Source organism: Primulina eburnea, chromosome 3 (genome assembly GCF_022965805.1).
Source record: "Primulina eburnea isolate SZY01 chromosome 3, ASM2296580v1, whole genome shotgun sequence".
Classification (NCBI taxonomy): domain Eukaryota; kingdom Viridiplantae; phylum Streptophyta; class Magnoliopsida; order Lamiales; family Gesneriaceae; genus Primulina; species Primulina eburnea.
The window spans coordinates 444,825-586,706 of NC_133103.1; the positions used below are offsets into that span (position 1 = coordinate 444,825).

The window sequence follows — 141,882 nt, forward strand, 5'->3', positions numbered from 1 at the left end:
AAAACAATATTTTTGGCATAAAAATATATATTTTTTCATGTATGACTCAAATAAAATATATGTCTCACGAAATTGATCCGTGAGACCGCTTCACCGGAGTTTTTGTGTATAACTAATTAAAGAACTTAAATCATGCTATGCGTGCTTTAGTTATCTAATTAATTAACATGGCCTCTAAGCACATTACACATCACATATATTGTTATTGTCGCAAGTGAATTTAATTTTTCATTTAGGATCCTTTCATAGATTAATATACAAATATAAATGTGTATTTAATTTAACGTAACACCAAAATAAGTGCATATGGTTCCCTCATAGCACAACTAACCTTTTTTGTTGGTTTGTAAAACCTAAAAAATTAAAGTAACTGCCTAGTTCGTAGAAACAATATTTTCAAAGTATTACCTGCATGGTTCGTGGGCAGACGAAATTTTGCAGGGTAATAAATATTTCTCTATATTATATACAATTATTTTCTTGTAATTAATACACAATTCTTCCTCAACCTCTAAAGAAATAATGATCGGTCCTGTTTGGAGGTTGTTTTTGAAAAGTTTTTCAACCAATTTATGTTTATGTATATATATAATATATATTATATTATTAAATATGAAATCATGATTTTATTTTTTATTTATTTTATTTTAAATAATGAAAAAAAACTATATTATCGTAAATTTACAGGCACAAAAAACTATCTATCTTATCATATTCTTATTCTCATATTAGTGCAATGAATAATAGAAATAATTTTTAATCATGGATGTAACTTGTAAACCGAAAACGTTTTTATTCCCAACAATTAGGCCATCTCCAATCCATATCCTCTATTTTTCATCCTCTATCCTCCAAAATAGAGATCCATGATCTCTATTTTCAAGAACCTTCTCCAACTCACATCCTCTATATATTATCAAATACTGTATTTATTTCATTTTCAACCCATATCCTCTAAATATTATCAAATACTATCTTTTTTAATTTATTTCATTTTCGAATACACATACACACATTTAATTAATTTCATAATATGATATTTAACTGAACTTAACTAATTCGCTAAACATAACACAACTACATGTGTATTCGACTCTATTTCTTTAATTTATGTCTAAAAATATCACATTTTTATCAATTTAAATTAAGTCAATAATAAGTGTTTGTAATAAATTGTGATATATATTTCTTTGTGGTTAAATTGTTCATTAGTTCAATTTGATAATTATTATAAATAATAAATTATAATTAATTTATTAAAAAATTAAAACAAATTTTGATTAACAAAATCGACCCACTTTGATGCTTTATCTTGGTCGACCAAAACAAGATGTTTTGTATTGGCTGCATTGGTCGATCGATCAAAGCATGCTTTTGGTTGATGCTTTGGTCATGATATGCTTTGGTCTGGTTCTTTGGTCGACCAAGCATATCATGCTTTGGTAGACCAAAGCACAACTAAAGCATGGTGCTTTGGTTGGTCGACCAAAGCATCATCTAATCTGTATTGGTCGACCTAAGTGTGGGTCATGAGTCGATCAAATTTATGTGTGAGTGGATCTTTTCTTCTTCAATTCACCAGTCGATCAACAAAAGACTATATTGTAATTTTTAAATTATCTATTTTGTAATTATTTCTAAGTCCTTTTCAATCCTCTATATGAACAGTGATACTCTAAAAATAGAGGATCACTGTTGCATACTCTAAAATGGAAGAACAATGAAGAACAAATAGAGGATCTCCATTATAGAGGACGGTTGGAGATGCCCTTATGCAAAAAATATTATTTATTTAATACGCGGAAACAAATAAAGAAAGAAAGAAGAGACGAATCAAATGTCAGATTTATTGTCGAATAAAATCAATATTCAAGAAATAATCTATTTTGAACTGAAATTCTCGAATATCATCAAGCTATATTTAGCAAATTGCTTGACATTCAATTCACCTGTAGCTCGTGATTCAAGTTTGAGAGAATTTGATTATTTTGTAATGCAAATCAAGTATATATAATATATCAATGGGTTTATGCTAATTTATTCTAAATAAAGAAATATGGTCAATTAACGTGCTCATTTATGGCCTACATCCTTGTCGGCATTAGAGGTGTCAGCTACTCAGTCGAAATTCGACTCGAGATTGATTTGTCCTAGTTCGTGTTAATTGTCCCACATCGGTTGGATAAATAACATTGGAGTTGTATATATGAGCTTGGACAATTCTCCCATCTTGAGCTAACTTTTGGGATTGAATTAAGTCCAAATTTCAATCTTAACCGTTTCGAATATTTAGTCGAGTCAAAAAACTCGAATTTTACATGTTTATGATATATACTGTATTTTTATTTATGGAACCCAAGCTTAAAATTGAATACGAGGACTAAATTTCTGTTGAGTCGAGTTTAGTATGACAGTGCATCAGACCTTTACGTTGTATCACAAACAGTAATCATGAAAACTCCATCGTAACCACTGGATACTTTATGGTTGGCTATAGACATCAACGTCCCAATCAAAGGACGAGGTCAGAAAATTCGAAACCCTCTCCAAAATATTGAAAAAGAAACATATATATATATATATATATATATATATACATATCCGGGCTTTGATACCATGTTAAGATTGGAACTTGGACCTAACTCAATCCCAAAAGCTAGCTCAAGAGGGGAGGATTGTCCAATCTCATATATACCACTCAAAGGTTATTTATCCAACCGATGTAGGACAATTAACACATCTCTCTCACGCCCAGAAATGAATATCTGGAGCGTGGAGTTTACAAATGACTCAATTATGGGCAGAACGGGTGGCCTAATTATAGGCAATCCAACACATAACGGTGGAACCCGAGCTCTGATACCATGTTAAGATTGAAACTTGGACCTAACTCAACCCCAAAAGCTAGCTAAGAGGAGAGGATTGTCCAAGTCAATATATACCACTCAAAGGTTAATTATCTAACCGAAGTGGGACAAAGCTGATCCGCAGAAGCGAATTTACCACAAATTATGAAATAATATTTTTTTTCCTTTTTTATTTTTCTTAAAATCCTTGAATGCAACCGACGACGCATGCAATGACAAATTTGGATGCGTCTGTCGGTGGAACATTTTATAAAAATTTTATTTATTAACCAGCGCAGGGTGGTTGAAAAATGGAAAAAAAAAAAAGAAGACAAATGAATACATAAATAAATGATCATAATCCGTGGCGTCTGGTGCTTACAGAAAATTAATATCAATTCCATTCTAGACACATAAAAAAGAAAAGGAAATTAATAAAAAAATATTAAGACAAATCGTTATTTATAAGGGCTCGTCTCATTCAAATGTTAACCTGCGTATAATTTATTTATTTTGTGGTATAATATATTTTCTACATGTATCAAAACATACCTCGAAGCAAACTCTTTGTTGTGCAGTGGATGGAACTCTGCAATTACTGTCTTTTTTTCTTATCTTTTTTATTAGTGTTTGGCTGTTTATATATAATATATTATTAGCACTAATTTAATTGTAATTTATGACAAGTCCGAAAATACTTTTGATGGAAACACGTACTTTTCCATTCTATTTAAATATTTATTAATTTCCACACCGTCAAACAACACCACAAATAGTTACGTCGCAAAAACGAAATCCACATATAAAACAACCCAATGCATTCATAATTATATATAATCAATAGTTCAATACGCAGGAGGCTCTCACTCACACACACACATATAAACTAGAGTAGGTCTCATGTGATACCGTCTCACGGATCTTAATCTATGAGACGGGTCAACCCTATGGATATTCACAATAAAAATTAATACTTTTAGCAAAAAAAGTAATACTTTTTCATGGATAACCCAAATAAGAGGTCTGTCTCACAAATACTGACCCGTGAGACCTGTCTCATACAAGTTTTTGCCTATAAACTATATCAGTTATATCTCTTATTATAGCATAAATTCTGAATTAAATTAAATTTATAACAATGATGATAAACACGCACTTAGGATAATTCTTTCTATATTTTATGTATAATTACATAGTAAATTTCGATAGGATTCCATTCATGCAATTTTAAGAATTTAAGAAATTTTTAAAAGAAGAAAATTCAAAGGACGGACCGGAATCTGAAATATCGGACCATCATTTAACAGACCCAGGCCCTCATTTAACTTTTGAATGGGCCGAGATAAACCCAATAGATCGGATATAGATCCGGGCACAAAAAACTCTACCCGACCCTATTCAGATCCAACTCATTAGAGCTATAACCAAAACAGGACTTCAAAGAAAGAGGTCAGAAGCATGGATGTCACAGGGGGTCAAACCTCCGCTTCTCCAACGGAGCGCCGCCATCACATCACGGCGACGGTTACGCACTACATCCGGTAGTATTTTCAAGTGAGGACATACTGTTATGCATCGACGTGGGCCCAGAAACTATGGTGGAAATGAAGGTGAACGGGCCGAATAGGCGGCCGTATACGAGATTGGGCTCCATAAAGCAGGCGATACTTTTGTCCATTAATGCGAAGCTAACTATTAACTCCGATCATCGATTTGCTTTCTCCGCTCTTTTGCAAAATCTACTTATTGGGAATTCGTTTCCTTGTCAATTCTCGCACTTCTCGGTGTTGTAGCATTAAATCTATCTTATACTATACCTGTCCTAACACAAGCGTAATTCTTTGAATAGGAGAAAAAAAATCCATATTTAAAGTTTAAAATTTTGTATGTTACTCGGGAACTCCAAAAAATCGAGGTTGGTTCTTTGCTGATCATACAAATTTCTGAAATGTGAATCGATATTTCAAAAAAAATTCGCTTGTATGTGGAATGAGTGGTGGTGGGAGAGGGGAGTAGTTGATTCATGCTGTATTTTTTAGCATCAATATTATTCTTGCAGGAAAAATACAGCAAATTCTTTGATGTACTTATGTATTCAACTGTAACGATTTTCACTTTCTCGGTGATTTGTGAGCTCTATTCAGCTTTTGATTTTTTATAATGGCCATGTTCCTCATAATTTACGGACGCAATATGTTGCTATTGAGCTAATAAAAGTTGAATTTTTCTCTTGCTCTGCCAGATGTTTTATTTTTATATTTTCTGAATTACATTTGATGAAATTTAGATAATGCTACTAAAGTGCAATGATTAGGAAAGTTCCGGTGACTTGTTACTTATAATGGTGAATGTAGAGGAAATTATTTATCAATATTAGTTGGAATGACGTGGTTAGGATTTAGGAAGAATATTTTGGATCTTAACAATTCACTTCTATGATTGCCCCCACAGATTGTTACCGATACATGGAACAAGTTTTATATATGCCCTAATGCTTCAAAATTTGATGAAATGGGAATAAATGACCGGGTTAAGGCAAAATTGTTGATATAATGTCTCTGTTAATCTATCTTTCTCTCATCTATTTTCTGTTAGCTACTTCTTAGTTCTTTCCAGGTTCCAAGTTTTGTTTCATCTTATCCAAAGTTATGCTAGTGAAGTTTGTATTACTCTTGAATTTTCGATAAAGGTTGGATGAAAGTTCTTTTTCATTCCATGATGTTTATGCTACCTAAAAAAACTAGTTCACAAGGAGCCATTGGCAAAGAGATCTGAAAAGTATGAGGTGTTGTGCATTTGTGTAGAAGTTTTGGTTTCTCATAAATGGGCTCAATATTTTCAAACACCAGAAGTATTTTGATCCCACAAGATTGTAGAAGGCTTTTTGGGCATGATACTTCTATGAAGTGTGTTTTACTATTTACTATATTTATTCATTGTAATTAATGTTTCCTTTTTTTGGTGCTCTGAGTCCTGAGACATGTTTTTACCTAACGGACATATGCCAGCACCATCCATCAAGTATCATTTAACCATTTTCCATTTTGTTTCTCTATTTTTTTTTATGCTCCAAAAAGAGTTTAGCAGTGACTTTGGCTGAGCAGTTGTGGCACTAAGGGCAATCATGGTAGATTCATCTTCCAGCCATGCGGATCTTACTCAACTGTTTAGAGAATCGATACATGAAGCAAAGAAATCTCGTGCCGAGAATCGGATCTTCCAAGTGGTTAGGAAAAACAATTTAACTTTTCTCATGCTTTTGACATACAAGTGTGGAGTATTTTCCTGCAAGCCATATTATAAGAATGCACTTGCTTTGGTTTGTGATTTATTGGAAATTTTATTAGCGACTGTTCCTTGTATATTCTTCTTCCATGTCCATGCTGCACATTCTAAACTTATAATGAAGGATTAGCGGACCTCCTGAACGTTAGAGAAATTATAGTTCTATTATAAATTTATTGGCTGACCTCATTGAGAATGTTTCCAACCCATGGTTCGCCGGAACGGCCGTTCCGGAACGGGAACGGTCACTGACGTTCTAAAGTTCTATGGTAAATCGGTGATTGCTTTGTAGTGCTGTTCTTTGACGTTAATGCGAACCATGTTCCAACCCAGCTCCACCCCTTGCAATATATGCTTTGCTGAAATGATATCAGCAATATCGAAATACGTTAGTATGCATTCTTTTTAACTCTACCAAACCAATTGTAATAGAAACCGCAGATAACGCAGACAAGAGACACCTTCTCTGATAGTATTATATGATCCTATATTCTCTAATACTCTAACTAAAAATCCATGCCAACACCCTACATGTCTCTGTCATTTTAGAACTTACTCTACTGTAGGTCATCGACACCGCCACAGTTCCAACTGCCGACATTTCCAAAAATCTTCACCTTGGATGTGATGTACCTGCACGACAAACCGGGACCCGATAATTGCTCACAAACAGTGTACGATACCCTGGTGGAAGCCCTCGAACAAATCAGTGAGTAGTACGAAGGGTACATATTTGAGAGTGGTCAAGGACTGACGCGAGCTCTTTTCCATCACATGTGTGTGCTTCTGTCCCATCCACAGCAGCGTTGCATGCAAGATGATTTAGACTTACCCAAATCTTTAACGAAGAAGTCACCTGTTGCAGAATCAGCTCCAACAGATGATAATGTAGTTGTATCCAGCTAATACGAGATCTTGGATATTATGGCATGAGCTATCGACATTCTTTGTTCAATTCACCAGAAACTGTGTTTATGTTGTGTAAATTTTGGTCTGTAACCTTTTCTTCGCTGCCATCTTTTTGTTTTTTTTTTATTATGTCAACCACGTTACGTTGGTATTGAACGAAAGGAATCATTTTCAGTTTCTCAGAGATTTATCTTCTTTGGAGAAATAAAAATCTGTTGCATTATCGGATTGCTTTGTGGATGAGATGGTTTGAATTCATCGTGGAGACCTGGATCTTCTATGCTCAACTTTAGAATAGTCTGCATTTGGAAGAATACCTAAATCGCCTAGTCCCATATTTGAATTAAACAAGTCGTGGCTCTGTAAGTTGTGGTGTTGTATATGTTAATCGTGGGAATCAAAATATGTCATCTGATTTGGTGGGAAAGAAAATCCCACTGGATGTAGTGGGTCATACAATTTACCAGCACACCCAATAACTATTTTTAAGTGAACACGACTTGTTGTGTATGTGACTTCAGAAACGATCTTAAACGTGTCGGTGTGAGATGCAAATTCATTTTATCATGTAATAGTAATGTCAGAATTTTGATTCATTGCTGGCAAGAATATATTATAATTAATAAAAAATATAATACTGGTTAATCGAACTAAAGTTTGAACAAAAGCTACACAACCAAAAACACATGTAGTTGATGAGAAATGTCGGAAAAATGGAAAAAAAAAAAATATGTGTAGAGAACCTACAATCAAAACAAAATCTGATATAAAATATAAACTCTACAGTCAGAAAATATGAATGAATTTATTCCCGATCGGAAAAAAGTAATTTAAAAACAACTGAATGATCGAAGAGTATAAAAAAAACCGAACCTAAAATTTGGTGAAATTTATGGAATCTATATAGAATATTGAAGATGAAACACAACGTATAAAATCTGTGACTTATTAGGAGAAAACATTGTACATAATATCACAAACTATCTATTTCAACTTTGGTTCCTTAAATTATTAAGGCAAAAAATTGTTGTTTTTTGGATTTGATGTGGTTATGTGTGTGTGTGTCTATATATATATATATATTTAAATTAATATCCATTAATAACTTAAATAAACACGACATAAAATTGATAATTATAATAAAACTGTATCAGTTTACATTATGTCGTTATTTCGTAAATAATATAATAAATAAATGTCTTTTTTTTGCGTTTTAGGTATAATGATTTATATTTGATTTAATTTGGAATGAAATTATAGTTTTTTTAAAAAAATATTTTTAATGAAATTTAAAATTGAACAATGTTCCCGAAAACTCACTGAGTCACTCACCCAATGCCTCTTCTTACACGAACCTAACAGAATGATAGTGAAAGATTTATCTTTAGTTCGATATGCTTAATATTTCTGTCTAAAGTTATATTTTTACACGACCAATATTATTTATAATTGTGATTTATCGTGCAAAGCCCTATACTAAGCAAATGGTGAACAGAATGAGGATTGCATTGACGTGCCTGTCAATTTGCCAAATTGTAAAACTCTATGCATGACAAACACAAATAATTGTTAGGTACAATAAGAAAACACTTCAAAAGAATCAAAATAAGTTTAAATTAGTTTTATGTGTAATAATTACTCATATACATCAAATGAATAGAAAAAGAGAAATAAAAATGAATTCAAATCGTTTTTATGTAAAACAAATTACCAATACACAACCCAAGTTTTAGATCACAATAAAAAAAATGTGATCATTACTTTACTTCTTTATGTTACATGTATAGAATAACAATCACAATTGAAGATGAGAATGAGATCGCAATAATAACATTATTTGGAAAAGTTGCAGCGTCTTTTGTTGGATGTTCTATTGAAGGTTTCATTCAAATTCATGACCATATATAAGATAAAACAAACAAATGATTTTATATCTACATAAATATTGCATCTAACAATAAAAATTTTCAATGCAGAATTTACCAAATAACCCATATAAAGATTCGCTAAATCAACCAAGCTCCAAGTTCCACACATTCTTGTTCAAGTTGGATAATTCAGTGGAAAAACGTGATGAAATGTTAAAAATTGTGGCAGAAGCTATTGAGATACATGACAATTATCCAACAACAAATGTCAATATCAAGAAACGGAGATCTCGGAAGATTATCAAGACAACTAAACAAGACAGTGTAGCACCAAAGGTAGAAAAATCAAATGAAATAAACATCAACAAAAACATGAAGATCCATGAGAACGAAGATGAAATAGAGATTCGAGATGAAGAACCAATTGCCGAGTACAAAAAAATGAGATAAGAAGATAAAACCGACGGACACAAAAAGATTTCAAGAAGTCTTCAAATCAAAGACAAGAAAATGTGATGATTTCGATTGTAACCAAATAATTAATTATTTATCTATTAAAAGTTATTCTTATTTCAAAAATAATTTAAACATATTTATATAAAATTATCATATACAAATTATTCTATTTCTCAACGTGCAACGTACGTGCATTTATCTAGTATATATATATATATTTCTTTCCGATCAAATTATGACTTCTCACTCGCACCTTTCCAAAGATTTGAAAAGCTTTCAGTGGTGTTTAGTTATTATTATTCATATGAAAAAGTCAACATTCACTCGTTTTCTTCCAAACCCTCAGGTTTTGTGGTTCACAATGTACACGCATTCACCTATCTAAATTAAAATTAAATAACCAAAAGTCAACTTAATTAGCTGTGATCATCATCCAAATTTCACAACGTAACGAAAAGTCAAGAAATTTATTATTCAATTGGCTGGAGATGGATCAATTTCCGTTTGTGTGATGCAATATATCGAAATCATCAAAACCACTATTCATTTTTAATTAGAACCATTAACGAAATCTTTATCACAATACGTCTCTTTTTAAAATTAGTCGGGATCATGGTTCTTCAAATTATCGAATTCGAACACAATTACTTTCTAAAGCTTGGCCAGAACTTTTCTTCTAAGCTGTACAAAGTCAAACTAAATACTAGGGGGTTATTATATCACCAAACTGATAAATCCTACATAAGTACACCTAAGATGCCCTTTGAAATGAATCTTGGGTTACTCATAAATAATTTTAAAAAAAAACAATCAATTATTGGAATTTTTAAACTTGTTAAATGCCACTAGTATTCTTTGAAGAGTTTGAAAAGTATATACAAGATCTGTATATTCCATGGTCCCCAATTCCCTATATATGGGGCCTTTTCCTCCATTTGTTGGATTCCAAAGTATATGCACAACCAGAAAAATTTCAAGCGTTGACAAATAGAAAAAATGGGAATCTGTGCGTCTGTTGCATCTTCAGAAATACATGATGATACTTATGGCCATGAAGATTCTGCATATTACAAAGAAGTTAACACTTGTAAAAATGGATTTCAAGATTGGTTCCACATATTCTCATGCAGGAAGCAAAGGGTTGAATCAAGATTCTGCAATTCTTTACCAGGTACATCAACTTTTGCCTTTTTTTGTCTAGTTTCGGATTATTTCGTTTTCATGTCTGATCCACTGGTATAATGAAACTGATTTTTATAAAAATGTTATGCACAAAGAGGGAAGACTGTTGTTGTTCAATCACCTAGTCCACTCGTTTCTCAGTTAAGTTTATTCCGAAGATTATTTGAATACACATGTTCTCAAATAGATCTAGTTTGAAGTGTACAGTTTGTTGCAAGGCTGTTTATTCTCTAATTCCATTTGTCAATATTGAAATATCATCAAATGAGTGAATATATGGAGTACCGAGAAATTTAGTGTGTACTAAACTTCCTCGCACTTATTCAGGGCTATGGTATTGAAGATGGAGCATTTTGTGGAGTTTTTGATGGACATGGAAAAAATGGACACATAGTAAGCAAGTTAGTGAGAAACAGGTTGCCTTCTCTGTTGCTAAACCAGAGAAATGCCATAGCAAAGATTACCTCATCTCCGATAAATGATGCACAAAATGCTCCGAAAGCGGAAACTTGCAATAAATCAGAACCAACCAAAAATTTCTTTAAATGGAAAGAGGCCTGTTTGAGTGCATTCAAAGCAATGGATAAGGAAATCAAGATCCTTGACAGTGTGGACTGTTCTTGCAGTGGAACTACTGCCGTTGTTGCTGTCAAACAGGTACCCACATCGGTTGGATAATTAACCTTGATTGGTATATATGGGATTGGACAATCCTCCCCCCTTGAGCTAGCTTTTGGGGTTGAGTTAGGTCCAAGTTCCAATCTTAACATGGTATCAGAGCCAGGTTTCACCGTTATGTGTTGGACTGCCTATAATTAGGCCACCCGTTCTGCCCATAATTGGGTCATTTGTAAACTCCACGCTCCAGATGTTCATTCCTGGACGTGAGAAGGGTGTGTTGATTGTCCCACATCGGTTGGATAAATAACCTGGGAGTTGTATATATGGGCTTGGGCAATCCTCCCCCTTGAGCTAGCTTTTGGGGTTGAGTTAGGTCCAAGTTCCAACCTTAACAAACAGGTACTGTATTGTAAAAAATTTAATCATCAGAATGCTTAGGACAATTTAGAGATATAATTCATTAATGTTTTGGAGGAATCACGTGGTTTTCCCTTTTCTTTTTCCCTATAGGGTGAAGATATAGTTATTGCGAATCTAGGCGATTCGAGGGCAGTTTTAGGAACGAAGACCGAGAAAGGGATTGTGGCGATTCAGCTAACTACTGATTTGAAGCCCGGAGTACCCTGTAAGATTCTTTTCCATGATGGAAATGATAAAAATTTAATACATATGAACCAAGAAACCCGACAAAGAGTAGGCTTTTGCCATGCTGAACGTAGAACTTTTGGTCTCGATCCAGCAAACACCCTTGAATCGATCTAATGATGTGTGCTGGACGGGTCTAACATAGATTTTCTCCGAAAAACATCTATGCAACACGATTTTACTTGTGTATCAACGGTGCTAATATTTGCAAAAAATCAATTTTTTCTTTTGCAGCCGAAGCCGAGCGAATCAGAAAATGCAATGGCAGGGTACTTGCGCTGAAAGAAGAACCACATATTCAGAGAGTATGGCTTCCTCATGACGACTCTCCAGGCCTTGCCATGTCGCGAGCTTTCGGAGACTTTGTGCTCAAGTACCATGGCATAATTGCAATCCCCGATATCTCCTATCACCGCTTATCTCCAAACGATCAGTTTCTTGTTCTGGCTAGTGATGGGGTAAACACTAAAAACCTAGCCGAACAAAAATCTAATTTTTGCATTGAAAATATATTAAAAATTTGTTGGTTCTGACTTAGATATGTAACAACACAATAATATAAATCAAGATATTATTGATTTCCACATGCACCAATAACTATATGATATACCAATTTTGTGACTTTTATTTAATACACGTTTAATTTTCAGGTGTGGGACGTATTAAGCAATGAAGATGTTGTTGCAATAGTTTCTGCTGCACATAGTGAAGAGGCAGCAGCAAAGTCAGTGGTGGATGCAACAATTGGTGCATGGAAACATAGGTTTCCGAATTCGAAAAGAGATGACTGCACTGTTATTTGCCTCTTCCTGGATAAGATGAACGCATAACAGAATTTGGGAGAGTTCAGCTTCTTGAATGTGCATAGTTAGTTCTATAGCTCATTACAGGCATGGTGTAGCGGTTGTATCATCGATTAGTCACTTGGGTGTGACAAAACTTGCTCATTGGGAGTGAGGAGGATTGTAATGCCAGATACCTGAAATGTACTCCATTACAGTAAGTTAGAATTGGGAGTGAATGATGGTTGCTGGCATGTGTTATTGTTGATTGTTCGATGCGACAAGACGAATAAAGCATCTTTGTTTTTAAGAGATGAGAAATGATGATATTATTATGTAATATACATCATATATAACTGGCATTCGTATTTGATCATGAACAGATGTATGTTTCTCTCCTGCACAGGGTTGTTCAAGCTGGTTTAATCTGTATCGAGAACACTGCTTTGAGAAGAAGATTCTGTTTGTTGTGCATGTGGTTGCTTATTTTGATAATGCTGCTCGAATTGCTTCTGCAACAAGTATCAAACCAAATTGTTACCAGTTCGATTATAATATATATGATGATAAACCATGAATTGGTTACAGATATACAAGGGAACATAAATAGAGAAATCATGATTAGACCGTAATATCATAAAATACAAGTAGTGTCGGTGGCCCATCAGTAGGAATAGTGGTGGAGAAATAGATTTTTGAGCGAGTAAATTTAGTACTTGAATCCCATAAATGAGTGCATACGTAGAAAGGAAAAGAAATATATAGAATACACGTGACGTGTAGAAGGTGCACCTCGAATTCTTTTCCCTTTCTCATGATCTCTTTGTAAGCATTTGGTTCAGGAACTTTGATGATATTCCACGATATGCCTCCGCCTTTACGAAAACAGCCACCATAAAAGTCTTCTGACCTCCACAGGCCTGAATGGCATCAACCTGCACGTTTATGATCAGTGTAACAATTGTTTGAGTGATGCACGAGAAAACTTTAAAAAACAGAGAAGAGGAAACCAGTAATAATCCTATCAATATGGAGAATAAGATCTGAAAAAACCGGAAGGTCGATAGTCATGTTCGGCCATTCACAGGTTATAAGTTCAAAAATATCAACCTTGGTTAAAAAATTTATGAGTGATTCATCAAGAAGCTATTCTCAATTCTCAAATCAAAGTCTCAGGAGAGGGATATAGCAAGAAATTCTTCAACCAAAAGAATCTGCGATTGAAGGAAAACAACACTGAGAATCAGAATTGGGGAAGGGGAAACAAGTAGAAAATATCCTAAGATGGTCAACCAGAATCTCACCTTTAATCACGATACCAACTGGCAATTCCAGGTTTTACCCAAACAGTACAGTACTATTGGCAGATTCTAATACTTTAAATTAGTTGGTAGCACGATGGGAGTTGGAAAGGATTCAAAGAGTGAGAGCAGCGTTGTTAGTCTACGATAACTATCGATGTGATAAAACTAAAGCAAACCGAAACCAAGCAATCGCATGTCAAAAGAAGTTTTGGAACCATGTAGAAAAAAACACATTGCATTGCATATATCAATAACGAGAAAGCCAAATGTTGGCTGAGTCAATTTTTTATGCAACATGATTTATACCATTTTTGGATTATCAATCGTGCATCACACTGTAGTGTAAGTACAATAACTCCCACAAGCCAATTAACCGTCCATAAATTATAAACATTTCAAATCATTCATGCAAAATCTCTAACTACAGCGCATGCAGGTCAAAATCAAGTTTAGTAATCTGTAAGTTTAAAATGAAGATGATCAACCACAGCTGGCCAGAGATGAAAGTGGTACAACGCAACACAAGAAGGTCTTACCTCTTTGATGAAACCACTCAAAGCAGAAGGCGCCAAGACAACCAACAGCAGTACACATAAGATTTCCTCTCTCAAACGCTTACACGCATCTAAAACAAACCAACAAATATTGATACAAAAGAAACAGCCACCAAAAAAATGTAAATAATGATACAAACAGGGAAATGTCGAATTATAGACATACTTCACTTTTCTCACAAATAAAGATACATGAGACTACGTGATGAGCCGAATTAATTTACTAACATCGGCTCCTCGTGTTTTTCATTCTTTGAATTTAGGAGTTGAGACTAGTGCTAACTACAGTTCCTCGGAATATTTATTTTTATATAGAGAGCCATGATGCTATCTCCGATTTCTCATGATATATTATTAAACTGATAACCGCTCTTCAGCTCTTGGGAAAAGAATCAATTCATTAATGTCCAATCGTAATTGTAATGTTCTGTACATGCTTTATAATACGAGAGAGACGTAAAAATCAAATAGCGATTAATCAACTTGGGTTGGTTACTGACTTTAGTATATGGGCTGCCCAACATACACTAACACCTTTAGTATATGGGCTGCCCACTGCCCAACATATACTAACATATATATATATATATATATATATATATATATATATATATATATATATATATATATATATATATATATATATATATATATATATATTTCTTTAATTTGAGAAGACGAGATTTCTCACCCGAATAAAATATATTTCATTTCATTGGATGACTAACAAATATGACTAACAAATATATATATATATATATAATTATATAATTGTGTCTTTCTTTATATTAGTCACTAATTGATACGATATAATCTGTGCGTTAATTACATATATACCTCTAACCTTTCGGTTTGTTGTACGATGAAAAGTTCCAACTTATTTAACTATTACATATATATTTCTTGATATATATGTAATTAATTAATTAATTAATTATTATCCAATTTTGTTACGCACATAATATTTCAATATGTTTAGATTTTCTAAAAAAAACAAACAAACATGCGTGATGATAAATATAATTATCCTAAGATTTATGAATCAGTAAAATTTTAGGGAAAAAAAAAAGAAATTTAAAAAACTAATCAGACAAATAATTTATTACAACCACGCAATCTTCTCAGTTCTCACGCAACCGTACACATCAAGGGGGACTGTCAAGCATCGAATTCTATATATATAAATCCATTTCGTCGTAACTTGCTATTCAGGCCCGAAAAAAAATGAGCTTTTGAATTATGTTGGTTTACAAATTTATTTTCACGACTCATATCAATTTGATATATATGTTATAAAAAATTAATATTTTTAATATAAAAAATTAAATTTTTTAATATAAAAATTAATATTTTTAATATAAAAAATTAATATTTTTAATAAATCAGATTAGTTGAAAATTCGTTTTATAAAATTGAACGGAAAATTATCTTTTAATTTTTTTGATAAACTGATATGCCACCTAACATATTATATAATCATCGTACCTTAAATGTGATTATATGTTGATTAAATAATTCGATGACAACCAACAAAAATTTTAAAATATCATGTAATCAAACAATAATAATTGAATTACTCTAACCGTGAATAGTAAGGGAAATCAATGATTTTGACCGGCCATCAATTGTTTAGAATACATTTTTAAGCTACAAATGGTACACATTATCTTATACATACATAATAATTTATCATCGTTATTTTTTTTATATTATTTATCATCTCATCTACAAATCAAACGCGACATATTTAATTGAAATCTCCATCCCAAATTAATGTAGGTGGATGAATAATGTACACCGACGAATCTCGGGATTATATGGGAACATTGATTAAATTTTATTGTAAATTATATTTTTTTTATCAAATTTAATGCTTTTTATTTGGTAGTATATAATGTTGTGAAATGCGACAATATAGTGATTTTTTTATTCAAAATTAACGTTTTAAGTTTTATTTCGTTATTTAGGAAAAAAGGACTACCGTGTAAAAAGAACAACATTATCTCTTTTAAATAAGAATCAAACCAAGTGCCTTTCTACTGTCCGTTCAAGGGACAATCACCTGGCCCAACTGCACCGCGAAGTAGACAATCCAAATCGTTCTTTTATTTTATATATAAATATACATATACACCTAAATATAAATATATCTCAAATAAAGTCATATTTCTTGTATAAATAACGATCATTTTTATCTCACCACTCATGACGATTCCCTCCGCCTGTGCGCTATTCCTCCTTTTACTCTACGTGGTAGCTACCGCCGGTGCCCGGGATGACTTTCTCAAGCTTCCTTCCGAAGCACGCGTATTCTTCGACGGTGGATCGCAGAAGGTAAACGGCGGGGCTGATGACGATTCCGTGGGGATCAGGTGGGCCGTCTTGTTGGCCGGATCCTCTGGTTACTGGAATTACCGCCATCAGGTGATCACGCTCCTCTTAAATTGTTGAAATTTATTAATCTAAGATTTAGGTTTTTGAATTAAGATTCTAGTGTATAATTGTGTTTCGTGAAGGCCGATTGTTTTTGTGTTGAGCTCCGAATTTATTTCTAGGTAATTAATCAGACTGATACTGTTGTTGTTTTAAAATATTTTGAGATCTTTCGTTGACGGGTACGATTATGAATTAATGAACTGTGATGAAACTCGCGATAAGTTTTTCAAGAGTGTTAGATTTTCTGATATTTACTTCGTGTTGGTATTTATTCCACCGAACGACCTACTAAGAATCCGAAGTTATTTTTTTTTCTGTTAATACAATATATAATATGCATGTATGTATGTTTTCCATTCTTGAAAGTATTGTTTCGCTTAGCTTCGATTCTCCGGACAAGTTTTAAAAAAGATATTCTAATAATCTGTGAATGAAGTGTATGATAGACATCTAATTTTGGTTGAACTAAATGCCAGACGTTGACCGTAACGTAAGTCATCTAAATAATTGGTAAGTCATCTAAATAATTGGAGTCTTATAATATAAGCAGGCCCACATATTAGGCCCCGCCGAATTGTATTTTGGATCTTCACATCATTATTTTTTCACCCGTCTCTCGAGGACTTGTCCATGGGTGTTAAGAGACGGCTCGAGCTTGGCTACTATCGTGTATGCTCACAAGTTTAATAAGAACTTTTAAACATTTTCTATATTTTAGTAATATAAAGTAAATTGACTATCGATTTTATGTATGAAGTGCATTAGCTCAAGATTCAAATTCACCGGTCAAAGTCACTCATGATCTGAGCTTATTAATAAGTTTATGAACTACTTTTCTTGAACATAATCTGGACTAGAGAGCCAACTCATGGACCAAACTCTGACTTATGCTCCTTTATTTTAAACTCAACGAGCTTGACCTTAATTTCTTGTATTCGAGCTCAACTCTTTGACAACACTACTTGTAGCACACCATTGATACAATCTAAAAATTGTGGCCACGCTCTTCAAATGAGTGTCTGCACTAGGCTTCTTAAAATTAAAGAAAGAAGATAAGAAAGGTGGATAGCAGGGAAGTGACTATACACAAACCAGAACCCGAGAGAGAGAGATTAATAGAGCTGGGAAGAAGCCCATTTTCTATATCTTACAAAACCTTACTATGTTTATGATTTTATATATTTATATTCTAAAGGATATTGGTCCATTTTGCAGCTTAATGTAGAAGCCCAAATAATATAGAGCTCAATTGTGATGTAATGTGAACATGTTTTCTCAAAACATCTTGTTCCGTACTTGGTTTGATTTACGTAGGAGAATGTCCGTTGGTTTTATTGTTTTTAACTTCAACCATATGTGAAGAAACCTTCAGAAATGAGTGTAAATAGGAAACTTTCAAGTGAATTGATTTTCACGTCTCTGATGAAAGTCAGTATTAGAACAAACTAATTTTATTTGTTAAGAGAATGTAATGACAGGCTAATAACAGCCAAGTGAAGTTAAAATTTGATGGTGGAACTTTGCTTGAAGATTAGGATGCTCTAATACCAAAATAAATCTTTCTATGCTACACTGCAAAAGAAGAAGAAAATAAAGTGACTTTGAATACATGTCTAATTCTACTATGCAGTCTATCTTCAAAATGCCTGTCTTGAAAAAATGATGTCCTTCATGTTCTGGATATGCATTTTGACTTTGTCATGTTCCTCCAGTCCACTGACACTGATACTAGTCCTTACATTTGTGATAGGCCGATATATGCCATGCATATCAAATCCTAAAGAAAGGTGGTCTCAAGGATGAAAATATTGTGGTTTTCATGTATGATGACATTGCTTTCAATGAAGAGAACCCAAGGCCAGGGGTCATCATTAACAGTCCTCATGGTGAGGATGTTTATAAGGGAGTTCCAAAGGTTTGTATTATTCCCGTGTCTCTAATTTGCATATTGACAGTTGAAATTTCTCTCTCTTTTCTCACTCTCCTGAGGCAGGATTATGTTGGAGATGACGTTACTGGTGACAACTTTTTGTCCGTGCTTCTTGGGGACAAAACTGCTGTCAAAGGAGGTAGCGGGAAGGTTGTCGACAGTGGTCCAAATGATCACATATTCGTATTCTATTCTGATCATGGTGGTCCTGGGGTGCTTGGTTAGTGAACTACTGTTGACATATATTTAGCCCCTTCTTGGTTAAGTGCCCGGTTTTTACCGTGCTTTTGAAAAACTTAACAATATTTAGATCTGGTAGCATCACTTTTTTTTTTCTTTCCATGTATTCTATTAATTGACTATGCATTTAGTGCTAAGCATTTGATTGCTTATTGTGTACTATATTATATGCTCAGGGATGCCTACATTTCCTTACCTTTATGCGGATAATCTGATCAACGTTTTGAAGAAGAAACATGCCTCTGGAACATATAGGAGCTTGGTATCAATTATGGCTTTTGTTTTCATGGTGCAATTTTTTTACCTGTTAAGCAAGAGTAAAATCTTACACAGCTGATCCATCTACTTTTTTAGGTATTTTACCTTGAGGCTTGTGAATCTGGAAGTATATTTGAGGGTCTTCTACCTGAAGGCTTGAATATTTATGCAACCACTGCATCAAATGCGGAAGAGAATAGCTGGGGAACCTATTGCCCTGGAGAATATCCCTATCCTCCCCCAGAATACGATACTTGCTTGGGTGACCTGTATAGTGTTTCCTGGATGGAGGACTGGTATGCATTAGTTTTTGGGCTTCTATAGTTGATAGTGCATCACTTGAACTTGCAGTGCGTCAGCTTATATGCAAACTCAGCAAAGTTTACCTATATTGTTCAATGGGTAGTTTGCTGAAGCTAACTAACTACTCACTCAAAAGCAGTTCCGTGAATGAACCTATTACTACCTCTAATACCACTTGTCATATTTTATGTTTTTTTAATTATGTTCATATTGTGGCCATGAACAGCGATATCCACAACCTTCGGACTGAAACCTTGAGGCAACAATATCAACTGGTAAGATCTCATCAAACTATGTCTTTACATTGAGCAATCCTATCGAACTAGTATGTTTTTCTTTTACTTTTTTTTTAAAAAAAAATGGCACACAAGATGCGTTCTTACTGTAGACCATAAAAAACAAGGAAGGGGGACTAGGCCAAAACAATCGAACCAGTCTGTCGGTTGATAGAAGAATGTCGAACTCCACCATTTTCATACAAAAACTGCGTTCAAACTTTCCTTGTATTTTTATCATGGACTCACATGATCTCAAGAGTGTGACATCACAAATACGGGGCGAATTTGTTTTTTAATTTTTGGTGCAACACATCTTAAATGTTCCATGTTTTTCCTGATCTTGTTTCGGAATGATTATCTATGTTGACATTTGAAGGTTAAGCGTCGAACTGCTAACGACAATTCTTACGATGGCTCCCATGTGATGCAATATGGTGATCTGAAGCTAAGTGTGGATAATCTTTACACATACTTGGGTACAGATCCTGCGAATGATAACTTCACTTTTGTTGATGAAAATTCTCTTCGGCCATCTTCAAAAGCTGTCGATCAGCGAGATGCTGATCTTCTACATTTTTGGCATAAGGTACGTTCAACTCTTGTGAAAGCGAATGTGTTTATCACACCGAGTCTGTTTCTCGTGACTACGACTGGAGATTGATGTAGAGCAATTAAGCTGCACTTGTGATTGAATGGCTAATTAAATAATGTAAACCCATCATTTAATATATTGTGCCACTCGAAGTGCCTACCTTTATATCCGGATTTGATGGATGTATGGTTATAGCAATCTGCACATGTACACCTGGTAACAAATTGAAGGAGGTAGGCCAAAATAGGAAGGGACAATAGACATGGCAAGAATTGAACCTAAGAAAAATTGTCTCAAGTATATTTTTTTTCAATGACTGCTTTTCTCGATTCACCTATGACAGTATCGGAAAGCTCCTGTAGACTCTGCTCGGAAAGTCTCAGCTCAAAAACAGCTGGCTGAAGCTATGGGACACCGGACTCATATTGACCACAGTATCGAACTTGTTGGAAAACTTCTGTTTGGAATTGACAAGGGTCCTCAAGTGTTGAAGACACTTCGACCTGCTGGGCAGCCTCTTGTTGATGATTGGGATTGCCTCAGATCCATGGTAACTTGACATCATATTTCTGTCCCTGTAAGAAAATTTGTTAAATATTCTTCTCAAGTCCTCACTCCCCTAAACATGGTATGCATTTTCTGTAATTGATATCGGCGACCCAAGAATACTTCTATATAATTTTGCTGAATCAACGCATTTGATTCTATTGATGTGCATCTTAGTTTTCTTCCAGGTTTTACTCTAATAGTAAATTGCGAATGACCGGCATTTCCTTTAAAAACACTATACACAAATTTAGTATTATTTGCTGTGTGTAAATCGTCTAGCTGTCAATCTTATATCTACATAAAATGATCTTATTCTTTTCTTCTGCTCAGGTTAGAAGCTTTGAGACTCACTGTGGATCGCTGTCTCAGTATGGGATGAAACACATGCGCGCGATTGCCAACATCTGCAATACTGGTGTGAAAATAGAGCAGATGGCCGATGCCTCAGCTCAAGCCTGCGCCAGTTTTCCTTCCAATTCATGGAGTTCTCTCCATAGGGGCTTTAGTGCTTGATATCCGTCATAAAATTCTGGAAATACGAAGGCTTTCTTCTATAATTTAAAATATTGGCTTCAATTATAGATTACAATATTGATATAGTTTACTGCAGATACAATGCCTTCAATGTTGGTACAGATTAGAAGGTACATCAATCAATGTCTGCCTATCTGTAAAATCATATGTAAATAATGTTCTATGGGGAACTTGTTGATTTTGGCTTGTAATTTATCTTGTCGTAAGTTGAAAATTTGTATTATGATCGTGTCTTTCAAGCTTAGTGTTTTTGTAGCATGAAATCTAGTACTCGACAGTTGAGATCTCCCAAGACATCGTTTGGTTTGTTGATGAATTGGTGAAAGATGAATAATTATAAAGATAAAAAAATCAATATAATTGAACAAAATAATGATGTATAAAATTACTTTTTGTAGAACTTGAACTAAGTATTCGATTTATGATCAATTAGTGTTCTATCCTGCCTGTCAAAATGCTGACTAAATGAAATGTTATGTTGCTTTGGATTAAATTATTAAGTACAAGGTAATACCAGTTTGTTTTGTTTGTTAATAAAACAATTGGATTGGAGTATCTAAGGATGACATTCAATCGCAGTATCTATACTATATCTTATTATTGTTATAATATTACAAATATAATTAGCATCAACATAATAATCATACCATGGGGAAAGGCTACACCCTATAATAAACGCCATGTGGTGGCCGTGACATTACCAGGCAATGGAGTGCTAGACAACATGGTGGAATACGCATATCTATCTAATGTGTATATATATTTGGAGGGTTAGTATTAAACTTCTCATTACAAAATTTCAAACATAGTATTAACAAGAATTGAAGCTAGGAATCGTTAGGTAGTATTGAAGATAGGAATAGTTAGGTAGTTAAAATAAAATTTTATTATAAGAAAATATCTCTTTATCATATTTTGTACGTTTTACTCTGATCAAATTGTCCACTACCAGGAGCACAATAAGTGGAGGATATGATCGCTGGTTTACATTTGTTCTGAGGATCTTATTCTTTTGCAAAGAGAAATTATTCCTTCATTAAACTTAAATATCTTTATTCGATTCTCTAAGATATGCAATTACAAACTTCTAGTTAGCTCACTTCATTTTTAAGATACATAGAAAGTTTCTTCATGTATTTTTATTGGTTAAGTTCTACTAGTGGCTAGTGCTAGTCCAAGTGTAGGACCAACCACACCCGTTGTTTTAAAGAAAAGCAATATGGGAACTTTTTCTAAAAAAAAAAAACCACTGAATTTACCTTATTTTATTTTAGGCTTTCCCGTAGAAAAAGCAAATATTCTCCAACATAAAATAGTACTGTGAAATTCATTTGATAATGTAATACACAATCCAAATTAAAGCATGAAGAAACAAAATAATAAATTAATAATATAACGTAAAACACTCGGACTACAAAATGCACATGATGAAAATGTAGAAATACATGCAACGATACAACCCTTAAAAGTAAAATTCAATCCGCGCCAAATATGAAATACCAAATCAACAGATCTTCCCGAAAACAAATCCTCTCCGACTATACATCGCAATCCATCCCATATATATGCAGAAATTCACGTAGGCATTCAGATCCTCAGTGCAGATCCGAAGACGAATGCTACCACCGCAACGGCGCAACCAACAGAAAAGAAGGGCGATGCCATTCCGGCCGCGGACTCGGGTACCGGAGACGGCGCCGGAGCCGGAGCCTGAGCTGTCGTGCTGGCGACGAGGGCGAAAATGGTGACGATCGCCATTGTGACCATGGAAGCTCTGCACTGCGACACCGCCATGGCAGCTTCTGCGTGTGGAGTAGTGTGTGTGTGGGAGGAGGAGGTGGAGATATTATCGTGAGATGATTGATGAGTGGCGGAGCTGAGAGAGAGAGAGGGCGATCGAGTGCTCATATATAGAGGAGGCAAAGATTCGATGGGAATGTTTCGGGCAGGGGAAGGAGCGAACGGGCAGCTGCCCGAATTTACAGACTGGCTAGTGGAGAAGAGACAGCTGTTACGGGTCACCATCGGTCACTAACGGATTCACAATCACGAGAGTTGTTACGACGTCGTGTTGAGAGGTATTTTAAATTTTTGAAAAAAGTTGTCGATTGACATATTTGACCCTACGAGCTGTTCCAAGCTGGTAGCACATGGGGTGCACGTTAATTGTCATGATTTTTGTTGAAATAAATACGAAAAGGATTTCTTTATTAAACAAATGAAATCTATAATATTTTTTTAAATAGTTTTTATGTTCATACTTTTGTATCAAAATGTAGCATATAGATTAAATATGAGATGGGAAGAAACACTTATAATTTATTATACTATTTGATACATACATATCCCTTTTATTTTATTTATAAATTCAATACACCCGTTTTTATCGACTCAAAATTTATTTTTATGTGAGTTGAAGAGTTGATCTTTGAGTAAGTCTCATATGAGACCGTCTCACGGATCATAATTTTTGAGACGGGTCAACCCTACGCATATTCACAATAAAAAGTAATACTCTTAACATAAAAAGTAATACTTTTTCATGGGTGACCTAAATAAGATATTCGTCTCACAAATACGATCCGTGAGACCGTCTCTCGCAAGTTTTTGTCTTCATATTTATATCGATTATGATCATTGAATATGTTCACCAATATTTTGAGTATGTGTAGTTTGAAACATTTATCCCGAAAACTGTAAGTTAACATTGATTAATAAATTTCATTCTTTAATTTAGGCGACAAAATGAAAAAAATAATTTTTTTTTTAAAAGTTCTTATTACATTAACAATTGATTGTTACGTGTTGAGTTATTATTGGCGTGATTGTTTTTAAAACAGGTTGAATTAGAAAATCAGTTATAATTTGATACACATGACAATTAGGCATAGTTTAGTACATGTGATAAAGGAGAGATTGATAAATAATCTTCCTTATACTATGTTTAGTACATTTTTAAAAAGCTCATGACAATATCATGGGTCCTTGATAAATATTTTTTTGAAGGATAAATTATCCCTTCCATTAGGTGTGATAGTTTTAATTTAAGGATAAAATACACTACAAATGACTTAATTACCCTCAATTTAGAAATGATTTTTATAAATCTATGATATTAGGTAGAAATTAAAATCAAATAAATATTTTTATTTATTTTAATATATTATATAAAATGATAATTATATAAATGAATTCGAGATAATTATATAAATAATTTTTATAAATCTCAATAAAATTATTAGTATCACCCGATTAACCTTAAAAATTGATATTTGACTTGACTCACAAAATCAAAGGCTCAATTATCATATTATATAACATATAAAATTAGGTAAAAATAAATAAATCATGCAAGCACTGTAGACGCATGAACAAATAAAAAATATGAAATCAAACAACAATTTTGAAATTATAAAATTTATTATGATAAGGATAATTTTGTCATTACAATCCAATATATAAATTTAATCATTCTTATTAAAATAATACCAAACATTAAATATGATATCTTACCTCTTATTTATCCTTAACTTATCTTTATATTATATATCACATGGTTATCTTATCATGTGTATCAAACTATGCCTTAATGATTAGTGTAATATGCAAGAAATTATTCTAGAGTAAATATTTGTCTGGACAAAAACATAGACTAGCAAATAGTATTGCCCACTCTTCTAAAGAAGAGAGAGAGAGAGAAATTAAATTACATCCTTTCACATACAACTCTTTCGTTAATCAAATGAAGTCGAGAGTGGATTCTAAATGGTGGGTTTAATCTATTGTATCTTGAATAGTCCCTTATAAACCAAATTCTCGAGTCCCCTGTGATGCCATTTAAAGCCAATGAAAAGAACAAAAGCACTCGACAACAAATATTTTGTTCCAACCAACTATTCAAATTTCAGATTACTTTTGGATGATCATGGAAAGTACGTCATGCTAACAATGACTTATTCCCGCGAACACATAAGTTAATATGTTTTGAAGTTATTCAAGCAATTATTTGTGGAGTGAGTCTCATGTGAGACCGTCTCACGGATCATAATATGTGAGACGGGTCAACCATACCCATATTCATAATAAAAAGTAATACTCTTAGCATAAAATGTAATAATGTTTCATGAGTGACCCAAATAAGAAATCCGTCTCACAATTACGACCCGTGAGACCGTCTCACACAAGTTTTTGCCTTATTTGTGGGACGTTTTGTCTTTGAGTTGTATGTAAATTGCTTAGATGACATTTTTCAACTAAGTACAGGACAGTATTAAACAACCTGAACCGAAAACAAGAAAACTATAGTACTTTAGAATGGAATTTAGATGGATGGTTGTAATATATTTGTTTCAAATTTCTTTATCGATTGTGATGCAGCTAAAATAAATGAGTCTAATAGACTGCGCACACGGAATCCGACTGATTAGTATACTGGTCTACTGGGCCTGTAAATGGGCTCACCAGGCTGGTAAACGGATCCACGTAGACAATATATCGTTAATTTGCTGAGCGTCACCTGCGTCACGAACACTCGTCAAGTGGGCGTCGAGAGGGTTCCCGACGTAGACACTCCGACGCTCAAGTCAGTAAGCAGTCCAAAGAAAATTCAGAGAACTACAGAATTTTTATGAAAATGAGAGCATACCTCAAATTGTCAAGAGCTTCCTCTATTTATAGATTTTTAAGAGCGTCTGATGGGCTTAATGGGCTTGGACTTCTGCAAACATAATCAATGATTTGGACCTCAATAGCACTAAGCTCAATCGATTCTATTAATCTAACAAATAATTGGTCTTATACCCATCAGATTGTTAATTAGCAGTGATATGGTAGTTAATGTCTATCTATCAAAACAAGAATATGTGGAATTAAATAGAAAAACAAATATTCAGAAACTTCATGCAGTCAGAAGCATTCGGGTATGCCTGATCCAGTATTTCGTTCATTTTTTTTCATTCGTTATTATCTTCTTTTTTGGTTTATGGGACCTCAATTCAAGACACCAAATCTGATCCATCATATTTCCCAGCTTCTACTAATCCTGCAACTCGCGCCAATACAGGTTGGCGACCTCCCGCTAACATCAACAACTCTAATTGTCGCCCCATCATTCAAACCAGCTCCAACAGCAAAGACTGGTGTGCATCACCGAATTTTGGTTCTTTCGCTGCCAATAATGGGCCAATTCATCTCGGTCTCCCCGACCCTATCTTGTTATTGACAGATTTGCAGAATTCAAGGACATACAGCCAAGAAATGTCCTTTTAGTCTAGTCCCCGTTGGGCGTTACTAATCTGCCAACTCGAGATCCTCAGCACAGGCAGCAACATTACCTACACAACATCAAGCTCATTATGCTGCCAATACATCACACTCCGGCGTGGCTTTTGGACAGTGGTGATTCTCACCATGTTACCTCCGACTTGAGCAATTTATCTCTTCATGCACAATATCACGGCACCAATGATCGATATCATGATCGGCGATGGCACGAGTCTCCCAATAACCCACACTGGTTCTACCTCTCTTCAAACTCCCAATGCTAATTTCAACTTATATAATGTTCTTTTTGTGCCTACGATGAAAAAAAAAATCTGATATCGATTTCTGAATTTTGTTTTCGAATAATGTTACCTGACTCTTTTCTTGTGAAGGAACTTCGCACAGGAGCAACACTTTTAAAGGGTCAAACTAAATTTCCATTCTCCGCTGTCAAGACCACTTCGTCCAAGTGGCATCATAGATTAGGGCATCCTGCATAGCATCTCATTTCAAGTTATAATTTATCTTTATCTTCATCATTCGATTTTTCATGTAACGCCTGTCATTGCAATAAAAGCCACAAACTTTCTTTTTCCGATTCTACTCTAATTTCAAATCGTCCACTTCAAATAATTTTTTTTCCGATTTATGGACCTCACCAATTATCTCTCACGATGGTTTCAACACAAACAAAAGTCGGAGATAAAAGATGTCTTCATTAAGCCATAGTTAAAAAATATTTCAATACCAAAATAAATACCTTGTAATCAGACAATGGTGGAGAATATATTGCACTTTCTAATTTTCTTGCTGTCAATGGCATATCTCATCTTACCACTCCACCTCACACACCTGAGCACAATGGTTTCTCTTATCGATGACATCTCCATAGTAGAAGCAGATCTGACCTTACTCTGTCATGCCTCAATTCCATTAGTTTATTGGACCAATTCCTTTGCTACTGCAGCATATTTGATTAACCGCATGTCTACTCCAACCTTAAATCTCATCTCGCAATATGAATTCTTTTTTTTGAGGTTTACCACATTATTCCAAACTTAAAAAATTTGGACGTCTTTGTTACCCCTGACTTCGTTCCTACACCACTCACAAGCTTGAGTCACGTTACAAACCTTGTGTTCTCTTAAGTTTCTCTCTTACTCAAAGTGCGTATTTTTGTTACGATATGTCAACTTCAAGAATGTATGTTTCTCGGCATGTTAGGTTCTTTGAGTCGATTTTTCCTTTTGCATCCTTACCCACTAAATTCTCAAATCCAGAACCAGTTACTACATCTACCTGGATTCCACCTGTGATCAATCTCCATAACTCAGCATCGTCACTAAATACATCCTCAACAACAGCTACTTTGTGAAGATCCACCACAACCAAACAGGGACGGATCCAAGAATAAAAGTTGGGGGGCTTGAACTCAATATGATAAGTTATATATTATTAAAAAAAAATTTACATTATATCGTTCAACGAAGTTGTGCCCTACGAGATTTTAAAACATAAAATTCATCAATAATAGAATTTACATCAATATGTTTAGCTAAATCTCGTTCAATATAGAGTGTCAAACAATCGGCAAGAAAGTCATCCTCTATTTTATTGCGAAGTGCCGTCTTCACATGCTTCATTACTGAAAAAGACCGCTCAATAGTGGCAGTAGATACAGGTAATGTCAAAACAAGATGAATCAATCTAGTCAACATAACATAAACACTTGACCATTGTAATGACCCGATTTAATTACGTGTTATTTGGCGATAATTCTGATTAATTATTTTAAATTGAGGAATTTAAAATAATTAAGCCAAATAATTAAATTGTGTGTTTATGCATATTTAAATTTTATAGCACACAAGAGTTGAAATAAAATGGACCGGGTCAAGTTTCGAACCCCGAAAAGATAAAAGATAAACGTGTATAATATATATATATATATATATATATATATTATGATACACTCTCTCACACACACTAACACCTATAAACACACACCGAATTCCTCATCTCTTCCCGTAACTTTCTGTACAAATCTTCAAACCCATTTTCGCCACTTCGACCGTCGATTGTGGCCGCACCAGTTGCCGAAAAATTCAAGTAAATATATGGTTAGGCTACGTTTTGGTACCCATATTGAAGTATTGAAGTGTTTCTCGACACTTTCCGAAAACCCGTCGAAAACCCGTCGCCTCTTTCTCCGCTGAATCGTCACCGTACGTTGCCGGAGTTCGGAAATTGATTGAGGGCTTTTGTTATCTGGTTCATAAGCTTCGTTTTGGTATATATATTGAGGTATAAACTATGATTCCAGAAATTGTCTAAGGATTTCTCCATTTTTTAGTTAAATTTGATATCAATATTGATATTGGTTATATTTTTGGATGTAGGTACAAACTTTGAGTTGATTCGAGGTATTGAACAAATTTCAGAATATTTTACAAGAGATTTTTGAATTAGTGAGATGAATAAATCGAGTATCAGCTAGTTCGATGTTTTGCGACGAATTAAAATAGAAATAATTGATTTAGGCATTTTAGTCAAATATTGGAATTTTAAGAATTTAAAATGTCTAAATAGTTGAAATTGGATTTTTAGTGAATTTAAATGGTTATGGAATTTTTATATGATAATAAGACCATTTAAATTAATATTCAGGTGATTTGTCTGAGTTGGCAATTCCAGGACTTTCTTGAGGATTTAAGTTACTTGTAAATTAGTTAAGGTACGTAGAGATCAGTTATTTTCACGATGTCTGACAGAGGCATCTGATGATCCTGTGTATGATTTATTTGCTATTTGCTGATTTATGTGATATTATATGCTGACTCGCATATTATCAGTTGGTAATTGATGTGCAAAATAAAATAAAATATTTCTTTGGTTCACACATTTTAGTTTCGTTAGACACATCAATACCACTGAACATATCATATTGAGCCTATCTGTTATTGAGATCCAGTTATATTTCGGTTGAGATCCGTTATATATATGATATGATATGGTGTCCTGGAGATGTTTGGCTACCTTGATTCGGTCCGGCTTAGGTAGTTGCTGGCATCAAGTGTGAAGCCATATCCCCAGACACTGTCCGCTGAGTCGTGGACGGGTCCGCTGAGTCGTGGACCAGCTCGAGCATATATGTATGATTGTTGATATCGATCATTTGACTCCTGATATCCTGATATCTTGCACCTATTCATGCATTGCATTCATGCATGGCATCATTGCATTCCTATGTCATATATCGTGGTTTCTTGATGTCTCGTACTGGGGTTAGTGACCCCCGAGAGGGGGCTGTCGTGTCTTTTGTGTGTGGACATGACAGGTGGTACAGGTGGTTCGACCTCAGTTGTATTTAGGTACTGCGTAGTGTTGCTGTCTCCCAGATACTATATGTATATATTTGGAGGATTATATTATGATATTATCGAGCCTTGTCGGCTTTATGATATTTTGGTTTGTATATGTCATGATCGTGTCTGGCTGGCACATGTGTATGCTGTTGTGTTTATTGAGGGCACATGTTGCTTATTTTGAGTATTTGATTTTCTGGTATGTCCTATTTACAGGAAGGTCATGCCGAAATTTTTATAGGCCCAACCGCAAATTTTTAACTCACTTTTCCGCTGTTAACTGATTAATCATGATTGCATGTTAATAAATCGTTATTAGGATAACGGGCCCTCACAGTTGGTATCAGAGCGTAGACTGGGATACGCTCGCACTAGAGTTAGTACACTCGAGTTCAGGCACAAGAAATTTGTGCGCATGTGTTTGATTATTTGAAATTACTTGCTCTTGCCTGGAATGAATTACATGTTAGTATCTTAGGGATATGACATGTAGGATATACATTTGAGTTGTATTTCAGTGCTTTGGATTAGATTGAGGTTATAGAATATTTTGGGAATTTAACTTTAAATCCTGGCAGCTAGAGGAAATAAAGTGTTACGCCTTAAACGCATACAAATCTCGAGGATGAGATTAATGTTTTTAATGCTGTAACATATCCCAAAGTTTTTGTTTTGATGATACCAAAACTTGGATTAAAAATGTACTAATGTTTTATATTGAGGCATGCAGGAAATTAAGAACAGGTTACGTTCGGAAGATCCGACATTCGGTTCGGACGGTCCGAAATTGTGCAATTCAGAAGCAAAATAGAAGCTGTTCGGAAGCTGCGAGGAGAGCGTTCGGACGTTCCGAAGACGTGATCGGACGTTCCGAACACAAGCAATCAAATCACTTCAATGCGGAGACAAATTGATATGACTGATTGATCGAGTAAGATTTCGGACGCTACAAAGGACATTTCGGACGCTACGAAGTGTTGAAGATTTCAAATCTCCGGAAACGCGGGAATGTTCGGACGGTACGAACTGGAGTTCGGACCTTCCGAAGCTGTGCATAGACGGTCTGAAAGAACTGTTCGGAAGCAACGAAGTTTGATCGGTCCCTCCGAAGCACATGTTCGGACCCTACGAAGTCAAGAACGGACGATCCGAAGTCATCCCAAAATTACGGAAATTGATTTCAATCACATCGGACGTTCCGAAGCATAAACAGAAGATCCGAACCTTGGCGTCCAAGACTAGTATAAATAGGCCTTTGAGGATGCATTTTCAAATATCCCACTCCACTCTCTTGTCTCTTACAAAGCTTTCTACTATCTCTTGTGTGCGCTGATTAAAAGAGTTGTAATATCAAAAGAGTTGTAGAAAAAGAGTGAAAGTAATACTCTCGAGTGGGTTGTAAAGTTCGTGGCTATCCTTGGAGCCCTCAAGGCCAAGTAGACGCATCGAGGCGTGGTTGTAAAAGCTAGCTTGGAGCTCCTAAAGCCAAGTCGATATAGTGATACCTCGATCCTCATCGAGAAGGGGAGACGTAGACGATTCTTCGTCGAACTTCCATAAACATCTCTATCCCTCTTTACTTTACGCATTTACTTTACTACGCACTTATTTTACGCACTTACTTTACGCATTCATTTTATTTGTGATTGTCCCTCAAGTCTTCCGCTTGCAATTTTTGCAAACTCGTTTTAAAAACGCTAAAGGGCCTAAAAGAACCTATTCACCCCCCCTTTAGGTTCTTCAAGTGGTATCAGAGCAAGGTTTTTCAAAATCTTTTAAATGGCCAATCTAGCAAGCGAGTATGCCCAAGGACAATCCACAAATCGTCCCCCTCTTTTCAATGGTACTAATTACGGATATTGGAAAAATAGAATATCTCTATACATCCAATCCGTCGATTACGACCTTTGGAAAATAACGGTGAAAGGTCCCTATATCCCCATGAAAACGGTGGATAATAAGGAAATTCCTAAGGGAATGGATGACTTCACCAAGGACGATATGAAACTTATCTCTCAAAATGCTAAAGCTATGAATATTCTTCATTGTTCTCTAGATATGAATGAATACAACCGAATCTCGGCTTGTACCTCCGCCAAAGAGATTTGGGACAAATTGGAGATTTGCCACGAGGGAACCAATCAAGTCAAAGAAACGAAGATAGACCTTCTCCAACTCAAGTACGAGACCTTTGAGATGGAACCCAAGGAGGATATCGACACCATGTTCCGGCGGCTCACCCAAATCATCAATGAGCTTGCCCAACTTGGTGAGAACTACCCAACTAAACAAGTGTGGAGGAGAGCCCTTCGAGCATTACCGGCGGAATGGGATGCAAAGCGCACGGCTATCATTGAATCCAACAAGGGAGATGCTGCATCCTACGACCTTGATCAACTTCATGGGACCCTAAAAACCCATGAACTTGAAGTATCTACCCGGAAGGAGACAAAGAAAGATGACGACAAAGTAAAGGCGAAAGGGATCGCCTTGACCAGTCAACTTGAAGATAGCGACGATGAAGAAATGGCACTCCTCACTAGAAAGTTCAAAAGATTCATGCGGAGTTCCAACTTCAACAAGAAAGACAAAAAGTTTGAGAAGGAAGTGACCTGCTACAACTGTCAACAAAAGGGTCACTATGCAAACGAGTGTCCCTCCAAGAAGAAGGCCGGCAAAGACAAGAAAAAGGCCCTTCTAGCCACGTGGAGCGACAGCGACAACGAAGAGGAGTCTACCCTATGCTTCATGGCGAAGGAAGATCATCTGACCGACTCGGATGACGACGAGGTACCCTCTTACGATGAATTACTCTCCGCGTACACTAGTATGTACAATAAGGCTAAGTCACTTAGAAATGAGAATAAGCAACTTAAAACTGAACTAGAAGCTAGGATGCATGACAACACTAAGATCAAAACAAACCTAAGAGACTTAGAGAAAGCCTTCAACAAGTTCAATGTGAGTAGCGGTAAACTAGAAAACCTCTTGAGCATGCAAAGGTGTAACTTCGACAAAGGAGGTCTAGGATATGAAAAGAAATCAGTCAACTTCGCTAGTCTTATCGCAAAGGCAAAACCAAGAACACCACCAACATGCACTTACTGTTGTAAGATAGGCCACATAAGACCTAAATGCAAGAAACTTAGACACCAACACAACAAGAATAGTTATTGGAAATGGATCCCCAAATCCCCAACTACTACTAACCCCAAAGGACCCAAAGAAACGGGTACCAACTATCAAACTGTATCTCAACCTTGTAGGGACAAAGGGGAGACAAGTCATCGAGCACTTGGTATCTTGACAGTGGATGCTCTCGACACATGACGGGAGAAAAGAAGCTGCTACAATCCATTCGACCAAAAGAAAAGGGATCGGTGACCTTCGGAGACAACAGCAAAGGGATCATAGAAGGCATCGGCTCAATCGGTATATCTAACTCTACTATTATTGATGATGTACTTCTTGTGAAAGGGCTTAAACATAACCTCCTAAGCATTAGTCAATTGTGCGATAGGGGTTATGAAGTCAAATTCACACCACACGATTGCACTGTATCACTCACAACTGACAAAACCATTAGTTTCAAAGGTTATAGAAGTGAAAATGTTTACAAGGTCGATTTAAAGATTTCATTTTTTTCAAAAATAAAAAGCCTTGTAACATTAAATGTTGATGACAACATTCTTTGGCATAGACGACTTGGTCATGTTGGGATGAGCACCATAGAAAAACTTTTAAAACTTGACCTAGTTTCCGGAATGCCAAAGCTGAATTTAAAATTAGATTCTTTTTGTGATGCTTGTCAACTTGGTAAACACACAAAGGAATCTTTCAAAAATAAAAATTTTGTATCCACTTCTATGCCCCTTGAATTACTTCACCTAGATTTATGTGGTCCCTCGAGGACAACTAGTCTAGGAGGAAAATCTTATGCTTTTGTCATTGTAGATGATTTTTCACGTTTTACTTGGACATTGTTTTTAGCCCACAAAAATGATGCCTTTGATCATTTCAAAATTTTTGTCAAAAAGGTTGAAAATGAGAAAAATCTTTTGATCAAACAAATCCGTAGTGACCACGGAACGGAATTTCAAAATGAAAATTTTTCAATTTTTTGTCAAAGCAAAGGCATTGGTCACAACTTTTCTTGTCCTAGAACTCCTCAACAAAACGGTGTCGTTGAGAGGAAGAATAGGACCCTAGTAGAGATTGCAAGGACCATGCTATGTGAGCATTCTCTACCAAAATATTTTTGGGCTGAAGCAATGAGTTCTGCTTGTTACATCATCAATCGCGTATCAATAAGGCCAATTCTCAAGAAAACTCCATACGAACTATGGAGAGGGAGAAAGCCTAACATTTCTTACTTCCGCGCTTTTGGATCAAAATGCTTCATCCACAACAATGGTAAGGACAACCTGGGTAAGTTCGATGCTAAATCGGACAAAGATATCCTTGGCGAAAAGTTGGAGTCCACAAGCCTAGATGATGTTCCTAAAGATCAAGAGGACGCACCTCTTCCGAAGGAGTGGACTACACACAAGGATCATCCCATGGACCTCATCATTGGTAGCCCATCGAAGGGAGTATCTACTCGCTCTTCTAATATGTGCAATTATCTTGCTTTTCTTTCTCACATAGAGCCTAAGAACATAGAAGAAGCTTTACTTGATGATTCTTGGATTATTGCTATGCAAGATGAACTAAATGAATTTAGAAGGAATAAAGTTTGGAATCTTGTACCTAGACCCACTGATAGACCTGTCATAGGAACTAAATGGGTATTTAGGAACAAGTTAGATGAGCATGGTACAATCACTAGAAATAAAGCTAGGCTAGTAGCTAAAGGATATAGTCAAGAAGAGGGAATTGATTATGATGAGACTTATGCCCCTGTTGCTAGACTAGAATCCATTCGCATGCTACTTGCTTTTGCTTGCTCTAGAGACTTTAAATTGTTTCAAATGGATGTTAAAAGTGCTTTTCTTAATGGTGATTTGAAAGAAGAAGTGTATGTTGAGCAACCTGTTGGTTTTGAAGATGTGCACTTATCTGATTATGTGTATAAACTTGATAAGGCTTTGTATGGTTTGAAACAAGCTCCTAGAGCTTGGTATGAGAAATTATCTACCTTTTTGTTGTCTAATGGTTTTTGTAGGGGTAAAGTTGATATTACCTTATTTACCTTGACTAAAAATAATGATTTGCTGATAGTACAAATATATGTAGATGATATTATTTTTGGTGCTACTAATGAACACTTGTGTAGAGATTTTTCTAAGCTTATGCAGGATCACTTTGAGATGAGCATGATGGGCGAGCTCAACTACTTCCTTGGTCTCCAAATCAAGCAATGCAAGGATGGTTTCTTTGTCAACCAAGGAAAGTACATCAAGGAGATGCTAAAAAAGTTTGGGATGGAGTCTTCCAAAGCCTCATCCACACCTATGAGCACGACAGTCAGACTCGACAAAGATGAGGGAGGTAAACCTGTTGACCAAAAGTTATTTCGTAGCATGATTGGCTCCCTACTCTATGCGACTGCTAGTAGACCTGACATTATGTTTAGTGTTTGCTTGTGTGCACGATTTCAATCATGTCCAAAGGAATCACACTTATTCGCCTTAAAACGCATTTTCAAATATCTTTCAAATACTCCAAACCTCGGATTATGGTATTCTAAGAACTCATTTTTCGATTTAAAAGCTTACTGTGATGCCGACTTTGGAGGATATAAGGTGGATAGAAAGAGCACTAGTGGAACTTGTTTCTTTTTGGGAAATTGCTTGGTGTCATGGTTTTCTAAAAAGCAAAACTGTGTTGCACTTTCAACGACCGAGGCCGAGTATATGGCTGCCGGTAGTTGTTGTGCACAAATTCTTTGGATGAAGTATCAATTACTCGACTATGGTGTTACTTTTTCAAAAATTCCAATCTTTTGTGATAATACAAGCACCATATGTCTAACAAAGAATCCAGTTCAACATTCTCGTACTAAACATATTGACATTCGACATCATTTCATTCGTGATCACATTGAGCAAAATGATGTTGAACTTCACTATGTTGACACCAAGAATCAAATTGCTGATATTTTTACAAAACCACTAGATGAATCTACTTTTACTCGTTTGCGTGGTGAACTTGGCATGATTGAGTTGTAAACACTAGTCGAATACTCTCGTACATATTTGTTAAATTGAGGGGGAGTATTATTAATGTGAGCATTATAATGTCGGATAATACAAATTAATTGTATTTATCCATAATTATGGCTCAACATTCATTTATGTGCTAAATATTTTAAATTTTAGGTGTTCATCATCTTGGCTACTTCGGAATCACCGCTCCTATTCGGATGCTCCGTTTCACCTCGGATCCACCGAACGTGTTCGGATCGTCCGAACATGACCATAGGTTCCAGAACCTCCGATTCCCTCTTCGGACCATCCGAACAAATATCGGATCGTCCGAACCTCCTTCCGATGTCATTTAATGTTCGCGCCTTCCCATGCCTGATTGTCAGACTCCGGACCCTCCGTTTACGCTTCGTAGCCTCCGTTCTATGATCGGATTGTCCGATTGTGAATCGGATCGTCCGAACGGACTGCCAGATAACCGTTCCGTTCAAATTCCGGACCTTCCGAACTCATGTTCGGACCGTCCGAACATGGCCTATAAATAGGCGTTCGGATCCTCTGATTTATTTGCTCATTCACTCCTTCTTTCTTTCCCCACACAAAACACTCACTACTCACTATGCCTCCGCGCCGTAACGTAGCTGGCCGAAATGTTCGCCCTCGTCACGGTGCCTTTCATCATGATCTTACCCAACCACCCAATCCTCGTCCTACCCCACCTGAATTCGAAACCCGTAACATTCTGCCTGGTCGTACCTTTCACACCGATTATCTTCGTGCAAATTTCTTTACGTTGATTACTCTTATTGAGTCTCAACGTTGGGGAAACTTCTTTCTACCTTCCGTACCCGATCTCATCTACCCCTCTCTCATACATCAGTTCTATGCGAACTTTTCTTTAGTTCTTGGTGGTGATGACACTCGTGTTGTTACCATTGTTCAGGGTCGGTTCATTTCTTTTTCTACCGCCGACCTCTCCACTTGGTTCGATCTTCCTCGAGACGGACCGAGTGAGTTCTTTTCTCAGTCTTGGACTGAGAATGACCCCACTTTTGATCGAGTTACTGCCTTGACCACCATCTTCGGTCGTCCGCCTACTCCTGCCGATGACCGTCCTCATGCGAAGGACCTTCCTCCTCAGCTTCAGCTTGTTCTGAAGCTCATCACTTCTTCTATTGTTCCTCGCAGTGGAGACCTCTCCACTTGCAAATATCTCGATCTGTACATTCTCTATTATTTAGTCTCCCAGCGTCCTTTTAACCTTCCCCGTTTTCTTATGTACGCCATGGAGTACGCGGCTTCTTCTACTCGCGTCTCTTTTCCATTTGGCCGGTTCATTAACCGGATTCTAGCCCATCTGGGCATTGACTTTACAGATGAAGAATCCTTATCTATTTCTCCTCGCGAGACTATCGACCATGATACTGTTGTTAAGATGGGACTCTCTTGGAATCCCGTCTTATCCTCTTGGGTCATCGACAAAGATCGCATCTTTGCGTCCTATCGTCCGACCGAACACTTTCATGTTCCCTTCGGTCTCCTTCCTCCTCACGTTCAGACGAGAGGATTTCCCGCTGGTCCCCCTACTACGGGTACCACTCCTACCCCTTCGGTTGATATTCCCTCTACATCCCATCAGCGTGTTCCCGACCCTATTAGCACTCCTTTGATGACCATGGATGACCTTCCTCATGGCTTCACTCCGCCTGCTCCCTCTGGACCCTACGATCGGATTTTCGAGTATCTCGAGCGATTGGAGACTCGTTTCGACACTCGTTTTTCTCTTTTAGAGTCTACCTTAGAGCGCCATCATACCGAGACTTCTTCGCGTCTGGATTCCATCGAGGCTGAGATGAGGAGACATAGAGAGTCGCGGGATGCGGATTCTTAGATTATGTTTTTTGTTATTTTTGTTTATTTTATCTTTATGCATCATTGTATAAAAGACTTGCATTTATTAGTGGATATTTTACCTGTTTATTTGTCTCTCTTTATGCTTATGTCTTTTTGCTTATCACAAAAAGGGGGAGAATTTATTTGGTTAAAATTGCTATTAATTGGTTATTAAATTCGCCTTAATTCAACCTCTTAGACTTGTTATTTGATTAAGGGGGAGTTATTTAATAACCATTTCGATTATGTTGATTATTGTTATCTCCATTTTTAACCAAGTTTTGTGATCATCAAAAAGGGGGAGATTGTTACGCCTTAAACGCATACAAATCTCGAGGATGAGATTAATGTTTTTAATGCTGTAACATATCCCAAAGTTTTTGTTTTGATGATACCAAAACTTGGATTAAAAATGTACTAATGTTTTATATTGAGGCATGCAGGAAATTAAGAACAGGTTACGTTCGGAAGATCCGACATTCGGTTCGGACGGTCCGAAATTGTGCAATTCAGAAGCAAAATAGAAGCTGTTCGGAAGCTGCGAGGAGAGCGTTCGGACGTTCCGAAGACGTGATCGGACGTTCCGAACACAAGCAATCAAATCACTTCAATGCGGAGACAAATTGATATGACTGATTGATCGAGTAAGATTTCGGACGCTACGAAGGACATTTCGGACGCTACGAAGTGTTGAAGATTTCAAATCTCCGGAAACGCGGGAATGTTCGGACGGTACGAACTGGAGTTCGGACCTTCCGAAGCTGTGCATAGACGGTCTGAAAGAACTGTTCGGAAGCAACGAAGTTTGATCGGTCCCTCCGAAGCACATGTTCGGACCCTACGAAGTCAAGAACGGACGATCCGAAGTCATCCCAAAATTACGGAAATTGATTTCAATCACATCGGACGTTCCGAAGCATAAACAGAAGATCCGAACCTTGGCGTCCAAGACTAGTATAAATAGGCCTTTGAGGATGCATTTTCAAATATCCCACTCCACTCTCTTGTCTCTTACAAAGCTTTCTACTATCTCTTGTGTGCGCTGATTAAAAGAGTTGTAATATCAAAAGAGTTGTAGAAAAAGAGTGAAAGTAATACTCTCGAGTGGGTTGTAAAGTTCGTGGCTATCCTTGGAGCCCTCAAGGCCAAGTAGACGCATCGAGGCGTGGTTGTAAAAGCTAGCTTGGAGCTCCTAAAGCCAAGTCGATATAGTGATACCTCGATCCTCATCGAGAAGGGGAGACGTAGACGATTCTTCGTCGAACTTCCATAAACATCTCTATCCCTCTTTACTTTACGCATTTACTTTACTACGCACTTATTTTACGCACTTACTTTACGCATTCATTTTATTTGTGATTGTCCCTCAAGTCTTCCGCTTGCAATTTTTGCAAACTCGTTTTAAAAACGCTAAAGGGCCTAAAAGAACCTATTCACCCCCCCTTTAGGTTCTTCATAAAGGGAAAGGAAAAGAAGTGGCTCAGGAGTCTGGGGCACTGAATATTGGAGGAAATGATAGAGTTCCTCAAAGTAGGCGTGGGCGTCCTGCTGTAGAGGTAGCCGCTAGAACTGATGCAAAGATAGAACAATTGGTGCATAGGGTTGATGAAATGGAATTTTTATGGTCGAGGATCACATGCTAAGATACCGTTAGTCTCAGCGATGGAAATGTTTAGATTATTATCTTTAGGAAATGAGGGATATATGGTTTATGCTGTGGATGCTACCAAGAAAGAACTGAAATTATCTGATATCCCAGTAGCGAAAGAATTTCCTGATGTCTTTCCTGAAGAAATACCAGGCTTTCCACCGCAGAGAGAAATTGATTTTAGCATCGAATTGATGTCGGGTACTGCGCCAATCTCTAGAGCGCCGTACAGAATGGCTCCTGCAGAACTAAAAGAATTGAAAGAACAGTTACAGGATTTACTCGAAAAAGGTTATATACGCCCTAGTATGTCACCCTGGGGAGCACTTGTACTGTTCGTAAAGAAGAAAGATGGTTCCATGAGAATGTGCATTGATTATAGGCAGCTCAATCGAGTTACTGTTAAAAATAAATATTCTCTGCCTAGAATTGATGACTTGTTTGATCAGCTTCAAGGAAATTCTGTTTATTCGAAGATTGATCTTCGATCAGGATACCATCAACTTCGGGTTAGAGAAGAAGATGTTCCTAAAACAGCTTTTAGAACTAGATATGGGCATTATGAATTTCTAGTAATGCCATTTGGTTTAACAAATGCACCAGCAGTGTTTATGGATTTGATGAATAGAGTATTCAGAAATTTTCTGGATAAATTTGTGATTGTCTTTATTGATGTTATACTGGTGTATTCGAGATCAAAACGGGAACATAAAGAGCATTTACGATTGGTTCTTAAAACACTTCGAGATTCTCAGTTGTATGCTAAGTTGTCGAAGTGTGAATTTTGGATGGAGAGCGTGATATTTTTGGGTCACGTGATATCAGCCCAAGGTATATCTGTAGATCCGAGTAAAGTTGAAGCAGTCCTGAATTGGGCTAGACCAACCAATATACCAGAGATTCGAAGTTTTATGGGATTGGCTGGTTATTACAGACGATTCATTGAAGGATTTTCGCAGATTGTCCGACCTATTACTCAACTGACGAAGAAAGATGCAAGGTTTATTTGGTCAGATGAATGTGAGAATAGTTTTCTTACATTGAAAGAGAAGCTGACAACAGCACCAGTGTTGGCATTGCCATCTGGATCAGGTGGATTTGTGGTTTGTACTGATGCATCATCAAGAGGTTTGGGATGTGTTTTAATGCAACATAGAAAAGTTATTGCCTATGCTTCAAGGCAATTGAAAACACACGAATCCCGATATCCAGTTCATGATCTTGAACTGGCAGCCATTGTTTTTGCTTTAAAAGTTTGGCGACATTATCTATACGGTGAGCAGTTTATTATCTACTCAGATCATAAGAGTTTGAAATATCTGTTTACTCAATCAGAACTGAATATGAGGCAAAGACGATGGTTAGATTTGTTGAAAGATTTTGACTGTGAAATACAGTATCGGCCAGGAAAAATGAATCAAGTTGCAGATGCATTAAGCCGGAAGTATCAGGATGTTATGATAGCATCTATCCATGTCTGGCAGAATTATGATGATTTATGTACTTCTGGTTGGAATTTTCAGCCGAAAGGCAATCATTTTATTGTATCTGCTTTACAATTTGAGCCGAAGATTATTTCGAAGATCAAGAAAGCTCAAAAGAATGATTCACAGGTTCAGAAATCGAAAGATCTGGTTTTGTCTGGTAACCCAGATAAATACAATATTTCATCAGATGGTTGTTTACGAATGAATAACACATTGGTGGTACCAAATGTCACAGGATTGAGAGAAGCATTGCTTCAAGAGGCACATTGTAGCCGTCATAGTGTCCATCCTGGTACTCATAGAATGTACCACATACTGAAGCCATATTTCTGGTGGGATGCGATGAAAAGAGACATTTCAGAATTTGTAGCGAAATGTTTGACATGCCAGCAGGTTAAAGCCGAGAGAATGAAACCTGGAGGTATGTTACAGAGTTTAGAAATACCACAATGGAACTGTGAACATATTGCAATGGATTTCGTGACTCACTTGCCCAGATCAAACAGAGGTTATGATGCAATCTGGGTGATAGTCGACAGATTGTCCAAATCAGCACACTTTATTCCATACGATCGTACTTATGCTTATAATAAAATGGCACGATTATATGTGGATAATGTTATTCGATTGCATGGAGTTCCAGTATCTATTGTATCTGACCGAGATCCTAGATTTGCTTCTAAGTTTTGGAGTAGTCTTCAAAATGCTTTGGGTACTAAGTTGGCAATGAGTACAGCTTATCATCCCCAAACAGATGGTCAGACAGAGAGGACTATACAGACTTTGGAAGATATGTTACGATCCGTGGTTATGGATTTTGGTGGAAACTGGCAAGAATCTTTACCCTTGGTTGAATTCTCCTACAATAATAGTTTTCAAACAACTATTGGGATGGCACCATTCGAAGCTTTGTATGGTAGAAGGTGTCGATCGCCCGTATGTTGGAATGAAGTTGGAGAAAAACCATTGGCACAACCTGAGTTCGTTGAAGAAATGAATGAAAAGATAAATTTGATTAGAAAAAGAATGAAAGCATCTCAGGATCGTCAAGCTAGCTACGCAAATAAAAGACGTAGACCTTTAGAATTTCAAGTTGGGGATCAAGTTTTCTTGAAAGTTTCACCGTTTCGTGGAACGATGAAATTTGGGCGAAAAGAGAAGTTAGCTCCACGTTATCCGATATTCACGAATTCAACTTAACTAACTTGGAGTTAGTTCTCAGATGAAAATTCTGGCGTCTCTTAAGTTCTGTTAAAGGCTGCCAGAGGAAGCTATCTTTTTTAAAAAATAAAAATTAAAATTAATTTCTAGCATAGATAGCGGTGGATGATGCTTCTCAAAGAAGGCTCATTCTATGAGAGAGAGTGACCATTCAGTCTTACTGCTGCTCGATGAAAGACACATCAGATTCATCTCCGGTACCCTCTGAGAGCCAACCGATACTGGTGAAAACTAGAATCAGACTTTGAAAAGTCCCAGACTCCCAAATCCCACCGTTGAAATTGCTTAACCAAATGTACATACGTTGCTTTCATCTTCCATTTTTGGAAAGAATACTCAACATAGTGGAACATATCTGCAGTGAGAAACTGAGAATAGTAGGAAAAGACATCAATCAACTATTCAACTGTATAAAAATCAATAAAAGAATAGTGGGTTTTGATCTGAAAGTTTGTGCTTTGATTTTACCGTTTGAATGTTCCAATTTTTTTTGTCAACAGAAGAATCATCTAATCTTGACTTTGGAGCTGAGTTGGAAACAACCAATCAAGAATCAATTCAGTACCAAAGCACGAAAATTTCAGTTCTCGTGAATATTGAAAATGATATAAACCTCAAGGGATGAGAATGAATTGAGTTAAATAATTTGGAAGAAAGTAACCTAACCTTTAAAGTTATAGGAGAAGTAAAGGCGTCTACAGACCTCAGAAAAATCATCACATCAAGTGTACTAGATTAGAACCTTTAAGACCTCTACATCTCGCTTCCCACCTTTGCAGAGTAACTTCAGCCGTGGTGAATCCTGTAGAATGGATCTACAGCTGATGGATTTAAAGCAATAGCCTTGATGTAATATGAGAACACTATTTTATGAGAGTACCCAAGTTCAAAGTTTCCCCACATAAATTGCATGAGACCAATCTTCCCTGCAAAATTTTTAATAGATGGGTAGCATGATCAGATTATGGAAAGAAAACATTAGAGATATCAGGATTCAAGAGGATGAAATATACTTGTGCTTCAAGGCATTTTCGAACTGACTTGGAGCATTCTCGCAAAATATCTTCTATGGTGTGCCTTTTTAGGGTATTATCGATCCTTGATCATAGAATCGTTCTGAAGTCCACCATGGTACACTAATGCCAATGACTCATGTATCTCCCCCTGATAGCAATAAAACAGCAGCAAGCAATGAAGAAGAGTTGTACAACATGGTAATTACAGGGATCAGCTCAAAAATCAACAAAATCCATAATCCAACAGCACAACATCTGCAGAGAATATTCTACCAAAAATATAGCCAGCCAGCATGAGGTTCTTATCATCGCAATCTAAAAATAGCCAGTGTTAGAAAGGGAATAAAACCTGTTGACTTGCTGTCTTCGCCAAAGCCAATGTCATCAATAAACACCTTCTTCGACTTGCCTCAACTCTCTGAGGTAAATTAGAATTTCTCCTCCAACCAACAACATTTATTTGCTTACTGCCATAATTAAGCAGCAAGTCCACCTCCTGCAAGATAAAGTACCATAAACTTTTGATATTATCAAGCTTGGAACGCTTGACCTCCCTCCTATTGCCTTTTAAGTTGTCAGGAAAGAAGAAAGTCATGAGCTTTACCTCATCATATAAATTGGCAAGCCTTTGCCAACTTTCGAGTCGCATAAGATTATACAGCAAATCATATTTGAATAGATTTACATTCTGCTCTAAAAATTCTCCTCCTCCTTTTCATGTCGGAACAAAACCAGCCCATTTATCAGTAGTGCTCATTCCAGCCAAAACATCAAATCGGGAGGTTGGGGAAATGTTTGCTTATGGTTCTTAGAACCCTTCCAAGTTTAACCAGTCCAGCACGCCAAAGTAAATTCAGTGGCTCAGTTCTAGAAGCATTATCTCGTATCTTTTGATCATGGCACAACAAAAGGATACTGAGCCATATTGATATGGAGGAGGTCTTCAAAGCAGGAAAAACGGAAAGGAAGAAACAGACGGTAAATTATATTGAATAAACACTACTTTCAATCAGAACATTATTTTTTTCTTTAAAAAAAACAATTAAACTTTTATTAGATTTTTTCCAATTGTCTTTACACATTCCCTCTTGAATCAATTAAAATCTGTCACCGACGATTTCCATTCCCCTTCAAAACTCTTAAATTAGGTCACAAATAATCCTCTACCCTTGCAATCGAAGCCTCATCGACATCACTGTGTGCTTTCCTTCTCCAATCATGGCGTAAGCATTCTCCTTTGTAAACCACCATTCCACTTTACAATTTGTGTTTTTACTCTCTCTTGCGAAGGCTCTAAGATCACACTGATCGAATAATTGACGGGTATTTTTGGAAGTTGGTGCAACAAAATTGGTAAAATACAAGAAACACTGACATCTTCCGAGTGTGCAAATACAAGATTGTGATCGGGGACATATGAATTAATCTATACTATTATATTAAGTGTGAGGATCTTAGAATAACTAACTTTGAGGACACCAACAAGATTAATTCCTTAAATATTTTCAAGTCACTATATATTTTAAATAGAAAAAAATCAAAATAAAACTTTCCTTTTAAATCGAACAACTTTTTTAAATCGAAAATAATTTCGTATTAATTATTTAGTATTATTTGATCAAATTAAAAATAATAATAGCACATGCAATGCATGTGCATCTTTTACTAGTATTTCAAATACGCGAGGATCATTAAGGATATTAAACAAATTCAGGGGGTTATATGGAAAGTATAATGTTTACATAGGGTTTGAACGCATTTATTTATCCCCAAAAAACTAGTCAATACTCGACATGATGAACCCGAACCTGACGGTACCCGACCCGATAATTGAGAATATAGTTAATACGGGGAAAGTTGCAATTTGGTCCAGCAAATTGGTATATCTAGGATTTTAGTGCTATAACTTTTCAATATTTTATTTTCATCAAATATTTGTATTTTTTTTTGTTTTTTCCCAAAGTCACTAAATCTATCAAATATTATTTATTTGATACTTCTCTTCTCTTCTACATAGATCATATGACGATGATAAAATTTATATTATACACAATAAAATCTATATAAGCAAATATAGAGCGAAACAATAAACTTTTTCCCTCAAAATTTTAAATGTTGAGTATCGTTTTGACTTATTATTCTTTCATTTTTGGTTAGATTTATTTTATTATGTGTAATATATGTTTATTCTCGTTATATGAGCTATATAAGAGATCATCAATATCAAATAAACAAGGTTTGAGATTTATTGGCTTATGGCTAACAAATTGACCCCAAAAAAATCTTGATGTATGAAAATAAAATATTGTCAAATTACAAAACTAAAATTCAAGCCAACTTATATAAATAAAATTGTAATTTTTTCTTAGTTATGTACACTATCATGTAACTTAAACTAATACGAACTACTAATTTTGATAACGGTCACAGTCCATTGGTCTAAAATTCACACCTTAGTATTTTGTATGCTGAAATGGACAAGGTGTAATGAAATTAGGGTTTTTTGAATATGATTAGGTCACAAGTTACTTATAATAAAATTATCTTTTATCGTAAAGATTTCATGATCATTATCTCTCTTTTGAATCTGTTTGTACCGAGCCAAAGCTTCTTTCGTGGTAGCTCATACTCACAGAACTATTCATTTGTGGCAGTGGAGGATGTGTCCCCAAGTATGATGTGTCCCCAAGTATGGATTAAAGAGACTCGGATTCAATGAATTTATTCCCCATCGCTCTTCAGGCTTGGTATGTTGCAGTTCTAGTATTGTTTTGCCTCATGTTTGCATTCGCCGTTGCATGGTTTCTTGCCCGGTATTTTATCAACATAGTTATACCACATTTTTCCTCTCAAAATTTTGCATAGGATTGCGTTTGGCACCGGAAGTTTTAGCTTTGATATTGTAAAATGTAAAGTTAAGTGCGAATTATAGTTTAGGATGCCGCCCGGCTTTCTGGTAAATAATTTTATGTCGTTTATCAAATTGAAATATTTAATGTTTCAGTCATTATTAGTATTTCGATAATATTATTACTTTGTCATTTTTTATTATGAACTTTTTTCTTTTGAAGGTCTTCAAGTCAAAATTAATGCTTGTGTATAATTAAGATATATTTTATTCTGAAAAAATTACTTTTTTTTTAATGAATATCGCATAATAAATAAGATATTCGTTGAACTACGGACAAAATTGTACGACGCTCTCATCCCTTGAACTCGTTTCGCTGTTGAAAAGCAAAACCTTCCACTTGCGCAATATGACCGTTGCATAAATTCTAATTATAAATAATTAAATAAATAGACAAATAATACCTTCTTTCTACTATCCCTTAAATTTCAAATCAAAATCAGCGTTGCACCGTTCGCCTTCCCCGAATTCTCTCTCACATTCTGAGCGTTGTGAGTGCGTGTGAAATGGCGATCGACGAGTCTCAGCAAGAACACAAGGTAATAGAGCCAATTCCGTTCCTTTTTCAGGAATTTGCTTGGAGATTTTGTCTTTTTGTTTTCGTTTTCCTTCTCTTGAAATTTTGTTTACGAAGAAGTAGCGAGGATTTTGCGATTTCTCGTCTTTTCTGTGATAGAATTGGAATCCTTTCTTAATTTTGCTCTCTTCTGTTTGAGAAAATTTTGGCTTCGGTTCTAGGATGTCTCGGTGTTTTTCGTGGACATTTTTGTGACGTTCTTGGAATATAAGGATTAATTTGACAGGAAAGAATAGAGAACGAGGATTAGCCGTTTTTAGTTGGTTAAGCTATTCTTTTTGGCTTCGGTTCATCTTATTTTGTTTCATGCAAGAAAAACAAAAGAAATAAAGAAACTAAAGATTATGAGTTCGCAATTCCATATTGCTGCGTGATTGTTGTGAGAAACGGAGGTTTGGCTGGGGATCTGGCATGTACATTTATTACAATGTATTTGTGTACCATATGTGAAAATTGCTTGTCTATGCTGGGTAGATCTATGTGAGATAAATGACTCGGATCGCCATGCGTTTTAGGGATTGAATGTGGACCCTCAGAGCTTATATTGCACAAAGGAATTCATTGTTGTGAGTTGGAGTTTTTGTTTGCCGTCAAGTGCAATTGTGATGATTAATTACTTTCATATTAGTTTTTCTTCACGTGCTTAAACTAAGGACTCTACGTTATAAATTTGGTTTTCTAGTATGATAAACTTGACACCTATATGAGAATATGCTTGTACCAGCTGCATTCCCTATATCTGTGCACTGATTGTAGATGTACTTGAGTATATGATTATGCTCTCCATTTCGCTCTAGGCTTCATCAGAGAGCACAACAGCAGAGGAAATAAGGTGGACTATCAATGATTTCGACATAGGAAAGCCTCTTGGTAGAGGAAAGTTTGGGCATGTATATCTAGCTAGGGAAAAGAGGGTGAGTCTACTACTCAAACCAGGGAGCTTTCTCTTCCATTGAACACTGATGGATGACTTCCATTTATCTCTAACATTTAATGTGACAAACATCTCACTTTTTCTTGATTTTGAGTGGTACTAGACATTAAACATTTCAAGTACAATCATATGATTTATTGACTAAGCAACATTTTTAGTTTGGGGGATTTAAATAGCAACTTTTCACTACCGGAGCTGGTCATGAGCTTTTCGAAAAATGAAAACAAATTAGGTAACGCATAAACAGTGGAAATTAACTTCATTTTTTTAGGAATGGTATTGTGTAGTAAAAGAAAAAGGAAATTTGGTGAATAATTTTTGAATATTTCTTGTAGAAATGAAACTAACCTTTTTTTTTCTTAAAAGCAGAGCAATCATATAGTTGCACTGAAGGTGCTATTTAAGAGCCAGCTGAAACAGTCTCAGGTCGAGCATCAGCTTCGCCGTGAAGTTGAAATACAGAGCCATCTTCGACATCCAAACATATTGCGACTCTATGGTTATTTTTATGACCAGGTATGACAGCTTTTTTTATTTTGTACATTAAATAAAATCTGTTCACGAGTTGATGACAATCAGTTATCCACAGAAACGAGTTTATTTGATTCTGGAATACGCTGCCAAGGGAGAACTCTACAAAGAGCTGCAGAAGTGCAAATATTTTAGTGAAAGACGTGCTGCTACGGTGAGTCCTCTCTATCAGTGCTTCAGCCTTTCTATTTCTATTCTACACCTTATACCTTAGTCGAACAGCTTGAATTTTAATACTTGTCTTGATTTTCAATCATGACCTTGGTAGGAATTATTTAGTTTCCTCAGTGCACATTTTAGCTATGATCTGACAAGATGTGTAATGGTTTTCATATGTTTGTTGGACGCTATGAGCAGTATGTTGCTTCATTAGCTCGTGCGCTAATATACTGTCATGGAAAACACGTGATTCATCGAGACATTAAACCAGAAAATCTTTTGGTTGGGGCACAGGTAATTTTTGGTTTTGGTTTATTTTCTTCTCTAATTTATCAGAAAGTGCTGCTGCCTCCTTTTCTCACTCTTTGGTGTTGTCCGTCAGGGTGAGCTCAAAATTGCAGATTTTGGTTGGTCTGTGCACACATTCAATCGAAGGCGGACTATGTGTGGAACTCTGGATTATCTTCCGCCCGAGATGGGTATATGCTTTTCCTAATAAGAATGTGTTATTGGTGCATGATTCAGGATTGGTGGCATAATTTTCGGACTAATATGTTGCACATTTAAGTTATTAAGTGGATGAACATGTTTTTTTTCTTTGACAAAATATGAATTTCCAGTTTGATGGTTAATCCTGTACATTATTTGTTTCTACAGTGGAGACTGTGGAGCATGACGCAAGTGTGGACATTTGGAGTCTTGGTGTCCTTTGCTACGAATTTCTGTATGGGGTGCCCCCTTTCGAAGAGAAAAAACATTCAGATACGTATAAAAGGTAAATGCTTTGCGAATTCACAATGCTGAAAATACATTAGTCTTAGTGTTACATTTTGGATATGTAACGTGCAGGATTATCCAGGTGGAATTTAAATTCCCCCCCAAGCCTATTATCTCATCATTGGCCAAAGAGCTCATAAGTCAGGTACGTTAGATTACTTGTGCTCTCTCACATGTTCTGTTTTAAAGTGTGGATCTTTGCTCTAAGTCCGTATTTGCTTTTGAATTGTGTCGACAACAGATGCTCGTCAAGGAATCTTCACAGCGTCTGCCTCTGCACAAGCTACTTGAGCATCCATGGATTGTGCAAAATGCTGATCCATCAGGCGTCTACAGAAGTTGAATCAATTTTTGGCGTCTACTGTTTTCTTGCAATCGTCCGAAATTTACGTCCCCCAAAACCTGACCTTGACCTGTTATTATCTTTGTAAAATTGATCTGTAATATCGGTGCATCCTTAAATTGATTGAACTGATGATTCATCATCATAATTCTAAATTCTTATTTTCTGGTGTTATATTTTAATTAAATAGTGAATAATTCCGTCTATCCATCTATCACTAAAAATTCAATTGCACCAACAAAACGCACTCTAGGAAACAACTGACAGAAATGTAAAATATAAAATGACTCGTAATTAGTTTTGGGCTAACCTTTTATTTTTCCGTGTCATGAACTTGATTAAATTTATCGGCCGAAGTGATGAGCATCTCGGTTGAGATAGGTCAAAGACGACAGCCTTGCCCCAACAAGAGATTGACTCTGAGGTGATTTAAGATGCGCAAAACGAATTAAGACGGTGGTGATTAATTGACTCTGAGGGTGGTGAAGTTTGCATTTTGGAAAAAAATTGCACATTAAATCTCAATTGCCTTTTTCATTTGAAAATTAGATGCTTATGGTAATTATTGGCTGCAAAAAAACACGAGTCCCATACATCAAATGCTCATTACGATTAATCAAATAGCCAGCGATGGCTGGCTATAAATTCAGTGATAATCCTGTGGATTTCAATTCATGCCAACCCATTATTTTCTAAAGAATAACGCTAAATGCCTGAACATACTCAAACCTCCGGCTTTGAGTCTCATTTCATCCCTATAAAAATTGATGTACATATATTGATGTACATGTATCATAACTCTTTTCTAAATGCCTAAACATGCTCAATCCTCCGGCTTTGAGTCTCATTTCTAGTATCAGGCATAGTTAATTTCCAATAAAGATTCCAACGCCAAGAACTCTGTTTTATAGTTCCACTTATCTAGGTACATGCTATTCTTCCACATAAATCCTATTACCTCCATTAGCCTTTCGAATTAGCCTCCCTGAATAAAATTTAACAATAGCTCGTACAGATCTCTGTTATGTACTGTATTCTGATTCGACATGCTCTTCTGGATATCACCACATAAAATTTTAAGTTCGCGATACATTCCCAACGAAGAATATCCACAAATCATATAGAAAAAGTTGCTGTGGTGGGCTGGATGTTCTTCTCTTGCAGTTTACGGTATGTCATTATGGCATCTCCTATCATTTTGGCCATTGTACAGAAGTAGATAGAAGAATTATACTCATACACCATTGGGAAAACCATCGATCCTCCACTCTCTAATAGTATGGGTGATGGATTCTGCTAAATCTGACTGCAGAACGAAGTGAGCTCTTTCAAATATGAAGTCCTGGTTTCTTCAGACTTGCTAGAAATATCTGAGGAGAAGAGCATTGTATCAGAAACATTTATATCAGGGTGGAATCCTCCTGATTTGCCTTGCTAGTCCTGCTTCTTTGAACATGTTTTCATGGTAATAAGCTACCAAAAGTGAAGTATGTGAATCTTTGCATGCAGGATAATTTTCAGATTCCAAGTCCTCTAAAATATCATGAGCTGTCTCAAGCCATCCCAAATGAATACGAGAATGGATCATATTTGAGCAGAAAGTGTTGTTTTCAGATGAAACAAACATATCCTGAATCCGAATGATAAGCTTTGAGCATAGCCGACCCTTTATTGCTGAGAACAAATTTTTCATTCTTATGCATGATAAACTCTTGTTTGCCATCTACTTGACAAACAGAATCCATGTTTACTTGAACGGTTACAAACTTAAGTCTTCCCCCCTTTTGGATATTGTCCGATCCAATTGAGACGGCACATAACTTATGTAGTGCTCTCTCACCGCTTCGAATCGGATTTGACTTGCAACATCCACAATGTCCAGCAAGAGAGCAAAGGCAGCATCAGTGTCATTGAATTTAAAATTCAAGCTCAGCAGACAGTCATAAAACTGCCGATATTGGAGGCTCAAAGTGACTGGAACTGAATCAATATAATTCTTCAATTTAACTCGTCTCTCATGCCAGTCATATCATGGATCCGGGCAATAATAATAACAGTCTGAGAATCCGCAACAACTCCTATTTTTGGCATCAGCTCAATAATCTGCTGATCCTTTTAAGGCGATCCAAACCTCACACAAGCATCAAGAATGAGGTTAGAAATGGTCACGCTGGGCTTTGTCAACTCTGTTTGAGCTGATTTGTTTGAATTTAACTTCTGAAAACAATCACAGATTTCGCCAAAAAAAATTTGCTGCTAAAAGAGTTCAAATCTGCATCTTCACTAAATGTAGAAAGACTATTTGCAATGCACCAAGTGATGGAAGATTTTTTTTTCTCTAACCTCAATCTAAGATTGCTCGAGGCTTGAGCAGGAATTTGAGCCCTTGTCAAAGAAATCACGAACTTCGTAGTCAAGTCAGGCTGCAGGGACATTGTCTTCTATGTCGAAACAGAAAGAATTAAATCAAAAGCTCTACGAAGTCATTTAGAGTCAGCCGAATAAGACAATCCACTCATGAGATTCGACACAAGAGTTTGGCAGGGAAAACCTTTCGCATAAAAATGGAGCGAGATGATCCCTTTGACAGTAGTTTCCTGGCTTTGCACCAATAACAGATAAATATGGAGAAAAGGGTATAGTTTATCACATCCGTCCAACAGCTGAAAACTCCTAATATCACGGCTAAATGCAAATTTTCCACCAAATATCAAACTCAGGAATCCCCTATGGTTAACTCTGATTGATGTTCGAATCATAAATTAAGCCAAAAAATGTCACACTACATATTCATTACAATAACTTCATCCAAATCGAGCTTCCCTTGCTCCATTAGTAGCATGATTTTCTGCTAACATCATTTAACCATCAATATTCTGAAGTTCATATGCAGACTCTCACACAGCAAACGTAACATGAGCACCGATTCAAACACATGGAGAGCAATTTCAATCTCAGAAAAAAATAACTCTCCAGATCACCGATAAACCATAAAAAAATTTCTTCCTCAGGATGTAAACTTTCTTTATATTCCTCAAACATAAACAAGTACAGGAATTTTGATTTTCAAAAACTAAAAAAAAAAAGAACCTGCAGGAAGTGGAACCAAAAGCTGCGATTTTAGCAGGTCCCTTCCAGATATCTCCTTTCATAAAGCTTTACTACCCATCAGCAGATTCCTCAAACCCCAAGTTCATTCTGGGCATGCTGTACTGTTTTCAATAATCCCCAACTCCCATTTTCACTGTGAAGTTCGTTCTCATAACAGGAGAAAATTAAGGCTACGTTTGGTTGAAGGATAGAGTAAACTAATGATTAGTACGTAAATGATAAAGAAAATGATTGTGATAGGATTGTAATATATGGTGTAAAATAATATTATGTTGGTAAGATTTTTAAGTGTAGGATTATTTTGAATTTTTTGATGAAAAGACGAATTTGCCCTTCCCCTTCGCGACGGCGACAGTGGCGGTGGTGGCCGGCGGTCGGGCGGAAATGGTCTGCCGGAAAAGGTCGGCGGGTGAGAGGGCCTGAAACGTCGCTACTAGCGACGGATTTGCCGGAAATGGTCTGCCGGAAATGGTCTTGCGACGGATTTACCGTCGCCGACCTTGTTTAGATCGGCGACAATTTCTGAAAAACCGTCGCTATTAGCGACGGTTTATGTTTTTTTTTTTTTTTATAAAAATCAATTTTTAATTTATTTAGAAATATTCAATAATTGTTATATTATATTTAAAATTTTTTCTTATATCACTGAAAATAATTATAGAAATTCTTGGTATCACAAGTATTTGTCTGTGAGACGATGACCGACATTCACAATAAAAGTAATATTTTTAGCATAAAAAATAATAATTTTTCATGGATGACTCAAATAAGAGATCCGTCTCTCAAAAGACAAAAACTTGTGTGAGACGGTCTCACGGGTCGTAGTTGTAAGGCGGATCTCTTATTTGGGTCATCCATGAAAAAGTATTACTTTTTTGCTAAGAATATTACTTTTTATTGTGAATATCTGTAGGGTTGACCCGTCTCACAGATTAAGATCCGTGAGACAATCTCACATGAAATCCACTCCTCTCAAAATACGACACCTGTCTCACATAAGTTTTTGTCTATATTAAAGTATCTTTTTAAATATATATATATATATATATATATATATATATATATATATATATATATATATATATATATATATAACCAAAGTATTCTCCTTCTTCGTTTTTTTCACTAACTATGATTGATTTGTTTATAAATAATTTATCTGGATTTCTTGAAACTGTTTTCATGTATTTGATGTCCATTTTAATTAAATTAAATTATTTTAACATATGTATAACTTACTTGTGCAAACATTAAACATGCTTCAATTGCAAGTTAATCGTACAAGAACCAAATTAAAATTTTGAAAAAATTATTTCTCCATGCTATAGAAAATTTGGCCCAAATAAAAATCAGGGGAGTGAGTGAAGTTTGGTTGAGTTAAAGGTATCTATGATAGGGAGAGATTTGTGTTCTTTCCAACACTTAACACCATCCATTAATTTACCATCTCCATGTCTTTTGCTGAGCTTTCCACTTATTTTATATGCTAATTATTATTCTCTGATCAATTTCTGTTCAAGAACCTGAAATTATTTGAGGAAAGAAAACAAAAACAAGCATGACATCCTCGAGCAAAGAAGCCAAGATTATAACAGCCGAAAATTGCATTCAAGGTACAAATACATTTTGTTTTGTTTGATTCAATTTTGTACATTTATAATGTATGAAGTTTTAAAATTTAATATTTTCGCACCGAAATTGATTTCTTGCCAAGAATTCTATAACAAGACAATTCATGGATGTGAATGTTCGTTTGGCACAAATTTGCAGCTGGTTGGCAGGCTGGATTCAAGGCAGCTCTCATTACATGTGTAGCCACTGCTATACCCACAGTAAGTAAATTTTTTTTAATATAATGGGAGCTAGAATGACCTAACAAACTAGTATCTCACACAGCATGTAGATTTCAATATTAAAAATTACACGCTTTTAAGAAATGTTGACATTTTTTCTGCAGTTGGCTGCAGTTCGTACCATTCCCTGGGCCAAGGCAAGCATAAATTATACTGGTCAAGCTCTCATCATCTCTGGAGGTACATTTGTATGCAAAAAATTATTTGTTGAACATGTTCTTGTCCAGTATTATTCGTTTGTGCATTATTATTATTTTTCGATTCTTTTGGATGAATTACAGCATCCATTGCTGCTTTCTTCATTACTGCTGACAAAACCATCCTCCATGGAGCAAAAAAGAATGCTCGATACGATAGGAAGCCATGAGAAGATGCACATATTGGTGCTTTGGAGATAGATTCTAATGCAGTTTTGATCTATTCAATTGTTTTCTTTTTCTTGCTAATTAGTGGCTGTAATTGTTGCCTTTTTTCCTTGTAATTTAACTCCGGGAAGACCTTACTTACAGGATTTCTCGAGTATTTCATACGTTTATTACTGTAAAAACTCTAAATATACATCTAAATCCTAAAAAACACACTACTATTACAATCCACGTGGCATTTTTGGTATTACACGAGGCTCGCCAAACTTTTGTCGCTTAAATCCATCAGCTTCTTCGAATTACACCTATAGCTCCTTAGATATTTGTCATCTTGAAGAAGGGGTGCCGCATCATATTCTTTTCCTGTCTTTGTTCCGTCATAAACCTCCAGAGATCTACACCGATGGAGAATCTGAACGACCTCTTTCATTGAAGGCCTGTTTCTAGGCAATGCACTGGTGCAAATGAGCCCCACTTTATAAACAGTTGTCATATCTTCCAAGTAGTGTTCTTCTTGAATCTCCCTATCTAAAGCATCAGTAATCGGCTTTTCTTCTCCATAGTGCCTCCACGCCCATTCGGCCAGGCTTGAGTGCTCCTCCCCACAGTTAGGTTCTCGCCCGGTCACCAGTTCCAACAGCACGACGCCAAAGCTATATACATCAGCCTTCTCGTTTACTCTGGTTGTATAGGCATACTCTGCAAAAAGTAATGACATATAGTTAGATGGAACATAAGGTGTGTCTCGTCTATGATTAAATGCTTGACTGTCCATAAAGAATACTATAGCTGATACAAACAACAAAACTCAGAATATCGTAGCCAAAGATAAACGTTTCTATTGTTGTGCCACAGTCATCTACATGAGACCCCAAAAATGGCACTATATTGCGAGTCATCGGAAGCAAATGCGTGATCTTGAATGTGACATTAATAGTAAGGCTGAGGTACTGTACCAAAACTATAGCTAATAGTTACAGTGGGACTCTAATCGTATTGATTTTATTGCAGCCAAATCGCATGCTTGACCACATAGACAGCTAGAGAGGGGGCAAAGTTGGTTTCAAACACTGTGTAACATTATTTATTACCTGGGGCAATGTAACCAAATGAACCAGCAACGGCAGACATGGTGTTAGGCTGGTCTCTCTTGATCAAATTCTTGGCAAGCCCGAAATCAGCAATTTTTGCCTTGAAATCAGAATCCAACAAAATGTTGCTCGATTTCACATCACGATGAATAATCGGTGGTGTGCAGTCGTGATGCATGTATGCAAGGCCCTGTGCAGCTCCAATGGCAATTCTTAACCTTGCTGGCCAATCCAAGGCAACGTTGTGAACAGAAGTGTTGAGAGATGAGCCTTTCCGTTTCTTCCCATGTAGGCATCTATCGAGACTCTGGTTCTCCAAGTACTCATACACCAGAAGTTTCGAATCATCACTAGAGATGCAACACAAGAGCTTCACGATATTCGAATGGCGCACTGAGCCAAGAATTTGAATCTCAGCCAAAAATTCTTTCTCCAGTAGATGATTCAACTTTCTGCCACTCCAAATCCTCTTTACAGCAACACATTCACCTCCTCGATCAACCGAAACTTTGTACACTTTCCCTGATCCACCACTTCCAATCATATTGCTTTCCGTCAAGTTTGAAAGAATATTGATTTCAGAGAAATACAACCTCTGGAATGAGGTTAGTTTCCACGTAGCAAGATCATGTTTGAGCTTCTTTCTTCTGTAGTCTCTAACCAAGAACATGGTCATCAAAATGGTGATCAAGAAAAGGATCACAGCCAGAACTAGAACCACAGCAAGAAATCTTGAAGACAGTTTCTTGGTTTCTTGGATTTTGGCGTAACATTTGGGAAGATTGGAGATTGGATTGGAGGCACAGAGATTCGGGTTGTTCAAGAAACTGTTTCCATAAGCCATGTTATCAAATTCACGCGGGATGACACCGGTTAGTTGGTTCGAAGACACGTTAAGAGACGTGAGCTTCAAATTGCCTAATTGAGGCGGAATTTCACCCGAAAATTCATTGCCGGACAAGTCTAGATCAAGAAGGTCAGGTAAAGAACCCAAACTGGAGGGAATTGGACCGGAAAGTTGGTTTCTAGAAAGATCCAACGTAGTTAAAGATTTCCACGAGATGATCTCACGTGGCAGTTCACCAGAAAGTAAATTTCCATCAAATTTCAGAGTTGTAAGTTGACTGAGACTGGTTAATTCCACCGGAATCGGCCCCGAAAACATATTGTTACCCGCATCAAACACGATCAAACTTTCCCAAGTCGAAATTTTGGCAGGAATTCCGCCGGAAAACTTGTTGTTACTGATCTCCAACCGAGTCAAATTTCCCGCTACCCAAGTCGGGATCCCCCCGGAAAACGAGTTATCACTCAGCATGATTTCAGTCATGTTTTGCAAAGTATAAAGCTCTAATGGAATCTCACCTGTAAAGTTATTCCCATACAACTGCACCGTGCGCAGAGAGTGACAATTTCCAAGTGATTTTGGAATCTCTCCGGTTAAATTGTTGTGAAAAACAACCACACCAAATAAAGAACCGCCGGCACACAAGTTTTCCGGCAACTCTCCGGTGAAAAAATTATCGCTAACCTCGAAAGCTTCGAGATTTGAGTGCATACCCATTTCAGGTGGTAATATCCCGCTTAAAGTATTCTTGAAAACCCGAAAAATTCGCAAGCTTGGCAATATGCCGATGCTTGAAGGCACGTCTCCGTAGAATTTATTTGCGAATAAATTCAAAATCTCCAATTTTTCCAGCTTCCCAAAATCTTCTGGGATCCTTCCAGTCAGGTTATTTCCAGAAAGATCAAGCTCAACCATACTCAAGGATTCGATCACTTGAGGAACGGAACCTGAAAATATGTTATTATACAAGTAAAGATAGGTCAGATTTTTCAGCAAGAACAACCCACCGGGAATATCGCCTTCCAATTGATTCATAGACAAATCCAAATGCTTCAAACTTGACAAATTCCTGAAACTTTCTGGAATTTGGCCGTAGATATTCGTTTCTTTCATCCAAATATACTCTATTTTCGTCAACTTCCCGAACTCCGGCGGTATCACCGCTGGCAAGAAGTCATTATAAGCCCATCTCAGAACTTCAAGGTTCATCAAATTCGATATTTCCTTCGGGAAACTCCCATTGAACAGATTCATATGCAAATTCAATACTTTAAGCTCATGTAAATTCCCTATCTCCGGAGGAATATCTCCGGTGAAGTTGTTGGAGCTGAGATCGAGATACTCAAGAAATCTGAGCCCGTCGATATCCTCCGGAATATTACCAACAAGATTGTTCTGAGAGAGGTCCAGATGTTGAAGCTTCGAGCAGTTTAAAACAGCTGTCGGGAAATTTCCCGGGAGCAAATTGTAAGCGAGATTGAGAAGAGTGAGGTTTTGGAGCTTAGAGATGGAATCGGGGATGTATCCGACGAGGTCGTAGTTCTCAAGGATTATTCCAGTTATGGAGCCGCCAGGGGAGCACTGAATCTCAGGCCATTCGCAGGGGGAGGACGTGGAGTTCCATGCCTGAAGGATTTCGGGGTTGCCGAATTCTTGCTTCAGGTTTAGGAGGACGGCTCTTTCCGCCGGCGAGAACTGTGATATTACGAGAAAGGGTACAGAGGAGAGGATGAGGAAGATAAATGAGAATGGAGTTTTAGATCCGGCGGAGGGTGGAATCGCCATTTGATGGCAGCGGCACCGCGGGAGGTGGCGGAGGTGAAGAACCTATGTTTTGCCTGGTGCGATGAAGTTGGAAGGAATTATCACATTGAGGTTTATAAATTCTGTCGATAGAATTATAGGAAGTACAACTTTGTTCAAATTTTTTAAAAATAAATAATAAATTATATAAAGGGAAACTAACTAATTGTAACGAGATTATATGGTCAAATCAAATACAGAGATTATGATAAATAACAAAATTTATGATATCAAAGTCTAAAAACATGAAAATAATAAAAATCAAGAAATTAATTTTTTCATATTACAATATATAATATAAATACTCTTTCACTTTTAAAAAAAAATGCAACTTGTCGATTTAATTATCAAATTTTTGATTCAGTATTTCACAGAGTTGCATATTAATCCAATACTTTTATATTTCACAAATTAAATCCAATATTCAACTATAATTTCAAAAATATTCAACAAGTTGTTAAATTTCCAACTTCAGTACTTTTGCAAATATAGTTGAATTATTTAAATTATTGTTGTTTTATTGGTGAATTATTTCATCTTGTAAATATTTAATCCTTTTAGGTCGATGATTTTGAAAGAAAGTTGATAATTGTTGGACTTTTGTTCAAGTCGATTTATGTATAGTACAGTTCGATAACATACAACAGTAACATATAAATTATGTTTTAGACATATTTATGTGTTGTAATAGTTGTTAATGTAATTATGAGGAATTATATGATTTTTTAAATGCTTTTTTAGATTTTATGTTCAATTATTTGACACATTTATGACATTTAGTTTAGGACATAATATTATGGCATTCATATTGAGCTCTATCATTCTTGTGACCAGTTCCTCTTGTTATATTGTATTGCTGGCACACGTGGTTATTACGGAATCAGCAGGCGGCTTTCCAGTCGAGTTATCTCTTTTACCGAAATTATGATTGTCTATTTTTTGTGCATTTTATGTGTGATATGTACTTAAAATATTGACATAGTACGTTGTTCATTATTGTGTCTTCATGTTGTATCGTTATCATCTGAATGAAGACCGAGTCGTGGGTGTATATTAGACACAGCTTGACATAACTCGCATATTTGGTAGAACGGTTTAACACATTGCATATTTTCATTTTATTATGTGTTTATACATGATTTGTAAGTATAGTTATTATTGTTTAATTGTTTCATATCAGAATTTCAATCTCAATATTTTATACTACATACTACTGTGATTGCTGTTGGACACCATTGGTAGGTCACCCGAGTACTTTTGCAGCACCAGGTGAAAGGTCTATAAGTTGAGCTCGTAATTGAGATATGATTACTCGGTTGTAAGAGTTATTGAAGTCACCCAATTAGTTCATTTTTATCCATGAAAATGTATTATTTTTTATGATAAGAGTATTACCTTTTATTGTGAATATCGGTAGGGTTGACACGTCTCACAGATAAAGATTCGTAAAACCGTCTTACAAGAGACCTACGCCTAAAATAATTTGTGACGGGAGAACAACATATTTAAATGATTCGCTTTTAAGTCATGTATGTGTGCGTATACTCTATAAATAATAACATCATCTTTTATCATTACAACATGACACATACATATTCGATATTTTTAAAAATTAATTCTTCTAGAATATTTTATTCTCAATTCTTACCATATGAGTTATATAATACTGATCTCAATTATAAATAACTGTCTAGTACAAGTAACATTCTAACAACTATAGTCTATAAAAAAAAGGAATTTTATTCCTATTTTATATAAATTAATTGTGCGTTGGCTTGCAAAAGAAAAGGATAATATTGTTTTATGATAAATAATTTCCTCTTAGATATAATATATTATATATATATAGATATAATATATTATATATATATATATATATATATATATGTGTGTGTGTGTGTGTATTATTGTAGAGGACAAGAGAAGATAAGTCAACTTAGATACTTGGACTGGGGTCCAATGCCTCTTGCAATGGACACACTTCCTTCTAGAAAGTATTTAAGTAAATCTTATTGATTTGTCAAAAGCAAGAAACTAGAAAATAAAAAAAATAAATATGATTCTTTTAAGGTGGCGGCCTATGTTTTTATAATTTTAATGAATTTGAGTGTTTTTAGCAAAAATTTATGTGAGACAGTTTTACGAGTCGTATTTTGTGAGATGGATTTTTATTTGGGCCATCCATGAAAAATATTACTTTTTATACTAAGAGTATTACTTTTTATTGTGAATATTGATAGAGTTGAACCGTCTCACAGATTAGGATCCCTGATACGGTCTCATATGAGACCCACTCTTCTCATATTGAGGACTTTTATTTGTTTCATATTGATTTGGTCGCTTATTATTGAAAATTTATTGAGTGAGTCTCATGTGAGACTGTCTCACGGATCTTAATCTGTGAGACGAGTTAACTCTACCGATATTCATAATAAAAAGTAATACTATTAGCGTAAAAAGTAATACTTTTTCATGGATGCCCCAAATAAATGATCTGTCTCACAAATACGACTCGTGAGACCGTCTCACATAAATTTTTGCCAAATTTATTTTATTGTTCAGCTGTAGAAATACTCTTCCGCAGATTCGAGAATCGAACAGGATAGAAACATCGTCTCACACAAATTTTTGCCAAATTTATTTTATTGTTCAGCTGTAGAAATAATCTTCCGCAGATTCGAGAATCGAACAGATAGAAACATTGTATGTATTACAATTCCGAACGTTCGTTCTTGGCAAATTCATTTTCTTGTAAGAAACACAATTTCTTTAAGATTTGGCAAGATCCACTGTCTCCCACTGGACCCAATTTCTAGAAGACCCATTTTGTTTTTACATCATCGTGCCTATTTTTAAATTATTTTTTTTTGTGGCAGCTGAGTTGAAACTTCTTTTACTTTATTAAACTTAAGATGTACTTCACTCCTTTCAAACTTATCCAGATAAACTTCTTCCCAAAAAAATCCTAGATAAATCTCCAAAAAAAAACTATCCCAGATCCCATCAGTCTTCAAAAATAAACAAAACAAAGAATTATAAAAAAAATATTATTGTTTGGTACGAACGTTGCACGTGGGCACGACACTATGAACAGAATTCAGTATTTTTTCAGAACGAAATTTAAAGACGAAAATATGACAGATATTCACGTTGCTTCGATTACGCTACTCGAGCTCTAGTACATATTAAATTGGGCCCAACATATTTTCCCTTTGAATTGAAATATTATTTTTTGGGGGCAAATAATGAATAGAACTGAACAAAAAAAGTCGTAAATCGTTGACTATAAGAAATGTATTGTGGGTCAATACATGCATATGTATGTATGCTCGTGTCAGTTGATACAACTAACACTCACTGCCGAAATATTTAAGGCCATACGAAGTTTTTTGTCTTCAACCAAGAAATTTCTTCGATGATAATGATATCGTTGACCATTCAAGAGTGAGGGCTGCCTACCTATCAATTCGGTGGGTAGCTTTAGTCAACTTTTCCCCCCCGAGTGAGTGAGTATTTTCATACGAACCCTTACAAATAAAAAATATATAACGCCAAAAAGATTTTAAAAAAACCCACAAAAATAGGTGATTTAGAAGGTAACTTGGTTTATGAAATTCGCATAAATATTAAGCAACGATTTGTGTAAATTTTCTATAACTATTGATGAAATAAGTAGAGGAGAACAAAATTAGTTTCCGTAGTCATTTTTCGTTTGATAAAGTAGCCAATTATATAATAAGTGTGGATGACTTATAGTCAATCTAACACACCGTAACAATAATGAATCGTTGACAGCCATGGCAAAAGCTTCCAACGACAGATGTAGAACAAGTAATACTAATTTACAAGCTACTAAGCAGGGCAGTCGAGCATTTAGCTATATAGAGAAACCTCGAGGAGTTAATATTCGTAGACTAAGCTCAATGACGTATCATAAAATTCCCATTTCGATACTTGAAAAGAAAATAAATAATATAAAGAATGGGCGAAGTTTATTATCACTGATTTCCCTTGTCATTGCTTCTCAACCTTAACGTGTGTGTTTTTGTTTTGACATTGATACTAAATGATTAATTTCTCTTTGCCTTCAGAGCTTATTTAAACTCAAATGATGGTGGAATAGGAGCATCAAAGCTCTCTAACACCGTCGTCTTACTTCCATCACTTGTAACTGGCTCTTCCTTCCTGCCACCGAAGAGGCCTTCAAACCATGAACTTGGTGTGGAAGAATATGATGATAATCCAGCTCCCATGCCCTCGACAGTTACTGGAACTTGACTGGGAATTTGCCCCATTGGATATCCAGGAACACCAGCCACATTGGGCAATGGCTCCTCCATACCTGGAAAATTCTGTGGTGCACTCATGATTTTATTCAACATAATCCCAGCTCCCTCGATCAGAGCAAGTAATACTCCACCAAACAAAGCTGATCTCGAAGCAGCACCAAACCCCTGACGCACCTGCAGAAATCCTCCAGTCGCTGCACCAGCTATGATAGAGTTCCATGGATCCTCTTTCTGGCGGATGTACACCATTGTGCAGTCAAATGTGGAAAAGAGTCCCCCCCATACAGCAAAACTACCGCCAACATGAGGCGCATTCATGCGCACAGCTTGAGAACCCCCGATGAGGCGCTCTCCTCTGGGGCAATTATAAATTCCCTTCAGAAAATGGAAAGCTGAACCACCCACAGCACCCATGACGAATGCTCCACCAATGTCATCCAAGATACGAACAGGGCAAGGTTCTCGAGACGTTTCTGGAGTTCCCATGATCAGACGAAAGCTATTTTCTTTACACTTTCTTTTCAAGCAGTTGCTGACCTAAGTCTCTACTCTCTAAAACATGTATTATTCAGTAGTCAATATATTTGGTAACAAGGATATAAATTGATGATTATGCGCGCGAGTACGCAATGGAAACTGGTATACACTTAAACAACACATAAACATTCAGACACAAAAAAACAAAAAAAATACAAGGAAAGCTGCATCTAACAACAGCCTCTCTCAAAGCTTTTTTCGTGGCATACACTAGGCATAATCCATATAATTTATACTAAGCAAATAGTGAATCTTAATTTGTAAAAACGGATACCGCGTTCCACATGATTCTAACCAATACACAAAAAAAAGGACTAATACAGTAAATAATGATCAAGGATATCCGTTAAACTTCAATCAAACAAATCCGTTCTTACAATACCCAAAAACAAATGATCACCATAAACCAAGTCCAAAATCATAAAGCGACCGAAAATTAAACTAAACTCCAATCAAAAAGTCATAACCACCACAAATCGAACAGATGATAAAAAAAATTGTGATACTATCCTTACGCGACGCAGCTAGAAGAACAAAATAATCTCGCAATTAAAATTAAAATTGAAAAAACATGTACATTATGCTACGGTTTACCTCAAACGCAGCTTTTTAAAGCTTTGATTGATGTGAAGAACACCGGAAAGGAACGTCTGGTGTTAAAATTTCCGGAGTTACTGTCGTGGGGAGGTTTCTTTTGGGCCAAAAGAAATTTGTTATTTCTCGAGCTTTTGGCCCAATATAAAGTAATCCGGCCCGACCGAAATATGATTTGTATTTGAAATATCCATGATCCGGAAAGATTAATTAATTAATTAATTAACGAGTATTAAATTATGAGTTACCAATTTTTGTTGAATATTCGAAAATTCTCACGCGCAAACAATGTCGCCGAAAACTAGCTAGTACATAACATGTGACATTCATTTTTAAAATTTTATTATTTATATTTTCAAACATGCATTGTGATTCATTTTCTAAGTTTATTTTATTTTAAGACCATGTCTTTTGTGAAACGGCATGTTAAATGTGCTCACATTTATAAAGTGATACTTTCAGTATAAAAAATATTTTTTCAAGAGTGACCCAAAAATATATTATATGTCTTACATGAGTGTTTAAATAATGACAATGAAATCTTTTTCTTTTTTTTTTTTTAAATTTTGTGTTGAAATTTCTTATTATTTGAAGCCGTCCGTAATTGTGAGTTAATGGATTTTATTTGAAGTCTGACCGACTTTCCACTGAAACCTGCGTAAAGGAAGATATATATATATATATATATATATATATATATAATGAAACATATGGTATGAAAACCAAACATAGCGAATACTTTTCCTAACTCACGAGAAACCTTGGCTAGACCTCCTCCAATTGGATAATATATATATATAAATAATTTGAGTCACGTGATTCTCATTTCCCACGCTTAGTATTACAGGGTGAGTCTAGCATTACTCCCCTTTCTCTTAATAATGGACATGTGTCTTATTTTATTATATTTTTATTTCTTTTTTATATTTGTTTCTCATTTTCTCCTATTTTTTAATTTTGTTTTTTTAAAATTCTAATTTTATTATTCACTCTTATTTCTAATCATATTTTTTTAATCATTTTTTGACCATTATTATGATTATATATATTAATTTAAAATTTCAAAATCTAAATACTAGAATTTAAATATTCCAAGAAATTCTTCATATATTTTTATTTTTAATTATTTAAACTAAACTGGAAACAATTATTACTAAAAAGATATATTTTAAAAAATAAAATAAAATTATGAATTGTTTAAAATAATTTTAAAAATTAATATTAATTTTTACTCTTTTAAAATAAGAGGATAAGTTTTAAAAATAATAAGAATATTTTAGGAGTGATATTTTTTTGTTGGCAAAAATTTGTGTGAGACGGTCTCACGGGTCGTATTTGTGAGACGGATCACTTATTTGGATCATCTATGAAAAAGTATTATTTTTTATGCTAAAAGTATTACTTTTTATTGTAATATGGGTAGGGTTGACCCGTCTCACGGATTATAACCCGTGAGACGGTCTCACATGAGACTCACTCTTTTTTTTTGGATGGAGTTAGAGTAGTTTTGGACTCTACATAATTAATTATTTTCTGATGGACCCAAAAATTAGTTTTTGTTCCAAATAATAATATTTTAAATAAATTAAATTTTGTTTTAAAAATGAAAGTAAAAAATATATAAACACAAAAATTTACATAAATTTTCGCTCAAAAAAATTAAATAGAATCGAAATTAAATAAATTTGCATTTTTTTGTAGTATTAATGAATACAAATGTATTAAAATTCAGAATTTTAAAACATCTGATTTTAAAATTCTGAATTTTAATAAACAAATTATAAAATTTGAAAGAAACTATGGCCATTTTGTTGGATGGTTAAAACTCATAAAATTAATGACGAGTTAGATATTTTTTTTTTGTAAATTCTTGTACTTTTTAAAGTTTATTATGATTTTTTTTTAAAAAAAGACACATATCTAATTTATGAGAGAGGGAGTAATACTCCAGGAGGAGCGTAGACTCGCCCAGTATTACATATGAAATAATCAGTCTTAGTAATATGCATGCAGCGTAGCTGTCTCTCGCAAATTTTACAGTGCAGCAGCAGCCCTACGTGCATGCATGCAGCAATTTGATAATTAATTATGACAATAGGAATGGCGCAATGTCAATAAAGCAAACTTGGACCTCATCTGTTCAAAGTACATGTGACTGGAAGTTCATACGGAAGCCATGCTTAATATATTATAAGATGCCTAACAAGGTTCTTTAATCTAAAAAGATATTTTCGCCTTGAGATCAAGTGGATTCATGTTTTTCTGTACTTGTGCTGTAATTATAGGGCGAATACCTGTGAGAGAGATTATAGTTACAGAAATTGAAGATGGAATCAAGGGTTCTTCACTCATGGTATGTATATGTATGTATACACGTTTGAAGTAGAAAATCTTCCTCAAAAAGGTCTGAAATGATGATGAAATAATCCCGGCCACTTTCTTTGAATTTGATCACTACTTGTTTTAAGTTTATAATGTATTCATTCTTTTATAGATTTGACGTTGATTATATAAACAAATCTTTCGTACGGCAGAATGAGCATGAAATTATCGGAAAGGCGGTATCCAATGCAACAATGGAAGTAAACAAAATAGCCAAAGCTTTGGCGGGAGCCATTGTTGAATTAGAAGATGGACGCATCTTTTTAGCCGAATGTGAGTGCTGCGGTCTGAAAGAAGAAAGCACAGAAGAATACATATCGCAGATCCGAAACTCCTTTTCGGGTAAATGGGTATGCGGACTTTGTTCGGAAGCAGTGGAAGAACAGTTGAACCGAAAGCCGGTCGACATTGAAGAAGCTATGAATACTCACAGAAATTTCGTGCAAGAATTCAATGATACCACTAGATATAACCCTAAGCTCTCATTGACATGGGCATATTGAGGAATATTGCTCGGAGAAGTTGTGCAAATCGACACAAAAACAAACATGCTTAGAACAAATTAAGTTCTTTTGTAATAATCAGAGCTCTAGTTGTGTTCCTAGGACAGATTTTAATGTAAACTAAAACGAGATCTGCACTTGTAAGGAGAGAAATATGCAACCAAATGATCAGTCCTGGTGAATGGAATATCCAGTACGAGATAAGTGAATGCCATTGAAATAAATTCAAAAAATCATGTGAAAACTCGCCCACTAAACCTCAGTAAATCAATTTCAAGAACGGTAATACCAAATGGCGTGTAAATCTCATGGGCAAGTGCAAGACAATGGCACAAAAGGGTGCATTCATTCATCGCCTGTTATAACATGAGCTTGAGGATAAGTTAGAGTCGCATGCAATGCATCATATATAGGACTGACTTCTTGAGACATTGGTTAAATTTGATGAAGTACAAGGCCAAATGTTATGCTGAGAATGAATTATCAAACAAAAGACCAATTGACGAACATGAAGCACAAGCACTGTGCGTTTTCTTCATCACTCAACACCTTCCAGGCTACAGCTCTCTCGTAAGAAATCGGGCGTCCCATACTCGACAAGCAAATGCCACCTTCAAGATATACAAAACCCTGCAAATAACAATAGTGAAGCTCTGATTGCATTCCACAATTTTCAAATTCAGGTTGAACAAGAACATGTTCAAAATATTTTCCGACCAATCTTTAGCCCAAATTATTTTTTTCAAATTCTCACGAGCTTTCATATAATTAAAAATATAACTTTAAATATATTCACCATTAAATTAAATAATCGAGCTCATTAGAGTTCTAGCTATAGTTTGGGCATTTAATTATTAAAGCTCGATATTGAGTTCCAAAAAGGGAACCAAACTTGGCTTTTAAAGTCTAAGTTGAGCCAACCTCGAGCCAACATAATTCATTTTACGAGCTTGAGCTCATCGAGCTCAAATATGAACATATTAATATATACCTGTTGCATGAGCTGTGGAAATTCGGCAAAGAGTGCTTTTCTTCCATTTTCGTCGAATATCTTTTCAATTGTTATGTCCTGAAGCGCGACTAAAGTAGTTTCGAGCATATCAAGTCCGGCCTGATTCGCAAATGAGAAAACTGGCAACGCCTGCTCATAGAATATAAATGACTTTGAATGAGCATTCACAATGTGTTTACATCCAACGAAGGATGCAGCAGATGCTTACTAACGTAAAACTACTCAAAATTACCTTTAACGAGCAACACATAACGGCATCAGAATGGTGCCAGAGTGTTTTAAGAACACATTCACTTCCTTCAGTGGCAGCAGATTTGAGCAGCTCCGCACCTATGAAATATCTGCAAATAAACGATAGACAGAAAGGACCAACGACTCACGAACTACTTAATAAACAATATAAATGGGATTATTATCGTTTTCAATATTGTATCTCAGATTAGTTGAATATAATGAGTAATAGCAGTCCAGATTTTTCCATGTCCCTCTTGTCCAAGAAAGTATTGGCCAACTCTAAATTGCAATGAATATACTGATAATAAAAAGATTGTAAAGAGAAAACCAGTGCAACCTGTAGCTTTGACAAATCCAACGAGCTAAAGTTTGTGCTTCAGGAGTACCAGGGGGTATCCGTAAACTAGCATTAGAACCGAGACAAGAAGCAGAGAGAGCTATTGCCACCCTTTGAACAGATGAAATGATACTGCGAACGTACTGTCTAGCCATTGCTGCTATGCTTTCCTGAAGGTGGATTTCAAATGCAAACTGAAATGCTATTGTCATGACAGATTTTGCAATGCCATGGTGACCATGATGTTCACCAGGAGGTCTATTTATGGCAGGTCCCACTTCGAGAGTTGATGCAAGGTCCAGCGTACGATTTGGGCTCGATGCATCCTACAGTGGTTAAAAAAGAATGTGAACTTGAAACCAACGTAAAACGCAAGAAATAGATATTATTGTTAAACGCATAAACTTGTAATTGGTTCAACTCCCTCGAGCTCAAGGTTCGGGGCATGAAGTCTTTATACGGTACCAGATTATCACAGTTTCAAAACTCCTAAATAACATAATCTATGCATATCATTTGATCCTTCAATGCCTAATGTCAACATTCATACAATTAAAAATTAATCTCAAATATAAATCCAATGTTGCACAACCATAGCTTGAAGTTTAAAAAAAAAGATTTCTATCAATTTCTATATTGCAACAGACTAAACTTACTACTTTGCAATCAAGGGGAATGATACGAAAACCGGAGGGGAGAAGGGGAGCATCATCAGAGAAAGAGGCATCTATTGGAGCAAATACAAGTTCCGCACAGGTTCCAAAGGCATTCTCGTCCACCCCACTGCAGACCTAAGCAATCACACATTGACATTGAAACACGTAACCAAAATATATGCTTGAAGATATGCCTCAAAATCATTTAAAGGCAAAACTTACTTGCAAGAGGAAAATATCGCTAGGCATAATAACGTCATCTCGATAATGGGTCATGTTTTCCAGCCTAATCACTTCCATAAACTGCTTTTCCAGGATAAAGAAGCAGTAAGATTTAAAAGAAGAATAAAGCAGTAGCATCTGTAAGTAGCGCATTCCCCACAGCGTATGAAGTCATCAGCAAAATATACTAAAAGTAAAATGATTTGATTGTACTTGCCTCTTCATTTTCGATAGTGTGAGCCAATGGAAGAATAACCTGACCACCGAAACACCCAACTCGGGATACGGGTAAGGTACAAGGACCGGCTTTAACAGAAACAGCTGAATAGGCGTCAATACCGCTATCTGCCCACTCCGATCTATGCTCCCGCAGAAACCTCAAAAGTATAGCCGGGGGAACATTCTGCAAGAAAAAATATATATATATAATCAATTATCCATCACAAATAACCAACATTAGTTAGAAGTCAAACAAACTAAATGAGTAAATCCTTACTTGTAAAAGCATTGATGCCTTAGCACACAATATTGCGCTGCTCATAGATGGAAATCCATTCGCAAAGTTTTGCATTGTTCCAGTCAATTTTCCAGGAGATGAGTTCACGTGAACGGTAACATCATCCACGCCATCACTTTCTATCATAGACCATCCCTCATCCGTGAATCCATTTACAGCCTCGTTAAAGCTTCTGCATAACAAGGCAAGTACAAAATTTTAATATAACTCGATCAGCAGACTTCAGTGATGAAAAAGTTTCAGAAACAAGCAAGCAAGCAACCTGCTTAATCTTTGACCAAGTGCACGCAAAGCTGCTGGTCTTCTCCCCCATCCAACCACGTTTGGCTGAGAAACTTCTTGGGAGATCTGCCTCAACTGGCGTAAACCCTGAAATGTTTTATCATCATTTCATATAAATCAGTCCACACTTTGAGACAGGATCAAAAATATCATAAAGACTATAATATGAAAAAGTAGTAGCGGAACCAGAAGTTTCAAGAGATGTGGGAAAAACTAAAAATCAAAACGTTTTGTGGGGGTAAAATCATAAAATATATGATTTTACAGTAGTACATCATAATATATAGATTTAGGAAAATTTTAAATGGAAGGAGTGATCAACTCTGTCAGCCCCTCTAATTCCGCCAATACAAAGATGTGGTGTCCCTATTAAGAGAAATATATATAATCCTACAGCAACTGTCGTCCTCTGTGCAAGCAACGTTGATGATTCATACAAAGGCCGCAACACTTCAGGTACACTCCAAGGCTGACAAGTATAATAAGGCCAAACTGTTAATTGAACTTGATTGGCTATGCCGAATTTCAATAAAAGAGAACATAAGATACCTCTAAATCCATATGGTCAACTATATGAATAATGGAGCCTCCACCTTCACATGGTCTTATTAGGTATCCACTCGGTAGCATTTCAGCTCTCACAAAAGGTGGCACTGGTGGCATGCTGGGACCATTCTGAGTGTTGTTCAGCGATCTTTCACATACCTATGCAGACGATTTAGAGGCAACGAAGGATGTATGATCTAGATTCTATAATATTGAGTAATTTATGTAAGTAATTAGAAACTTACCACAAGGCTACCATCCTCCATAACAGAAGTATACCGTAGTAACCAAAAGTCACGAGCAGGTGCCAAAGTAGTGATTGCGTAGAGCTGAATCAATAGTAAAATAAGCACTTGGTTTCGAATCTAACCACGTGTGAAATGAAATTATTAACAAAGAAAAATATGAAATTCAACCTGCATGTACAGCAATTCTATGGTTCCACCATTTCCAGTAGACAAGACGTTGAGGACATCCACAGTTCGGCAATCACGGTACCATGCTGGTCGATCTTTTAGAATTTCAGCAACCTGATCAAATATCAAGGATTACAATCACTGATATAGAACTGCGACATAAAATGATAATTTGCCATAACAAAGCATGCTCTGTCAAAACTCACTCTCGTAGGCTCTAAACCCACAAGGCCACATGCACGTGATGCTACACCAGTGCAACCGTGAGAAATAGCAATGATTCCAATGGAATCCGGACCAGGCTGCAGAATTAAAGGATATGCAATTTCAGAATAACAGGATATGGTGTATGTAGAAGAAAATATGAGAAAAAATAAGTATGATGAGAAATATTGATGGTGCAGAACGATTGAGACGCAAAGCACCGAAAAGTGCAGTCATACTCTGCTTTTAACAATAACAAACATCTTTCAACAATTATTCTATCACATTGTAATGATACTAAAGCAGGGTATTACCTTCATCCCAGGCATTTGGACCCACTCCACAGCAGTTCCAGTAGCCTTTGATAGAAACTCTGTTAAAGTCTCCTCTGCAATGGACAAAAGTCTAGAAACATACAAAAAAATCATTAGTTTAAAACAATTTGAAGGACAAGAAAAGAAGTACCGGATCCACAAATGAATGATGGAAGACAATAATAAATGAAAAAGAAATCCTTCTTTGTATTTGGGAAAGCTAAATACCATTTTAATATTCATAATATATAAAAAATATGAACATGTACGATAGTACGAGGGAAATCGCCCAGCTGTCCCCCTCTACCTCGACCACTACAAAGAGCAAGAAACACTCCACTCACCCAGCTGGACTTGCATCCCTTGGGGGATGCTGAGGAGTTGAGTGGTGCTGACCACTTGTTACCACTGATTCACAACTATTATCAGTGGTGGCATGAGTTGCCTGTGACACCAAAAAAAACTCCAGACTATCAAGAGTACGAAAATAAAAGAAGTAACAAATTACAAATTCAATCGTCGCATGAGCTTAACTTGTTCTCATTAATTCATTTCCCTAACTACTCCCTAATCCAACGTATCAAAGACATGTTTAGTTCAACATCAAAGTGACGGAAAAAAGAGAGTGCCAGAGAGAGAGAGAATTTTGATTTCCATTACATTTTGAGCCTGCTGGCGGAAGAAACTATTTTCATACACCAAATGTGAAACTTGCTTCTGCAACCTATCGTTTTCCTCCATCAACAACTTATTCATGGCCGTCAATTTCCGGTTCACGGCTTGAAGGCGCGACGCCTCTTTTCGCTGTTTTTCTCTGCATCTGCACCAAATCAAGCAAAAGAACCTTAGATCCATGATGGTCTAATAGTCTAAAATAATCAAGAATCATGATTCATCTTATATGAGCATATGAATCAAATCTCGGTATTAGGATCAATCTCAACACATAAAACCAAATAAGATGAAATCTAATAAAGCTTGACAAATTAAGCTTGATCTTTGCAACTGTTAACACTTGAAACATAATACCTTCTGTTTTGAAACCAAACTTTGATCTGCTTGGGCTCAATATTGGCGAGGATTGGATATTCCCGGATCAGCTGCTGCCGTCTCATTGAACTCGGTTTAGGGCAATCATAGTACACCCTCTCCAAAGCGTCCACCTGCTCAGGTGTGTACCTTACATATTTTCCGTTATCTATCCCCATTTTGCTGCCGTCTTTGCTGGCTGACGTCACCGCCATCATCACACTTCAAGAAACCAATAGCTAAATTATTTTTTTACTTTGATGAAATGGATTGCACAAATTCAATAAAAACAAATCTGAAAGCTTTTCGATAAATGAATGAACTTTCTTTCTTTCAAAAACTCTATTTATTCCCTGAAAATATGAATTTTCATATCCATTTTTCTAATAACAAAACAAGAACCAAAGTAACTATATTCATATTGGAGTACTCGAACTCTTATTATACCAAGTTGATAACTTTGTACCTCAGTTTCTCATAACATAACAAATAAGTGGCAGCCCACAAAACCAAAATTACTCAAGCTTGTGTCTTTATCAATCCATTTTTGTGTGTGTCGTCAAGACGTGTAAAACTTTGTTTCTTGTGAGAAACTTGTGTATGAAGCGTCTCCAAACTCCACTACTCTTCAAGTTCAAGAAACCTCAGGGAGAAAAACACACAGACGAGCACAGAGAGAAATATAGACACGCATAGTTGAAAATACGTACGTGCATAAATGTGCAATCTATCCTTGGGGTGGTTGTCTGAAGGTAAAAAGTTGTCGTCTTGCAGCTTCAGAAGCACGCAGCATCAAGAACTAAACGCAAATCCTCCATTCTTACCTCTTGTATCTTTTTTTCTACAAAACAAACCACCCTCCCCTTATACGGTAATAATAATTTTCAACAGAAGAGCCTCCAAATACCTTAAAAATCTCCAAACATATTCATAGATGAAGATATACACGACAAATCACATATAGATATATGGGTTTTACACTCTTTTGCGGGTGGAAGTGAAAGATGAAGATTCTGTTTGTGTATTTTTAGAGAGAACGGGGACAGAGGGGACACAAATTGGTAGTGGAAACCATTGATATTAGTGTGGGTTCAGATATAGTGCTGTCTTCTTTTTCGGCGTTGCTTGATTTTGCTTTTGCTTTTGTTTCTGCTTTTTCCTTTTTTTGTAAGCTAATTAATTAAATAATTAATACACAGTTCTACCAAATTTTAACTGGTATCGGTACCATTACAGCAGTGCATTCATATTCGTAAAATATAAAATCAGGAGGAGGCGTCTCCTTATATTCCTAAGAAAACAACAGAGACGTTAGTTAAACATGCATTTATGTCTTTTTCTAAGAAATATATTTATTTTGCTTTTTAGCACTTTAAAAGATTTGGCCTCCTCCAAAATCCAATGCCCATCTACGCCGTACATGTGTCCTACCTAATACTGATAACTCACGTCACATCAAAATGGGGAGTGATTTTTTCTATGTCATTTGTATTTGTCCATACGACAATCATATCTTATAATTTTTTCGTCTGTAAAATGCTTTAACGCTAGAGTAGCTCTCATATGATATCGTCTCAAAAATACGATATCGTCTCACAAATACGAATCATGAAACCGTCTCACACAAATTTTTACCATAACACAAATCACAGGAATAAATTAAGTATAGATCATTAGAAACTATACATTTGAAAGAAAACATTAATCAAGAGAAGAATAAGTCTCATATGAGACCGTCTCACGGATCTGAGACGATAAGATCTATGAGACGGGTCAACCCTACCGATTTCACAATAAAAGTAATATTCTTAACATAAAAAGTAATATTTTTTTATGTGTGACCCAAATAAAATATTCATCGCATAAATACGATCATGTGAGATCGTGAAGTTTTTGTATTAAAATATACTATTAACTGTTTGGTCCAGTTGGGATAAATAAAAAATAAATTTTGAGATAAAAGAGATAATATAAAATGAGCGAGTTTTCGCATGCGCCAGATCTTGGGTATGTAAACATGGCCGGCGACATCATCATCTTATTTGATTAATTGCGCTCTCTATTCCTCACTCCTGTCCTCGTCGAATTATCCATTCTGTTTGTCTAATCTTGACATACACGCAAATAAATTTTAACAAATGTCTCCAAAAAAATATATGAAGAAATTAAATAGTTTTTTACAACTTTGATATATAATTATTCAATTGGCTTCAAAAAAAAAAATTGTGTGCTGTCAAACATATAAAAAAGGAAAGTATATTTTTAGTATTTATGTTTGTATACTTTACACCGGCGGTCTTCCTCAAATTCTGCCACTAATAATTTGATATTTTAATAAACAATTTGTCGGCAAGAAAAGTCTTTGTATTAAATGCATGTCGGGTCAAAGAAATTGGGCAGAAGAAATGAGCAGACAAACGCAATGCAAAGTTGGAACCGGAAGCTTTTGTTCAGATGAGGAATTGCATCTATAAATAGATGCATTCCTTCATCAATTGGAGTATCCCATTCTCAATCAACATATTGAGTTTTCTCTCTTTCTCCTATTAGTTCTATAATATTTGTGAGGTGTTTTGTTCTCCTGTATTAAGAGAGTGTGTGTTCTCTTTGGAAACACAGTGAGTGAGTTGTACACCACAAAATATTATAGTGGAAATTCTTTTCATCTTGCCCGTGGTTTTTACCCTAATAATTTTTAGGGGTTTTCCACGTAAATCTCGGTGTCCAGTTTATTCTTTATTTTCGGGTTTTATTATCTCAAATTCCGCACGTGGGACCAACAAGTGGTATCAGAGCCTTGGTTTAAAATTTCTTAAAATTCTGAGTATGCTCTGTGGTTGCAGCCTAGACTGATCTTCCACATCAGAAAAAGATTTTTTGAGATTTTTTATTTAAGGTGAGATTATTTTGTCCAGTCTATAAAATTGTTGTAGACATAATGGCGGGAAGGTACGAGATAACAAAGTTCAATGGAAGTAATTTTCTGTTGTGGAAAATAAAGATGCAAGCAATTTTAAGAAAAGAAAATTGTTTGGCGGCTATTGGAGATAGACCGGAGGAAATGGCGGACGATGTAAAGTGGAATGAGATGAGTGATAATGCTGTTGCCAATTTACACTTGGCTATAGCTGACGAAGTTTTGTCAAGTATCTCTGAGATAAAAACAGCCAAAGTTATCTGGGATACTCTGACAAAGATGTACGAGGTCAAGTCGCTACACAACATGATTTTCCTAAAGAGAAGGCTTTATACTCTTCGGATGGCGGAATCTTCATCGATGACCGACCATATCAACACACTAAATACTCTATTTGCCCAACTCACTTCCATGGGGCATAAAATAGGAGAAAATGAACGTGCGGAGCTTCTACTTCAAAGTCTACCAGATTCATACGATCAACTTATCATCAACATTACCAACAATATTCTTATGGGCTTTCTAAGATTCGACGATGTCTTAACTGCGGTTCTCGGAGAAGAAAGCCGGCGCAAGAATAAGGAAGATAGGTTGGTAACTTCGAAGCAGGCAGAGGCTTTACCGATGATAAGAGGAAGATTTATGGACCGTGACTCCAGTGGGAGCCAAAGGAGAGGTAGATCAAAGTCCAGAAGTAAGAAGAAAAATATTTACTGCTTTAAATGTGGCGGTAAAGGGCACTTCAAGAGAGAGTGTACGAGTATCGAGAAAAGCTCTCAAGGAAATGTGGCTAGTACTTCAGGCAGTGGTGAAATATTATTCAGCGAAGCGACAACAGTTGCAGAAGGCAGGCACAAATTTTGTGACACATGGATTATGGATTCAGGAGCGACGTGGCATATGACGTCTCGGAGAGAATGGTTTGATCATTATGAACCTGTCTCAGGAGGATCTGTATTCATGGGAAATGATCATGCCTTGGAAATCGCTGGGGTCGGTACTATCAAAATTAAAATGTTTGATGGCACCATTCGCACCATACAGGAGGTACGACATGTGAAAGGACTGGCGAAAAATCTTTTGTCCTTGGGGCAATTGGATGACATCGGGTGCAAAACTCGGATCGAGAAAGGGATCATGAAAATTGTAAAAGGCGCGCTTGTGGTTATGAAGGCGGAAAAGGTTGCTGCAAATCTGTATGTACTTTTGGGAGAAACACACAAAGAGGCAGAACTAGCTGTTGCATCAATTGGTTCAGGAGAAGAATTAACAGTGTTATGGCATAGAAAGCTCGGGCATATGTCAGAACGAGGGTTTGAAAATTCTCTCAGAACGGAAGCTGCTGCCGGGACTTACAAAAGTGTTACTACCCTTTTGTGAGCACTGTGTTACCAGTAAACAACACAGATTAAAGTTTGGCACTTCTACTGCCAGGAGCAAAAGCATATTGGAGCTGATTCATTCGGATGTTTGGCAAGCACCGGTTGTATCCCTAGGAGGAGCGAGATACTTTGTCTCGTTCATTGATGATTTCTCTAGGAGATGTTGGGTGTATCCAATCAAGAAGAAATCAGATGTTTTCCAGATCTTCAAAGATTTCAAAGCGCGGGTTGAACTTGATTCTGAAAAGAAAATCAAGTGTCTGAGGACTGACAATGGAGGAGAATATACCAGTGACGAGTTTGATGCATATTGTCAACATGAGGGCATCAAGAGACAGTTCACGACGGCTTACACACCTCAACAGAATGGAGTGGCGGAGCGGATGAACAGAACCTTGTTGGACAGGACAAGAGCTATGTTGAGGACTGCGGGTCTAGAAAAGTCATTTTGGGCGGAAGCAGTCAAAACCGCTTGTTATATTATCAATCGTTCTCCTTCAGTGGCGATTGATCTGAAGACTCCGATGGAGATGTGGACCGGGAAGCCGACAGATTATTCTCTTTTGCATACATTTGGAAGTCCGGTGTACGTTCTGTACAATGAGCAAGAAAGATCGAAGTTGGATTCGAAATCCAGAAAATGTATCTTCTTGGGTTATGCTGATGGAGTAAAGGGGTTTCGCTTGTGGGATCCTACTGTTCACAAGCTTGTCATCAGCAGGGATGTTATCTTCGAGGAAGATAAAGTAAAGGGAGACAAAGGCACACAGAATTCAGAAACTACTATTTTTCAGGTGGAAAATAAGACAGACGAAGGTCAAGTTTCTTGTGAAGCAGTACCAGAGCACGAAGAACAAGAACAAGTTGAGTCTGAGGTTTCCAATGTGAGGCAGTCAACTCGAGACAGAAGACCACCAGGTTGGCTTTCAGATTATGTCACTGAAAGCAACATTGCATATTGTCTATTATCAGAGGATGGTGAGCCATCGAGTTTCCACGAGGCTACTCAAAGCTCGGATGTATCCTTATGGATGATAGCAATGCAAGAAGAGTTGGAGGCATTAGACAGGAATAAAACTTGGGATCTTGTTACACTACCACGAGGGAGGAAAGCCATTGGAAACAAGTGGGTCTATAAGATCAAGCGTGATGGCAATAACCAAGTGGAGCGGTATCGTGCTAGATTGGTGGTAAAAGGGTATGCTCAGAAAGAAGGCATCGACTTCAATGAGATATTTTCTCCTGTGGTTCGGCTTACAACAGTCAGAGTAGTGTTGGCATTGTGTGCGGTGTTTGACCTACATCTAGAACAGCTAGATGTGAAAACGGCGTTTCTTCATGGAGATCTTGAAGAAGAAATCTATATGCTCCAGCCAGAAGGTTTTGCGGAAAAAGGCAAAGAGAACTTGGTTTGCAGGTTGAAGAAATCTCTGTACGGTCTCAAACAGGCGCCGAGGTGTTGGTACAAGAGATTTGATTCCTATATCATGAGCCTTGGATACAACAGACTGAGTGCAGACCCTTGTACGTATTTCAAGAGGTCTGGTGATGATTATATCATTTTGCTGTTGTATGTGGACGACATGTTGGTAGCAGGCCCCAACAAAGATCAGGTCCAAGGATTGAAGGCAGAGTTGGCTAGGGAATTTGATATGAAGGACTTGGGACCAGCAAACAAGATTCTAGGGATGCAAGTTCACCGAGACAGAAGTAACAGAAAGATTTGGCTTTCCCAGAAAAATTATTTGAAGAAAATCTTGCAACGCTTCAACATGCAAGATAGTAAGCCAATTTCAACCCCTCTTCCTGTTAACTTCAAGTTATCCTCCGAGATGTGTCCTAGCAGTGAAGCAGAGAGGATGGAGATGTCTCGAGTATCGTATGCATCAGCAGTGGGAAGTTTGATGTTCGCTATGATCTGTACAAGACCGGACATTGCTCAAGCAGTGGGAGCAGTTAGTCGGTATATGGCGAATCCTGGACGAGAGCATTGGAGTACTGTTAAGAGGATCCTTAGATACATCAAGGGTACCTCGAATGCTGCATTATGTTATGGAGGATCGGATTTTACACTCAGGGGCTATGTCGATTCAGATTATGCAGGTGATCCTGATAAGAGGAAATCTACTACTGGTTATGTGTTTACAATTGCAGGGGGAGCAGTAAGCTGGGTTTCAAAACTGCAGACAGTTGTGGCGTTATCTACAACAGAGGCAGAATACATGGCAGCTACTCAAGGTTGCAAGGAAATAATATGGATTAAAAGGTTACTGGAGGAGATCGGACACAAACAAGAGAATGTTTCTTTGTTTTGTGACAGTCAGAGTGCCTTGCACATCGCAAGGAATCCAGCCTTTCATTCCAGGACGAAACATATTGGAGTACAATTTCACTTTGTGCGGGAAGTAGTAGAGGAAGGAAGTGTGGATATGCAGAAGATCCATACGAAGGACAACATAGCTGATTTTATGACCAAGCCAGTGAACATTGAAAAGTTTGAGTGGTGCAGATTCTCAAGTGGTCTAGCGGAAACGTAAGCAGCAGGGAATGGCAAGATTGAAAGGATGTGTGGAGATGTGTTTGATTCTCAATCAAATCTCCAAGTGGGAGAAATGTCGGCAAGAAAAGTCTTTGTATTAAATGCATGTCGGGTCAAAGAAATTGGGCAGAAGAAATGAGCAGACAAACGCAATGCAAAGTTGGAACCGGAAGCTTTTGTTCAGATGAGGAATTGCATCTATAAATAGATGCATTCCTTCATCAATTGGAGTATCCCATTCTCAATCAACATATTGAGTTTTCTCTCTTTCTCCTATTAGTTCTATAATATTTGTGAGGTGTTTTGTTCTCCTGTATTAAGAGAGTGTGTGTTCTCTTTGGAAACACAGTGAGTGAGTTGTACACCACAAAATATTATAGTGGAAATTCTTTTCATCTTGCCCGTGGTTTTTACCCTAATAATTTTTAGGGGTTTTCCACGTAAATCTCGGTGTCCAGTTTATTCTTTATTTTCGGGTTTTATTATCTCAAATTCCGCACGTGGGACCAACACAATTTCCGTTTATGAATAATGGGAGACCAGACTAAGTGGCTCCATAATATTCCTATATTTCACACCATTATTTTCCAAGTTAAAAAATCGTTTTCAAATCTTAGGTAATTTTTTTCAGATTGACCGGTTTGTTTTGCGTTGATAGCGGCTTTTACCATCAACCACTTTTAATTTCCAAGATATTTTTCTCGAGGATAACTAAGATATTTTAAAATATATTTGTCAAAATTTTATATTTATTTTTCTTTGATGATTCGTATTAAGTTTTTGTCAATTGTGTAAATTTCTCCAGCACCACTTCATGGACATGAATGAGATTTAAATTTCTCCAGCACCACTTCATGGACATGAATGAGATTGAATACTCGCAAGTTACTAATCCAAAGCAACTGTTCATCCAAAGTCGGAGAAAAAACTGGTTTTATCGGCCAGTGATTCGGAGAAGACTCCTTCAACTGATAAAGAAGCCAAAGTTTCATATGACTAAGCCAAATGCAGTTTCAGCGCATATTGCACCAATTTTTGCTCATAGAATTAATTGTACATGAAAATAGTTTATAAAAGACAGTAATAGAAATGTGTATTCTGCCTTACTTTTTTGAAAAATAAATTGTTTATATACTCTTTATTTAAAAATGGAGTCCCAGTGGGCCCGCATCTTTTAGATTTTGGGAAGTGTGGCCCGCACGCGTGACCGACTTTATATCGTGCTTCTCGCCATACCATCATCTTTACGCTTATTTATTTCTCACGCTATGCCCAGTTCATTCCTTTTGTCAATCAACTATTTTGCCCACGCGCCCTCCCGTAAAGTGAGAGCCAAACTTTAAAGAATATGCAAGTCCCAATTCAGATCTTCTTTATAAAAAAGAATTCAATAATTTATACTAAAGGTAAATGGAGTTGTTAGAGAATAAATATAGAAAAATAATAATAATAACTGAAATAAAAATATGTGAAACGAGATGAGTATTAATGATTGACACTAACAAATGACATACATGCTACTATGGATATGAAAAATTATAACTATTATTATGTATATGAATCATATGGTCAAGGGATCACGGCCCCCTAAATTTTTAATATTTTTTTTACTATATGTCTTTTTTTAAGAAAATAACTATATAACTAAATGACCCCTTAAATAAATGAAAAGAACATGTATCTTAGTAGTAGACATGTTCGAATCTCATCATTCCCGATTTTTTTTTCCTTCCAACATATGAGTGAGAATTATAATATTATTTTTTTGTAGTTCAATCTTATTTTTATTATTTAGTATAATAGAAAATGAGATAATATTAATAGCGTAGATTGTTTTAAAAATTAATAAATATAATAATAATAATAAGAAGCAGAAGCTGTTTGTTTTTGGGCTTGGTTTGGCTGGATTTGGGCCCACAAAATACCCGAGCGTACCATGGGTGGCCCTTTTTTCTTTCACTAATCATATTGGAATATGGAGAGTGCATGTTTTTTTTTTTTTTTGACGAGACTCAATTTATGAAACATTTCTATTTACCGAATAATTAATGTTCGTCCTATCCAAATTAGCAAATGTTCATATACATTATATACATTTTCATAATTTCATATTATCAATAACCAATTTAAAACAACCAAATCTACGTCTCTATTCTAACCCATAAACCCCAATTTTAATTTCACGGAGAAATCATTCTCCAGCGAGGATTTGCACAAGCTCCATCTTATGCAAGCCCGAACAAGCGAAGCATCCGAGCCCGAGACGCCACTGACCTGCCCAATTCTCCGCCCTGAAGTGTGTCCCCGCAAAGGCCCGAAGCAAGCGTTCACGGCCCGCACAACACAAGCATAACAAAACATTTGCTTTAGGCTGCAGTCCCCCGATAGTATAATTCACGCAAGAATTATGTTTAAATACAACAAATATATTATACATTAATATATACAACAATTGTATCGTAAAATTTTGATAAATAAATTTTTTTATCGTTTTTTATGTTTTGTAAGAATTGTTGTACTTGTACCACTAACTCTTTACACAAAACAAAAATATTATCGGAAAACCAAGTTTTTTGTTACCAGTTACATTATCTAATGGCAGCTGGTTTAAAATTACATCTAAGTATTGTATTGGGTTCAAACCAGATACGTGGAAAAACACGTTTCGAGAAGGCAAGAAGTAATACGAGGAATTGACCACCATCCAAAGTTTAACCAATGAATTCTTGCAATACAAAATTGTCAAGAATTTGATTCTTGAAACCCAATAGAAAGAACTCTGATTCAAGAAGAAGATACGATCCATCTGATCAAATAGCTTCTTCAGCTTGTAAACGCTCATCAATTATCATAGTCCATTATCGGGGCACACAGATACCTAGCTCTGGAACAAGAAGACGAAAATCCACACGTGGAGCATTAATACCATACATCAGATAACTCTAAGAAAAATCAACCCAAAAAGACAAATATAAGGACTAGAGGAAAAGGAAATGGTTGAATGCAGCAATTAGTCGTCATAAAATCAGTAAAATCAATTATGTACTCGTGCCTCTTCTCCTCTGTCAGACATTATATAGAGTTTTCTATTTAGAATAAAACGACTACATATTAAGAAACATAAGGGCTCTTGTATTTTCAATTGAAATCTAAAGATTTCCTCGAGTAAATCTTTCAACAGGTTTGAGGACATATAATTCAATTAAAGAAAGGTAATGACAGAGGAGAAGAATGCATTGTGATAAGGGACCACATAGAGACAGCTTCACATGGCATAAGAATTACACCATCGATGCGGCTGAGAAGGACTAAGCTCATTGTGCCCAACAATATCACATGGCGTACGCTGCATTCATTTACAAGAATTTCTGGATTCAATGTGTTGTAGTGCAGTGATAATAGAGTGATAGATGGTCATAGGTGTCAGCTCCGCGCAAGTGCTGGGTAAAATTGTGCACCACGACGACGACTGTTGAGTGGTCATAGAAGGACTAATCTTTTGGGTTTGGGCTCCTACCTCAAGCTTAAAGCCAAACACATTTTTCAGCCCAATAAGCTGGACAATACACTCAACTTCCCCCAAGTAAAACTTTTATTTAACCAAATGGTATAGCTCACAGCTGCTGGCTTTTTAGAGAAGGCCACTTACATGCACAAGATGCTGCTTTCGATACTTGGAAACCAAACTCGGAGAAACTTAATTTATAACAAAACCAACCATATGATAAAGCCGCCAACCTGGAAATTTCAATCAATTGTGGTGTGTAGAACACGAGAAGATAAAATCCCAATGGCTGGATATCATAAAGTCCGTTTAGCTACATGTTCGCTCACTGAATTGACATTACATGCCTTAAATAATACATTCCAAATTATATTGCAGCTAAACGAATATGGCCCCATGCTACACGGTGTTATTCCTAGAAATAACAACACATATATCAAGCAAGGCACTTGGATTAAAGTCTCAGGAAAGCTAAATATGCATTTTGACTCCACGAAATACTAAATTAAATGAATCAGTAAGATCTCATCGTATTCCATTAAATTTTCCCACTAAATTGCTATTGACTTCAGCAAAAAAGCCACCTAATAAACAAGCTTCAGCGAGAATTACACATTTGGTTGGGAATTTCACCAAATTTGCATTTGCTGCATAAAATCAACTAAAAACACCGTTGTTGAAGCAAAGCTTCTGGAAAGATAGCATCAGATGATTAGAATACAGCATTTTTGTTAAGATATGAAAAAACTAGGAAGTATTCTTACATAAACAATACAAAATCTATCAAACACCAGGGTTGGCACTGCAGAGCATACCCTGAGACAAGGATCTGCAGGTGTCAGCACCCAGGCAAGAAGTCAACCTAGCCGAGGAAATAGCCGAGTGGAGTGGTAACAGAGACTGTAAAGCTCCCATTTGCGACCATGGCCTGAAATGCAAGATATTACATTTGATTTGATGACATAAGAAGTCTTGAATTTAGATGACCCAAGCATTTAAAATCCAAATAAAAAACTTATTCAGAAATGTAAAGAGAACATATTTGCTACTTAATAAAAAAAATAACTCGGCATTAATTTTCTTAATATGCAACTTCATCCCAAGACAAATAAAATTGCCATCCTCACGTACTTGGCTGATGGCTCTGCAACTAATTCCAGGTGCACTCTACGATATGGGTCATGGAAATAATAGGGTTCGTCTTTTTACAATAAAATGCCGTCGGTTGAATGATAAATCCATGCAACTCATTGATAAAATAGGAAAATATAAAATCTTGAAATGATTCACATCATAAAGCACGAGCTTGGTGGTGTTCGATAAATCAAATCCTGACAATGATAAGAGATTTAGCAGAAATCCATATCAATCCAACATATACGCAGAAACAAAATCAATCGTGGAAAAATAACTCATGTACGGTTTGAAATGAAAACCTAGAGAAAAGGGACGGCGGGGAGCGCAAGGATTGAGCTCTGGTGCAGGGCTTCGCGAAGGTGGATTTGAGAAGGTTAAGTCCAGACCTTGAGATTGATCTGTAGCACGACGCCATTAATGGCGAATACGTTATAATTGAAGGGAGCTAGGGTTCTAGAGAAGTTTTTGAAGCGAGGTGTTTCAGAGTTTGAGCTAGGGCTGACTCTTGTTTTATTAATTAAAAAAATTGCTAATAGTGTTTTTTAAAATCTTTTAATTATTAGAAAATTTAAAAAAATAAGAAAAACGATATGCAATTTTCAGACCACTACATATAGATAAATTTGGATATATAACAACAAAATGATTTAAAAAATGCATTTAGCAAAATATAATTAAAGAACGAATGAATGAGGATCTTCTATGAGGCAACCAACTGGGAAACAACAGGAACAAATACATTATATATATATATATATATATATATATATATATATATATATATATATATATATTAACAAAAATAAAATAGAAGAATGAGACCACACTAATCCAATCCCCACTGAAACTTAACCCCATAAGAAGTTTCAGAAGAATTACTGTACACGGCTATGCAGCGGCTCAAGGCAACCAAAACTACAGAATTTATGGCCAATTCTGCACTTCGTAGTCCACAATCCTGCACCAAAAGATAGCGTCTCTCACAGTTTCTTCGGCAAGTTGTATGTTTTCTTGAGAAACCTTGACGTGGTTTCATCGTTCCTGTGGCACAAAAGTCGCAGCAACGTATTTGGTTCAATTGGGTTCCACTGCCCAGATGTTGGAGGTAATGGGAGTCGAGATTTGACTGATGAACCGTATGTTTCTAAAGTCAAGCGTCTAAACAGCTCAATGAGGTTCTCTGTGTCCGTTCAAAAAAGGGGAACTATGTCTCTTGCTGTGGTTGCAAACTTATCGATTAAGTCAGCAGGCAATCCATCCCCATCGGCCCAGAATAGATCCTTAAGGGACTTGAAATCATCCTCTATTATCTGTGAGTCCTGGCGAGAAAAGGCTCGTGTAGGGCCCCCAGCAAGCAATACCAATAAAAAACCTTCAAATGAGGCTCGCATTATGTCAGCAACAATTCGGGTACGCAATCTTTCTTGAACAGTGTCTGCTACAATAGTCAGTGTTTTCTCAAGATCCTGGAGAAAGTGTTCGATTCTAGACGACGCAGGGTCACCAACATACAGTGAGTCCCATAAAGTGTGGCCGAGATCATGGAAGACAATTTTGTAAGCAGCTCCTTCAGACAATTGTTGGACTGCTTCAATGCAAGCAGCTGGTGTGAGTTCAAACTTCTTACTTAATCCGTTCGAAAAATCTTCTAAATTAGCAGATTCTGAGTTCCTCAATAAGGTTACTATTCTTTTCTCCATAACTTCTAACTCCATCCGTATTTTATGCAAGCTATTTATACGTACACAAAGTGGTGGAACCCCCGAAGAACTATCTCCATTAACTGTAGCAACCTGAGGATTTTTCTTCTGAGAGTTTATTGATTTATCCTTTTTCTTCCATTGAAATTTCGCCTCAGTGGTACATCTGGTTAATGCCGGCATCGTAGGAATACAAGTGTTTCTTGATCCTGCATACCAAAGATTTCATAAAGTTGACTTCTAGGACATTGACAATTATATGAATATTTTGGTTGAGCTAAGCAGTATAAGTATTACCACAGCCCGATTTTGCTTTCGTTACATAATATTGAAGACATTTATCAAGTCCAGTGATTAAGTCAGGGAGCAGTGCTGGATGCATTGGTATCGGCAACTGAAAGAAAGCATCCAAGGTCTCATCAACTATTCGCAAAACCTCTACAGCTGAAGGAGCACATCCTTCTTGATTGGCTTGTGGATTCCAAAGCTAAATCAGAGAAAAACAACGACATGAACAATTCCATTGCCAAAAAAAACATTTCTACCACTGTCAAGACCGAAACAGCAGTACACCATTGAGTTGTGAAATCATTTTTTTAGAGAACAGTCTTTGATAATAGTAGTAAAAATTCTTATTTAAACTAAATAAAAAAAATGATCTTTTCAATTTATGAACTTGTAAAATCTGAATTTTGTTGTTATAGTAAAGAATCAGTATAAGGTACCTCTTGTTGGAGATTTCTGTCAACCCATTCCTTCAACCTCTCTATTCTAGTCTTTATCCAAACGTTTACCATTTGAGCCATTGCACCTTCAGCTTCAAAAGGAGGCATCTCACGAATAATAGCCTTCCCACCATCATCACAGTCCACTGAATCTTCTACCGCAATTTGGACAAGATCTTTTTCCAATTTATCTGCAGCTGGCAGTATTTGTACAGCATCTGGGGTCAACTCTGTGGTACATGATATGAATTGCTTCAGCTCGTTCCCATAGAAAGCATGTAAAGTGGCAACAGCAACACCTGCGGCAAAAGGGTGCCATCCCTTTAAAATAGGGCTAAATATGTCCTTTTCTTTTGCTGCAAGCTCGCCAACATCCTTTGCGAGGATTGCAAGAACAGGAAGGGGATTTGATCAACTTCTAGATGCCCTCTTGCTGGAATCAGCCTTCTCAATCCTCTGTAAACTCGATATTATTAATATCTTTTTTATCTGAATATTTCATGAGTTGATCAGAAAAGGAATAGCGTGGGAGAAAACCCGATCCGTTACATACTCCAGGAGGGTTTCAACTTCAGGAAAGGACCGCGATAATTTACACATAACCCACTCCTGTTACTATATATTAGTCTTCATACTCTTTTTCCTAGTCCTAAATAGCTAATTATGTGATTGGACCCTGACTCAAGACAGGTGGAGTTTCAAGAAAATGAAAGGTTTGCTTGTCGGTAGACTGATCACAGTTGATGATGATTCTGATCGATGTATGTGTTGGTCGTCAAAAGTTCAAAAATGTGATCATTCTGAATGATTATGGATAAAGTAAGTAATGGACATAGGATCACATAATTACATCCCCACCACCTGTACAGGCAGTGGAAGAAATTAATTAAGCTGTGTGAGGCATTGTCACTGGCCACCCGACTCACAACCGGGTTATCCTTTCAAAATTGAAGCTCTACAAGAACAGCAGAGGAACTTGCCTGAGCAAATGCAGTGCGCAGCGATGACCTTATATAAGTGTCTATCCTGCTGAGAGTCACATCAACTTCATTTTTTCTTCTGCGGCAATACTCATTTGATATATGTTCAACCAAAATCTTAGCAGCTGAGACCCCAACCGACACAATGCTCTGCATGGACTCTATATTTCGACTATCAAATGTTTCATGATATGCCAGGAGTCTTTTCTCAGTCCATCCCAACATGGCAGTCAAAGTAGCATTTAAAATCTTTGAGTAAACTAGATCTTTTGTTATCTTTGAGTCTTTTGTGACTTCAGCGAGCTGGCAATCGGCTGCACGTATTAGATCATTTTCAACTTGTCCGGTGGCCACATAGTGATTGAACAGAACCCAGGTGAAGCATAAATTATGCATCATTTGGTTTAGTCCCAGGATTCCCCAAGTTTTCTTTATGAGTTTCATCAGCTCGTCAACTTCCTCCACGATAGATATTTCATCATTTATGTCAAAGCAGGCTTCGAGAAGCAATTCATAGAGCCGGGTATTCAATGGGTAGCCATCTGCCCAGTGGCAAGAATCCAGAGATCCGTCAGATGTTCTACCAGCAAGCACCGTTGTTGTAGTGCGAAGGACTTGCATTGATTCATTGTTTCTCCCAGTCTCCAGAGGCTTGTTGAAGGCTCCTTGAATAATTTGTCGTAGTCGTTGAGCAGCAGTATTAGCCTTATCCAATGCTGTGTGAGGATGCAAAAGTAGTCCAGCCTCAAGCATTTTAAGGTTTCTCTTCTGCCATGCCTCGTATTCTTGTTGATCCGCAAAATCCGAGGCTTTGAATTGTTGTAAAAGCTCTAGTGGGAGAACCATTGACTCAGTTCTCCTTCCAACCTATAACAACCAGAAAAAAACTATATATTTTACCTTATGGTGAAGTACATGAAGCACGGACAATTCATTAATTAAATCTTTGAACCAGCGAAAAAACAAAATACAATACATCTGGAGTTTAAAATAACATAATAGAATAAACTTCCATATGTGTGATGGCACATAAAACTTTGAAAGTCAATTGACAGAAACTAAGAAAGGCAGCAGGAAAAAATTAAACAAAATAGCACATTTATCACTCTGTTAAAAAGCAATAAAATATATTCATCTAATTTTTTATTACTTTCATTTACACATTTTGAAGAACTCAACTCATAGAAAACAAGAGATTTATCAAACACAGTAAAAATGACGTCACGTAACTCCTAAAATGCCTCTTACTCCAGAAATGTCGAAACTTAAATCCAAAAAAATCATTAACTAACGAACAAATTTTATCAACAGAAAACAAACGAAAGAAACAGTAGCAAATCTACTCTTTTAATTACATCAACACAGTAACCTTCAGGTCACGCGGTTCCCATTTTCTAATGGCTCTCGTAGACCTCATATCTCAAATTCAATCTAAAAGTTAAAAATCAACAATTTACAGCACCAACGCCAAATCCAACGCTGAAAACTCATTTCCTTACCAAATTAAAACAACAGTGACATATTACAATCGAAGACAGAATTTTTCGATGAAGAGATAAAATTGGAAAAAATGTTGCAAGAATAAGAGTAATGTGATAGCTGACCTGGCTGGCAGAAATCCTCAACAAACCCCTCCTAATTCTAGTATCCATGGCTTCCGTAACCCTCGTCTGTACCCTCATCAACTCCCCCAGAGTCATTGGCTTCTTAACTTTCCCACCCGAACCCGAATTACCCGGACTTCCACCATCGAGCTCCGCTTCGAACTAATGGATATCATCCCTAGCGCCTTCTTCATCTTAGAAGCCGCCGCCGAATTCAATGACCTCTGCAAAGTACTACTCGAAATTCCATTAGAACTACTCGAATTGTTGGGCGAATTAGCGAGATTGCTGCTGGGAATGTAGGTGAGAGGCTTCGTGGATGCGGAGCGAGTGGCGGAAAGGAAGATCTCGTATGCCGAGGCGCGAAGGTCTGCGGCGGAGAGAGTGGGAGTGAGGTCGCCGAATGGGGAGGGAAGCGGCGAAAAAGAGGCGGCAGCTGAGGTGGCAGTGAGACGTGAGGTGGCGGATGACGGAGAAGCGGCGGCGGAGTTAGAGGAGGAAAATGAATCTCTTTTGCTGTAGCCGAGGGAGCGGTCCCGGAAGAGAGACGCCATAGTTCCACCGCGTGATTGGTAAAGAGAGACAACGGAAGGTCGTAAATCTTTTTGAAATAGATTTAATTCCAATTATGCGTTTTATTTAAATTATGGTTTATAATGATAATTATTTTGGTATAAATAAATTGCATTATCTTAAGCTATAACAATCTACTATAAACTTATTTCAAAAAAAAAAAACAATCTACTATAAACTAGTGCTATATTAATTAATGTATTAAATAAATATTAATATCAGTACAAATATACAAAAGATTGATTAAAATAAAAAATATAAGATAAAAAAATTATAATATTTAAAAAAAAACCAGAGGGCACATTAATATTTCATGAATTTAAGATTTAATAATGAATTTATGGAAGATGAATTTTAAGTTATATATATATATATATAATTTGAAATTAAAGATACGATAATATTACGTAGATAATAATCTAATATAAAAAAATTGATAATTAATATAATATTTGATTTGATTGATAAATAAGAGTTCGTCTGATTTTATAGATAAAATTTGAAATAAGATGAAAAATTATTATTTTGTTATTTTAATAATTAAAAATATTAATAGTATTATTTATTAAAATAATATTGTAATTTAATTCATTGAATTAATATAAGATAAATAAACAATGTGACGAAATAAAGATGAAATATCAAATAATTAATGATATTATACTTCAAAGTATGCCAAAAATGATTACATGAAAGCTGTTGGTGTGCATTTTATATCAGCATGATTATAAAATAGTTAATGATTCTGGTGACCCATCTTTTTCCACGTTACATATTCAAATTATTGTAATCCAAAATATACATTATTATTTCATTATTTATACATTTATTTATTGAAGTGCACTTTTGTATCATTCAATTAAGGAACATTTTTACTCTCTTCCGATGATTTGCTTATTTGACCTTATTTAATGAGGTTTTAATAGGATATAAAAATATTGTTGAAAATGGTCGATATATTTAATATATATGAATGAATAGATTGACATATGAAAAATTAAATATGGCTTTATTAATTATTTTAATTTTAAAAACGCACTGTTTTAATCTTTTTTTTTTTCATTTGTAATGTATATGTGTCATGACACACATCAAAATTATCAAAACAACAACGATAGAAGAATAAAATTAAAATTTAATAATATAAAGAATCAAAATCACAAAAAAATAATCATATATGACCAAAATTAGAGTTAGTTGTCCATTATCGACACATTCAAAATTTTAGTTGTATCAATTCAATTGGATTCCATGTTATTATCATTTACTACATAAAAAGATAATGGGGAAGGAATAAGGATATAGAAACTAGGCCCAAACCTATTTTCCCTCTCTTTGGGCCTTTACATGTTTTTTGGGGCCATTTTGAGGAAAGATTTGTGATCTTAGAGCATCAGCCACAAAATTAGCTCCAAGAAAACTTGGGAAAAAGTCGATGCGTCGCGTCTTTAGGAAAGGGTTAATGGGAACCAGATTTCAGAAGATATAAAGAAACCAATAAAATTTAACAAATGGTGCCTCCATCTTCTACAATCAGAGCATTCGGTTCGATAATTGTCAGATTCTCAAATGGGTTTTCTCTTAAACCCTCCAGCTCCTGCTCTTATCATAGTAAAGCCCTTTTGTTTTTCGTTTATTTTGTGGAAATATTCCGTGATTTTTGTTAATTCCCATTATGATGTCTGTGACAGTTTTTTCGTTGTTGATGGTGAATCAGGAACTGGTTTGTTGAGTACAAAGCTGTCGTTTTTTTATTGCTATTCTTCTGGCTCTTGGGCTTCATTTTACGGGCCTCAATGTGATACTTCCAAAAGAAAAATATGGACTAGCACTCCTCTGTGTATGGGAAGGCGCTCCTGCAAAATTGCCGGCAGAAAGGTAGCTGTGCTGAAATGTGTGGGTCTGTGTTGAAATGTGGCATTTGTATTTCTCTTATTAGTTATGAACTCTTAATTTGCTATGTGAATTGACGAGCTGAAGTAGCTTTGCCTGCAATTTTAGATGAATATAGCTGCTGGTTGAGGTTTATTTTAAATGTGAAATCTGATCAAGTCTTGGTCGATCTTTTATTCATAAAAAAGAGAAGATGTGCTTTAGAGCACATTTTGTGGTGTATTTGTTCTACTTCGTTCTGTTTGGTTCATGGTTTCTTGAGGTGTGAATTTAACACTGATCAGAAAGTTGATGCGCATTTAAACATGATCAGAAATTCAATGACTGGAAAGTGGAAACTAGTAATGTGAGTTATTGAACTATCGGAAATGAATTTCTTCTCTTTCTTGAACTGTCCGTGTGTAATTTCCACTATCTCCAGCGTTGATGTTTTGTGCAAGAATTTGGAGGATCAGTAACCAAATTATCTGATCACAGCAATTCTATTTCAATTTGTTGTCCACATTATGCCAATCTGACTTAACTTAAGAGTGGGAAGTTATAAGTTAATTAGAAATAGACAAAATAAATAATACTATGTCAGTTGGGCAACCGGTGAATTGATATCACTATATTTTTTTTGGTGTATGGTGCATTGGTTTATTTTATCTTAGTTTGTTAAAACAGTTTGTATATCAAGTGTTTAGATATCTGGCTTTTATGCAGACCACCCAGGACGCAAAGAAAGCAAAACTGTATGCTAGATTTGGGAAGGAAGTTGTATCTGCGTAAGTGGTGCTACGACTTTGCAACAGCGTGATATGACAGACTTCATTGTCAAAACAACTTTCTGTTTGTTAACAATTATAAAAGAAGAATACATGGTCGTGCATAAATGACATTGCATGTTTCATGCATATAGGACCATGGGATTTAGTTCAAAAAGACATTTTTACCATACAAAGAACTCAAAACTGTTAAAATATAGTTATTACAGCCAGTCTACCTTTCATGAATTCAATTTTTCTGTTAAAGTGACTTCTGACATGGTATCAAAGCCCATAATCAGTTGTTCATAGTCAATTATGTGCAAGTCCCCATATCTTTCATTAAGTTAGTTTTGGGTGCCCTTTGTTGCTTAATATCTGACTAGTGTGTTTAATTTTGAACATATGGTACCCCAACTGTTGACTTGCACTTGTGAAAGTATTCATAATTATGAATATTATTGTTGGACCACTTCTTATGAATCCAAGTTTTGCACGAAGTGGTTTAAGCAAGAACCCAACCCACATTGATGAATGGGGGTTTTGTGTCACTCCAAAGTCCAAGACTGAATCATTTTCTGGATTTCGACAACTCCTCAGCGCTTCAGCCTTGTTTGTTATAATTATTATTTTGGTATTATAAAAATTGTTTTAAATGTTTTTATGTTTAATTCTCCATCTATTAAAATTCTTTAATGTCCAGGGTCAAGAAAGGTGGTTCAAGTCCGATATCTAACACAACTCTAGCTGCTTTATTCGAGAAAGCCAAGGAGCTTGATATACCAAGGGATATTCTAGATCGTAATATCAAGAGAGCTTCAGAGAAAGACCAGGAAGCCTACATAGAAAAATTCTATGAGGTTATTAACCCTCTAATTCACTATGTCCCTTCATATTTAAAGCAAGCTGCAAATACAGATTCACCTTTTTTTGGCCATTTTGCCTCCATCTCAATTACCTTTGTATGCGTATTCAGGTATATGGTTATGGTGGAGTGGGTATGATAGTTTCGGTGTTAACAGATAAAGTAAACAGATCAGTGGCAGCTATTAGAGAGGTAGTGAAGGACTGTGGTGGGAAAATGGCAGATTCTGGATCCATCATGTTCAAGTTTAAACGTGCTCGGGTTGTGAATATAAAGGCAGCAGAATCCGACAAAGATCAACTTCTTGCTCTTGCCTTAGATGCTGGTGCTGATGATGTCATCGAACCGTCCATCGATGAAGATGACACTGAAGAGGATTCGGAAAAGTATGGAAGACTTTCCTTAATTGAGTCAGAAACTCCTAGAGCCGTGGTGTTTTTCTTTTTTACCTAAATTTCTTCTTGTTAATCTTTATATTTCTCAAATAATTCATCTATAACATATTCAAATACAATTTGATTGAAAAATATGCAGAACAATATTTTTTAAATTGAAAAATTAAAATATTCTATATTTAAATTAGGCCGCCACTTAGACGGATTTGAGTTACCTAGGGTCCTAGGCGGCGACTAGGCAGCCTAGGCGGCCGATTTTCTTTAACGGCGCCCAGAAGCATCACCTTTCTAAAAATCGGGGTGGTGAGAGGCGGCGCTTTTAAGAAAACTGGTTTGGATGCAACAGGGGAAAATCCTTACTTTTTTTCGTTTTTATAAGCATTTCTGGCTTCAAATTATTTGTTTGAGGCAGTATTATCTTTTTTTTTTTTTTTTCAAATTGAATAAGAAATGTGAGACATATACAAAATGATAGTTGGATGTTCGGAATTCAGCGTGCAGGTCCTTTGAAATTTATTAATACGATGCCTCAAATGTATCGACCACTTAATCAAGATGAAGTCAGAGATGATGCTTTTGTATACTGACATGTTGCTTGAATACAAATTCTTTCTATATTGTATTCACCATGGCCTTTTAACTTTGTGTTTTAATTCTTGCGACCTTGCATAGATATATTAAGATCGTAAGTTCGATGGATAACTACCCAGTCATCTTATCAAAACTGCGGGAAGAAGAAATTACTTTTGAAACTGACAATGGATTTGAGCTTCTTCCTTTAACGCCTATTGAGGTACCTCGAAAGTTCTTTATACCATTAGTTCAAATCGCAAGGTTTTATCATGTCTAACATTTCAATATTTTGTTTTTCCGAACCACAGTATAACATTCTGTAATATATTGAGATTCTATCTTCTACAAATTCAAGCTTCGAGTCTCAAAGTTCCAGAGTCTCCCTGTCTAACCTTTTCTCTCGTTGCAAATCCTGGGCTCATTCTTGTTTCCATGCATGTTTTCCGTATCAAACAATTTCTCAGTATATGAAATGTATGTGGCAGGTCGATGATGAAGCTATGGACTTGAACAAAGAATTGATGTCCAGATTACTTGAACTTGACGATGTTGATGCCGTGTATACTGATCAGAAATGATTTCCAAGACCAGACAGCAACAACTTGGCTCGAAATCAAACCAAGATTTGGGGTCGTCGAATCGGCATATTTGCAGCTTGCAGAGGATCGAATGCAACAAAACCTTCACAGTTTAAAGTGAACCATGAACTGTTGCCTAGATGCTAGAGCATGGAGCCTAATCTATCGAGGCAGTTATCATTTCTCAAAAAATGCTAAATCTTATACTCAGACACGCAGAGGAAAAATGCAATGCTCATTTCATCTCGGATTAATCACATTTCATTTAAACTTTTAAATGTTTCTTGATTCTTGATAATTATCCCTGTACCTATCTATATATTTAGTTTATGTTTTTTTTTTTTTACTATGATAGTATAATGCATGGTGTTCTGTCTAGTCTTTTTGATAAGAATTTTTCCTCTTTAGCCCATAAATTGTCTCGGCCCGAAATGCTTCGAGTTTTAATGTCCATCTTTGGGGATTCTCAGCCCGGATCAAATGCTTTAGAAGCCACTTTCAACTGTCATTGGCTCATCAATTATTCAATGTGTAGCTTTTTAATATTCTCCGAGTTTTCTCATATGAACTCATCATGATTAAAGTTCGAGTGGACGTCCATTCAAAGAAACGTATCGGTTTCCGGGACAATATCCATCCTTGAAGGTTACATTTGGCTCCTACCCAGGTTTCGATACATGTTTCGAAAAATCATAAACAAAAAATTCATTAGAAAACTTCGAACACGAGCCCTTCCGTCCCGACTCATGCTCCGATCCCATCGCTTTCTTACATGTGACACTCAAAATTCGCTGGCATTGATGTCGATGGTCCATTCATTTGAAAAGTCAAAAATTGAATAAATCTGTGTGGTCCTAAAGTTTACCCGATTTTTTTTAAAAAAATGGTCTGATTTTTCCATGGGATTTAGGGAGAACGTATTTATAGTAGGGTGGCTGCTGCTGGCATATGATTTTGAGTCAAAATTTTTACCCATCCGACAATTGGTCCAAGTCATTCAGCTGAAGTATTGCCGGCACTATTCATGCAGTTCGCAATAGAAATCATACACATGATATATCTCTGAAACTTATGCTTTTTATTTATTATTATTTTTATTATCTTGTCCACGGTGAATTCGAAATTGTAATATATTTTGTCATACTTGAATGGAAATGTCATTAAAGGGAAAGACAAATCTTCGACTTTATAATTTTTTGCAGTTCACAAGCAAAATTGGATTATTTCAACGTATTTTATGAAAAGTGAATTATAACCCTCAAAAAGCTTAAATTTATGTTACCGTCTCATGTATATAGAATGCTTTTCTTTTTAACACTGATTTGAGAAATAAAATTTATTTGATTAATTCAAATAAAGATTCTCACGTTTGAATAAAAATAAAATCAAGAAAAAATATGAATAAACATAAAAATTGAAATATATATTTGAAAGGAAAAAAACGAAATAATCGGGACGGATGGAACATAGTATTATGAAATTTTATCTGTTCGTCCGAGAAAGAGTAGATAAATTAAAGAGAGGCAGCCCAGCCGCAAAGCAGTGTGTCACTCCTTTTATTTTGTTGGGAGAGATGGAAAAGACGGGTTCATTTCACCCTATCTTGTGTGCACTGCCCATGAGGTGATCAAGGTCCAGATTACACACACATACACCCCATGAAGTGATCAAAAGCCCAGATTTAATCACCATATAAAATCAATGGCTGAGATCCTGTGAGGACACTACCCCCACAGGTAGCATCTACTCTACCGAAAAGACGTGTCCGTACAGAAAACAAGGGAGGGGGGCAGGCCAGGGGCAGACCATGACCCCCAATAATATCATCATTTAATAATTCAAAAGCGGACCACACAAATATACATGACACCCTCTCCTCAACCAGTTTATTATTTAATATACAATATTAACAATAAATTCCACTATTTTTTTAATATTTTACTCCATGCCGACACCAAAATACGCACACACTACATCTATATTATATTATATTATATCATCCTTATTAATATATGGATAGTTACCAATCCTGGGACATATCTTCTCTCCTACTATTCTCCACTTTTCAACATTTATTAATATTAGTGTTTTGTTTCTTTATATAATTAAATATATCAATATGTTGTTTCCCAAAAAACAATAAAGTACGTGAGACAATAATATTTATACACTTAAAATTATCGTGTGCGTTAAAGATATAATTAAGAGGTACAAAGATATAAATTTTAGATTGAGTGATAAAATTACACTATAATTTTAAATAAATTATAATTGATCTTAATTTTCTAACTCTTAAAATTTTTACCCGACAACAATATTATGTAAGACTAGTACTGTAATTTAAAATAACAATTATGACCACCTTCGAGCTGGAAATTCCGACGAAAAGTCAAATTGTTATCTTCCTAATTTCTTCTTGAGAGGATGAAATGTTCCTTTTTTTCGTGACAAAGCCCCCATCTCAACCTCCTAGCTATATAGCTACCTACGAATTAAACTCTAATATTATCACCTGGTCCATTTTGGAGGTCCCCTTTTCAATATATTGATTAGCATTTAATAAATCTTTTTAGTTTTCACAATATCTTTTTAATTATTAATTATGTAACATTGATGTGTCAACTGATCTTTTGGACATGCAACCATATATATTACAGTATCTCATGTGCACAACTCAAAAGTATTATATAGCTTTTGAAAGTGGTTTATTTCGCCTTCTTAATCACTTCAACTCATTATCTCCGGTTCAAATACATAGATTGTGAGTATGAGTAGTGCAAATGAGATACCGTGAAAGATGTGATTGCAAGCCAAAAAAATCAGTAGTTCCATGGGCATTAATTACAAATTAAGATACAATATATTTTTTGTATGATATTTTATTATTTCGTGTTGATTTACATACTGACAATTGATTTTAAAATATTTACATATAGATTATTTTTTTTATAAAAATAATATCAAATTCGATATATAATTTGTTAAAAAAATATATAAAACCTACCCGTAAATTTATTTACTCTAATTATTCACGACATTATAATTCCAAAAAAAAAATAGCCCATGTGTTGCAATTTTTAAAATTTACTTGATTAACAACTATTGTCGTATATATTTTTAAATAAATAATGAATACTGAGGTCGGCCATATTTATATACATCGTGGAGTTAATACATCTTTATCAACAGGGACCTACTTGTTGAAAAATCAGCACAATGTCAAAATCATCACTTCCTCATAATCTCTTCACTTTTAGATCATAGCTTTGAGCTTTACTGGATTTGGTGGACATGTTCTAAATTCAAAAAAGGAAAATGAAAAGGAATATATATTTCATGATTTAAATTGCGCAAGCATAGATCGTCGACGTTATATTCAAATTAAAATCAATGGCTATTCGGTCATATATATGAATTAAATATTATTCGCAGATCGATTCGGCTAGAAAGCGATATTCGAGCGAAAAATTATTAATTGCATCCGATATAAAAAAAATAGATGTATTTAAAGACTAATGTATCTTCTAGTATCCATTATTCACGTCGGTTCGTTCGACTCTACCCATATGGGTAGTGTCCCAAACTATTGAGGAGTTGATACTTGTCAACTCCATGCAATGAAGAGTTAACACGTGTCAAAATTTTGACAAATATCAACTCCTCAATGGTTTTAGGGCACTACCCATGTGAGTAGGGTTCATGTCTTAACTAGAGTAACGTCCTACATACGTTAGCTTTCAATGCGCAGATAACTAAATAACCTGTATGCGTTAGTTTTCGATGCGCACTGGGTAATTAAACATAATATAGATTATATGTAGTTGCGTACCATGAAGAATGGCAAGGTGCTTCATTTATTAATGTATGATAATTATATTATGATGTTATATCCTACCAAACATACCATTAACTACTAGGTTAATATCGTTTTGCAGTTACCGTAGATTAGGGATTTTTCAAAGGCTACTGCATGCCCTTTCTTTCTATCCTAATATAAAATTAAATAATAAACACAAATGACAAAACCCTAGTTTTTGAATAACCATGCATGCATGATAGTCTTACCCTACTTATATAATTTAATTAACAAAATGGAATCAATAATTCCATTATTAGTAGTGCCATTAAAAGCGAATCTCAACTGAATCATAAGGGGACACACTAATCATTTCTTAATTAGTCAGCATACGTATGATTTTTTGTTCTTATTAATTAATCGATTAATTAAATCGGATCTTTTTTTGGGTAAGCCGATGATCTAGTGACAAACTTAATATAATTTTGCAAATTTTTCTAATCAATTTTTAGGTTTTATTAGATCCACTATATATCAAATGATTCAAATTCGTTTTCTGTATATACTTTTAGGTAACTATCTATTAGAATTAATTTTACCACTTCAGATAAAAAAAAAGTTTTTGCACTCCTAGATCCCTGATTATTTTTTGGTATAAAATCGGTACAAATAATTGAAAATTTATATATACGATATTGCAGAATAAATTGTTTTATATATGAAACAAAAAAATAAAACTTTGATTTTAAAATTGGAAGAAATATATTAATATCAATAGTTATTATACTTGTTTGTGTGCTCCAATATCGTATATTATTACCCGATTTGAAAGAGTTTATACTGAAATATCATATATTAGTATCACATATTCAATGCTTTATATCAATTTTTCATCCGAAAAAAAACATGCCATGAATATCAAAATTTGTTATACATGTTTCGGTACTCAAAAATCATATATTGGTATCATATATGAAATATTTAATACTCAAAATTATATAATAATATCAGATTTTCAAGGTTTTGTACAAATTTTCATCTGAAAAATACGTGTCATTTATATCAAAATTTGTTATATATGTTTGGGTACTCGAAAAAACATATATTAACGTCAGATCTAAAATATTTAATCCTAAAAAATCTTATATCTGTAAAATCACATGTGGGACTAGAGAGTGAAGAAACAATTTTTAGGTTAATCCGGGACTTAAAAAAAATATCTGAGAAGAACTTTAACACACTTAACAATTAGTTATAAAAGGCAATATATATTAGGCCCCAAATTAATTTGTCTGTATATATGACCAAGTCGAATACATAGTACGATGACTAGCTAGCAAAGCTTAAATTCCACACGTCATTTTCGTTTGTTTGTTGCACTCAAAATAATTTCCTTACAACTCATACTCCGATTTAATTTGCATCCAAGGACGTTCGTTGTCCTCTAATCATTGTGTTTTTGTGAAATATATCACAATCAAATCGATCAAAAAATCTAAAGTTACAATGATATAAAATTTATGGCATTACATGCAAGGATATCATATTTCTAAACCCAAAACTAGTATCATCCTAAAAACACTTGCTATATATTAAATGAAGTTAAAGGTCTTTCTCTAAAATTTTCTTGAAGTGTTCAGCCTACTCGATTCCTTTCAGTTTTTGGGTTGAACAATTTTTAAATTTTCTCATTGGGGGTATATATTCCATCAATTCTTTGCATTTTTCTATGTTTACCTTTAGTGTCTTCCTACTAGGATTATCCATTCAAAATTTTCTTTTTAAAAAATTCATGAAATAAATGGATTCTACATACTAAAGCGCTATGATTTGATTGTTTTTCAATCGATGACCAATGTTGCTCCCAACAAAACCAACTAAATAATTGCACAAACTTGTGCTTTTGAATATAGAAAATGTGACATGGGCTTTAATATTAATTACAGAACCGAACACTTAATTAAATTTTTTTTTTGTGATAATATGAGTTAAAACAATTAAAGAAAACTTGTTTTTTTTTTGGTCATGTGTGTTTTTTATTTGAGATTTTGGTTCTCTATGTTATCAAATTGCTTTTTCAGTCGGTTATTTTTCAATTTTTGAAAATTTAAGTCATTTTTCAATCAAGAGTGTTGATCTGACATTCATCCATCAGTGCTACTTGCTAATATTCTCTATGATCAACTCAATTATTAAAACAGTGTATAAGATTCCCACAAATAGATATTTGTCATTGTTCTCCACCGTCATATTTATCTTCTAAACAAATATGTTTGTTTCTTAAAAATTTAAAAAGTTTTATTTTTTCTGAAAAATATAAATGACAAAACCAAAAAAGAAGAAAAGATAATTTATTATCCCTCCACTTGTGTACATACATTTATTTGCAAGTAAATACTAAAATATTTTATGGCATTTACCATTTTAGAGCTTTTAGTGTACCATCATATCGAATTAATAAATGCCCAACCAGTCAACCACCCCACAGCATATCTTGACTAACTTTTTCATATATATATATATATATATATATATATATATATATATATATATATATATATATATATATATATATATATATATATATATATATATATATATATGTATATTAACTCCGTTTCTTGTAAATATTTGAAACAAGTTTATCTTATGATCAAATTTATAGTTGTTAGCATGAGTGGGTTTCATGTGAGATCGTCTCACGTATTTTAATCTATGAGACGGGTCAATCCTACCCATATCCATAATAAAAGTGATACTCTTAGCATAAAAAATAATAGTTTTTCATGAATAACCTAAAAAAGAGATCCGTCTCACGAATACGACCCGTGAGACCATCTCACACAAGTTTTTGCCTGTTAGCATATATACAAATTTATTTCATAATATTGTGGCAAACCTCATATTAAGCGATGAAACAACCGTAGAGTCTAGCCGTTTATTTCTTACAATTTGTCAAAATTTCGAGTTCACACAGTCAAGCTACACGTAAATGTAATCCATTCTCCAGTTTCTTGAACGTATATTTTTGCTTGAATGTTCATAATATTGTTAACCCTTCTTTATAATTACCGATTTTATTTTTCTAAAAAAAATTAATTGTGAAGATGCCACGCGACATACATATATATGTAGCAGCCTTCACCGAATCGAGCAGCATATTGTACATCACGTTCTCAAAATGACATATTTTATTTGTTTCTTGCGAGGCCACCGCCTTATTATATAATTAATGAAGCGATTTACGAATCCAAAGTCATCATTCTTTTTTTTTTTTTTCAAAAAAGAACTATTAAAACCATAATTACATTTTAATTAAAGTCGTTATCGGTTGAGATCAATAATCACTATTTATTTATATTAAAAAAAGCTTGTCGGGGAATAATTAGTTGCTAGTTTTGGCTTTAAAAAATGGGTTTGGATAATAGTAGATAATAATTATTTTGACTAAAGTTGATGCAGTTTTTTTATTGTACTTTAAAATTAAATAATAATCACTATTAATAATCATAAAAGGCATGCGATTAACATCATAATTAACAATATATTAACTGTATTTTAATAGTATTATTCGGCCATATTTAGCATCAGATTGACTTTTTTTGTTATAAAACTCTTGTGGATAGTCTAACAAATTAATTTTGTGAGACATATCTCTTACTTCGATCAATGAAAAATATTACTTAGGCTGGCCCAGCTTAAATGAGATATGATGGCCTCCATCATTGAGTTTGGAACCCTGAACAGACTGCCGGTGATAAGCCGGAGGAAGGTTTGAATTGGAAATATTTGAAATTTGATTTCTTTCTATCAAAGAATCCGATGGACAGTTGATTCCCGCGTAATACACTTTGAATCGAAAAAGTTTGACCAATTTCAACAAGTTTTGTTTTTACATATAAAAAATATTATTTTTCAATGTAAATATGGATCAAGTTGATCCGTCTTATATTATATAGAATCTTTGAGATTTCCTCTTTATTTGTTATTAAATTCTCCAAAACGTATCCAATTATGGTAAACACATTAATAAATAGAATTTAATAAATTTATCAATTCAACCACCGTTTTCCTAATGAACACGAGATCAGGGTTGAGGTTTATACATGGAACTTAATTAGCCTTCCATATATCAATCGAACTGAATTTTATATTTAAATCCACTAACTTTGAATTTTATATTTATGTCAAAGTTCTCGAATTTTGATATAGTATTCAAGTATTTATATTAAAACTCGTATTGCTTGGTACAAAAACAAACGTTTTTCCTATGGAATCTTGAATGCTTTTTAGGACATAAATGAATGAATGATTTCAAAAAACACGTATAAATTCCAAGTAGTACCTAATTTTGCAATTTAAAGTCTAATAATATATAGTATATTATCATTAAATTTTGAAATATGAAATAATAAAAAATATTTTGATTGGGGACTTATGTTATATTATCTTACAACAAAATTTTCAATTTGGTCATGAAATTTGACAACTAATTTTTTTTAGACATGTAAGTTATAAAAGTTCAGTATATATTAGGCATTATCCCAATAAATTGTTATCGGTTTTTGTTATTATCGAAAATGAAGATATAATTGATGTAAGACATTGATGATGTAAGACCGAAAATTGATAAAGTAACTTCGGTTATATGATATTCTTGTCCCACATCTTAAAAATTAAAGATTTAAAATGAGTTTATAATGGACTACAATTGACTTTTATAGCAACTTGGGTTAATCATTTTCGTAAAGCGATGACGAATACGAATTAATTGCTATAGGGGCTCATTGTGCAATCACGCGGGCCCGGGCTCGGGGCGTGACAGAATGGTATCAGAGCAGGTCACCGGCATGGAACACCGAGAAATAAGTGCTATGCGAGACAAAGTCCTACGTGCATGGGAGTCACCTCTTGAACCTGCAGGGCAAAGTGCTACATGACGTGAGCCACCTCTTGAACCTGTAGGAGCCGCATCTAGATTCTCGGTGCTGGTGGATCGAGTGGTCAGGCCGCGACGAGGACGTCGTGTTCTGAAGGGGGGTGATTGTGATACCCTTGTCTCACATCTTAAAAATTAAAGATTTAAAATGAGTTTATAATGGGCTACAATGGACTTCTATAGCAACTTGGGTTAATTATTTTCGTAAAGCGATGACGAATACAAATTAGTTGCTATAAGGGCCCATTGTGCAGTCACGCAGGCGCGAGCCCGGGCTCGAGGCGTGACAAGTTACATGGTAAAAAAAATTACTAAAAGTCAAAACAAAATGACTTATTGGATTACTACTGAACTTTGACGGTCGATGAGAGTAAAAACGAAAAATGATAAAATTACACGACAAAATAAGTAATTTTCATAATAATCAAATCAAAACGCTACAAAATTTTAAAGTGGTAGGAACTTATATTTTTCAAACAAACAAAATACACAAAGGTTGAAGTCTATTTTGCTGAAAATGAGTGTTGTATCTGATCAACTCTGATAGATATATATCAGATAAGGCATTTAACATTTATTTATTTTCAACACAAAATCATTATAATATTCCCCTATAGCATTTTATAATATTTATTTTTTAAAATTAACTACAAAAGTAATCTTTGTATTATTCTATGTGGCTACAGTTATATTCATGGAACAAAAGAGAAAACAACAAGAAACAATACTCCGATTCATTGCCAAAAATGAACAGTCGAATTATTTTAAAATATTGGAGAATCAAGCTTCATGGAGAAGCATATTTGGTAAGCTTCCAGGTTCCAATCATTTCCAAATCATTTTCAAATTTTGGCACGTCCCTATTTTTCGTTGGTCACAACTTAAATTAATTTATTACCAATATTTTAAATTTTCTAATAAAATCTTTAATAAAATACTAACTTTACTTTTTTCCTCGCAAAATATATAGTCAAGCACGGTAGCCGAATATTTGTGTTTAAATTAACCAGCTACCCACACAAGCACGATTTTTATTGTTAATACAATGAATAAGTTGTTTCCCTATTATCTAATTATTATTATTTTTTGGACTTTTCTTGAGATGCCATGTAAGTTAGAATTCAATAATTAAATTGTGGAGAAAGAACAAAATACATAAATAATTGCGATCGATTTGCTTTCTTATGATTAGTATGTATGAAATAAGTCCAAGACGGATCATTTTCAAAAGTTATATGTTGGGAAAAAGGTTGATTTTATTTCAAAAGATTTGGGTATTTAAAAAGGTCGGTGTTTTTCAAGATTTTGGTGTCTGATATGTGTTGGATTACATATACCATATATGTATGTACATTGAATATGACCATAAACCATAAAGTTCTTTCAATTTTTATCAAATAATTATTTGTGGGGTTGATTTTATTCATAAAAAGTTAAAATCTTGAAATTTGGTGACAAAAATAAAACCTACAAAAAGTTGTGGAGACGAAAATTCTCTAAAAAGCAAATGTGTTTGTACAAACCATAGTACAAATTTATATTTTAAGTTTGTCTCTCTTTTTTTTTTTTTTCCAAGATAATATATACTCTTAACGTCTTTTTCTTTTGTTTTTTTTTTCCTATTTTAAATTTTTTCATATAATTCTTTTAAAAATTAAGTCAAACACTAGATTGTGATCGTATTAGCAAGTATTTATAAAGTTTTTGAACTTAATAACACACACTCACACTGTTATAAGTGAAGAAATGAGAGACGAACAAGTTCTGTTCTTCTCGAGCTGAATTAGTATTATTTCTTAAGTACAGAAAAATACATGCCTAGATACTTCTTATTCTAAACAACCGTAAGAGTGCTACTCTAACATAAGGGAAAGCGTACTAATTTTGAACACGTTTCTTTAGACAATATTATAACCAACACACACATAATTGAGCTACTTAATTATTTCATTCGTACTAATATAGATCGAATAAAAAAATCTATATGTAAATTAATAAAAACTTTTAAATAATTCATGTCATCGTTGATATATTCTTTTACTTCTTCCACACTGTAGGGTGATAATGATTTTAATATGAAGGATGAAGAGTTTAAAACAATCCAAAATTTCAGTATATATGATTGTAAAGACGTACTGTGGTATTTTACATAATTTTTTTATAATCCTATTAATAAAAATAAAGGACAGATATTACTTTTAATTTTATCAAATTTTGAGATCGATGGTGATAAAAAAGATTTGACCAAACAAACATCTAAAAGCCTTAATAACGTAATTTAATTAGTACAAGACAAATATTCACATTTACACACTTTTTATAAAATTGAATAATTAATGTAATTCAAATTATTTTAATTTTTTTTATTATATGTTTTAGTGAAAATAATTTTTTGAAAAATACTATTGGCAGTATTTTATCCATGTCTTTGAATTAAATGATCATTTTAAGAAAAAAATTGTTTCATATAAATTTTATTTAAAAGAGATTAAACAGAATAGATAGGTATATAATATTAAATTTTGAAAACAATTAATTATTCCCTTAAAATAATTAAATAGCAAGTCATAATAAAGAGAAAAAAATGTATATTATTGAGAGTGTGTTTTTTCTATGAATTGACTTAATTTTTTCACTTTTATATTTAATAAATGGTCAAATTATATTTTTGGTACTAATACACCAAACATTGATGTATTGAAAATATTGTTGAATATTATGTTACACGAATAATTGTCTACGCTGAGTATCAATTGAAACATGTCTCTTGAATCGTACGATTTAAAATATTCAATTAATTTGCACCATTATGATCATTGGTTATAACTTTTAATAAAAAACGAGTATATATATATATATATATATATATATAATGTACTGTGCATCGATATACTGAAAATATTGTTGAATATTGATTATATATATCGTATCTAGTCACAAGAAAGAGGATTTCTAATCGACAAATTAAATTTGATTTACATTTTGGATAATAGCTTTAATTACCAGCATTGTATTATTGTGACCACAACTTAAATTATTTATAATATAGTCCCTACTCCTTACTATTTCAAGCCGAAACATTAAACATATATATCTATGTATGTATATTTCAAGATTATATTACAGAATTTTCGAAGATATTAAGTGATATTTAAAACCATGACTGTGACAACCAATCACATGTGTACGCATTATATTTGTGCAAAAAAAGTTTTTTTATTAATCGACAAATTAAATGTTGAAGATTTCAAAATACCAAGTCATCAGTTAATACCTTTAAAATTCATATTTTTCATTTGAATAAATAGTTGAAAATATTTAAAAATACTAATATAGTTACTGTAACTATGTTAAGCATATACATTCATCATCGATACACAATATAAACACATAATAAAACAAAAATAATGTACTTTTCAAACCCATAATTTAATTTTATCAACACTAATAATTTTGATATCATTATAATTAAATTCGGTAAATAATGGTGGAAAAGGATAATGATACTTAAGGGAAAGCTAGCTTGTCATTTTCATTGATTTCAAGTATCAACCCCACCTCCCTCCAGTTCCCCTACCATTCAACTCAACAAAACACACAGAAAAACTCTAGTTCGGCATCAGAATTTCAGGCCAAAACTTCCATTATTTCAAAACCCATTTTCATGAAAAATACTTACACCAGAATATATCAGACTTGCAATGTTTGAATAGTGATCGAATAATTATTATTCGATCGAATATTGAAATTTGTATAGGAACAAAAATATTAAGCGTTGTATTTAAAATTTAAAGAAGTGGTAGAGATCCATGAGTCATGAGAGGGCTATTACCGCTTTAATCTGTTGAGAGAGATTTATATTATTGTTTCACTAGGGTTGACGGCTGTCAACGGAGCCACCCCTGGCTGGTGTGGGTTCCAGTTCTGCTTATGTTTTAAATTTTTTTTTTTTCAGTCTAATGCTAAAAAATTAAAAATAAAACAACCCCTACAAATTAGACTTAATTCATGTTTATTCGTTGGTATATTTGCATAGGTTCTAAAATCGACTTTGAGGTAAAATTGACAATTTTAAACTTATGTCGAATATCTAGTTATAATTTGAGTTGTGATAATAATGATTTATGAGTAATGATGTATATGAATTTTCGAGTGTGAATTTATACTCTAAAAAGCTATTGTTGCGAATTTTTGGAAAAATAATCGATCCATGGAAATATTTGAGAATTATTAATGTTGTAATTATTATTAGGCTTGTATTACGATTTTTCTAGTTAGAATAACTGAAATTTGAAAAAAAAATTGTCGTAATTTTTTGGGATGATTGGATTTTTCTACTTAGATAACTCTGATAAAGAAGAAAAGGAGCATATATCGGCAAGTAAAAGGCAAACATTAATTCACCAAGGGATGAACTAATTACAGATTTCAACCAAAATAATCATCGAACTGAAATAATTTGAAAATTGGCTTAGTCTATTACTCTATTTGGAAGTTTGATTTTAGTTTTTTAAAATATCGGTCAGTTTCAGTTAACCAAACATAAACAAACAGAAGTTTCATAAAAAAAATAATATTATTAAATTTTCTAATAAAGTTTATTAGGATATAAATATGATAAATTTTTAATAAAACTTTATAGGACAATAGAACTAGACTTAAATATATATATATATAAATATATATATATATATATATATATATAAATATATATATATATATATATATATATATATATATATAAATATATATATATATATATATATAAATTAATAAATATAAATTAAATTTTTTGAATCAAATTTTACGTTACATTGTTTAAATTAAAAATGTTTTTTTTTAAAAAAAAGTACGAAAAATTCGGATAATTCTATTATGGACCTAAAGAACATATTTTTCGTTTTGTTTTGTTTTATTTTAGCAGTAAAATTTGGTCGGGTCGATTTATCGAACAAAATTCAGTTGATTCGATTTTATGAAAATTTTAACCGAATACTCAACCCTACTACTGTGGAGCCAACCTCGTATACTTTTGAATCCAGACTTCGCCCATACTTCTATGTTATAATAAAATTTTGGTTCGAGTTTAGTAACATGTTGCACTTTTTCTGTCTGGGAGAACACAAATTGTGAAATCTCTGCTCCAAATTGCTGTTTCTTAAAAATATTGAAAAAACAGTAGGTTATTTAAATGAAATGATATATACATATGTTGAACCCGGAAGAACATTTATGAGCCTAACACTGTACAGTTTGAAGAGGGTTTTAACAGACAATGATACAGTTGAAGAAGAATGAAATTGAAATTTCTTTAGCCCTTTTACTGAAAAATGAAAGGACTGATGCCTAAGATCCTAATCAAACCACACAATTTCACAAAAAAGATTAAACACATAATATAAAAAAAAGAAAAAGAAAAAAGAAAGCACACAACATCAATAATTCCACAACAAAGATTCAAAACAGCTCGGAATCTGACCATCAGCATCGACCTCACCATCAACGCCGCCGACCCAAGGCGGAGGAGGGTCCAACCACTCCTCCATCGCCATGTTGTCGACGTACACAAAGTCACCCCTCAGGCCCAGGTTGTCGAAACACGACCCCAAACTCGGCAACTCAACAATCTCGCTCAGTTCTTCCGATGTTGCCGAAAGATCGATTGCAGAAACAAGAGATGAAAGAGAAGAAGAAGATGATGAAGTTGGGCACGCGGGGGAAGAAGTGCTCGAAGGAGACAAGAGGACATCGAATTTGTCCATGGCAGCGGCCTTCGCCGCGGCGGCCTGCACGTCACGTGGGCTGAGGGAGACCGGACGCGGCAGAGCAGCTGCCAGCTCCGGGAAATTGAGAATGGCCGAGGCCCCTTTGATGCTCGACGCGGCCACGTCATGCGCACGCGCCGCCATCTCAGGAGTCGCGAAAGTACCCAACCATATGCGTGATTTCTTCCGTGGCTCCCGGATTTCGGACACCCATTTCCCCCAGTTCCGCATCCGAACTCCCCGGTAAACCGGGTGCTTGCTGCTGGGAGTACTGTTGCAGTCGCGGATTCTCTTAACTTTCTTAGCGGTTTCCGGAGACTGATCCGCCTTGGCGGCGGAGTTATCTGACAAAGAAGCTGCGGAGAATGAGAACAAAGAGGTGTTTTGATAATCAGTAGTACCACAGAAGATTCTTGAAACCGAATCCATTTTCAAGGCGAAATCTTGATTAATGTATATACATAAATCTTCACAGCAGAATCAGTACTGCATGAAACCAGTTACATTTCTGTTGTTGGAAATGTACATCAGGAGAAAGGGTTGTTAGCGAGGAAGGAAAATGTTGAGCATCGAAACGCAAAAAGGTGCATATATATATATATATATACACACACACACACAGACACAGTCTACAGTGATATGCAAAGTCGTGATAATTAAATAAAATAGCAATTTGGTGAATAAATTAAAGAATAAGAAATTCTGTACCATTTCTTCATGACTGGTACATCACTTAAAACAAGAGAGGAGTAGACCCCATTGTTGTGGTAAATCAGGTCCCTTTCGAAAATCCAATTTGGATATACCATACGCAACCCCCCTCATTAATTTCAAACCCTTCGATATATATATAGACACACACTTCTTCTTTCACCTTCGTAAATCTTTACTGCTCATTTATCCTGTACTGCTCTCTGCAAGGCTGTGTATTATCACATAAAAGGTCAGAGCATGAAATGTGTCAAATCGCTTATATAAATTGAGTTGGATTGGATACTACTTGTGCCTACATGTTGGAGGAGTATTTACAATTGTTCAAAAAACTAATATCAATTTTTGAATTTTTTTTAATAAAAAAACAGTTTTTCTATGTTTAAAATTATTCAGATTCTCTGTTATATTTTAGTCGATTAAATTGAAATCTATAAACGGATGGTGTGATGATTTTATGGCAAAAACTTGTGTGAGACGGTCTCACGGGTCGTATTTGTGAGACGGATCTTTTATTTGGGTCACCCATGAAAAAGTATTACTTTTTATGCAAAGAGTATTACTTTTTATTGTGAATATGGGTAGGGTTGACCCGTCTCACGGATTATGACCCGTGAGACGGTCTCACATGAGACTCACTCTGATTTTAATTCTAGAAAAGTGATTGTGATAAACAGTTATTATTAGAATCACTTATTATCAAACATTATTCGCTTTATATTTTCAAATTTTTATTTTTATTTTCAAACACTACATATTTTTAATTTTCTAATTACCTTTTTAATGATCTAAAAATTTAAATTAAATCTTTAAACGCTGAATTTTTTAAGATCAACTTGAAACTAAAAAAATTATTTTATTTTAGACTAGAATAATTTGTATTTGAATCAAGGATTCATTAATTTGTTTGATTCAAACATAATCATATAAACTAAGTAAAATGCCATTCGAAATATATATGTTTTTAAGTTTGTATTCGCGATAAATCATCTCGAAATATGTTTAAAGAACAAAAAGATAAGCAACGACTGGATTCACAATACAATTTCATGTAAATTTCTTTAGATTTCTTTGAATTATGTTGGGATTAATTTGTAATATTGATGTATTTGAAAAACAATTCCATTTGGTTTGCTCAGATGATTTGATTGTAGGAAATTTTAAAGTTACCAATTTACGGTTTAAATTCTTCTATAAATAATTGAAATCGGTTTCAAATACATCCTCACCAGGGCCGATTCTAACAAAAAGTTTATGAATCATAACGTGCATTTATATTCTTTTACACTCACAACAATTTTTGAATTAAATCACGAAAATAAAGACAATATAAAAACTAATTGATGAGCAATAGTCCAAATATATATTATAATTAAGTAATAAGATCAAATATGCACAAAATAACTTTTAGTAAATTCGTTTCACACTTACTACTGTACCAGAAGACCAAAAATAACCAACAAGAACGTATGAGTAATGTGAGCAGTTAAGTCAATTTATAGTACTGTATAATAAGTTTTTTTTAAAAAAAATTATGGCCCTCGAAAAAAATCCCGAGTCGAACGATTCTTTTGACTCCAAATTAAAATGACCCTCATCCTTATTAGCATTTTGTAAAATCTAAACATGAAGTTATTACCCCAAACAAAATTGTGTCATCCACCCAAATCAAATCTACACATGTATTATAACCTTAGACCCGATATAATGATCTTTCAAAAAAAAATTATTCAAGTAAGTTTACTAAATACTTTAATGTCAAAAGTGGTGCATTTATTCCTTAACGTTAATTGTTAAAATTATCTTTGGGTTTTGATGTGATTAGAGTCTTTCAACATAGATCCATTGAACCGTAATCATTTCAACTGAGACATTATATTCTTTTTTCTAAAAAAAAAAATTAAACTGTATCATTAGATAAAAGTTAATATCATTTTTGGTAAGTTTTAAGTTTTAAACATCACTTCTGAGTTGAACATATAAAATTTCTAACATGCATGAGAAACGACTAACTAGCTCTCTGGGTAGGATTAACAAGTTGTTAGTCTAATGGGGCCTCATTTTAACCAAATGTCGACGCTCAATAAAGAAAAATAATAAATAAATAAATGATTTGTCTAATAATATATAGCAAAAATGTCATTTCATTTGTTTGTTTGTTTGTGTAGGGGTTGAGAAATATTTTGTCCATCGGGGTTGATTCATATCTTTATGAAAGAAATTTGAAGATTTCCTCTAGTTTTATTGGTAGGTTACATTATATTAGGACGTTCAAATATAGATTATATCACCGATTTCTTTAAATAAAAAATTTAATTATTTTATACGCAGATTGATTGCGATAACTGTTTACGATAGGTAGAACTATCGAAAGCGTCGATTGAGTGGTTTACGATTTAAAAGATTCGAGTTATACCATTACCATCAACAATAGTTTTTTGGTAAGCACGCATCAACCATTCGATCTTACAAATCTTTTTTTTGGGAACACATAAAAAATTTCTCTACTATTTAATTGATATTAATTAAGTTTCCCCCACACAATCAAATTTCTTGATGAATTCTTATTACATTCGTAATATATTAAGGGGTAGCTACAGTATAAATGTAAAATTATCAAGCCACAGATCAAGGTAATCCAAATAATTCATTTATTAATTGTTTTAATATTTTAAAATGTATTTGGAGACAAATGTAGTCTTGAAAATGAAATTGCCCGGGCCTTTAATTTACGAGGTGAAAGTGTTTGATTTGTGGCTTGTGGATTATGTTGGAGTTGGCCCCAAGAAGGCAGAACGCAGAACCGAAAGATTTCATCAAAGGGTCCGATAATAAATCTCCACATAAATTAATTAAATATCTGGGTCCGCCTAGAGAATTTAATTTCAACATCCACTTGTATTAAACATCGATCGAGTACTGTAATTGAATAACAAATTAAATATTATGTAAATCATACTAAAATTAAATAGCTTTGAATTTAAATATTTATCTATGTTCTCTTCAATAGTAAAACTGTAATTTCTCAATTTATTTTTTCAAATTTCTACAGTTTGTAATTTTTTTTAAAAAATGGAATTTATTTGTTCTCTAGCTATATTATATAACAAGAACCTGGCTACTTTTTTTAAAAAAGATCATAAAATTGATAATTTATACTGTCATATATGTACCTAATAAATTTTACACTTTTAGGCAAAACTCAATATCAATAAAAAGTACATATAAAATTAAACTCTTTTTGGTCAGACAAAATGCTGTGTTTGCCTCAATTTCACGTTTGGAATTCCAATATATTTTTGACATCTGCATGGACAAAAAAACATATCTCACTATGCAGAGCACAGAACATAAGATTCCTTACATTTTTTTGGGGGAAATATTAATAATTTTGTAGTTGGAGATGCATGACATCGAAACACAACAATTTGCCATATCGATTGGCCAATAATTAATAACATTTGTACGTTTTCATCATTGATAGATTATATATATGGCCTTGGGTTGGTAATTGTAGCATTAATAGCCAACTTTTAGCCACCTATCACAAAAGTCACATCCTCTCTAATTCTAATTAATTACATTCACCGTCGACCCAACACTTGTTCATGGACCTAAAACACACGTTGCCCCTCGAGCTTCAATAATAATAATAATAATAATAATAATTTTATACAACTTTTTTAGTAAATTAACAATAAATCCCCACACCATGTTATATTTGTGTTCACTTTCTGTGGGATCAAAAAGTTTTATACAGTTTTTGTATCACACAAAAAATGTGTATGTATTCTTTGTACTCTAAATTGTTTTTCAGATGAAATTCAATATAAATATGAAAATTTTGATATTAATATATAATATTTAACTATAAAATATTTCAGATATGTCATTGATATATAGTTTTTGAGTACTTAACTTGTATAACACATATTGAGATTAATGACAAATCTTTTGTCAAATGAAAATAGATACAAAAAATTGTAGATGTGATACTAATATATGATGTTCGATTACAAAATATTTCAGATGTGATACTAAGTTATGATTTTTTAGTACTCTAAGATATATAATAAATATTGATATTAATTAAAAATATGATACTAATATACAACAATTCAGTATTAATTCTTTCAGATCTAATAATAATATATGATATTCGAGCACACAAATAAATGAAGCAAGCATTGATATGATATTGTTGTTCAAATTTTATACTTAAATTTTATCTTTTGTACCAAATCTAAAATAATTAATATTCAAATATCATATATTAGTTCCAAATTTTCAATGTTTTTTTTTATCGAATTTCATATAAAAAACACATGTGAGTCTAGGGAATACAGAAATATTTTATTTTGCGTGAATCAAAAGGCGCAATTTTTTTTTTATTTTTTTATATATATATATATAATAGAGATTGAATACGAGTACACCTATGTTGATGGGGTTTTGAAGCTAGTCTTTTTTTAAAAAAACATAATATACATCAAATTATTGTGACAAAATATTTGTTTTTATTCATCAAAGTAATTGAGACAGTTCGCAATATACATACATATATGTACATTGTTGTCTTATTTTTTGTTTTTTGTGGAAATATCACGTCTACTATTTTGATGGACTAATTTATGAAACACATATAATATTTGAATCAATATTTTTTTGAAAAATAATCAATAGGAGATGAAGAATCCAATACATTTAGATTTTAATCGAAATAAAAGTAGTATGATAGAATGCTAACATTAGGTATTATCTCAAGCTTGCATTCAATCATATATAAATTCATCGACTCCACGTAACACATGTTGGAAATAGATTTTGTAATACTCTTATACGACATTGATTGAAAATGAAAGTTTAAAAATAATTTATAAGGGCTTACAATATAACCCTATAATAAATTGAGTGAACCATTTTCGTAAGATAAGGTCGGATACAAAGTAGTTGTTATAAAGACCCATTATGCAGTCGCACAGGTGCAGCCTTCCTCAGGGCACGACAGTATGGTATTGTAGATGGTCACGGTAAGAACACTAAGAAATAAGTGTTATGAGGACAATGTGCTACGTTGATGGAAGACACTTTTTGAACTTGTGGGGGCAAAGTGATACATCACGAGAGTCAACTCTTGAACCTATACGAGTCATATCTAGATTTCCAATGCTAGCAGATTTAGTGGCAGATTGCGATGAGGACGTCGCGTTTTGAATGAGAGGTGATTGTGATGCCTTTGTCCTACATTGCTTGAAAATGAAAATTCAAAATGTTTCACAAGGACTTACAAAAGACTCATATATCAACTTTAGTTAACAATTTTCGTAAAACGATGACGGATATGAACTAGTTACCATTAGGGTCTATTGTGCAGTTATGTCAGTAAAGCAATGACAGATATAATGTAGTTGTTATAAGAGCATATTGTGCAGTAGCACAGACACGAGCTGAATATGACAACCTTGAGATATTATTAGGGCATATTGAACTTAACCAAATGTTAATATTCAGAAAGGAAAATTAAATATTTAAAACAATAAATCTTAATGGAGAAATTTAAATTAGTTTTACCTTCACAACATGCTAAAATCGTTTACAAACGTCAAAATTGGAGGGTCCCTTTGCGTGAATGAGGTTTGAAATTCGTATCCGTGCAAAATCTTCTAAAATCTAGTCATTATCGCTTTTTATTGAGAGTGATATTATTTTAAAACTCGTTCTTTTTTAGTTTACACTTCATGATGCATGTTTCGTGTTTAACCATCAAATAAAGGTTATGTTTCTTGGTTAATTTAAACTACAAGTTTCTAAAAAATCTTTATTTAAAAAACCATATATTTTTTCCTTAGTCGAATATAGGCAATCTAAATTTATAGATGCTAGCAGAGTATCGAATCAATTTTAAATTTATTCGAAAAAAATCGAGAATTATATAGCGATAAAATAAAATGTAAAACCAAAGAATTTTTTCTCTTTATTTCTTCCATCGTATATAGATCAAATAATACAGAACTTTCAAATACATTTTATTGGTGAAGAAACATCAAGAATTCAATTAATTTCATATTTCCTAAACGAAAAATTATATCATATATTTTTTCGATGAAAAGATTGTATTATTTTTGGCGCTGCGTAATTAGCTTCTCATCATCCCGTACCAGTGGTGGTCAGCCTATTAATAGGTAATAAAACGACCAATTTTTCAGATTTTTTGTATCTTGAATTTTTATTTTTATTTTTTATTTTTTTAAAAAAAAGGGAAATCTTATTTGTTCACAGACAGCTAAAATAAATTTCAGGTTCGTACAGATAAAAGTAGTCCCACTTTGTTTCCGCCACCAATCTCTAATATATATATATATACACACACAGAGACATATAAACTATCTTTGTCTACAGTATTAAATGAAACCCACAGATATTTTTCTGTACAATTCACATGATATCAGGTAGCATCCATGTTAGATGCAACTACAAATTCAATGACCTTTTTTTTTCTGAACCGATCAGTTATCAATTTATATGAAACATGTACATCACTCACTCCTTCTTTTCCAGTCAAGTTTTTTCTATTTTGTGCTGCAAAAATCTTCATACACAGGGTAGGGTCATGTTACAGTCCAGTTAATGCACATTTGACATCGAGTTGCAAAGATCCGCGACTTCTCCCTGCAACTCTGCTAAGGAATGTTATGACCAAGTATCTGACTGTTATATTTTCTCTAACTTTAATTAATCGTCCAAGGTTTTTTGGAATTTTAACTCAGTGTAACAGCAACTGAGGATTTTCCAGATTTTAAGAGACACTGAATCATCGAGAATATGCAGAGAGTATAACAGAGATGACGCAAGAATTAAGAGTTCACAAGTATGTTGTTATCTCACTTGCTAGCAACCAGAATTTGGATGATCAAGATTTCTGAATTTATGAATGTTTTTATTGTGGTAACTATATAATCAAAGAATGTCGCCAAATCAGACGGTCATATCACATATGAATTTTAGGTACTCGTTCTCAATTGTAAATTGAATTTATTCAGAACATATAATGATACAAAGTTGCAACACAAGCTATACTTCTTACCCCTTTCTCCTCTTGTGGCTCAGCACAAAGTCGTCATCTTCGTCATCACTTTCATTTACACGTTTTTTTTGTTTAACTTCACCGGATTTGGGGACCTGCTGCGGCTTTTTGGAACTCTCTGGTTTACTTGATATGCGGGATGGCAGCGGAGATTTTATTGGATTACCTGTTCGAAGTTGCTTTTGCTTCCTTTGCTTTTTCTCAAATGCTTTCTTTGCTCGTTCGGGTGACAGCAAACCATGCTCCATCATCCTGTAAATATGTGAAAATTATCCATCTATTCTTTGGACCAACTTGTTTATTAGAATGTTCAGAACAAGGTGAATAGTAATTAAAAAGCGGAAAAAGACAGATGTAAAGAAGTGGAATAGTCGTAGAGTAGTTTTGAGCATAAGAATAAGCAACTTGAAAAAAAAAAATTGAAGTTCCCAGGAACATACAAGCCATGAAGCAAAACATTACATCAGTAATAAAGTGCATTTTCAAACAATCACCGACAGATCACGAACACGGATGGATGTGGCAAGTAGCATCATTGCAAATCACGAATTCCAGAGCTAAAGTTCCGGCAAGATGGAAATTAATTCCTTTATACAGCAAACTATCTAGTGTCAAACATGTTTCTTACAGACATTTTAGTACAGATATTATTTAATCGTATTCCTACACTTTTAGATTACATTACACTCCATTCTTTACTCGAGTATATGAAGTAGTAATCCCATGAAAGAGTTCATGCAAATCGCACAAAACTTGAAGTGGCATTGTTCTTGTTCATGTCAATATGATGTGATATCCCAGGAGTCAATCCTATGAATCAGCATAGTAAACATTGATGAGTTACCTATTGTAACTGGGAATATGCATCGCAAGATTGAGATTTTAGTTACATGCTTTGATTTCATTTTTATACCAACGTTGGCTCCTCCATCCCCATTGAGCCAACAAGCTGGTCAGTACCCAAAAAATGCATTTTTATCCTTGCACAAGAGAAAACTACTTGAAAACTGACATCAAACCCTAACTTCAAGAACACAGCAATCTCCACCATCACAGTATAACTACATATACATGTGATATTTCCACTCCAAATTTTTCTAAACAAAAGAGCCACTGTGCACGAATAGAAACTAACCAAAATTCGGCCATTTCACTTGAAGGTATTTGCTTCGATAAGGATTCATAGAATATCCTCAATGGTTCTCTCTGTCAACAAGAAGCAGCAAAATCGAGAAAAGTAAGGACTGGTTGTGGCATAATTCGTGATACAAAAGACCAAATAGCTGATACAGAACCTCTTCAGGAACATCAAATTTCTGCCCTGGCAAGGAATAAACTTTCTTCACCCTGGTTTTGGTCACTGTTTTCGTAACAGTTTTTGACTGACGCGAAGTTTTGCTTATCTTCATTTGCTCGTGCCACGTTGAAATTCAACAGGAGAAAAAAATAAGAATGTGCAAAATAAACACTTGACAATAATCAACACCTGATGCATCCACCGGGGGCATATTAGCAGAGAGTAGTTCAAAAATTATAACCCGGAGCAACCAATTCCAATATTAAACAATTCCATTTCTAACAAAAACTAGAACGCATGTTGGCTAAATTTGGAAAATAACATAATCGACGCAGAAAATAAAAAGATTAGATCTTGGAGGCTTTACATGCTCAAATAAAAAGTCTTTAATTTGGTAAACCATAAGCTTCATCAAATCAAAATACATCCGCAGCAACAAAATGATATAAAGAACAAAGATTTCAAATTCAATGGTAAAAAAGCGGCAATTACTGAAAATGGGCACCTCACGGCAAAAGGGAGAACACAAATTAAAATTCAATCCACGAAAGCACCAACCAATCTTTCAAGATTTCAGGTAAAAACAGTACAAATAATAACAAACCCAAATCGGAAGGAAAAAAAAATTAGTCCTTACATTTAATGGGCACCTCAGCTTTGGCTTCTATTGATAAAAAGATGGCAAAAGAGGAACAAAATCGAAAAATATAATGAAAAAGGAACAAGTTTGGAGATCAATACATACGACTTTGGATGCATTATTAGTGGATCTGTACTTGGCATGAGCAGATTGCTTGATTGAGATCTCAGAAACTTTCTTCTTTGATTCAATAATCTTGGATTTTACCGAAGATGGTGATGGCCCATCTCCTATTCCGGGCTTCACTTTGACCAAATTGCTTGATTTTGTATCAGCTGCCATAGATTTTGTTCTGGGTTTAATCCTCAAATCTTGTAAAACCCGTCCCTTTTTTTATCTGATAAATCCGTATTTTCTAGTCAGGATTGTCTCTTTTTCAGGAAAAAAGAGTGGACAGGTGGAAAAGAGACAAGTGGAAGAGTGATTCGAGGATACTTTTACTGACACATTTCACGAGGTTTTAATTTTGAAGACGTAATGTCGATAATTAAACATATCTAATATATTAATAAAGAATAACTATATTTTGAAATAGTATCAAGAATTTATGTCTATAAAACGAGTCAATCTTATATATATTCACAATAAAAAGTAATATTTTTTCATTGACGATCCAAATAATTGATCTGTCTCGTAAAATACGATCAGTCACACAAGTTTTTGTAATTAATAAGAACCATTATTGTATATGAGGTGAACATTTTAGCAGGATTTAATTAGTCTGAATGCAACACTTTATTTTATTTTGAGAGGTCTGTTTACAAATTGTTCTTGGGTATCATTTCATATATATAATCCAATATGTTTATAAAATCATGAGATAAAATTGAACCCATATATTCGTTTTCACTAAGGAATGGTTCTAAATCAGCCATCGATTATTTTTCGAATTACATTTTTTATAAATAAATAGAAAATTTGTCGGTATTTATTTTTCTAATTACATTTTTAATATGTTTGCTAAAACACAAAATAGATTAGAGTGAGTGTAGGAGAGTTCGTTGTTGTCACATTCATTTTGTGATTGTATGTAGCGAAAGTTATTAATTTCCTATTTTCGAATTTATACGTCGGCAATCGTAGTAAAATAAATTTGATACAAAAACAGGATAATAGATATTCCACAAAAAGTAAAAGAATTAAACTGATTTGAAAAGACAACACAGAAATATCGAATATAGAAGCTAGAGTGATTCACAGTCTGTTAGTAGAGAACAAGTAATTATAAGTATTATTTCAACAATCATTTGTAATCTAAGGCTCTTTTTCAGGCCTGAGAGTATTACAGTAAACTTACGGGATGATTTTTCAATAGGTGTGGCCATTTCATGAAATTTCATATCTATTGTTTTTAAAAAGAGTAACTTTAACACGACCCACGACTCAGGGAACAGGTCCAGGAAACGAGATAAACATCAAACAAATGAGCACTTACAGATTTGCAAGTGAATCAATTAAACGGAATGAATTCGAGCCATGCCTTGATAAGCAAACAGTTGCAGTTGTTTCAAACAATGGCTATAATCACAAAGCCTTGAGCTCTCTTGCTGGAGAAAAGTGCCATCACCCAATAGAAGTAAACGAATGCAAAATATACTTGAAAAGAGTACCTTGCATTGCTTCATTTCTCCAAATAGTGAAACCATTTTCTATTTGAAATATCATGAGAGATGGTGAATATTACTTTGAATTCTGATCCAGGACCAAATTTTGGCAGGACCTCAAGATAGACCAAAGAAAAATCAATGAATGTATCAATTTATAAATTATTGGATGGGCACATTCCGTCATATTTATAAGCAATTGCCAATGAAATCATTAGGATTGAATCTTGTTCTGTGGTGAACCATACTTCTGCATATCAAATCATATGTCATATACATAAGGAAATCTAGAAAGAGACATTTCCCAGTGATTTCCATTGTATGATTAGCATCATCTTGCAGATCCTGATATGCTTTGTCCAATATCATACATGTCATTTCGTCAAACTCAAAGGAAATCTCAATCAACTTTTGTCCCCACATCACAGTCCTCTGTGGTAGCCCTTGCTTGCGTAGATTAGACAATAGTAAGTTAACAGTTACCAAATCTGGAACAAAGGCCATCTTGAGCAATTTTCCTGTCAGGATCACTGCACGATCCAGTACATCATAACAGATTCCATTCATTAGAGTGTTGTAGGTAACAGTATCTGGAATTATTCCATCAGAGATAAGCTCATCAAGCATCAGTACAGCTTGATTCATTCTGCGGCTTCTGCAGAAAGCATGAATCTGTATGTTATAGGTTGTAATATCTGGTTTCCATCCAGTAGAATACAACCTATTCGCTACATTTTCCGCATTTAACATGTCAAACTCCTTGCAGTATCCGCTGATCAAAGTGTTGTAAGTCACAATATCTGGGGCTAATCCATGTTTGAACATTGCCATGTAGGTGTGCATGGCTGACATCATTCTTCTCTGTTTGCAGAACCCATTCATGATAATGTTGAAGGTGATTACATCAGGTAACAGGCCTGTACATCTCATCTGCCTTTCCAACTTCAATGCTTCATTAAGTAATCCATTGCTACAAAAGCCATAAATTAAGGAATTGTAAACAAAATTGTTAGGCACGAGTCCTTTTCCAGTCATTTTCAATAATATATCATAGGCTTCTTCAACAAAACCAGACTTAGAAAGTCCATCGATAAAGGTAGAAAAAGCAACAGCATCAGGAGCCACTCCCAGTATTTCCATTTCTTCCCACAGCCTCCGAGCTCCCACCATGTCCCCATTCTTAAAATATCCATCTAGAATCACTGTAAAAGCCACTTTATTGACCGGATAACCCTTTTCTATCATCTTATACATAAGATCTTGGGCTTCCTGGAGCCTTCTCACTTTTGATAAACCTAAGAGCAATGAAGTATATGTGGAAGCTGAAGGAATTAGACCATATGTCACGATCATCTTATAGACTTCAAAAGCTTTGTCCAATAATCCTACTTTTCCGTAAGCAACGATGATAGAATTAAATGCCATTACACTAAGAGGAATCCCTTTCTCCAATGCATTCTCCAATAATTCCAATGCTTGATCTAGTTTTGTAGCCCAACATAGTCCTGCAATAGACACATCAATCAATGAACAATCGGGAACCACTTCCATCATCGAAAAGTCCTTCAGAAATCTGTCCCCATCCTCCTCCTTTCCGTACTTGTAATGCCCTGAAACTAAAATGTTAAAAGTGATAATATCAGGGGCCACCTCCTTGGTCCTCATGTCTTCATAAAGCATATCTGCCTGACTAATTTCTCTTGTCTTAACATAACCATCCATCAAAGAATTGTACAATGCAGTGGTTGGGAACACACCCATGTCCAGCATCCCATCAAATATTTTTCTTGCTTCCGTAACGTTACCCTCCTTGCAAAAGGCATTAATAACTGTCCCACACGTTGCACTACTTGGGTAGCAACCATTTTCAATCATCAAATTCACCAAATAAAGCGCATCCAAACTTTTGCCCCCGACACAGTAAGCATTGATCAAAATGTTATATGTATACACATCCGGCTCACAGCCAAACTTCCTCATCAATTGTAGTAAACTTTCTCCAACCCTAACAAACCCTCTTCTACAAAAGCCAAGAATCGCCGCATTGTAAACATAAATTGAGGGTCGAGGTCCTTTATGGATCATACAGCTCAACAACTTCCACACACTACCATAATCACCAATTCTCAGCAACAACTTTATTAGCTCGCATACTGCTGATAAACTCGGTTTACAACCAACCTCCCAAATCCTATACAAAACCTCCAACGCACAGGATCCCATCCCCACATTGGTAAAAGAGCGCATAAATGAATCAAGAATAAAAAAATCTGATTCACTTTTATAGTGCTGTCTCCACACAACCTCATAACTCCTAACTTTCCCTATTCTCCTAATCACCCATGTCAGCAAATCTTGAGCCAGAAGTCTAAGGTATTCATTCACTAATAAATGCACAGCAATACAACATTTTTGAACTATGATTTCTGAAGTGTCTTGAAATACAACTTTGAAAAACGCAACCCCCACCTCCCTATTTACAAGCAGTTTCATTATTTTCACAAGGATAAAAGGGCAGAAACCGCAAGAAAATTCCTGTAAAAGATACCCTTTTCGCTGTTTGATAATTCTTGAAATTCCAACGGTGAGTTTACGCCTCTCGTTGGAATTAATCGGAATGTTGAACGAGCTGCAACAACCCCTGAAAGGCGAAAATTGTAGAAGAAAATCGAATTTTGGACCAACATAACGTAACGTTGAGCTGTTAGAATGATCAGTTTGAATGGAATGATAGTTTCTTAGCTTAGAGAAACGAAGAGAGAGGAAGTGTGTAAAAGCTTGTGAGCTGAGGGAGAGAGAAAGCGGCCACCAGTACCGAACCTTGCGATTTCTATGCACAAGGCGCAAAGTATCAATCATCCAGAAGCTCGCCGCAGAACTCGCCGGCGATCGATCTCCAGAGAATGTGTCGGAGGAGGAGGGTTTTAGCTTATGGGCTTTACAGCTGCCTTTTGGCAACGTTGACTAACCACTTAAATAAAGTGGGCGGAACTTGGTCAAGTAAGACAATGACATGGGCTGATCTATGGGCCTAATTTATATGGTCCAAGTAAGAATTGTGGACTTGTCAGATCTGGTTTATTCCCGGCCCTAACAATTTACCACCTATGCACCACCACATGCTTTTATCTGACGGAATTTCAGAGCTCCTCGGGCTACCGTTCCGCCCCGAAACCCGATAGACTTATCTGGGTATCCATCAAACCCTAGCTAAACCCTACTCCCAGATCAAACAACATTTTCTTGATAACACCGAGACATGGATTTAGAGCGAGAAGGTGGACGTGGAGCCAACCAATTGAGACCACTGGATTGTTCCCGCAACGTTCTGAATCGAGCTCATGGTTCTGGTAGCTGTTCTCATGGTACAATTGCCTATTCAGGACCCACCCTACTCTTGCCTCCTTAATGTCAAGTTCTTTTCCGCTTAATGGGTTCACTTGCAATTCTGTAACTGATACATTGTTTGATGCGTATTTCGTTATCTAGACCTGTTCCCTCTTAATGTGTTTTTTTTTGGTGGGGGGGGTGGTGTTAAAGTTGCAATTTTTTTTTGAATTAATATGTATGAAATTTCATGGAAGGATCATACCTACCGGCATCCGCTCGTGGACCCGATGAATGTTTCCGTTACTTGTGAAATAATATAATAGAGTAGTTTTAATGGTTTTGAGCAAACGCTGTCCTGTACTTGATTTATTTGTTGGCTAGGGAAAATGGTTGTTGAAAATTGAAATGTCACGAGTCGAGCCTCCTTGGTCACTAAGTGTTGACTGCATTATTGATATTATGGTTCTTTTTATCTCCGAGTATTAAGGTTTTTGGTTGTCCTAGGGGAAACCAGAGTTCTTGCTGCTGTTTATGGGCCAAAAGCTGGGACGAAAAAGAACGAAAATCCTGAAAAAGCATGTCTTGAGGTCATTTGGAAGCCTAAAATTGGGCAGATTGGTGAGCTACTTCTAGTATTTTCCTCAAAGTTGGCATTGATTTTCTGGTTAGGATAACCATGTGGTTGGCAAAGGAAAATAGTTTAAGAAGCTGGCATTACTTACTAAATGTTAAATACACAGCAGAACCCGTTCCTTTTTACTAATAAAATTTTTACTTATTATGTTTACCGCAACTGAAAATTTTTGCTGAGGATTCCTGTTGTTTTCTTTCCTTACTAGATTATCATCCTCGAAGTAAAGCTAAAATATGTCCGATTATATCCCATTTGACTTCTTGACCTTGGGTCAAAAATTTTCAAATTAGGTTTGCATCAACCTTTATTTTCCAATTGAAATCTATATGAATGCTGGAATTTGTATAAATATAGGGTTTATAAATGTGGTTGATACCTGATATACTGTAGTTTCCAACTTTCAATGTTCAAGTTTAATAAGAACATCTACTTTTTCAGGAAAAGCAGATAAGGAGTTTGAGATGATACTGAAAAGAACATTGCAAAATATTTGCCTTTTGACTGCTCACCCAAATACCACAACATCAATTATAATTCAGGTGAGGCAAATGGTCAGTGAAGTAAAAAAGTGGCTTGTCCTATCTCCTTCCTAATGAGTTTCTGAAATATTGGCGTCATAAATCAAATTTTACTTTGCTTTAGTGTTATTCCATCTCAACACAGTTGACTTTCCTATACTTGATAAAATGTGATCACATGATTAAGAAATAGGTAATTTTATTGGAAATATATTCGTTAATTTACCGGTCACAGTTTTGTGATTAATTTGAGAGAACTAGTTTTGTGACGGGCGAATTCTGACCACGTTGAGCTAACAAATTTTCTGTCTAAGATTCTCACGCTCTTAAGCCATTATGAATTTAAACACGAACGGTTTAGCAGGGGGTTTAGCAGAATACAATCACCAGGTGTATGGAGATAGCTAAACTGGGTACTAAACAACACATTTGAAACTGTTTCAGTCCATAATTTGTTTTAGTGCCTAAAGCATCTCTCTCTTTCATGTGAATTTTTAGTCTGTCATTTGCTACAATATTTATTCTTTGCTCTACGTGCATTATCAGTTTATCATCAAACTTATTGCGTGGATTACCCATCTAACAGGTTGTCCATGATGATGGTTCAGTATCCTTTTTCAATCATTCTTCTTTTTATATGCAATATCAAAACAGTGAATTGGATTGTGAATCTGCCGTTTTGCTCCACTGGATTTTACTGTATTTTCAGGGTATGTTAGGGGAACCTGCTTTCCCCCTTTGTTCTTGGTTTGAAGCTATGTTTTTCAGGTTTCCGATGGTTTTTCTTTCTTTACTCCATAAAAAAATTTGATCATACCATTCCGTAGAGATATTGCCCTTCACTCTGTTTCTTCTTCCGAGCTCATTTGATAGGGTAGAAATTGGCAATTATCTATCTCTAGCATCGGAGAGAAATTATGCAATCTTTTAGCAACAACAATATTGTGTATTTCTTTCCTGTTTTCTCCAAACTTTGAAATGGGCAATTATCTAACTCTAGCATCGGAGAGAAATTATGCAATCTTTTAGCAACAACAATACGATGTGTATTTCTTTCCTGTTTACTCCAAACTTCCTTAACTAAGCTCTTGCAAGCTTCTTCCGTGTGCAATACATGCAGCATGCACTGCCCTTGTAGATGCTGGAATCCCTTTGAAGTATCTTGCTGGTAATCCAATACATGCCTTTTCTTCATCTTTGTGCTCTGATCTAATCCAGCCTTACTAAATTATATGAATTATTAGCGGTTAACCATTAAGTGTCGCAGTTGCCATTTGTTGTTGTCTGGTGGAAAATGAGCGTATTATTTTGGACCCTAACAAGATGGAAGAGCAGGTATTTCAGCTGTACCTTTTTTTAACTAAATTTTCTGAAAATGGAATTTTGCAAGTTACTGCAATGGGAATCACGTGACTTGTGTTGGTGCTATTATCTTTTGAACTTTCTGTGATAGATAATAAAATTAAAATGACCCTAGTTCAATGTTCATTATCTGTGTGTGTTTATTACTTACTGCTGGTCTCCTCGAACATCTTTTTTGGTTTTATGGCAGAGAATGAAGGCATTAGTACATCTGGTTTTCCCTAGCCCGGTTCAATCAGTGCTGCCTGAAGGATCAAAGGAAGATGGGATTATTACCTCTCTTTCACATGGTGTGATGACAGGTTGTTGTTTTACCATTCATTCGAGTAATAGGAATGATATCATGCATCTCTACACGCTGACTTTCATTTTTCTTTTTCATGTGTCTGATTTTTACAGTTGATGATTACTTTCAATGTGTAAAACACGGTCGAGCCGCTGTCGCACCGCTGTCTAATATTCTTAAAAAGAAATTACAGTCACAATCACCTAGTAACCAATCTGTTGCTGGTTGAGATCGATCACATCTAATTGTTATTGTATTGCCTCTGATTTTCTAATTCTCTGGAGCCCAGACGTTCTGTTGTACTCTTTAAGGCAATGTAACTTTCAGTGCATAATGTCAGAAGCTTTGGTTTCACTCTTTATCGTGTTAAATTAATTATTATTTGCTATGAGATTATGAGCATTTTGGGTTACTAGGAAAATACACATGCATTGCATTGTGATTGGAAAAAAAATAAATTAAATAAAATAGAAAATTCACTGTATTCAACATTTTGGCATTTAATTGATTAGGTATTAACTTTGAAAATTAACATATATATATATATATATATATATATATATATATATATATATATATATATATATATATATTCAAATATTTTATTTCATAATTTTAACTACTTTCAAATAATTTGACTTCTTTGATTCGACATGGCTATCTATACATATCTAATATCCATCTCTTTATATCTTGTACCTTCATAAAGGGCAAAACATTTCTCTTGTGATCAATCTCATTACCACCCTATTTCGTTATTGCTTTTTACTCCTACAAATATTTGAACATAAAAAAATGCCTACCGTTGATGCTTAATAAAATGTATCCTATCATATATATATATATATCGTTTTTTTATATAAAAAAAATATTTATTATATACAATAGTAAACAAGATTTATACATATACTTCTAAATATTGAATAATTTACCATTTTTTATGCGTCTATATCCAAAACAAAATAAAATTAATCAAAAATTATTATACTCCTACAAATATTTGAACATAAATAAAGAAATGTCTACAACTAATGCAATATACATGAAACTGCACAACTAAAATTGCAATTAATAAAACTATCCTAGAAAATAATCAACTACGTACAAATACAATGAATTAAAATATCCTAACCAAAATATCCGGAAAAGACGCTAATGCCCCTACATGAATTTTGACAAATCTAGAAAATTAAGACAATCAACAATTCAAACTTTAGGCATGCAAACTCATATTAATTGGGGTTAATAGTCCTATTCCTTAAGTAAACACGGCCTAATAACATTAAACGAGATTAGATATTAGATTAGGTTAGGTATTAGGTTAGACTGGCACCAATGCAAGTAGTTTGATGTGTTTATATAGTTTGAATTTGAATATCTCATACATTCCCAAAATTCAATTTCATTTTACCATTAATATGTCTAAATGCTCGTAAAAGTTTTTTAAAAATAAATTAACAGACACAAGCCATAACCATTCATCTACATCTAATTTGTTGGATGACGCATTTTAGAATGTTCTTCGTAGAAATCCAAAATTAAATCAATAAATTTTTATTGGTTAAAAGTCTATATATATTATATATCACGTACGTAAGAACATTTTAATTCTTTTTTTTATTTGTTTGGTGTAATGTGAATTGAATTCACCGAATTAGAGTATTAAAATAGTTTGTAGCAGCGCTTTTTTAAATAAAAAATATATGTATAATTTAAGATTTTTTTAATTTATTGAATCACGTGCATCTCTAGCTGATTATATTATTCTTGGTGTTGTTGAAACAAGAAAATATTACATTTTGGTAGAAATGTAATTGATTATTATCACATGCATAATGGTACTAACCTCGGGTCATAAGTTTTGACGGCCAAACTGCAATAAATTTAAATAGTCTAGCTTTGTTTATTTCAAAGTAGCCAATTCGAGTGAAGAAGCCAACCAGAACAAACAAATAATGAAAATGATGCTCTAATCTGTTTCTCAAATTTACAACTTGTGTGATATTTTTGTGTGCTTCCAAAACAAGTGAATCAAATTTTGATTTCTTGCTTGACCATATAATCGAGTTCATCATAAATCCAACGCATAATGTTTTTAAAGAGAACGCACATTTTTTTGATATCGGAGAAGTAACATTTCACGAATATTATGGAAGTAAACGCTCGTATACTATAAAATTATTGAAATGTTGAGAACGGGAGGACATGAAACGAGGAGAGAGTTCTCTCAATGTACGTGTTTGGTCCGTCTATTCCAACCTCCATAAATGATCAACGTATTTGACCAGCAACCACACTCACCATTCGCGTTATTTTGCCAGACATATAAGTGAGTGATATTGGGTACCGATAGTTAAAGAAAAACATGATGACTTACACTCGGTCTTTCCAATCTACCGTCTGCACACACAGATCAACTCCTTTATCTCACAGATTCGGCTCATTCGAATTCCCAATCCCATCTTTTTTCAAGGTACGTACGTATATCGTGTCATGTTTTGCTCCGTAATTTGAAGCGAACACAGAAATTCATGACTTTGATTCAACACACACACACACACACACACATATATATATATATATATATATATATATATATATATATATATGTGAATATTTGACACAGTCATTGTGGATTTGGTGACCTCTGCAGCCGTTGCTGAGAGATTTAAAGGACAACAACTCAGTCGGAATAAGGGATGCCCCGAAAATAATTAAAGAGGCTCCTGTTAGATTGTTAGACTCTTTTGTTGATCTGGTTTTTGAGTTTGTTGAACAGCCATTGCTCCCTTCTCAGGTACATACTTAATTTTCAATAACTGGCAGAGTTGATTTATAAGTTTATTTCTTATACTGAATACTGATTATTTATTTATATACGCCAATTATATATACAAGAGCAACTTTGCCCCAGTAGAAGAAATAGGAGAAGCTGTTAATCTGATCTATGTCCAAGGAAGTATACCAGATGGTTTTCCAGAGGGCGTTTACATAAGAAACGGTACTCGTAGACCGTAGTCATGTAAATGCATCGGTCACATTGCTTGATCTTTCTTTTAAACTGAAATGTTAGTAAATTTTCAGGATCCAACCCTTTATTTAGAGAATCTCAATCTGCAGAATCCGTGTTTGGAAAAACAAGTAGTGTGTGGGTTGAAGGAGAAGGAATGCTTCATGCTTTGTATTTCAATAAAGATCGCACCGCTGAACATGATGGCGGTGGCTGGAAGATAATTTACAATAACAGATACGTCGAGACGTCCACTTTTAAAATCGAAAAAGAGAGGAATAAGCCATGCTTTCTACCAGCTGTGGAAGGGAATCCATCTGCTGTTATATCAAGTTTCATTCTTAATCTGGTAGACTATGGACTAGTATTTGTATGTGCAGAAAATTAACTGATCGATCGGAGAAATGAGTCAAACTTTTGATATGTTGCAGCTAAGATATGGCATGCCAAACAAGATCATGAGCAATACCAATATAATTGAGCATGCAGGAAAATTTTACTCCATTGCTGAGAATTATGTGCCTCAAGAATTTGATATCAAAACGCTCGAAACTTTAGGCGACTGGGACGTTAATGGAGCTTGGACTCGCCCATTCACAAGTCATCCGAAGGTACTTATTAACCAGATAGCCTGGCTCATGCAAATAAGACTGGACGATGAATTAATGGATCATTTTTATAAGGACTATTCTATTTATATTCTCTTGCATGTGAATTTACGACGACGTACTGCATTCTATATCTATATTAAAGTATGTTGCAAATATTTATATATATGAGGTTTATGTTTGAGGAACACAGAAAGCTCCAGGAACAGGTGAGCTTGTTACAATGGGAGCTGATGCCCAAAAACCTTATTTTGAACTAGGTGTCATCTCAGGTACATTAAATAAATACAAATTAATGTCGAAACATATATCTATATATATATATATATGTTACTCATAAATTCTATTAAGACATTTGGTCCAATAGAGTACTAATATGTAAAATATTCTCTTCTTGGCCTAAGCCGACGGGTCACGACTATTACACAAGGTGGATCTCAAATTCAACCGAAGTATCCTTACCCATGATCTCGGGGTCACTAGAAGGTGATCGTCTATCTCATGTTTTTGCACGAGTTTTGTTGTAATCGAATTTTATGCAAAATTTACGTACTTAAATCATCTCGAATATCTCTAAATCATCTCGAATATCTCTGTTGCTTCCCAAAATAGTCTTGAATATGCTAATGTTGCTGCAGGCTGCATGGTGATAAAAACATTTACATGCATGGTGAAAAATAATGCATGCATATAAATATATAATTAATTTAATGCATGTTCTCAGGTACAATGTGATATTGGATTTTCCACTGATCGTAGACTTGAATCGGGTTCTACGAGGAGGCTCGTAAGTTTTACTGACATTGTAATTTTTTTTTGACAATACACAATAATTTTACATATAGGTTGAATTTATATATAAATAATAATTTTTAGAAATATTTATTTAAAATTATAGGTTGATAAAGTATGAGAAAGAAGGATATTCAAGAATAGGAATATTGCCTCGTTATGGTGATGCCGATTCAGTCAAATGGTTCCAAGTCGAACCCCATTGCTCATTTCATGTGATCAACTGTTACGAGATCGGCGATAATGAGGTAAATTTTTTTATATATATATATAATGGGGCTAGAGGATTTATTTAACTATTGACTAAACATCTCACGCAGTCTTCGACTGATTATATATTTATCTCGTGAAAAATGTTATAGTTTAAGGTTTTGCAGGTTGTGGTGATGACTTGTAGAGCACGAGAGTCAATCATTCCAGGGCCCGATTTAGGGAGGAACAAGTTGGAATGGTTCTCAAAGGGATTCAAGCACGTCGACTTGGTGGAAGAAGAAGATGATGATGATGAAGGGAAACTCTTCTCCCGGGCTTATGAATGGAGATTGAACATGAAAACAGGAGAGGTTACCAGACAAGGACACCTCACCGGAACTGAATTCGCCATCGATTTTCCGATGATAAACCCTAATTTTACGGGCGTTAAGAATAGATTCGCTTACGCACAGATTGTCGATTCTACAGCAAGCTCCGAAGCAGGAATGGCAAAATATTCAGGCCTGGCAAAACTTTATCTCGACGAGAGATCAAAAGTTGAAGTTTACAAGGTAATTTATAGTAAACAAATTAATAATGCATGTTTTCTTGTATAATACATACAATTTGTTAGCAGACATTTTTGTTTCATTTAACGTATAACTTTATAAAAAAATTATATATATATAGTGAAAAATCATTATGTCATCTATATATTGATCAGAGTGAGGAGAATCAAAGCGCAGAAAATATGGTAAAAATTGAATATCATATGTTTCCGAAGAATACATATTGTTCAGGGTCTGCTTTTGTTGCTAAATCTGGATCCACTGAAGAAGATGAAGGGTGGATCATCACTTTCGTGCATAATGAAGATACAAATAAATCTGAGGTACTGAATAATATGAAAATATATTATATTTAGTTTAATCAATGTTTTTTTAAAAAAAATTTTAATTAATTTTGCAGGTGTATATTGTGGACGCAAAACAATTTTCAAGAGAACCCGCGGCCAAAATTCCATTACCAAGTAGAGTGCCCTATGGATTTCACGGATATTTTGCACCGTCGGGATAACATGGATGTGGAAATTTCGATATATATCCGATATAAGGACCCCTTAATAATGGGATTTGAGCATAATTTTAATTAGTTTTTATTGCCTATAAAGACAAATAATCATTAAACATAACATATTATCATTCATTCCTGATCGCTCTATATATATGATCATTTGTGTATAATCGAAAGAGTACAGTGAGACAAATAATAATAAATGTAAGTGGTTTAATTGTATATTGCGTATAGCTGAGAAAGTAAAATGATGCAATGGATGGTATAAAATGATCGATTAGGGTTGTGATATGATTCGATGGGTTCAGTAGAATTAAAGTAAGCTATTGAAATGATGTTTTAATTAATCTGAATTTATAATTTGTTCAAAACTTTACTCCATGTTTAAATTGAATTAGGTCATAATGCAACCCAATATTTCATTTAGCTGGATTTTTATCACATTTTGATTACGAAAACATCGAACCCGCACTACAAGAAAAAAGACTTTCCGCACCACGTCATCAACAGCGTGCATTAAAAGCACGCTACGAGCAGTGTTTTTATAACCGGACCGTTAATCGAACCGGTCAAGCCTTAAAAAATGGTTCAACCGGTTCAACCGGTTCGACCGGATCAATAAAATTAATATTTTATTTATTTTATATAATAAATAAAATAGTAAAATATTGATTATTTATATTTTTATAGTTTTTATTTAATTTTTAAGATGAAAATTACAACAAATATCAAAATAAACATCACTTTTCAAATTCAAAAATCCAAATTACACATAACATGTAACCAAATAGTGATGACCAAATTTAAGTGCCCAAGTAAACATCAAGATTAATTATAAAAAAGTAGTAAACATCAAGTTTCTTATTAAAAAATGTAATCAAATAGTGATGACCAAGTTTAAGTGCCCGAGTAAACATCAAGATTAATTATAAAAAAAGTAGTAAACATCAAGTTTCTATTAAAAAAAAGTAAAAACCGTCGCTATTTAGCGACGGTTTGTTTTCAAACCGTCGCTATATAGCGACGGATTTTGAAATAACCGTCGCCGATCTCTGGGCAATTTTTTTTATAATTTCACAGACCCGGCCGGTTCCTGAAGACCGGCCGGTTTCCGGTTTTTCCGGTTGAACCGGGTTTTAACCGGTTTTTTCCGGTTAAACCTGTTTTCCGGGTTTTTATTTATGTCCGGACCGGTCTGGAGACCGGTTCGCGGTTGAACCGGTCCAACCGGCCGGTCCGGTCCGGTTTTGAAAACATTGGCTACGAGTACTACTTTTCACGGCGTGCACCCACCTGTGCGCCGTTAATAGTGTCGCACTTGATACTATTAACGGCGTGCATTAAAAGAACGCTGCGGATAGTACTATCGACGGCGTGCATATAAAGCCCGCTGCGGATAGTAACTTGATACTATGAACAGTGTGCATTAAAAGCACGCTGCGGATATTACTATGGACGGCGTGCATTAAACGCACGCCGTGGATAGTGATATTTGCAGCATGTCTTTTTGTGCGCTGTTAATAAATTAAATGTATTAACAACGCACAATAAACGCACGCCGTTAATAATATTATTAACGACGTGTAAGTTTATGTGTGCTGTTAAAAATAAATCATTTTTTTAAAAAAAAATCGTATTCAGACATTAACGGTGTACATTAATCGCACGCCGTTAATAGTATTATTCACGGCATGCATATTATTAGCACGATGCCGAAAATTAGCTCGAATTTCGATTTAAGGCCACATTTAGCGACGGTTATCTAAAACCGTCGCCGATTTCATCGGCGACGGCTGCGGAAAATAAGTTTGAATTTCGATTTAAGGCCACATTTAGCAACGGCTTACAAAAACCGTTGCCGATGTAAATCGGCGACGGTTAACCGTCGCTAATAGACATAAATCGGCGACGATTTACTTACAAACCGTCGCAACAAAGCGCCAATTATCTATTTAAAGCAGATCTCCATTCCATTATCTTCCACATCAGTTAACAACACTTATAATTTTTCTCTTGTTAAATAACATTAATTTCGATTTAGATACCTGTTTTTGTTTCAATTTTTGGTTAATTTTTTTAATATAATTTTTTATTAAAATTTATTAAATTATAAAAGTAATTTTTTTTTTATATTTACGCAAAATTTAGCGACGGTTTTTGGAACCGTTGCGAAATTTTAAACCTTCACATTATTTTAAGACCGTGGCTATCTTAGCGACGGTGTTTAATTTCAGGACCGTCGCTGATATGCGACGATTTTATCTAAAACCGTCGCTAGTATTTTGTTTTTTTATGAATATTAACGGCATACGCAGGCACGTTGCGAAAAGTAGTATTAACAGCGTACATATTATCATTCATTCATGATCGCTCTATATATATGATCATTTTGTGTATAATCACTCATGATCGCTCTATATATATGATCATTTTGTGTATAATCGAAAGAGTACAGTGAGACAAATAATAATAAATGTAAGTGGTTTAATTGTATACAGCTGAGAAAGTAAAATGATGCAATGGATAGTATAAAATGATCGATTAGGGTTGTGATATGATTCGATGGGTTCAGTAGAATTAAAGTAAGCTATTGAAATGATGTTTTAATTAATCTGAATTTATAATTTGTTCAAAACTTTACTCCATGTTTAAATTGAATTAGGTCATAATGCAACCCAATATTTCATTTAGCTGGATTTTTATCACATTTTGATTACGAAAACATCGAACCCGAAGCCTTACCCCAAAATCTGAGACTTGTAGCTGCTATTTTATTACAATCAGATTTTCAACCTGATACAGACAGCAAATATTATCCCAAAACCTGAGACCTTATAGCTAAGATTTTATTACAAGAACCTCAATAAAAGAGACCGCAGATGAAAACTCGTGCCTGCAGAGTGGGTCCAATCTCCACTGACCGATCAGGCCCAGGAGACCTAGCTGGGTTTGTGGAGGCTCATCAGGCAGAAAGTCAGACCAACCCATCATGATCCAAAGGCCAGCAACAAATCACCACCAGAAGTGGTCTTTTAAGCAGGATTGTTTAAAAAATCTTCGTATATTAAACATTTACACAGCAGTATCCCATAAGAAAAACATAAAGAAAATTGAGCATTACAATTCATGTATCATTACAAGCCAGGGGGCCTTAAGGAAGGCACCAAGTTAAAAAATCCTTCTACATCAACAGGAAGGGCAACTGCACGTCTCAGAATCCCCGGTGTATGAGTGTTGGCCTTCCATGTCTCGCACCACGGCCCGCCTCCAACTTCTACCGCTGCCATGTCACTTGTAACATCCAAAATAACCTAACCAACGATGAGGAAAAAGATTATTTAGAATTACCTAACCATTTTGGTGGTCTGCATATGATTTAGTTCAGATTGAAGAACAAAGATATACCTTTCCTTCGATTCCATCGTAACGTTTTTCCCACAATCTGAGTCTTAAGTGCGCAAAGCAAGTGTCTCTGCAAGCTGGAGCAAACCCTGCCTCTGAGGTGGGAGCACGTAATGTTGTATCGGGTTCTTTTGTCGTTGCTTCCAGTGCCACCTGCTCGAATGCGATTAAGAAGTTAGACCGAATCCATCAGTGACATTCAACAAGTAAACTAGATCATTTCTTACAGTATTCTGACACTAGGTTACCCATAGTGAAGATTTATGAAATCAGGAAAAAATGACATAAATGTTTCATACCACGTGTATTCCATTATCTGCAGAAATACACCACTGGCCCCATTGAGTAACTTCCCAGTTGATCATTCCATTCCAGGGTACAAACTCATAGAAAGTCCCACCAGAATGAACTCCAATCTGCATGAAGAATTTGATATATAAATCATACTTTCCAAGAAATAACACGAACTACCAATAGAATAATCGATGGACAACAGCACACAATGATAACTTCCAGAATTCTTTCATGGAAACAGTCGTCTTCTGGACCAATTTTTCACATCAAGCATAGTTCATGCAACTAAAAATAGAACGTTTAAATAGAACAATGATATTAAATTTGTAAATAGATGATTACGACTGCGGCATTTTCATAAGTTTCACCCAGTCCAGGCAGCTGTCTCAATCCACCGGCAGCAGTCATAGTAACATCTTCAGTTGCACCTTCAAAGACATTACACTGCACCTGTAGACAAAGCCAAGCATGCACTGATTAAAAACCGGACAGAAAAAAAAAGAGGAACCTCTAGAGGCCATAGTAATTACATGATCTCCGCCTTTTGATTATTATCTTTTCAAGGTCTTTTGTTGTAGTCACAATTCATTAGGTATCATGAACTGTAACATATCTTGGATTCAGATTGCTTCTTAGTTAAAGTAGGTAAAAATAATGACAAGCAACAAGTCCGAGAACATGAAACGAGTACCCAGAACCACTTTGTAGGGAAGCCAACACCCCAATTCTTTTCAGAATATGATGGAGCATTTTTGAACTCGTACCTTTTATCATCCCACTCAATCCAACCTACAACAATAACAAATCCGGGTATAAAAATGAGATCTCAAGAAGAAAAATAATTATATGCAACATGACCCGCACAAAAAGCACCAAATTGAAAAGGTGTATGTGGAACCATAGCATGAATCATTACTTCCCAAGAGGCTGGCTACAAAAATGGCAAACCCAACAGGTTAGCAACGACACCCAAGTGTAACAAAAACCCCGTGCATCAAAATATAGAAAGATCTCTATCAATATTTATGTCACAGTTAAGACATTAGTCAAAATATAGAAAGATCTCGGTCAATTCATGCAAAAGAAAATACAAACCAGCACCTGTTGAAAGTCCGCGTGACATACATATTTGCCAATAAGGCCCAAATGCAGGAAATACAGCAAGCCATCCAGCTGTGGACTTTTGCTTTGACCCAACATTTCCCCATCCATAAACAGGACGTGTGTTGTACTGCCAGCGAGCAGTCTTTACAATCTTAACATAATCAGTCCTGAGAAACAAATTAGACCAAAACATTAGCACCTAAATGATCAAATGTGCGAATAAATTCAAACACAGGCAATGAAACTGCATTATTAAAAATTACTGCAAAAGCTTCTCTTTTACAAGTGCTGCATTCCAAGATTTTAAAAGAAACTTTAAAATGATCGCAAAAAACAACTATTGTGAACCGACTGGATGTAACGTCCCAGATTCGACGACTGTCCTCACTGTATCAAGACGGATCTTTCCAGCATGCTTATGTCCTCAATCACACGGACCCTGGGAAACTTCCCGGGGGTCACTCATCCCAAAATTGCCCCAAATCAAGCACGCTTAACTTTGGAGTTTTTATGTGATGAGCTACCGAAAAGAAGTTGCAAATTTTCGATAGCTCATCACATAAGAACTTCAAAGTTAAGCGTGCTTGACTTGAGGCAATTTTGGGATGGGTGACCCCCTGGAAAGTTTCCTAAGGTGCGTGTGAGTGACGACGTAAGCACGCTGGAAAGATCCGTCTTGATACAGTGAGGACAGTCGTCGATTCTGGGGCGTTACACTGGAAGCAGCATATATCATACTTAAATCCACATAATCATACAAAGTTGTCCGAGCCTCTAAAATTAGCTATCGTCATTCTTCGGAATTTCAAAGTTGTACCCCACTTTTAGACACTTCAATAAAAAACATACATATATACATAATAAAAAAAATAAGATGCAGCATTTACAAACTTGCATGTGGAACATGCATTACCTTCCATCATCACGAATAAAGCCTTGGTGCCACAGTGGGGTGACCTGGAAACCCTCTACCATTCTTTGGTTGAATTCCTGAACCAACAATTCAACACACTAATAAAATTTTGAACTTCGAAGAATGATTGCTAAGATAAAATCATTGTGAGAAAAAAGACCTTTGAAACCCCACTCGAAAAAAGTTAGTGGGATGGTAGGGTCAGAATCAAAGAGGATATGTTTTAGAAATGAATAGGTTATTCAATCAAAGAAGCATGAGAATATCTGAATGGTTTCAAGCAACTTCGATGCTGGATCATTGCAAGAAGAAATTGACCAAATACAAATTAATCTTGATATGCATCAAGCAAGAGAAGAAAAAAATATATCAGTGAATGAAGGGGAAGCGTGCTAACCTGAGGAGGGACCTCTTTCTTTGGAGGCAGCATGTTCTCACGACCTAGAAACGTATTTCCAAGTGACATGTCGTCTCTTTCTATCAATGGAGACAATGTTAAATAGATTGCAAAAAATTATATCATGATCTGAAGAAAGAGAGCTTAAATACTTATGACAATTCCACGTACTATTGAAGTTGGTTCACTATTTAGTAGAAAAAATACATGGAATACGCAGAACTGGAAATTGGCCTATGTATCAGAACCAACAGATACAGTACTGGTGATAGTTTAGAAGCACAGATTGGATGTGAGATGAAGTCGCAAAGCAAATTTACTTGCTAATTCAAAGGAAGATATGAGTGATCCGTGATGTTGAAAAAGAATCTGAAACAGGGTACAAGCATTAGCACAAAAATGTGCTGCCAGATTACTTTTACAACATGAAGAAGGTATAATGAAATTAGTGAACACTGAGCTTATTGGCATGATACAACAAAATGCTAACAAAAATTTGGACATGATCATATGCAATCTTTCTTGCATTGAAAATCAACAATGGCTTTGAAGCTTCTATGAAGATAGATAATGTTTATTTTACAGCTAGCCTTACAAAATTAAGCGTTGCTTGACCAAAAAAGGCATTGCTCTACAAATTAACAGGCTTCATCGGATCATAATAAGACTCACCCGCCCAAAAGTTGTGAGATTCTTCTGCATATTGACAAATATACTTGTCATCTGCCCCCAGAATTTGAGCTCCAACACCTGTAAATCGAGGTCCGTATTGTTCCTCTTCCAATCTGCTCAATTTCTTGGGGAATGCTGGGTTTTGCACAGAATACATGAAGCAAAAACTCTGCCTCAATTCTGGTAGCGAGACCTTGAGATACCAGCCTTCAAAAAATTTTCGAGTGGTTCCATCAAAATGGTACCTGCAGTGATATGTAAAGAATTCTACCAGAAGAAATTTTATTTCAATTTTACACGACACTTATCGAGTAATAATTATTTTTAAGTGTCAACCAGGTCATAAATAAATATAATACAGCTTGTATTGACTCAATATCAGTTTGAAATTTCATCAAGACCCCATAAGACAACAAGGAAAACCACAACCTTCTTTTACAATGGAAACAATTGTGTCTGTCATGAAAAAAGGAACAAGTCATGCTAGCAATGATGACGAACGACATAAATCGTGTCATATAATTATCAAACAAGACTTGCAATATCTAAACCGTATTAATAGTAAATTGAGTACGATTAACTTCGTAAATCCACTGATCCATCCAGATGGACTAACCTTGTTTTGGATGGATCAGAATAATTATTATGTGTAGATTAAACTATTATCTCGAAATATTTCTTCCCTTAAAATCTAGCTAGCTCAAAGAAAACAAATTAAGCCAAGCTCAAACGTTCAGTCTAATTCAATTAATTTCTTTGCACCAGTAGCATCAATTCCTTACCTATTAGCATAGAATACATTTGCAAGATAACCCATTTTAAAAATAAATATTTTTGGTAGAGAACAACTGTATGAGAAATTAGAATGTTAAAGTATGCTACATTTGTCGTTCTGGGTTGGCAACGGTTGGCCATGTAATCCACTAATAAAGATTTGAGCAATCATAATTTTTGCACACCAACATACATCGCTTGGTCCGGCAGTTTACTTACATTAGACAAGTTGAGGCTAACTCTAACTCTCTAAGTCCACTACAGTATATTGAATTTAAAGAGGAGATTGCGCAAAGTGTTCACAACAAAACTTTTAGCTTTCTCCCAGTGCATGCATTCCCAAGGCGGAAAGTTGACCAAATCAAAAGCGGGCGAATCTCAATCACCACCATAATTGAATATAATATATTTACACAGGGGAAAAAACTACCCGCTGTGAGGCGTTCGAAGAGGACGATGGGCAGGCGTAGGTTCGTAAACAGATTCTACAGCTTCGGTCCCCTTAAAATCAACATTTACTCCAGGATTCTCTTCCATGGAGTGATTAACAGAGTTCGCAGTCGATACGGATTTGATTGCAGTTGAGTATCGTGATCTTCTGCGGAATCGCAGCTCCGCAAGAGAAACTTGAGGTTTTGCTGCACCAACAACAGGATTTACGGCCACGATCCATGGATTATTGGCGAATGCACACACATTTTCCATTGATGAAGTCTGTGAGGAAAGAAGGATGGTGTGGTTTAGCTCGGTGGGTGGGTTTTAGCGCGAAGATAGACACGAGGCTCGACACTTGGCGTGGTGATGAAGTGGTGATTTGCTTTACATGGCGCAATCCAATTCACAGAACATAGTTTATTCAAATTTCATATAATAGGATGCGTAACCATTTTGGCTTCCAAAAATATTCTTGAAAATAGAAGGAAAAAAAAATGGATTAGTATATATTTGCCATGTATGGGTGCTCAATATTTTTTGAAAAAATAAGCCATCTCTGCCATAAAGGCCCTTCTGCCCATGAAACATCAAAATTCCTGGTATTTTCAATTTTTTGATCATTTTAGAGTGATTGTAGAGGTTGAATTTTGTGAGACTTAGATTTTCTCGCTCGAATAGTATGCAAACACTAATAAAAATAGTTGAGTACATGGATATAAATGAATCAAATCGTCTACGAGTTATTCGGAGTTCGGCTCGATAAAAAACTCGTTTAAGTTCGTTTGTTAATCATATCAAGCCAAGCTCAAGCTCGATTTCGAGCTCAAAAATTTAATCAAATCAAGCTCAAGTCATATGATATTCAATTCGCGAGCTCGTAAACATGTTAGATAATAATATCATATGCTCGCGAACTCAAACTCAGACTTGTTTAGGTGGCTCGTAAGCTCGAGCTCGACTCGTTTAGATGACTCATAAGTTCGAACTTAGCTCATCTGTTAGAGTACTGTATTATTTTAAGATATTCAATAATATACTGAATTTGTCTTTTGAGTTATTATTTTTATTGTTTAGGTTATTTATAAATAAATTTACATTTTTATGTCTAATTTAAAATTAATTCATATATATATTTGATTTTTAACAAGCTCAAA

At 35.0% G+C, this 141,882-nt stretch overlaps 14 protein-coding genes, 3 long non-coding RNA genes and 3 pseudogenes across 24 annotated transcripts; 9 read left to right on the forward strand and 11 right to left on the reverse strand.

Annotated features, from left to right (window-relative positions):
- The first annotated feature begins 4,253 nt into the window (after positions 1 to 4,253).
- On the forward strand, positions 4,254 to 7,219 carry LOC140825019 (uncharacterized; annotated as a pseudogene).
- A 2,769-nt stretch (positions 7,220 to 9,988) lies between these two features.
- LOC140825020 (probable protein phosphatase 2C 72) lies at positions 9,989 to 12,882 on the forward strand. Its single transcript, XM_073186488.1, is given in 6 exon segments — positions 9,989 to 10,440; positions 10,442 to 10,535; positions 10,874 to 11,203; positions 11,678 to 11,792; positions 12,047 to 12,270; positions 12,463 to 12,882. Coding segments are annotated over 6 exon segments (1,023 nt in total). The 5' UTR covers positions 9,989 to 10,360; the 3' UTR covers positions 12,643 to 12,882.
- A 130-nt stretch (positions 12,883 to 13,012) lies between these two features.
- On the reverse strand, positions 13,013 to 13,835 carry LOC140825021 (uncharacterized). The gene is made up of 3 exons (XR_012116570.1): positions 13,705 to 13,835; positions 13,387 to 13,529; positions 13,013 to 13,106 (listed from the first exon to the last, which is right to left on the reverse strand). It is a non-coding gene; the product is annotated as an uncharacterized lncRNA (long non-coding RNA).
- Positions 13,836 to 16,613: 2,778 nt separating this feature from the next.
- LOC140825022 (vacuolar-processing enzyme-like) lies at positions 16,614 to 21,795 on the forward strand. The gene is made up of 9 exons (XM_073186489.1): positions 16,614 to 16,876; positions 18,639 to 18,803; positions 18,882 to 19,038; positions 19,235 to 19,320; positions 19,413 to 19,612; positions 19,846 to 19,894; positions 20,274 to 20,483; positions 20,833 to 21,039; positions 21,369 to 21,795. Exons 1-9 carry the CDS (start codon positions 16,658 to 16,660, stop codon positions 21,549 to 21,551), a joined length of 1,476 nt encoding a protein of 491 aa, XP_073042590.1. The 5' UTR covers positions 16,614 to 16,657; the 3' UTR covers positions 21,552 to 21,795.
- A 1,033-nt stretch (positions 21,796 to 22,828) lies between these two features.
- Positions 22,829 to 30,784, forward strand: LOC140825023 (uncharacterized). Its single transcript, XR_012116571.1, has 3 exons — positions 22,829 to 23,650; positions 26,635 to 29,138; positions 29,234 to 30,784. It is a non-coding gene; the product is annotated as an uncharacterized lncRNA (long non-coding RNA).
- Positions 30,785 to 46,913: 16,129 nt separating this feature from the next.
- On the forward strand, positions 46,914 to 50,000 carry LOC140827951 (serine/threonine-protein kinase Aurora-1). Of its 2 annotated transcripts, XM_073190915.1 has the most exons (9): positions 46,914 to 47,057; positions 47,893 to 48,009; positions 48,399 to 48,545; positions 48,619 to 48,714; positions 48,918 to 49,013; positions 49,102 to 49,198; positions 49,377 to 49,494; positions 49,569 to 49,641; positions 49,738 to 50,000. In XM_073190915.1, exons 1-9 carry the CDS (start codon positions 47,025 to 47,027, stop codon positions 49,837 to 49,839), a joined length of 879 nt encoding a protein of 292 aa, XP_073047016.1. In that variant the 5' UTR covers positions 46,914 to 47,024; the 3' UTR covers positions 49,840 to 50,000. The 2 variants fall into 2 exon arrangements, with proteins under 2 accessions (XP_073047016.1, XP_073047017.1); XM_073190916.1 differs by lacking the exon at positions 47,893 to 48,009 and having other exon boundaries at positions 46,919 to 47,057.
- A 631-nt stretch (positions 50,001 to 50,631) lies between these two features.
- Positions 50,632 to 52,672, reverse strand: LOC140828603 (pentatricopeptide repeat-containing protein At4g17616-like; annotated as a pseudogene).
- Positions 52,673 to 54,378: 1,706 nt separating this feature from the next.
- Positions 54,379 to 55,325, forward strand: LOC140825025 (early nodulin-93-like). Its single transcript, XM_073186492.1, has 4 exons — positions 54,379 to 54,563; positions 54,721 to 54,782; positions 54,908 to 54,983; positions 55,085 to 55,325. The coding sequence occupies exons 1-4, from the start codon at positions 54,509 to 54,511 to the stop codon at positions 55,168 to 55,170; spliced, it is 279 nt and encodes a 92-aa protein (XP_073042593.1). The 5' UTR covers positions 54,379 to 54,508; the 3' UTR covers positions 55,171 to 55,325.
- A 31-nt stretch (positions 55,326 to 55,356) lies between these two features.
- On the reverse strand, positions 55,357 to 58,994 carry LOC140825024 (uncharacterized). The gene is made up of 2 exons (XM_073186491.1): positions 56,260 to 58,994; positions 55,357 to 55,867 (listed from the first exon to the last, which is right to left on the reverse strand). The coding sequence occupies exons 1-2, from the start codon at positions 58,889 to 58,891 to the stop codon at positions 55,416 to 55,418; spliced, it is 3,084 nt and encodes a 1,027-aa protein (XP_073042592.1). The 5' UTR covers positions 58,892 to 58,994; the 3' UTR covers positions 55,357 to 55,415.
- Positions 58,995 to 62,696: 3,702 nt separating this feature from the next.
- On the reverse strand, positions 62,697 to 64,434 carry LOC140825026 (mitochondrial import inner membrane translocase subunit TIM17-2-like). 3 transcript variants are annotated; one of them, XM_073186495.1, is made up of 2 exons: positions 64,330 to 64,434; positions 62,697 to 63,735 (listed from the first exon to the last, which is right to left on the reverse strand). In XM_073186495.1, the coding sequence occupies exon 2, from the start codon at positions 63,682 to 63,684 to the stop codon at positions 63,004 to 63,006; it is 681 nt and encodes a 226-aa protein (XP_073042596.1). In that variant the 5' UTR covers positions 63,685 to 63,735; positions 64,330 to 64,434; the 3' UTR covers positions 62,697 to 63,003. The 3 variants fall into 3 exon arrangements, with proteins under 3 accessions (XP_073042596.1, XP_073042594.1, XP_073042595.1); XM_073186493.1 differs by having other exon boundaries at positions 62,697 to 63,743; XM_073186494.1 differs by having other exon boundaries at positions 62,697 to 63,750; positions 64,330 to 64,423.
- Positions 64,435 to 67,531: 3,097 nt separating this feature from the next.
- On the reverse strand, positions 67,532 to 74,061 carry LOC140825027 (homeobox-leucine zipper protein ATHB-8-like). Its single transcript, XM_073186496.1, has 19 exons — positions 73,694 to 74,061; positions 72,984 to 73,205; positions 72,615 to 72,774; positions 72,299 to 72,399; positions 71,955 to 72,045; positions 71,643 to 71,738; positions 71,437 to 71,550; positions 71,266 to 71,349; positions 71,024 to 71,179; positions 70,869 to 70,943; positions 70,455 to 70,561; positions 70,172 to 70,364; positions 69,893 to 70,078; positions 69,676 to 69,756; positions 69,454 to 69,588; positions 68,798 to 69,123; positions 68,459 to 68,567; positions 68,206 to 68,355; positions 67,532 to 67,844 (listed from the first exon to the last, which is right to left on the reverse strand). The coding sequence occupies exons 2-19, from the start codon at positions 73,199 to 73,201 to the stop codon at positions 67,698 to 67,700; spliced, it is 2,529 nt and encodes an 842-aa protein (XP_073042597.1). The 5' UTR covers positions 73,202 to 73,205; positions 73,694 to 74,061; the 3' UTR covers positions 67,532 to 67,697.
- An 8,279-nt stretch (positions 74,062 to 82,340) lies between these two features.
- LOC140825029 (uncharacterized) lies at positions 82,341 to 84,855 on the reverse strand. Its single transcript, XR_012116572.1, has 3 exons — positions 84,763 to 84,855; positions 84,142 to 84,254; positions 82,341 to 82,705 (listed from the first exon to the last, which is right to left on the reverse strand). It is a non-coding gene; the product is annotated as an uncharacterized lncRNA (long non-coding RNA).
- A 71-nt stretch (positions 84,856 to 84,926) lies between these two features.
- On the reverse strand, positions 84,927 to 90,080 carry LOC140825028 (protein unc-13 homolog; annotated as a pseudogene).
- Positions 90,081 to 91,421: 1,341 nt separating this feature from the next.
- Positions 91,422 to 95,473, forward strand: LOC140825030 (probable transcriptional regulatory protein At2g25830). Of its 2 annotated transcripts, XM_073186499.1 has the most exons (7): positions 91,425 to 91,656; positions 91,763 to 91,923; positions 92,644 to 92,705; positions 93,388 to 93,544; positions 93,661 to 93,935; positions 94,617 to 94,737; positions 95,003 to 95,473. In XM_073186499.1, the coding sequence occupies exons 1-7, from the start codon at positions 91,557 to 91,559 to the stop codon at positions 95,093 to 95,095; spliced, it is 969 nt and encodes a 322-aa protein (XP_073042600.1). In that variant the 5' UTR covers positions 91,425 to 91,556; the 3' UTR covers positions 95,096 to 95,473. The 2 variants fall into 2 exon arrangements, with proteins under 2 accessions (XP_073042601.1, XP_073042600.1); XM_073186500.1 differs by lacking the exon at positions 94,617 to 94,737 and having other exon boundaries at positions 91,422 to 91,656.
- Positions 95,474 to 109,114: 13,641 nt separating this feature from the next.
- On the reverse strand, positions 109,115 to 110,215 carry LOC140827953 (dehydration-responsive element-binding protein 3-like). The gene has a single exon (XM_073190917.1). The coding sequence runs from the start codon at positions 110,022 to 110,024 to the stop codon at positions 109,266 to 109,268; it is 759 nt and encodes a 252-aa protein (XP_073047018.1). The 5' UTR covers positions 110,025 to 110,215; the 3' UTR covers positions 109,115 to 109,265.
- Positions 110,216 to 117,271: 7,056 nt separating this feature from the next.
- Positions 117,272 to 119,755, reverse strand: LOC140825031 (uncharacterized). Its single transcript, XM_073186501.1, has 4 exons — positions 119,433 to 119,755; positions 118,686 to 118,793; positions 118,526 to 118,596; positions 117,272 to 117,642 (listed from the first exon to the last, which is right to left on the reverse strand). Exons 1-4 carry the CDS (start codon positions 119,607 to 119,609, stop codon positions 117,387 to 117,389), a joined length of 612 nt encoding a protein of 203 aa, XP_073042602.1. The 5' UTR covers positions 119,610 to 119,755; the 3' UTR covers positions 117,272 to 117,386.
- A 930-nt stretch (positions 119,756 to 120,685) lies between these two features.
- LOC140825032 (uncharacterized) lies at positions 120,686 to 123,930 on the reverse strand. 2 transcript variants are annotated; one of them, XM_073186503.1, is made up of 2 exons: positions 123,752 to 123,915; positions 120,692 to 123,572 (listed from the first exon to the last, which is right to left on the reverse strand). In XM_073186503.1, exon 2 carries the CDS (start codon positions 123,422 to 123,424, stop codon positions 121,121 to 121,123), a length of 2,304 nt encoding a protein of 767 aa, XP_073042604.1. In that variant the 5' UTR covers positions 123,425 to 123,572; positions 123,752 to 123,915; the 3' UTR covers positions 120,692 to 121,120. The 2 variants fall into 2 exon arrangements, with proteins under 2 accessions (XP_073042603.1, XP_073042604.1); XM_073186502.1 differs by having other exon boundaries at positions 120,686 to 123,930.
- Positions 123,931 to 124,054: 124 nt separating this feature from the next.
- LOC140825033 (exosome complex exonuclease RRP46 homolog) lies at positions 124,055 to 127,420 on the forward strand. The gene is made up of 8 exons (XM_073186504.1): positions 124,055 to 124,296; positions 124,766 to 124,879; positions 125,334 to 125,434; positions 126,000 to 126,020; positions 126,509 to 126,581; positions 126,681 to 126,748; positions 126,966 to 127,077; positions 127,175 to 127,420. Exons 1-8 carry the CDS (start codon positions 124,191 to 124,193, stop codon positions 127,288 to 127,290), a joined length of 711 nt encoding a protein of 236 aa, XP_073042605.1. The 5' UTR covers positions 124,055 to 124,190; the 3' UTR covers positions 127,291 to 127,420.
- Positions 127,421 to 129,312: 1,892 nt separating this feature from the next.
- LOC140825034 (carotenoid 9,10(9',10')-cleavage dioxygenase 1-like) lies at positions 129,313 to 132,850 on the forward strand. 2 transcript variants are annotated; one of them, XM_073186507.1, is made up of 12 exons: positions 129,313 to 129,534; positions 129,715 to 129,858; positions 129,960 to 130,062; positions 130,182 to 130,420; positions 130,503 to 130,682; positions 130,873 to 130,951; positions 131,084 to 131,165; positions 131,404 to 131,466; positions 131,578 to 131,719; positions 131,849 to 132,235; positions 132,388 to 132,555; positions 132,633 to 132,850. In XM_073186507.1, the coding sequence occupies exons 1-12, from the start codon at positions 129,427 to 129,429 to the stop codon at positions 132,738 to 132,740; spliced, it is 1,803 nt and encodes a 600-aa protein (XP_073042608.1). In that variant the 5' UTR covers positions 129,313 to 129,426; the 3' UTR covers positions 132,741 to 132,850. The 2 variants fall into 2 exon arrangements, with proteins under 2 accessions (XP_073042608.1, XP_073042607.1); XM_073186506.1 differs by having other exon boundaries at positions 129,314 to 129,534; positions 130,146 to 130,420; positions 132,633 to 132,849.
- A 2,912-nt stretch (positions 132,851 to 135,762) lies between these two features.
- Positions 135,763 to 141,151, reverse strand: LOC140825036 (tocopherol cyclase, chloroplastic-like). Of its 2 annotated transcripts, none has more exons than XM_073186509.1 (10): positions 140,724 to 141,151; positions 139,520 to 139,764; positions 138,848 to 138,927; positions 138,451 to 138,527; positions 137,535 to 137,704; positions 137,125 to 137,222; positions 136,776 to 136,883; positions 136,439 to 136,555; positions 136,143 to 136,292; positions 135,763 to 136,048 (listed from the first exon to the last, which is right to left on the reverse strand). In XM_073186509.1, exons 1-10 carry the CDS (start codon positions 140,996 to 140,998, stop codon positions 135,872 to 135,874), a joined length of 1,497 nt encoding a protein of 498 aa, XP_073042610.1. In that variant the 5' UTR covers positions 140,999 to 141,151; the 3' UTR covers positions 135,763 to 135,871. The 2 variants fall into 2 exon arrangements, with proteins under 2 accessions (XP_073042610.1, XP_073042611.1); XM_073186510.1 differs by lacking the exon at positions 140,724 to 141,151 and adding an exon at positions 140,513 to 140,687.
- Between the last annotated feature and the right edge of the window lie 731 nt (positions 141,152 to 141,882).

Excerpts from the sequence above, each read along its gene's own strand:
- LOC140825034 (XM_073186506.1), top strand. The coding sequence starts at position 129,427 with ATGATGACTTACACTCGGTCTTTCCAATCTACCGTCTGCACACACAGA. Across the intron at positions 129,859-129,959 it reads AGCCATTGCTCCCTTCTCAG|AGCAACTTTGCCCCAGTAGA; the intron begins GTACATACTTAA and ends TATATATACAAG. Across the intron at positions 131,467-131,577 it reads CGGGTTCTACGAGGAGGCTC|GTTGATAAAGTATGAGAAAG; the intron begins GTAAGTTTTACT and ends TTAAAATTATAG.
- LOC140825022 (XM_073186489.1), top strand. The coding sequence starts at position 16,658 with ATGACGATTCCCTCCGCCTGTGCGCTATTCCTCCTTTTACTCTACGTG. Across the intron at positions 19,039-19,234 it reads TGGTGGTCCTGGGGTGCTTG|GGATGCCTACATTTCCTTAC; the intron begins GTTAGTGAACTA and ends TTATATGCTCAG. Across the intron at positions 19,613-19,845 it reads GTTTCCTGGATGGAGGACTG|CGATATCCACAACCTTCGGA; the intron begins GTATGCATTAGT and ends GGCCATGAACAG.
- LOC140825024 (XM_073186491.1), bottom strand. The coding sequence starts at position 58,891 with ATGGCGATTCCACCCTCCGCCGGATCTAAAACTCCATTCTCATTTATC. Across the intron at positions 55,868-56,259 it reads ATTTGGTTACATTGCCCCAG|AGTATGCCTATACAACCAGA; the intron begins GTAATAAATAAT and ends TACTTTTTGCAG.
- LOC140825026 (XM_073186495.1), bottom strand. The coding sequence starts at position 63,684 with ATGGGAACTCCAGAAACGTCTCGAGAACCTTGCCCTGTTCGTATCTTG.
- LOC140827951 (XM_073190915.1), top strand. The coding sequence starts at position 47,025 with ATGGCGATCGACGAGTCTCAGCAAGAACACAAG. Across the intron at positions 48,715-48,917 it reads GTGAAAGACGTGCTGCTACG|TATGTTGCTTCATTAGCTCG; the intron begins GTGAGTCCTCTC and ends CGCTATGAGCAG. Across the intron at positions 49,014-49,101 it reads ATCTTTTGGTTGGGGCACAG|GGTGAGCTCAAAATTGCAGA; the intron begins GTAATTTTTGGT and ends GTTGTCCGTCAG.
- LOC140827953 (XM_073190917.1), bottom strand. The coding sequence starts at position 110,024 with ATGGATTCGGTTTCAAGAATCTTCTGTGGTACTACTGATTATCAAAAC.
- LOC140825031 (XM_073186501.1), bottom strand. The coding sequence starts at position 119,609 with ATGGCAGCTGATACAAAATCAAGCAATTTGGTCAAAGTGAAGCCCGGA. Across the intron at positions 118,794-119,432 it reads CTAATAATGCATCCAAAGTC|ATAAGCAAAACTTCGCGTCA; the intron begins GTATGTATTGAT and ends GAGCAAATGAAG. Across the intron at positions 118,597-118,685 it reads AATTTGATGTTCCTGAAGAG|AGAGAACCATTGAGGATATT; the intron begins GTTCTGTATCAG and ends TCTTGTTGACAG.
- LOC140825030 (XM_073186499.1), top strand. The coding sequence starts at position 91,557 with ATGGTGCCTCCATCTTCTACAATCAGAGCATTCGGTTCGATAATTGTC. Across the intron at positions 92,706-93,387 it reads GGGAAGGAAGTTGTATCTGC|GGTCAAGAAAGGTGGTTCAA; the intron begins GTAAGTGGTGCT and ends TTTAATGTCCAG. Across the intron at positions 93,936-94,616 it reads ACTGAAGAGGATTCGGAAAA|ATATATTAAGATCGTAAGTT; the intron begins GTATGGAAGACT and ends GACCTTGCATAG.
- LOC140825025 (XM_073186492.1), top strand. The coding sequence starts at position 54,509 with ATGACATCCTCGAGCAAAGAAGCCAAGATTATAACAGCCGAAAATTGC. Across the intron at positions 54,564-54,720 it reads AGCCGAAAATTGCATTCAAG|CTGGTTGGCAGGCTGGATTC; the intron begins GTACAAATACAT and ends ACAAATTTGCAG. Across the intron at positions 54,783-54,907 it reads TAGCCACTGCTATACCCACA|TTGGCTGCAGTTCGTACCAT; the intron begins GTAAGTAAATTT and ends TTTTTTCTGCAG.
- LOC140825027 (XM_073186496.1), bottom strand. The coding sequence starts at position 73,201 with ATGATGGCGGTGACGTCAGCCAGCAAAGACGGCAGCAAAATGGGGATA. Across the intron at positions 71,180-71,265 it reads TGGAGGATGGTAGCCTTGTG|GTATGTGAAAGATCGCTGAA; the intron begins GTAAGTTTCTAA and ends TCGTCTGCATAG. Across the intron at positions 70,365-70,454 it reads CTTGGTCAAAGATTAAGCAG|AAGCTTTAACGAGGCTGTAA; the intron begins GTTGCTTGCTTG and ends CTTGTTATGCAG.
- LOC140825033 (XM_073186504.1), top strand. The coding sequence starts at position 124,191 with ATGGATTTAGAGCGAGAAGGTGGACGTGGAGCCAACCAATTGAGACCA. Across the intron at positions 126,021-126,508 it reads TTGTCCATGATGATGGTTCA|CTTCTTCCGTGTGCAATACA; the intron begins GTATCCTTTTTC and ends AGCTCTTGCAAG. Across the intron at positions 127,078-127,174 it reads TTCACATGGTGTGATGACAG|TTGATGATTACTTTCAATGT; the intron begins GTTGTTGTTTTA and ends TGATTTTTACAG.
- LOC140825032 (XM_073186502.1), bottom strand. The coding sequence starts at position 123,790 with ATGATTGATACTTTGCGCCTTGTGCATAGAAATCGCAAGGTTCGGTAC.
- LOC140825036 (XM_073186509.1), bottom strand. The coding sequence starts at position 140,998 with ATGGAAAATGTGTGTGCATTCGCCAATAATCCATGGATCGTGGCCGTA. Across the intron at positions 138,528-138,847 it reads AGAAAGAGGTCCCTCCTCAG|GAATTCAACCAAAGAATGGT; the intron begins GTTAGCACGCTT and ends TTGTTGGTTCAG. Across the intron at positions 136,293-136,438 it reads CAGATAATGGAATACACGTG|GTGGCACTGGAAGCAACGAC; the intron begins GTATGAAACATT and ends GCATTCGAGCAG.